Source organism: Leucoraja erinacea, chromosome 11 (assembly GCF_028641065.1).
Source record: "Leucoraja erinacea ecotype New England chromosome 11, Leri_hhj_1, whole genome shotgun sequence".
Lineage (NCBI taxonomy): Eukaryota > Metazoa > Chordata > Chondrichthyes > Rajiformes > Rajidae > Leucoraja > Leucoraja erinaceus.
The window spans coordinates 52143113-52287291 of record NC_073387.1 but is presented as its reverse complement, the minus strand read 5'-3'; the positions used below and the strand labels follow the sequence as shown (position 1 = coordinate 52287291).

The 144179-nt window shown below is 43.3% G+C and overlaps 1 protein-coding gene across 4 annotated transcripts; it reads left to right on the top strand.

The window, feature by feature from the left end:
* The first annotated feature begins 58152 nt into the window (after window positions 1-58152).
* On the top strand, window positions 58153-143165 carry LOC129701812 (long-chain-fatty-acid--CoA ligase 6-like). 4 transcript variants are annotated; one of them, XM_055643274.1, is made up of 21 exons: window positions 58153-58603; window positions 93253-93473; window positions 100093-100207; window positions 105785-105849; window positions 108203-108304; window positions 108431-108530; window positions 110787-110965; window positions 113829-113861; window positions 114069-114120; window positions 115913-115986; window positions 119323-119400; window positions 122464-122598; window positions 123295-123429; window positions 124568-124663; window positions 130374-130446; window positions 131604-131692; window positions 132049-132165; window positions 138336-138479; window positions 138993-139094; window positions 139356-139427; window positions 141085-143165. In XM_055643274.1, exons 1-21 carry the CDS (start codon window positions 58558-58560, stop codon window positions 141223-141225), a joined length of 2169 nt encoding a protein of 722 aa, XP_055499249.1. In that variant the 5' UTR covers window positions 58153-58557; the 3' UTR covers window positions 141226-143165. The 4 variants fall into 4 exon arrangements, with proteins under 4 accessions (XP_055499249.1, XP_055499248.1, XP_055499251.1 ...); XM_055643273.1 differs by lacking the exon at window positions 119323-119400 and adding an exon at window positions 119456-119533 and having other exon boundaries at window positions 58157-58603; XM_055643276.1 differs by lacking the exons at window positions 58153-58603; window positions 119323-119400 and adding exons at window positions 83612-83726; window positions 119456-119533.
* Window positions 143166-144179: the final 1014 nt, after the last annotated feature.

Sequence of the window (144179 nt, the reverse complement as noted above, 5' to 3'; positions counted from 1 at the left end):
TTTTCTTTTTCTTGTCTTGCTTCCCTTCTCAAAACATAAAAGTAGAGGTTGTACATAGAATGGATAACGGTATGACATAGTTGGCACCTAACATTAGGTTCCACTGTATTGTTTTGTACTGTATTAACTTCTAATTTAAAAAATAAAAAATAAAAAATAAATAAATAAATAAATAAAAGGAAGAGATGGTGTTACTGATCCACACTGATTGAGGTCTGCTGATGAGGAAGTCAAGGAACCGGGTTGCATTTGGAAATACAGAGGCCCAGGTCTTGGACTTTGCTGATAAGATTGGAATGATACACTTGCATTAATGGCAGCATGGCAAAAGTTTGCTAATTTATTTCATGGGATGACACAAGTTCATAAGTTCTAGGAGCAGAATAAGGCCATTCAGCCCATTGAGTCTACACCACATTCAATCATGGCTAATTTATTGTTCCCTCTCCACCCTAACCATATAACAATTACAGCACGGAAACTGCCGCTTGGCCCTACAATCCCTCCGAACAACCTTAGTCCCACCTGCCTCCACTGTACCTGTCCAACTTTTCTCAAACATATGCCTATCCCAGCCTCAACTACCTCCTCTGGCTCCCCTTGTTCCCTGGCCCAGGCACCTTATGTCCTGAAAAAATCACCACAATCTCCCTGTGCCGAAAATGTTTCCCTTCTTCAGCCTTAAACTAGTTCCTGTTGCCCTCACTCCGGTAATCACGAAGTGCTTCGAGAGATTGGTCCTCCAGCACATCAAGGACTATCTACCACCAGACTTCGACCCCCACCTATTCGCTCATCGCCAAATAGATCCACAGATGATTTTATATCAGCTCTCCACTATGTGCTGAGCCATTGGAGCAGTGCTGAGCCATAGAGTCGTTGTGGATTTCAGTTCAGTGGAACACAATCATCCCTGAACAAGCCTCATTGTGTTGATAGTGACTCTCGGGTACCCCAGCACAACCGCTGGATTAAGGTTTCCTCTATACCTAGTTTACTGTGAGACTTCCGTGACCTGTCCTCCACTCGCAGGTGCTCCGGTTCCCCACATACTGTGTGCTAAGCCCCCCTACACTGTTTGTACCTTAATTGGTTTCAGTAAAATTGTCCCGAGTGTGTGTCAAATTTGCTGACGATAGTGTGGGGATTATTTGGGGACGGACGTGGACCCTAAGAGAGGAAGTCCTGAAGTTGACAACCTGGTGCTCAGAAAACAATGTGGCTCTAAACACCACTAAAACAAAAGAGCTCATGTCGACTTCACGGAGGCACAGCACCGACTTAGTCCCCCTACCATCATTAACGGCGAGTTGTTCCTCTTTCAACACCTTTCCGGTTGTTTTCTTTATCGCGGCTTGTCTTGACTTCCCTTCTCAAAACATAAAGGCTCAGCAGCGGCTGCACATAGAATGGTTACTCAGGAAGTATGACTCTAACCTGCTGCACCTAAAATTACCGCTCGTCCATCGTATTGTTTTGTACTGTATTAACTTCTAATGGCAAACCATGGCAAAATAAAAGGCTTCAGATAAATAACCAGGAAAGCGAAGAGGATGGTGTTACTGATCCCCTCCCTGATGGAGGTCTACACCTCCCGCTGCCTTAGCAGGGAAAAGAAGATCACCAAAGACAGCTCCCATCCTGCGTTTGGACTGTTCGACCTGCTGACCTCTGGAAGGCGCTATAGGTGCATCAAATCCAGGACAAACAGACTCAGGAATATATACTTGAGAATTAATCTACCATGGCAAAAGTTTGCTAATTGATTTCACCGGGACGGACACATAGTGTATATAGTTCTAGGAGCAGAATAAGGCACCATTCCCCCCCCCCCATCTCCCTTCCACTGTTTCTTGTTTTCATGGCTAAAATTATATGTATGCACTTAGTACGAGCAGCTTTCAGTTTCACTGTACATGTATAGTGACAATAAATGGCATATCTCATAACCCCTAACATCCAAACTAATCAAGAATCTGTCAATCTCCGCCTTAAAAATATCTATTGACTTACCCTCCACAGCCGTCTGTGGCAATGAATTCTACAGATTCACCACTCTCTGACTAAAGAAATTCCTTCTCATCTCCTTTCTAAAGGCCCGTCCTTTTATTCTGATGCTGTGCCCTCTGGTCCGAGACTCTCCCACTAGTTGAAACATCCTCTCAACATCCACTCCACCCAGGCCTAATGTTTCATGCAAGATAAAGTCCAGTAAAGTCTGATTAAAGCTAGTTCGAGGGTTTCCAATGAGGCAGGTAGTAGCTCAGGAGGACTGCTCTCTAGTTGTTGATAGGACCATTCTTTAAGGGGCTGTCCCACTTGGGCGAGCTAATTGGTGAGTTTAGAAGAGCTTAGGAGAGTTTGAAAAAATATAATGTTGAAGACCTCCTTCGACTATGTAGAAGACCTCCTTTGGCTATGTTGAAGACCAACTTTGACTAGCTATGATTAGCTACGACTAACTTCGGGAAAATTGGACACCGAATAGTGGAGAGTGAAGACGACCTCCTTCGATCTCCTACGACCTCCCTTCGACTGTGATGAAGACCACCTACGACTAGCTTTGACTACCTTAGACTACCCACGATTAACATGCCGACATACTACGATATACTACGACCTACTACGACTAAATCTACGAGTAAAAAAATATCGATTTTTTTCCATGGCGACCTTTTATTACTTGCGGGCATTTTTTTACATTTTGAAAAATTCGCCGCGACCTAACTGAGGCCTCGAATGTACGCGGAGACTATTCTCGAGCATGAAGGAGAGTTACGAAGACCTCCTACGACCTCGTGGCGACCATGCTGCGATTATGGTTCGAGGGCAAACTCGCCAGAACTCGCGGTAGAGGGCGCCCAAGTGGGACAGGCCCTTTAGAGTGACAGGTGCAGATCCAAGTTATTTATGCTTGGAATTCGATACCAGGGCGGTGGTGGAGGAAGATACAATAGCGACGATTAAGATGCTTCTGCACAAGTACATGCATACGTAGGGAACGCAGAGGTATGGATCATGTACAGGGGAGGTTAGTTTATTTTGGCATCATGTTTGGAACATGTTCTTGTGCTTTACTTCCCCATAAAATGCCGAGTCCAATTTCATGTCATTGTAATTTCATCGGGAAAGGAATTCTTTAAAAGATTATCGAATGAGTAAGTGGGGTGAGAGATTGCAACCTTCATGTGGTCCGCCCTGTTTCACCCAATGCAATCAACCTGGCATGCACAATCAAATAAGATCAACTAGAACAAGTTCTCGTACAACTTTAGGCTGTGCACGCCATACACAAGAAGAAGAATGAGTAAGGAAAGACTTGGTACTTGACAGCTGTATTTACTTAATTTAGTTTAAACGTAATTGGGCAGGGCTGGAACTGCACGTAACCATTGGAATATCATGTAAAGTCAACAATCTCACCCTTGCAAACACTATAACGCATTTGTCTCCTCTATAGCCTCACCACTCACAATAAGTGAGTTCGGTATTACAACTGCGCATTCCCAGGTCATGGGTCATTCGGGACAAACATTCTCGCCAGCTGAGCTACTGTGTGTGTACGGACCTGCGTATTAATTTCAATGAGATTTATAAATAAATTTATCCATCAAATATGTCAGCAGTAGGCCACAGTGTACTGCAGGCTGCACAAATCCACCATTGTATCTATTTAAATTATTGCCTCAATACAGCACCAACCTTGGAAATGCACGAATGCCTGGAACGAACGTGCCAGTTATCAAATCTCTGGCACAGCAATTCAAATTCGATATTGATTTACATGAAGTTGTGTGGTAAATCAATTTGAGATAGTCCTTACATTCCTATCTAAACAACCTTCCTGGATTGAAGGAAACGAGGAGAATGTGCTGTGTGGAACAGTTTAATAATGACCCATTAAAATCTGCCCTTTGACCACTTGGCAACTTTGGCTGATCTGATCTGACAGCCCTCTCGCTAGCTCGCTGCCTGCCCGATCCTAACGCAGAACCTCCATAAAACCTTTGGGCTTTGGGTAACACCTGCACAAAGAGCCTCTGCCAACAAGGGCTGGCGAACAATGCTGGTCAACGTGCACTGGGCGAGATGGCTGGGGGAAACGCACCCCAACCACCGCAAACTTGGAACAGCACAGATCCTCCACTCAATCTATCCAATACTAAACGGCAGGCATTTCACAGTTAAATGTCTTTTATCAGATTGGCAGCTCCTTCACAGGGCCAACCCTGTTCTCAGTTTTCCTCTGAGATGAATCTTTGTCCTAACGGGTACATTCACACCACCTGTAGGTTAAGCCTCAGCCCACATTACACTGATACAATCGCTGCCTGCCTCAGATTAAATATATTTTTATACATAAATTATATATAAAGATAAGAAAATGGTTCAAACACATTTAATATTTTCGTTCCAGTAGCAAACACATTAAGGATTAAATGAAAATAATAAATTCTTTAACTTTTGAATATCTCATAATTGCAGATGAATGAACTGAACTAGAACTGGATCTGTGTAAGTAGTGTGTGGACTGCAGAACAAGAAAGGAAGCTATTGAGTTGACAGAATTCTAGATTAATTCCTTGGTAGAATAGTTAACAATTTATACACAGTTTATACATCGCTGCTTTCGTTTTTTTAATCCCAAATGACCTTTGACAAATCCCATGATTCCTTGCGTTTATTGAGATACCGAACTCGCTTATTCACCTTGCATTTGATTCTTGTTTAACAAGGCATTAACAAACTGGTTTACAAAAACGTTTTTATTTTGAGTTATTACTTTAATTATTACTTATATTACTGTATGAGCCATCTCTGTCCTGGCGGTGGAGTTGGATTCATGGGAGATTGTCTTGGTGGAGAGGATGCTCCTCAAACTGTGGAGCATCTTGGACAATATGGCCAGGCCTTTCACTCTTTGGTAAGTTTCAATGAGGGGTCTCCTCATCCTTCTAAACTCCAGTGAATACAGGCCATGTCGGTGGTAGTTAGGCAGATACATCAGATACAAGCTAGCCTGGTTGATGACCCCAGTAATGAGGTAGGCACGGTGGCGCAGCGGTAAAGCTACTGCCTTACAGCACCAGAGACCCGGGTTCCATCTTGACAACGGATGCTGTCTGTATTGAGTTTGTACGTTCACCCCGTGACCTGCGTGGGTTTTCTCTGAGATCATTGGTTTACTCCAAAGACGTACAGGTTTGTAGGTTTATTGGCTTGGTGTAATTGTAAAAATGTCCCTTGTGTGTGAAGGTTAGTGTTAATGTGCGGGGATCGCTGGTCGGCGTGGAATCAGTGAGCTGTAGGGCCTGTTTCTGCACTGTATCTCTAAATTAAACTAAAGGTTTTGGGGTACTTAATTTTGTGATTGTTAATCAAAAATCTGTATTCTTTAAATGCCAGCCTGGCACCTGCCTGAGGTGGGATGTCCATGTTTCAATCGGAGTCCCTCCCATTCCCCTACATTCCAATGGACATAAAACCAACCCATCACTCTTAAAATGTCAACCCATTCATCCCCGGATATCATAAAGTCATAAGGAATAGGAGAAGAGTTAGGCCATTCGGCCCATCGCTACTCTGCCATTCAATCATGGCTCTATCTCTCCCACCTAACCCCATTCTCCTGCCTTCTCCCCATAACCTCTGACACCTGTATTAATCAATAATGTATCTATCTCTGCCTTAAAAATATCACTGACTAGGCCTCCACAGCCTTCTGCGGCAAAGAATTCCACAGATTCACCACCCTCTGACTAAAGAAATTTCTCCTCATCTCCTTCTTAAAAGAACGTCCTTTAATTCTGAGGCTGTGACCTCTAGTCCTAGACTCTCCCAATAATGGAAACATCCTCTCCACATCCACTCTATCCAAGCCTTTCACTATTCTAGTGAAATGAAGTTAATGAACTTTAGCCACACTGCCGCCAAAGCATATATATAATTCCGTAAATATGGAGACAAGATCCGACCTCTAGGTGCCATCTCACCAGCATGTTATAATGCTGTAGCAGAACTCCCCAATTTTACACTCCATACCCGTTGTGATAATGGCCAACATTACGTTAGCTTTACCCATTACCTGCTGTTTCTTCACATAAACGTTCCCCATATTTGCATAAGTGGACTCCCCAGATGATGTTGCTCCACATTTTGTTGTTCAACTCCATTTAAATACTAATTTGTTTTTGCACTCATGCTTCCAAAATGGACAACTTTACATCTCCTCACACTATGCTCCATTAGTGAGATCTAGTCCATTTACTGAGCCTCTCAATATCACTGAACAGACTAGTTGTCTTGCTCACAACTTGTTAACCCTCCTGTCACAGTATTGGTACCCTCATTCAACCCATCAATGTGTATAATGCCTAGTGAGACCCCGGTGTTGATCCCCAATCCAATCAGTAACTTTGGTTTCTGTTATAGCTAGCAAACCCCATGTAAGATATATTACCTACAACCCCATGCATTCTTGTGCAGTAAGTTTTTGCGATGGACCTGATTAATGCCTTTTCAAAATCTAGGTAAATTTCATTTACTTTACATATTTGACCTTAATTTCCAATTGATTACTCTGTAGATTGAGTCATCGAATCATCGAGTCTTACAACGTATAAATAGGCCTTCGGCCCAACTTGCACATGCCAACCAAGATGACCCATCTACACTAGTCCCACCTGTCTGCATTTGGCCCATATCCCACTAAACCTGTCCTATGCATGTACCTGTCTAAATGTTTCTCAAACGTTGCGATTATACTTGCCTCAACTACCTCCTCCGGCAGCTTGTTACATACATCCACAACCCTTTGTGTAAAAAAGTTACCCCTCAGGTTCCTATTAAATCTTTCCCCCCTCACTTTAAACCTATGTGCTCTGGTTCTCGATTCACCTATTCTGGCCAATAGATGGTTATTTTTACTTGATTTTTTAAAGATATTAAACAAGGACAGGTTGGAGGGCTAGTGACCAAGCGCAGGCAAGTGAGACTAGGGTAGCTGGGACATTATTGGCCGGGGTGGGCAAGTTGGGTCGAAGGGCCTGTTTCCACACTGTATCACTCTATGACTATGACTCTATGAGTCAACAAGAAGGACTTCTATATCTCTCTTTCAATCTATAGATCTGACTCTTTGGCAACAGATTGTATCTTTAAATGGTACAAATAAGTTTTTTTTTTTTTCATTCACACACTTGACCTAATAAATTCCCCAGCTCCGCCCTGCCCCAAACAATAGAACTCAATCAGCATTTGTTTATCAAAATTCTCCCCCAGCTTACTTTTCGTAATAGTTTATCAACTTTATCCTCTTTAGTTCCCAGAAATTTCCATCTCTGTCTAACCTGATGGGGAGGGTTTTGTGTGGATTTCTTAGTTAAAATCATTGCTAGAGTCTAACAACAACACTGTACCTAGGTCTGCATATTTAAAGAATTGGTTGAGAAGTTATTTAAGTAACAGACAACAGTTTGTGAAGAAAGGTGAGCATAAATCAACATGCTTGGATATTACTTGTGAAGTACCTCAGGGGTCAGTACTGGGATCAAAATTGTTCATTCTTTATATAAATGATATTTGTAAAGTATCAAAAATATTGAGATTTGTTTTATTTGCGGACGATACTAATATCTTGGGAGAATTTACAGCAGCTTTTGGAGATCACATCAGAAATGAGAAAATTAAAAAAGTGGTTTGACATTAACAAATTATCATTAAATTTGAACAATACGATCAATTTTATACAATCAGTTTTATTCGTCACATGAAATGAATTTGCCAGCAGCGGTACAATGATAAAGAACACACAAAAACACACAAAAAATTCAACACAAACATCCACCACAGCATTCATCACTTTGGTGGAAGGCTAAAAAATTGGCCAGTCCTCCTCCATTTTCCCCCGTGGTCGGGACCTCAACCCTCCGCAGCTGTCCCTGCGGGCGTCCAGATATACAGACAGGTAAAAGACAGGTAAAACAAAGATTATGTTGTTTGGAAATTGTAAAGTTAACACTCAGGTGCAAGTGAGGATAGATGGTGTTGATATAGAAATAGTATATGAAAATAAATGTCTAGGTGTGATACTAAACCACAAAATCTGCTGGAAACCTCATATAAAACATGTGCGAGCAAAGCTGACAAGGAGCATTGCAGTCCTGGGAAGAACAAGGCACATTCTGAATCACAAAGTGCTGTACAATGTGTATCGTTCACTTGTGCTGCCATGTCTAAATTACTGTGTGGAGGTATAGGGTAACACTTACAAAAGCACCCAACATCCATTATGCATACTGCAAAAAAAAAAAGGCCATAAGGATAGTTAATAATGTAGGATTTCGTGAACACCAACTTTTTAAAGTCAAATGCCTTGAAGTTTATGGATCTAGTAGAATTTAATACAGCACAAATAATGTGTAAAGCAAGAAATAATTTACTACCAGGTAATATACAAAAAATGTTCTTTAACAGGGAGGGTGATTATAATTTGAGAAGAAAGTTTAATTTAAAGAAACTTTGTGTTTGCGCAACTATGAAGAGTATGTGTATTTCAATCTGTGGGGTGAAATTGTGGAATGATTTGGATGTGGAACTCAAGCAAAGCACAAACATTACTCAGTTTAAGAAGAAATGCAAAAAATATATTTTCCAGAGGTATAAGAATGAGGAAGTTGCTGTGATGATGGGTAAGTTTTAGTTTATTGACACAGTGCGATATTCACGATGTGCATAGAATTTGGATAATTGTTTATAAACTGTATATATGTATGTTTGCCTGCATGCATATGCGTGTATATGTATTTGTGTATGTGGCTTATGTATGGATATATGTGTGTAGGTATAATAATAATATAATAATAATTTTATTTATAGAGCACTTTAAAATAAAACATAGCTGCAACAAAGTGCTGTACATCACTAATATGACAAAAAAGTTAATATATCAAAAGAAATATGTAAATAAAGATCAAAAACACCACAAACAGAAGCAAAGCCTCAGGCATGGTCAAAAGCCAGGGAGTACAAATGTGTTTTAACACTGGGTTTGAAGATGGACAGTGAGGGGGCCTGTCTGATGTGATCTATATATATGTAGATGAGATAAAGTTTGTGATTTAATTGATGGATAGCGGAGAAGGAGTAGGAATAAATAAGTGTATACTTCCTCCTACTCCTTTTCGAACATGTAAAATTTTGCTTTGTTTTTAACTTTTTTTGTTGTACATGTTCGAAATAAAATATATATTACTAAAAATATATATATGTATATACTACTAAAGAAGAATCAAGGGTGGCACAGTGGCACAGCTGGTAGGGCGGCTGCCTCACAGCGCCAGAGACCAGGGTTCAATCCCGACCTTGGCTGCTGCTGTCTATGTGGAATTTGCACGTTCTCCCTGTGACCACATGGGTTTCCTCTGCTTTCCTTCCCATATCCCAAAAGATGTGTGGGTTTGTAGGTTAAATGGCCTCTTGGAAATTACATAGAAACATAGAAACGTAGAAAATAGGTGCAGGAGTAGGCCATTCAGCCCTTCGAGCCTGTGCCGCCATTCAATATGATCATGGCTGATCATCCAACTCAGTATCCTGTACCTGCCTTCTCTCCATACCCCTGATCCCTTTAGCCACAAGGGCCACATCTAACTCCCTCTTAAATAAAGCCAATGAACTGGCCTCAACTACCTTCTGTGGCACCGAATTCCAGAGATTCACCACTCTCTGTGTGAAAAATGTTTTCCTCATCTCGGTCGTAAAAGATTTCCCCCTTATCCTTAAACTGTGACCCCTTGTTCTGGACTTCCCCAACATCAGGAACAATCTTCCTGCATCTAGCCTGTCCAACCCCTTTAGAATTTTGTAAGTTTCTATAAGATCCCCCCTCAATCTTCTAAATTCTAGCGAGTACAAGCAGAGTCTATCCAGTCTTTCTTCATATGAAAGTCCTGACATCCCAGGAATCAGTCTGGTGAATCTTCTCTGTACTCTCTCTGTGGCCAGAATGTCTTTCCTCAGATTAGGAGACCAAAACTGGCAGGTTTAGAGAGATATGGATCAAATGCCTCGAGAATGTAGGGAGTGGATGCAGAAGTGGGTTAACATAGAAGCAGTGTGACCGGGTGATCAATGGGGAGTTGGCGTGGACTTGGTAGGCCGAAGGGAGGCCTGTCTCCATGCTGTGACTTTCAATCAATCAGGAACTCAGTGGGGTTTGACTATCTGTCTGTCAATGTTGGGTTTAGCTGGGTATTTTCCAGCTAGTAACAACCAATGGCTTCCATACTGCACATGGGCTTGGTTTACACATGGTGATATGATGACCCAATTTCCATACAAAGTGTGACGTCTGGAATCTGTACTGACCTCCCTGTCTTCAAAGGGATCTATAGGAGGTGCTATCTGTGCTACTTTGTGCACAAAATCATGAGAAGAATAGTTAGGGTAGACACGCAGTCTCTTGCCCAGAGTTGAGGCAGGGGACATAGGTTTAAGGTGAGGGGGGAACGATTTAATAGGAACCTGAGGGGTAACTTTTTTTACACAAAGAGTGGTGAGTCAACCACTTCAAGTTCCTGGACTTGCCTATCTCTAAAAATCTGTCCGGGACCCAACATATCGATGGAATCGGAGAGAAAGCCCATCATGCCCTCTACAACTTGAGGATTGAGGATATTCGGTATGTCCATAATGCTCTCTTGAACATCTACAGGTGTACGGCCTTGAGTGCCCGTATCATGGGCAGATTTGACAACTTGAACAGCCAGGAATGAATAATACTACAAAAAGTGGTGGACACTGCCCAGTCCATCACGGGCACTGACCTCCCCACCTTTGAAGGGATCTATGGGAGGAACTGTCTCAAAAGGGCAGCCAGCGTCATCGAACCCCACACCACACTGGCCACAGTCTCATTTCACTCCTGTAATGGTCAATAACTGAGATGAGCTGTTCTGGTCCTTTCACCAATGATTCCATTTGTTTCTTCGAATTCCCGAACATCAATCAAAAAAAATTGTTACTTGTCATATCTGCCGGTGACAGATATGACAAGAGCACAATTCTCTGGCACATACTTTCTATTTATAAAATAAGATTGGACGTAGATTTATGGGGAAAAAAAGACTTACAAGGATGCTACTAGAAAAACAGTTTGTATCTAGCAAGGAAGGATGAACAGGCTAGGTTTCCCATCACTTAGAAAGAAGAATGATACTAAACCAATTTGTCGACCCGAAACGTCACCTATTCCTTCACTCCATAGATGCTGTCTCATCCGCTGAGTTTCTCCAGCATTTTTGTCTACCTTCGATTACTATTGAGTTAGGAACCTAAACAAATGATACAAAACCAAATATAGGAATCCAAAGGAGAAGTTTTGAAGGAGAAGAAACAGTGATAATCGTTCCGCCTTCGAAGGGAACTATAGGAGGTGCTATCTGTGCTATTTTGTGCACAAAATCATGAGAAGAATAGTTTGGGTAGACACGCAGTCTCTTGCCCAGAGTAGGGGCAGGGGACATAGGTTTAAGGTGAGGGGGGAAAGATTTAATAGGGGTATCTTTTTTTACACAAAGAGGGGTGAGTGTATGGTTTGTGCTGCTGAATAAGGAGGTTGAGGCAGGTACTATTGCAAGGTTTAAGAAACATTTGGGCAGGTACATGGTTCGGCAGGTTTAGAGAGATATGGGTCAAATAGAGGCAGGTGGCAATAGTGTAGATAGGACATGTTGGTCGGCATGGGCACGTTGGGCCGAAGGGCCTGTTCCCAGGCTGTATGACTTTATGACTATCTCAAAAAGGCAGCCACCATTATCAAGGACCCACACCACCGTGGCCACGCCCTCATTTCACTCCTGCCATGGGAAGAAGGTATGGGAGTCTGAAAACATTCAGGTTCAAGAACAGTTTCTTCACAACCACTACCAGGCTATTGAACACTACGAACTCCAAATAAACTCCGAACTACAAACTGCCTGGATTGCACTAGGGAATTCAAAGTTGGTGTTTTTGTTTTGCGCTTATATCGAGGGTTTTTTTAATCTATTGAACTTTTTGTTTTGATTATTAATTATTTATTGAGTGATGTGTATACAAACCTGAGTTACTCCAGCACTTTTTTCTATTCCAGAATCTGCTCTTCCTTGGTTCTACATTGGTCTCAGGTTCTGATATTCACTCCATATCCACCTACAACCCTTCACATACTCAGCTCCTTTGAGAACATAAGACCAGAATTAGGCCATTCGGCCCTTCGAATCTGCTCTACCATTTGATCATGGTTGATCTATCTTTCCCTCTCAACCCCATTCTCCGGCCATTCTCACCATAACCTTTGACCCTCTTACTGATCAAGAACCTATCAACCTCTGCTTTAAAAATACCCAGTGACTTAGTCTTAAGCATCACACTTTTGCATCCACTCCCTACACACTAGGAGCAATTTACAGAGGCTAATTAACATACAAAGCCAGACATTTTAGCCATTTGGGGGAAAACCAGAGCACCCATCAAGTTTGCTCCACCATTCTATCATGGTTGATCTATTTTTCCCTCCCAACCCCATTGTTTTGCCTCGCCCCGTAACATTTCATATATTCCATGATTTTGACCCCATTTTTGTCTTTTCTCCTCATATCATTTTATTGATCAGTAGCTGCTTTTCCTTCTGCCGGTTTTCCGTGCTAAGGGTGTGGTATAATTGTGAATTGTTCTAATTCTTATTGGAATCCAGGTGGTCACAACACAACGCAGCACAACATCCAACTGTTGTGCGCTTGTTCTAACCACCTGGATTACAGGTGAGAAATGCCTCAGGAAATATATGCGTCAGACATGAATGCTGCATACTGGCATCATGCCACACATATGCGTGAAATCACGTGACTAGTTACATTAAATCATGTGAATTAGCAAACTTTATTGCACTATTTCAAAACATATCAATTGGATGTGAAACATCAGAAAAGTTAACAAAATAGATTGCATCATTTGGAGCAAACAGGCAAACTTCAATATATAATTATCAGTTTTATGTTTATGTTCTTTTTTTTTCTGGAGCATTGCTGTATACCACTTAGTTCCAAATTATTAACACTGCAAAACACTGAATAACATATGTTCCTTACTCATTCAAAGCTGTTGTTTTAACTTATTCCGATCTCCCCTGCGACTCACCATCCCTCCATAAACCAAGCAATTGTAAACATGGAGACCCAAGAGACTGCACATGCTCGAATCTCAAAGGTTCAAAGGTTTCAAAGGTCTTTTACTGTCACACGTATCAATTAAGGTACAGTGATATGTGAATTACCTTACAACCATACGGAAAAAAAAGCAACAAGACACACAACTACATAGAAGGTAACATAAACATCCACCACAACGGATTCTCTATATTCCTCACTGTGACGGAAGGCAAAAAATTCCAATCTTCGTCCTCGTTATTCTACCGCAGTCGGGGCAATCGAACCATCTGTCGGGGGCAATCGAATCTCCCACAGCCGGCTGTCGAAGATCCACGGTAGACAAAAATGCTGGAGAAACTCAGCAGGTGCAGCAGCATCTATGGAGCAAAGGAAATAAGCAACGTTTCGGGCCGAAACCCTTCGAAGCTCCGTGTCGGGGCAATCGAAGCTCCCGTGTCAGGGCTTTTGAAACTTGAGCAAAAAAAACAAAATGTTGGAGCAACTCATCACTACCACCTACCCATGGCCTTCATCAGGCAGGGTACTGACTATAGAAGTAGGGGTGTTACGTTACGGTTGTACAAGATGTTGGTGAGGCCTTGTTTGGAGTATTATGTTTATTTATTGTCACCCTGCTATAAGAACAATGCTGTTAAGCTGGAAAGAGCGCAGAGAAGATTAAAGAGGGTGTTGTCAGGACTTGAGGGCCTGAGCTATAGGGAGAGGTTGGGCAGTCTAGGACTTTATTCCTTGGAATGCAGAAGAATGAGGGGTGATCTTATAGAATAGATCCACGTTAGAATCAAGAATCAAGAACCAGAGGACATAGGTGTAAGGTGAGTTGAGATGGATTTAATAAAAATCTGAGGTAAAACCTTTTCACACACAGGGTGGTGGGTATATAGAATGAGCTGCCAGAGGAGAGAAACATAGAAACATAGAAAATAGGGGCAGGAGTAGGCCATTCGCCCTTCGAGCCAGCTCGAGCCATTCAATATGATCATGACTGAGGCCAATTCATTGGATGTATTCAAGCTAGAGTTTGATATAGCTCTTATGGCTAATGGAAACGAGGGATATGGGGAGAAAGCCAGAACGGGATACTGATTTAGGATGATCAGCCATGATCGTATTGAATGGCGGTGCTGGCTCGAAGGGCCGAATGGCCTACTCCTGCACCTATTTTCTATGTTTCTATGTTTTTCCCAGCACTTTGTTTGGTGCTGTTAAATATACATCTGGTGTAATGGGGTGGAAGATTGCAACCTTCACGTGGTCCACCCTGTTTCGACTAATGCAATCGACTCGACGTGCACAAACAAATAGAAGTAGTTTTTCATGTCACAGAATCTACAACTTTAGGCTGTGCACGCCATACGCAAGAAGAAGAGATCTTGTGTCATTTGGAGAGGTCACTAAACTGATAAGAATTAGCGTCATTATGAACTATTCCAGCTGTAAAAGTTCCCATAGCTGCTTACCTTTATTGCTTGAGGTGAACTAGATTTTAATGATTATATTCAGTCATAATTACTGCTTAACTTCTTTAGGTCTGAAAAAAAGTCTTGATGCATCGACTATGGTTGCCTTAATTAGCTATTTCTCCATTTCGTTCCTGTTTCTATGAATCAAGAATATTTATTTTAGACAATGAACTGCAGAAACAAGCAAAAGGAAGGGACGAACACTCCCTCACCCATCAGGCAAAAGGTACAGAAGTGTGAAAACCGCACACCTCCAGATTCAAGGACAGTTTCTTCCCAGCTGTTATCCGGCAACTGAATCATCCTACCACAACCAGAGAGCAGTCCTGAACGCGATCTTCCTCATTGGTGACCCTCAGACTATCCTTGATCGGACTTTACCTTGCACTAAGCGTTATTCCCTTATCATATATTTATACACTGTAAATGGCTTGTTGTAATCATGTATTCCCTTTCTGCTGACTGGATAGCACGCAACAAAAAGCTTTTCACCGTACCTCGGTACACGTGACAATAAACTAAACTGAACAGGTGCTGGCTTACAAAATTAAGACACAAAGTGCTGGAGTAACTCAGGCCGATTTGACAGTGGCATTCAAGAGACTTTTGGATAGGCATATGAATACGCAGAGATTAGAGGGATATGGATTATGTTCAGGCAGATAAGTGTCGGTCTTGGTATTATGTGTAAGAAGAAACTGCAGATGCTGGTTTAAACCAAAGATAGACACAAAGAGCTGGAGTAACTCAGCGGGACAGGCAGCATCTCTGGAAAGAAGGAATGCGTGCCGTTTCGGGTCGAGACCCTTCTTAACATGTATGATATTATGGGCGGATGAGCTTGTTATGTGCTATGCTGTTCTATGATCTATAGCTCAATAGTAATCAAAGCAGAACAAAAATGTTCAGTCTGTAACATTCCAGGGAGTATTAGCGGTAAAAGTTTTTTTTTTAATAAATTCATAAATTCATTACATCTGGACCTACTTCTGAAGAAAGGTCCTGACCCAAAACGTTGCCTATCCATTTCCTTCTGAGATGCTGTCTGACCAGCTGAGTTACTCCAGCACTTTGTGTATTTATTTTATGCTTGATTACAATAGTACAGCTTCCAACCAAAACCCTGATCCTACTTTTAGCTTTCAAAATGCATTTAAAATGTTGGTTAAAAATTATGGTTATGACTTCATGTTTGATCATCCGTGAAATGTCTTCAGCGTGATTGGCTGTTCATCCTTTTGATGACATCACTGTTGCTACGCACCAGAGACCCATGAAGCTAATATGTGGCAGGATCTGACTTCAGGAAAAAAAAGAAGATATTGCCTTGGAAGATCCTAGGCTTTCTTCAAGGTCACTGACATGACATATTACGCTGACCACAATATCCTGATTATGGTTTCTATTTATATCATGCATACACCAACATATCTACCACTGCAATATTGCCTGACCTTTAGAAGAGAATTAGATTCTAAACATTAGATTTGGTTCATCCTTCATAGAAGTGAACAGATCCATTAACTAGGCACCAGACTTCAACCTTGACTTCAATACTAATCATGCATTGTTTTTCCTGCTGACTGGGTAGCATGCAGCAAAGGCTTTTCACTGTACCTCGGTACACGTGACAATAAACTAAACTGAGCACTGTGTGGAAGGGGGACATTTTGACCTGAGCTACTTTTCTACAAGAGAAAGATGAAAGGATTCTTAAGATTTTAAGAATAAGGAGTAAGCCATTTAGAACAGACGAGAAAACACTTTTTCTCACAGAGAGTGGTGACTGTGGAATTCTCTGCCTCAGAGGCCGGTGGAGGCAGGTTCTCTGGATGCTTTCAAGAGAAAGCTAGATAGGGCTCTTAAAAATAGCGGAGTCAGGGGATATGGGGAGAAGGCAGGAACGGGGTACTGATTGTGGATGATCAGCCATGATCACATTGAATGGCGATGCTGGCTCGAAGGGCCGAATGGCCTACTCCTGCACCTATTGTCTATTGTCTATTGAAAAGAGTCTAAAGTTTTCTGGATGTAAGAAGTTCAGGTCCGAAAAGTCCTATAATACAGAAAAAATAAAATTATTAGCATGACACTTACCAGATGAGGTACAGAGGGATCCAAGTCCACAACTCACTGAAAGTGGTAACACAAGTAGATAAAGTGGTAAAGGATGTACATGGTATACTTGCCTTCATGAGTCAGAGCATTAAATATCAGTCAGGAAGTCATGATGCAGCTGAATAGGACTTTGATTGAAGTGTTGGTGAGTGCGTGTTGTGCTTTGCCAGGGATGGTGGTGGATAAAGTCTAGAAAGTGTGTTTTAGACTCCAGCACTCATTCACCTAATCCCTCAATTCATTCACACCTGTTTAGTTTTAACACTATTTCCACTCTATTTAACTATTTACCCCCATCAAAGCCTCTACCTCCATCGAAGATTGAACAGATTTGGTATTTCGATAATAGATTCGGTATTTTGTAATAGATAGCCTCTCTGCTTATCTATTTACAAGATCACTCATAACTGTATACACCTTTTATGCAGGGCGGCACGGTGGCACAGCGGTAGAGTTGCTGCCTTACAGCGCCAGAGACCCGGGTTCAATCCTGACTATGGGTGCTGTCTGTACGGAGTTTGTACTTTCTCCCTGTGACCTGCGTGGGTTTTCTCCAGGATCTCCGGTTTCCTCCTACACTCCAAAGACCTACCGGTTTGTAGGCTAAATGGCGTGCTACAGTTGTGAATTGTCCCCACTATGTGTAGGATAGTGTTAGCGTGGGGGATTCGCTGGTCGGCGAGGATATGGGGTGCCAAAGGGCCTGTTTCAGCGCTATAGCTCTAAACTAAACCTTTGGAACATCTCTCGATGGTCTCATTTGTAGCAAAGAAGTCTGCAGTAGCCAAGAAAGTGTCAAATATATTATTGTCATCTCTACAATGAAATTCTTATTTGCTGAAGCTCTCCAGGCCCATTAATGCAGTAACATCACAAATGCATACACGAAAGCCATAATGTAATAAATGAATAATTAGTCATCTCTGTTAACCAGACCATGATAGCGTAAAGTCCATAGAATATAATAGACACTGATGTAGGGTGTGGTTAATATCATACAGGGTTCAAGGGTTGGATGGTTGCTGGGAAGAAGTGTGAAACTGAAGATGACTGTTTTCAAAATACTGATACTCGCTTCCCAATCGTAGTTGCGATGTGAGGGTGTGCCCAGAGTTTAGTTTTGTTTACTTTAGAAATACAGCGCTGAGACAGGCCCTTCGGCCCACCGAGTCCACACCGACCAGCGATCCTCATACACTAACATTATCCTACACACTAGGGACAATTTACAATTTTACCAAGTCAATTAACCTACAAACCTGTACGTCTTTGGAATGTGGGAGGAAACCGGAATTCCTGGAGAAAACCCACGCAGGTCACGGGGGAGACCATGCAAACTCCGTACAGACAGCACCCGTAGTCAGGATCGAACCCGGGTCTCCGGCAGCAACTCTACCGCTGTGCCAGCCGTACCGCCAGAGTTATTCCAGCACTCTGTGTCTTTCTTTGGGTGGAAGATTGCAACCTTCACTTGGTCCGCCCTGTTTCGACGAATGCAATCAACCTGGCGTGCACAATAAAGTTAGATCAAGTAGAACAAGTTGTCCTACATCTTTAGGCTGTGCACGCCATATGCAAGAAGGAGAAGTGTCTTTCTTCACCGTATTCTCTACTCTATGTTTGGTATTTCTGTTCAAGGTGCGCCACTGTGCCACCCCAGTGATTTGATTATATTAGCTGCCTTTTTGAGGCAGCACCTCCTGTAGATCCCATCGATAGTGTGGAGCTCACTATCCTGTGATGGACCACTTTCTGCACTTCCTTCATTCTTGGATGTTTGAGTTCCAATCCAGTCCATGCTGCAACTAGTCAATCTGTTCTCTACAAATACAAGGATCCTAAGGTTGGAAAATAACAGTTAAGTTCTTCTTGAAAGGACCAATAACCAAGGAGCTAATTGTTGACATTGGAAGAGGAAGGCTGAGGATCCACAAACCTGGCTTAATCAACGGGTCAGTGGTGGTGAGAGTCAACCACTTCAAGTTCCTGGACGTGCATATCTCTGAAAATCTGTCCTGGACCTAGCACATTGATGTAATCGGACAGAAAGCCCATCATGCCTTCTACAACCTTAGAAGATTGAGGAGATAGATAGATAGATCCTTTATTGTCATTCAGACCTTTCGGTCTGAACGAAATTATGTTGCCTGCAGTTATACACAGTATCAATAATAACAAAACATACAATAAACACAAATTAAACATCCACCACAGTGAGTTCACCAAGCACATCCTCTGTGTGATGGAGGCAAAGTCTTAGTCTCCGTCTCTTCCCTCCTTGTTCTCCCTCTGCGCTGAGGCGATTGATCCAGGCCGGAGATGCCGCTCTCCAGTCCAGCTGACCTCCGTGGTGATGTCGCCGCCGCCGAAAGCCGGAACGCCATCTCCGCTCCGAGACGGCCTGCCACAGCATCAGCTCCGGGCAGTCGCCCCAGCTCCAGGTCCCGCAGTCTCCGCTCCGGGCCGCCGCCCCAGCTCCAGGTCCCGCAGTCTCCGCTCCGGGCCGCCGCCCCAGCTCCGGGTCCCGCAGTCTCCGCTCCAGGCCGCTGCCCCAGCTCCGGGCAGCCGCCCCAGCTCCGGGTCCCGCAATCTCAGCTCCGAGCCCCGCTGCATCAGCTCCAGGCCGCCGCCGAAAGCCAGAACGCCGCACCAGCAAGTTGGGCCAACGCTGCCCCAGCCCCGAAGACGGCCAGCCTCTCATTGGTAAGTCCTGGCTGGCTCTGCCTCCGGAGCCTCGGGGTCGGTCGCAGGTTGAGGCCGCCAGCTCCGCCATTAGGCCTCAGTGCAGACGGAGGCGGAGAAGGGGGATACGACACGAAAAAGTCGCATTCCCCCGAAGGAAGAGACAGAGAACATGTTTCACCCCCCCTCCTAACACAACCCAACAAACTAAAACTTAACCAAAACAAGACAAAAAATATTTGGTATGTCCATAATGCTCTCCTGAACATCTACAGGTGTACGGCCTTGCGTGCCCATATCATGGGCTGATTTGACAACTTAAACAGCCAGGAATGAATAATACTACAAAAAGTGGTGGACACTGCCCAGTCCATCACGGGTACTGTCCTCCCCACCTTTGAAGGGATCCATGGGAATAACTGTCTCAAAAGGGCAGCCAGCATCATCGAAACCCACACCACCCGGGCCATGGTCTCATTTCACTCCTGTAATGGTCAATAACTGAGATGAGCTGTTCTGGTCCTTTTACCAATGATTCCATCTGTTTCTTTGAATTCCTGAACATCAATCAAAAAAAATTGTTACAACTAGACCTGTCCCTGTCGGTGACAGACATGACAAGAGCACAATTCTCTGGCCCATTCTTTCTATTTATAAAATAAGATTGGACGTAGATTTCTGGGGGGAGAAAAGACTTGCCAGGACGCTACTAGAAAAACAGTTTGTATCTAGCAAGGAAGGATGAACAGACTAGGTCTCCCTTCACTTGAAAGAAGAATGATACAAAACCAATTTGTCTGAAGAAGGGTCTCGACCCGAAACGTCACCTATTCCTTCGCTCCGTAGATGCTGCCTCACCCGCTGAGTTTCTCCAGCATTTTTGTCTACCTTCGATTTTCCCAGCATCTGCAGTTCCTTCTTAAACAAATGATACAAAACCAAACGTAGGAATTCGAAGGAGAAGTTTTGAAGGAGAAGAAACAGTGATAATCGTTCCCCTTGTGGAGTGGGGCAACAGTAAAGAGCTTCAATGAAGGAAAGCTACAAAGAAAGAACACACGTGGAATAGTCATAGAGCCTTACAGCACGGAAACAGGCCTTTCGGCCCAACTTGTCCATGCCGCCAAAGATACCCTGAGAGTACTGTGAAATAAAGGGCCATTGTAAATTGTAGGACGTTAAGGATAGGCTGTTTTTATGACATGTATTCCATGTGATTCTACGTAAATGACTCAGAATATTGGCCAGAGAATAAACCCTTAAGGGCCTGTCCCACTTAGGCGTCATGTGCGTGTCATGCAGGTTGTGAATCCTGGGGCGCCGCACACGACTGCACGTCACTGCCTACGTCCCCACGCACCATGGGCGCATCACGTGTGCGTCACGATGCGAGCATCCTGCGTCGCGTAAATGATGTCGCGTAAATGATGTCGCGTAAATGATGTAGCATAAATGACGCCCCAGTGGGTCAGGCCCTTTACATTTTTGGCAGTGCTTATAATCTTTCATAAACAAGTTGGGGCGGCACGGTGGCGCAGCAGTAGAGTTGCTGCCTTACAGCACCAGAGACCCAGGTTCGATCCTGACTACGCCTGCTGTCTGTGTGGACTTTTTACATTCTGCCTGTGACTGCGTGGCTTTTCTCCGGGTGACCAGGTTTCCTCCCACGGCCAAAGACGTGCGGGTTTGTAGGCTAATTGGCCTCTTTGTAATATTGGAGTGGGTGCGAAAGTGGGACAACGTAGAAGATCGATGGTGGGTGAGGACATGATGGGCTGAAGGGCCTGTTTCCATTCTGTTTCTTTCATTCAATCAAGGCACTCAGGCATTAAGGATGAAATTTGCCTGCAACCGTGTCGGACCAAATGCTGTCATTTCCATTCAGCGGAGATATTTCTAAATTGTTATGTGCGGCTTTAAGGAATTTGGCATGATCACATGGTGGAAACTCCGGCAATTGTATGAGATGCGGGAGGTGGTAGGGGCTAGTGACTGGGAATCCCAGAATATCCCCAGCTGTGGGAGACCGCTTCACAATGTAGGGGAAACCCGTCTAGTGGTGAATAGCGATAATACCAGCATGTGAACATACAGTCTGAGGTAGGGTCTCGACCAGAAACGTTACCTATTCTTTCTCTCCAGAGATGCTGCCTGATCCGCTGACTTACTCCAGCGTCTTCGGTTTAAACCCTTTCTCCATTGCTCACGATGGCACAGAGCTTGTGAATGTAGAAATGTACAGCATGCTCTCCCTCCCCGGCGTTGTGGATCAGCAGCGTTCATACACTTCGTGACATGGGTGCATTTGCTGTGTGTTGGCTACTCCCCGCTCACTTTTCCTGCCCGCGACCAACAATGTGTAGAAATGAGCTCCCCCGCGCCCCTCCAATGCAGAAATAACCGTGGCATTGTTTTAGAATTTCATGTTGGGGAAAGTCCGACTTGGCTCTGGACACTAACTTCTCCGTCTCTGCCTGTATCCGTGTTGGAGTTGGAGCGTATAAACAAGCTGCATTCAAACGCCAATAGATGTGTAGGAAGGGACTGCAGGTGCTGGTTTAAACGGAAGATAGAACACAAAATGCTGGATCAACTCAGCGGCAATAGATGTCCATACAAGTACACGAGAGGCTGCGGTCGTCTTTTGCGGTCAAAGGCTGTCATTTCCTTTAAGAACAGCAATTAAGTAAATTCCGGAGACTCAAGGAACTGCAGATGCCGGGATCTTAAGCAAGATACAAAGTGCTGGAGGAATTCAGCGGTTCAGCCAGCATCTGGGGAGGGAATAAACGTGTCAGGAAATGTAGAATGATCTTTGAAAATAACAGATCAAAGAGATCTAGGAAATGTAGTGAAAATGATAACCGTCTGATTTATATTCACAGAAACATGCTACTTTCCTTGATCACCTTCGATCTGTCATTTTCACACCTCACCCATGTCAACCATGTCATCTCTGAGTGCCTGCTCTATCACCCACCAAATGGAATTCAGGGCCTGACAGACATTGATGCAGGGAAAACAACCTGGCTGCTCAACACCCGGCGAGATCTAACTATTCCTTTGGTTTATTTATGTTTCATTCGCAAGAAGAAGTAGAAGACCCTTCCATATCTCTGGTCTCCCTCTCCCCTCTCAGTCTGAAGAAGAGTCACAACCCGAAACATCACCCATTCCCTCTCTCCAGCAAAGCTGCCTGACCCACTGAGCTACTCCAGCATTTTGTGTCTATGTTTGGTGTAAACCAGCATCTTCAGTTCCTTCCTATACAATGGATGGTTTAGTTTAGTTTTGAGATACTGCATGGAAAAGGGACCTTCAGCCCACCAAGTCCACACTGACCATTGATCACCAAGGACCGGTGATGTTCTGGGTCGAGATCCATCTTCAGACCCTCAGACCAAGATCTAAGGTATCTGCACTCCATCCACGCTGATTCTCGCAGCAGTTGGCCCTCCGTTCACTACCTTCTACACTCTCTTCAATGCTCCAGTATCTTCTGCCCCTTGATCAGTGGTTCCCACAGTTCTGGGCATCACTCACCATGGACCTCAGCTCCTGCCATGGACCTCATCTCCACGTCATCATCTGCCTCATCCTTGCCTTCAATCAGTCTCGAGAAGGATTTGGACACGAAATGCTACCTGTCTATCCCCTCCACAGATGCTACCAGATCCACTGTGTACACCCAGCACTTTGTGTTTTTAGTTATTTTAGTTTAGAGATATTGCACTTAAACAGGCCCTTCAGCCCACCGAGTCCGTGCCGACCAGTGTTAGTGTCCCCGCACACTAACACTAGATCAGCTATGACTGGATGGCGGTGAAGATTTGATGGGCCCTATCATTTATGAACATGATCTTATGAACTATCCTACACACATAGAAACATAGAAACATAGAAATTAGGTGCAGGAGTAGGCCATTCGGCCCTTCGAGCCTGCACCGCCATTCAATATGATCATGGCTGATCATCCAATTCAGTATCCCGTACCTGCCTTCTCTCCATACCCTCTGATCCCCTTAGCCACAAGGGCCACATCTAACTCCCTCTTAAATATAGCCAATGAACTGGCCTCGACTACCCTCTGTGGCGGAGAGTTCCAGAGATTCACCACTCTCTGTGTGAAAAAAGTTCTTCTCATCTCGGTTTTAAAAGACTTCCCCCTTATCCTTAAGCTGTGACACCTTGTCCTGGACTTCCCCAACATCGGGAACAATCTTCCTGCATCTAGCCTGTCCAACCCCTTAAGAATTTTGTAAGTTTCTATAAGATCCCCTCTCAATCTCCTAAATTCTAGAGAGTATAAACCAAGTCTATCCAGTCTTTCTTCCTAAGACAGTCCTGACATCCCAGGAATCAGTCTGGTGAACCTTCTCTGCACTCCCTCTATGGCAATAATGTCCTTCCTCAGATTTGGAGACCAAAACTGTACGCAATACTCCAGGTGTGGTCTCACCAAGACCCTGTACAACTGTAGTAGAACCTCCCTGCTCCTATACTCAAATACTTTTGCTATGAATGCTAACGTACCATTCACTTTCTTCACTACCGGCTGCACCTGCATGCCTACTTTCAATGACTGGTGTACCATGACACCCAGGTCTCGCTGCATCTCTCCTTTTCCTAGTCGGCCACCATTTAGATAATAGTCTGCTTTCCTGTTTATGCCACCAAAATGGATAACCTCACATTTATCCACATTATACTGCATCTGCCAAACATTTGCCCACTCACCCAGCCTATCCAAGTCACCTTGCAGTCTCCTAGCGTCCTCCTCACAGCTAACACTGCCCCCCAGCTTAGTGTCATCCGCAAACTTGGAGATATTGCCTTCAATTCCCTCATCCAGATCATTAATATATATTGTAAATAGCTGGAGTCCCAGCACTGAGCCTTGCGGTACCCCACTAGTCACTGCCTGCCATTGTGAAAAGGACCCGTTTACTCCTACTCTTTGCTTCCTGTTTGCCAGCCAGTTCTCTATCCACATCAATACTGAACCCCCAATGCCGTGTGCTTTAAGTTTACAATTTACAATTTACCATGCCAATTAACCTACAAACATTTACATCATTGGAATGTGGGAGGAAACTAGAGATCCTGGAGAAAGCCCACGCAGATCATGGGGATAACGTACAAACTCCGAACAGGCAGCACCCGTGGTCAGGGTTGAACCAGTGTCTCTGGTGCTGTAAGGCAGCAACTCTACCGCTGTGCCACAATGCCGCCCGGTATCGTGAATCAATAAATACTGTTTGTTGGCCAGAACCAGTCTAACTAGGATGTTGAAGATCACCACAAGACAATACATGTGCCCTGAATCATCATATTGTTGGAAGAACCCAGCACTTTGTGGTTTGCTCAAGATTCCAGCATCTGCAGTTCCTTGTGTCTCCATTGTATTGTTATTTAACATGATAAGTTCATGTGTTTTTAATTTTAATAAAAAGAACGGGTAGAAGATTGGATTAAGAAATAGGATATGCGCTAGTAATGCACAGAGCTGAGCTGCCAATAGTCATTGGTCTGGAATTTAAATTCTGTTAATGATTTTGTGTTACTATTTTGTTAAGAGTTTAGTTTAGTTCAGATGATTGTCTTATGTACTGAGGTACAGTGAAAAGCTTTTGTTGTGTGCTATCCAGTCAGTGAACATACTACCCTCTTTAGCTGGATGGTGGTGAATCTGTGGAATTCATTGCCACAGACGGCTGTGGATGTCAAAACAATGGATATTTTTAAGATAGATAGATTATTGATTAGTATGGATCTCAGGGGTTATGGGGGGGGGGGATGGTAAGAGAATGGGGTTAGGAGGGAGAGATAGATCAGCCATGATTGAATGGCAAAGTAGACTTGCTGCGTTGAATGACCTAATACTGCTCCTATCACTTGTGACCTTATGAACGTGAATACGATCAACCTGACCACAGTGCACGGATAAAGGATAAAGGATAAAGGGTACAACATCATCGGTCTATGCTGCCTGACTGAGTTCCTCCAGTATTTCTTTTTAATTACCATACCTAAGCATGCAGGTACAGCAGGCAGTGAAGGAAGCAAATGGCATGTTGGCCTTCATAACAAGAGGAGTTGAGTATCGGAGCAAAGAGGTCTTTCTGCAGTTGTGCAGGGCGCTAGTAAGACCACACCTGGAGTATTGTGTGCAGTTTTGGTCTCCAAATTTGTGGAAAGACATTATTGCTATTGAGCGAGTGCAGCGTAGGTTCACAAGGTTAATTCCCGGGATGTCGGGACTGTCATACGCTGAGAGAATGGAGCGGCTGGGATTGTATACTCTGGAGTTTAGAAGGATGAGAGGGGATCTTATTGAAACAAATAAGATTATTAAGGGTTTGGACTCACTAGAGGCAGGAAACATGTTCCCGATGTTGGGGGAGTCCAGAACCAGGGGCTACAGTTTAAGAATAATGGGAAAGCCATTTAGAACGGAGATGAGGAAACACTTTTTCACACAGAGAGTTGTGAATCTGCGGAATTCTCTGCCTCAGAGGGCGGTGGAGGCCGGTTCTCTGGATACTTTCAAGAGGAAGCTAGATAGGGCTCTTGAAGACAGCAGAGGCAGGGGATATGGGGAGAAGGCAGGAACGGGATACTGATTGTGGATGATCATCCATGATCACATTGAATGGCGTTGCTGGCTTGAAGGGCCGAATGGCCTACTCCTACACCTATTGTCTATTGTCTAAATCCACAACCAGGGAGCAGTGCTGACCTACTATCTCCCTCTGATGTCCCTCGGACTATCCTTGACCGGACTTTGCTGGCTTTACCTTGCACTGAACGTTATTCCCTTATCATGTATCTATACACTGAAATGGATTGATTGTAATCATGTATTGTCTTTCTGCTGACTGATTAGTATGCACCAAAAAAGCTTTTCACTGCACCTGGGTGCAGGTGACAATAAACTAAACTGAACTAATGGTTTCATTCTGAAGAAGGGTTTCGGCCCGAAACATTGCCTATTTCCTTCAATCCATAGATGCTGCCTCACCCGTCGAGTTTCTCCAGCATTTTTGACTACCTAATGGTTTTTAAATGTGCTCTGAAAACTTCTTGTACTAATTTTCCATAACAACAACAATAGGTCAGACATCACTAATCTCTCATTAAGGTCTGAATTTACTGCTTAATTTCTGAGGGGAAAACCGGCCCATTCCTTCTTCTGTTGAAGATCTGAAGGAAATAAATGAAGCATTAAATTCTGCTTGTAAAGCAAGCCTTGCCCAGACAAATGTGACTGGAGGCTGAGATAAACCTCTGATTGTGTCTTGTATGAAGTAGGAAGTATTTATCTACATCTGAATATACCTACATGTTTTTTTAATACCACAAAAAAACCGGAGCATTAAAAATTATATAATTATTAGGAAGCTTTAATATTAATTAAAAACTCATTGTAATCTTTCATCCTTTACAACATATTTTGGATACATTTTTAATGTGGCGAAATTAGATTATTGATAAAAGCTGAATAAAGTAAGGTGAATATTTTTCAAGAGTGAGTGTTTAATTGTTTAATGTGGTGAAATAAAGATTACTTTGTTTAGAGATAAAGCTGAATAAAGTAAGGTGCATACTAGCTTTTTCAAGAAAGTGAGTGTGAAGGGCCTGTCCCACGAGCAACTCCATGTTATATGCGGTACTGCTACCTAAACGGCCAACAATGAACGGAACGGAATAACAGGGCTATAAACGTGTTTTAGTTTAGAGATCACAGCTTGGAAACTTCGGCCCCCGTTAGCTTCCATGGAGTCGCTTAGGTCGCGCTTGCCGCATGGAGTCGCATGCCCCAGGCCCCGGAGCGACCCACTCACACTAGCTCTATCTCTGCTCACACTCATTGGGACGAAATTTACAGAAGGCAATTACGCAATTAAACCTACAAAAACTGCAGGTCAGGCAGCATTTCTGGAGAAAATGGATGGGCGACATTTCTGGTCAGAACCCTTCTTCACACTCGACAATGTGATCTGTATCATGAAAACGTCCGATATTCTTTGATTTCTTACATACTGTAAGCATACGTAGTTGGGTAAGATGGTAATACGCATTAGATCATTTGCCTAGCTCACAACTTGTTTGAGTGCATTCCACCACAGGTTTTCCTGGATTTTTGAACTTCTCAGCGACAAACATTTCTCGATGGGTCGTTCTGTTGTGAGACCAGCTGCTTGCAGTTTAGTTGGTGATCTTCAAACTGTGACTAATGTCTACCTCAATATGTTTCCCAATATCTATCATGATATGGGGTGGTGAATCTGTGGAATTTATTGCCAAAGGAGAAAATAAAATTGTTAAATTATAAATGGACTGGACAGGCTAGATGCAGGAAAAATGTTCCCTATGTTGGGCGAGTCCAGAACCAGGGGCCACAGTCTTAGAATAAAGGGGAGGTCATTTAAGACTGAGGTGAGAAAAAACTTTTTCTCCCAGAGAGTTGCGAATTTATGGACTTCCCTGCCTTTGAGGGCAATGGAGGCCAAGTCACTGGATGGATTTAAGAGAGAGTTAGATAGAGCTCTGGGGGCTAGTGGAGTCAAGGGATATGGGGAGAAGGCAGGCACGGGTTATTGATATTGATAGGGGATGATCAGCCATGATCACAATGAATGGCGGTGCTGGCTCGAAAGGGCCAAATGGCCTCCTCCTGCACCTATTTTCTATGTTTCTATGTTTCTATGTAGGAGACTGTGGATGCCAAGTTAATGGATGTTTCTAAGGCAGAGATAGATTCTTCATTTGTACGGGAGTCAGGGGTTATGGGGAGAAGGCAGGAGAATGGGGTTAAAAGGGAGACATAGATCAGCCATGATTGAATGGCGGAGTAGACTTGATGTGGTGAATGGCCGAATTCTGCTCCCATCACATATGACCTTGTGACCTTAGGACCATGCAGCTTAGTCTGAGTTTAGTATTGATGTTCCAAGCAAGTCGGAAAGAGCGCACCAGGACCAACCTCATCACCCTCCAGGCAACTTTCTGTTGTCCACTGGACGGCCCTGGCAATCCGCCAGATGAGGTCAACCTTCTGGCTGGAGTAAGACCAATATGGCCAAACCCCTCCATTTCCCCTCAGGAGAGGAGCACATCCAGAGCTGACTATTGCTTGATGGTTTTGTGGTCTTCAGGTTTTGTGGCCTTCACCTTAAGTCTCTTCATGCAGTGAAGGATTTGGTAGCTTCAGAGACATGAGTCACCAGACATTTGCTGTTGAAATACTTTGCTCCATAGACACACCAAAATAACTTTTGGCTTTTTTTAACTTTTAGAGATACAGCGCGGAAACGGGCCCTTCGGCCCATCGAGTCCGCACCGACCAACGATCCCCGCACATTTACACACACTAGGGACAATTTACACTTACACCAAGCCAATTAACCTACAAATCTGTACCTCTTTGGAATGTGAGAAGGAAACAGAAGATAAGATCTCGGAGTAAACCCACGCAGGTCACGGGGAGAAAGTAACAAACTCCGTACAGACAAGCACCCGTAGTCGGGATCGAACCCGGGTTTCTGGCGCTGCAAGCACTGTAAGGCTGCAACTCTACCGCTGCGCCACTGTGCTGCCTATGGTCTGAGTCTCAAAACCTCAAAAACATTGCTCAGAAAATCTTGACAGGAGTTTATAAAATAGTGGAGATGCTAAACTGTGTGCATGCTGAACAAATATCTCATTGAATGTGGTTGTGGATCAATCATCATGCATTTGCATTGCACAAGGGAAAAACAGAACAGAGAAAAGTACAGCAAAGGGACACGCCCTTCTGCCTACAATGTGTGTGCCAAGCATGATGCCAAGATAAATTAATCTCACCTGCCTCCCAATGAAACATCTCAATTAGCATGATCAAAATAGTTTAGATGTTTGGCAAATATTGATCACCATTTCTGAGGAAGGATGTGCTGGCTCTGGAGAGGGTCCAGATGAGGTTTACACGAATGATCCCAGGAATGAGTAGGTTGACCTATGACGAGCGTTTGTTAGCACTGGGCCTGTACTCGCTGGAGTTGAGAAGAGTGAGGGGGGGGGGGGGGGGGGACCTCATTGAACCATACAGAAGAGTGAGAGGCTTGGATAGAGTGGATGCGGACAGGATGTTTCCATTAGTGGGAGAATCTAGGACCAGAGGTCATAGCCGCAGAATTAAGGGACATTCTTTGTGGAAGGAGATGAGGAGACATTTATTTAGTCAGAGGGTGGTGAATCTATAGAATTCTTTGCCCCAGAAGGCTGTAGAGGCCAAGACAGTAGATATTTTTAAGGCAGATAGATAGATTCTTGATTAGTATTAGTCTGCAAAAACAAGGAAGTTCACTGCACCTAGCTAGTTACAAGTGACAAAGTATCATCATCATCATCATCATCATCAAATGTAGCGCGAGTGCAGCGTAGGTTTACAAGGTTAATTCCCGGGATGGCGGGACTGTGATATGCTGAGAGAATGGAGCGGCTGGGGTTGTAAACTCTGGAATTTAGAAGGATGAGAGGGCATCTTATTGAAACATATAAGATTATTGAGGGTTTGGACATGCTAGAGGCAGGAAATATGTTCCCGATGTTGCGGGAGACCAGAACCAGGGACCACAGTTTAAGAATAAGAGGTAAACCATTTAGAACGGAGATGAGGAAACACTTTTTCACACAGAGAGTGGTGAGTCTGTGGAATTCTCTGCCTCAGAAGGCAGTGAAGGCTGGTTCTCTGGATGCTTTCCAGAGAGAGCCTGATAGGGCTCTTGAAGATAGCGGAGCAGGGGATATGAGGTTAAGGCTGGAAAGAGGTACCGATTGTGGATGATCAGTCATGATCACATTGAATGGCGGTGCTGGCCTGAAGGGCCGAATGGCCTACTCCTGCACCTATTGTCTATTATCTATTGTCTATTGGCCTCACCAGACCATTATAATACCTCAGCGTTCCCTCATTGCTTTTGTATTCCAGTCCCCTTAAATTAATCCTAGCATTCCATCAGTGGAAAAGGTTTTGGGTCTGTGACCCTTCATCAGAAATAATATTAATCTTGACTGATAAATTTGCTGTCTGTGGCCGATTACGAAAAGGGGAGATGCAACGAGACCTGGGTGTCATGGTACACCAGTCATTGAAAGTAGGCATGCAGGTGCAGCAGGCAGTGAAGAAAGCGAATGGTATGTTAGCATTCATGGCAAAAGGATTTGATTATAAAAGCAGGGAGGTTCTACTGCACTTGTACCGGGTCTTGTGATACCACACCTGGAGTATTGCGTACAGTTTTTGTCTCCGAATCTGAGGAAAGACATTCTTGCCATAGAGGGAGTACAGAGAAGGTTCACCAGACTGATTCCTGGGATGGCAGGTCTTTCATATGAAGAAAGACTGGATAGACTCGGCTTGTACTCGCTAGAATTTAGAAGATTGAGGGGGGGTCTTATAGAAACGTACAAAATTCTTAAGGGGTCGGACAGGCTAGATGCAGGAAGATTATTCCTGATGTTGGGAAAGTCCAGAACAAGGGGTCACAGTTTAAGGATAAGGGGGAAGTGTTTTAGGACCGAGATGAGAAAAAAAAATTTACACAGAGAGTGGTGAATCTCTGGAATTCTCTGCCACAGAAGGTAGTTGAGGCCAGTTCATTGGCTATATTTAAGAGGAAGTTAGATGTGGCCCTTGTGGCTAAAGGGATCAGGGGGTATGGAGAGAAGGCAGGTACGGGATACTGAGTTGGATGATCAGCCATGATCATATTGAATGGCAGTGCAGGCTTGAAGGGCCGAATGGCCTACTCCTGCACCTATTTTCTATGTTTCTATGTTTCTAACCTCTCTCATGTTCCAGCATGTCAAAGTAACCATACATACTCAACTATTTTTGCAAACAGATCCGTCTTCCTGTTACAATATCGTCACATTATTACTGGGAAACAATAAATAGTCACACCTAGTACCGGATTAGGGAACAAAATAAAATGTTTATTGCCATTTGTGGCGACATAAGATCATAAAATCATAAGACGTAGGAGGAGAATTAGGCCACTCGGCCCATCGAGGGAAGGGGGCGGAAATACAAAAAGGTATCATTTTTATGTTAGTTAACAAAAATTGGAGAATTCAATGTTCATGCCATAAGGTTGTCAAGGTGTCAAGGGATATGGGGAGAAGACAGAAGAATGTGGTCGAGCGAGAAAGATAGATCAGCCATGATTGAATGGCAGGGTAGACTCGATGAGCCGAATATTCTACCTCTGCTCCAATGACTTATGAACATGGGTTGTAAGTTACCCAAACGGAATATGAGATATTCCCGATGTTGGGGGAGTCCAGAACCAGGGGCCACAGTTTAGGGATAAGGGGTATGCCATTCAGATTTACTAGAATGCTGGGTTTCAACAACTAAGTTACAGAGATAGGTTGAATAAGTTAGATCTTTTTTCTCTGGCGCGCAGAAGGTTAAGGGGGGACTTGATAGAGGTCTTTAAAATGATGAGAGGGATAGACAGAGTTGATGTGGACAAGCTTTTCCCTTTGAGAATAGGGAAGATTCAAACAAGAGGACATGACTTCAGAATTAAGGGACAGAAGTTTAGGGGTAATATGAGGGGGAACTTCTTTACTCAGAGAGTGGTAGCGGTGTGGAATGAGCTTCCAGTGGAAGTGGTGGAGGCAGATTCATTGGTATCATTTAAAAATAAATTGGATAGGCATATGGATGAGAAGGGAATGGAGGGTTATGGTATGAGTGCAGGCGGGTGGGACTAAGGGGAAAAAAAGTTGTTCAGCACGGACTTGTAGGGCCGAGATGGCCTGTTTCCGTGCTGTAATTGTTATATGGTTATATATGGTTATTTAGAACTGAGATGGGGGAAACACATTTTCACACAGAGAGTTGTGAGTCTGTGGAATTCTCTGCCTCAGAGGACGGCAGAGGCCGGTACTCTGGATGCTTTCAAGAGAGAGTTAGATAGAGCTCTTAAACATAGAGGAATCAAGGGATATGGGGAGAAGGCTGGAACGGGGTACTGATTGGGGATGATCAGCCATGATCACATTGAATGGCGGTGCTGGCTCGAAGGGCCGAATGGCCTACTCCTGCGTCTATTGTCTATTGCCACTGTCATATCTGCTTCCACCATCACCCCTGGTGATGCTACAGGCACCCACCACCCTGTAGAAAAAGAAAACCTGCCCCGCTCATCTCCGTTGAACTCTGCTCCTCACCTTAAAGCGATGCCCTCTAGTCTTTGATGGAATGGTACTTTATTGTCAGTGAAATTTTGTTATTTGAATACAGTTCAGTAACAATATTACCAACCTTGGGAAAAGGTTCTGACTGTCAACCCTATCTATGCCCCTCGTGATTTTATATACTTCTGTCAGGTCTCCCCTCAACGTCTGGCATTCCATAGGAAACAAATTGGTGGCTATTGATTTGCTCCCTCACAGCGCCAGAGGCCCAGGTTCGATTCTGACTCCATGTACTGCATGCACGGAGATTGTACATTCTCCCCGTGGCCACGTGGGTGATCTCTGGGTGCTCTGGTTTCCTCCCTCAAAGACATTTGGGTTTGTAGTTTAATTTGCTTCTGGTTTGTAATTTAATTTGCCAACTGTCCCGTATTAGCCGGGACATCCCGTATATAGCGCTAAATTGGTTTGTCCCATACGGGACCGCCCTTGTCCCATACTTGACTGCTACTACTCGGGTTGTGGGGACTGTCGGGTCGGAGCGTCACGTCCGGACCCCCTCACCCTTCCTGACGTAGTGCAGCCCATAGAGTGCAGCAGCAGCGCCTCACCCGTGGCCCCGTCGGTCGGGAGCCCTGCCAGCTGTCGGACCTTCGCTTACCGCCGACACCACCACCAACCCCTCCTTCTCATGGCTGACCATCGGTTCATGAGTTGGATGGGGCGCCGGTCTTCGCGCGCGACATCGCGCGGCCCGGGGCCAAAAATCCTCAGCTGGCCCGCCGGCTGGGCTTTGTGTGCAGTCCAGCACCCGGGGCTAACTCATCATTCACCCAGCCATGGCCGAGTCAGTCAACGAATTGCCGTCGGGAATTTGCCCCTTATTTTGACCTTTTGTCCCTTATTTGGGAGTGAGAATGTTGTGTAGGATAGAAATAGTGTTCAGGTGATCGCTGGTTGGCGTGGACTCAGTGGGACGAAGCGCCTGTTTCCACGCTGTATTTCTGATCTAAACTAAACTAAACTACCTCTAATCAAAGGTGAATGTTGCCATTATTACACATTTTACACTGGCAGCGTTTAAAGATCAGACAGATGAGATTAATTAGACTCTCATTATTTGTTGTGCTGTTGCCAGGGAACGGAGCCACTTTGGCAGCCGAGATTCCTGAGGAGCTGCAGCCCCGAGACAAAGGGCCCTCCCAGAAAGCCCAGCTCTCCCTCCGCGTATCGAGGACCCTCGCTGCGGACCGGGGACCCGCGCCGCAGACCAGGAATCCACCTGGAGGCCCGGCTCGCCCACCCAGAGGGGGGGGGGGGTGCGGTCAGCAGAGGGAGGGAGAGCACGGCTTCGACAGGGGAGTGGGCCGCTGGAGGCCCTGCTGCAGCCTGGGGCTCGGATGGACCGAGCGCCGCTCCAAGAGACCGAGAACGTGGTGTCCTCTGCCGCTGCTCCACCACTGCTGTAGGCCGCGATTGCGGCCTACAGCAGTGGTGGAGCAGCGGCAGAGGACACCACGGCTACACCTGGCCAGGCCAGGGCTGTCAACTCGATGAAATGGCGCCAAACATGGCGATGGCGGCGGCGGCATTATCGGCAAAGTGAATTGCACTATGTAATGTTTAATTGCATTTGTGATAATAAATATCCACTGATTCATTCATCATCAAAGTGTTAGTGTTAAACCAGCATTCACAATCAACACAGTAGGTAGAGCAGAGGGGAAGGAAACCTAGCAGCATTTCTGGGAAACCAAACGGAAAACAAGACGCTTGCAGCACAGACAAGCACGTGCTGGCAGAGATGACAGCGAATATTTATGTACTGACTAACAAGAAATCTGGAAGGGAGGGGCACACGTAGAGAGGAAGCAATAATTTTGCAAGTTTCTGGAACAGCTGCAGCCTTTCTTGTAAATGCCAGTGGTAAGGTTTCTCACTGAATGTTGGGGAATATTCTTTATTGATCCCTTAAACTTACATAGTTGAATTTACTTTAGTTAAGTTTATTTTATTTTATTTTATTTTATTTTAGTTAGGTTTAGTCTAGTTTAGTTTAGTTTATTGTCGCGTGTACCGAGGTACATTGAAAAGCTTTTGTTGCGTGCTAACTAGTCGGCGAAAAGACAACACATGAATACAATCGAGCTGTCCACAGTAAACAGATACGTGATAAAGGGAATAACGTTACTAACGTTTAGTGCAAGATAATGTCTGATCAAAGATAGCCGAGGATCTCCAATGAGGTAGATGGTAGTTCAGGACCGCGCTCCAGTTGTTGGTGGGATGGTTCAGAGATCTTGGTGCTTTGTGACATTTGCAGACTTTAAGTAGGCTCTTGATTGAAAGATGCGGTCAACAAAACTGCCCATAGATGGCACATGATGCATAATGCCAGGGAGCGGAGAAGGGTGGCACAGTGGTGCAGCGGGTAGAGCTGCTGCCTCACAGCGCCAGAGAACCCGGGTTCCAACCTCACCGTGGGTCATTCATTGGACTTTTCTCTGACCTCTATCTGCTGTGTGGCCCCACGTAGCATCTCACATACTGTGCTCATCACCCAATTTTGGGTGGCACTGCGGTAGAGCTGCTGCCTCACATCGCGCCAGAGTCCCGGGTTCCACCCTGACTATGGGTGCTGTCCATGTGGAGTTTGCACGTTCTCCCTGTGACTGCGTGGGTTTTCTCCGGATGCTCCGGTTTCCTCGTACGGGTCTGTAGATTAATTAGCCTCTGTAACTTGCCCTGAATGTGTGGTGAATCTCTGGAAAGTGGTGAATCTCTGGAACTCTCTGCCACAGAGGGTAGTTGAGGCCAGTTCATTGGCTATATTTAAGAGGGAGTTAGATGTGGCCCTTGTGGCTAAGGGGATCAGGGGGTATGGAGAGAAAGCAGGTACGGGATACTGAGCTGGATGATCAGCCATGATCATATTGAATGGCTCGAAGGGCCGAATGGCCTACTCCTGCACCTAATTTCTATGTTTCCATGTTTCTATGAATGTGTGGGGACTGGATGGGAAAGGGGGATAAATAAAATAAGTGATTTATTAGAAGATTTGCAAGAATTGTGGCCAGGACTCGAGGGCCAGTGTTAAAGGGAGAGGTTGAACAGGCTGGGACCCTATTCCATGGAGCACAAGAAGTTGCAGTGTGATCTTATAGAGGTGTATAAAATCATGAGTGGAATAGATCAGGTAGACACACAGAGTAGGTGAATCGGGACCCAGAAGACATAGGTTTAAGGTGAAGGGACGAAGACGATAATTTTTTCACATAGTGTATGGAGCGAGCTGCCAGAGAGGTGGTTGAGGCAGGGACTACCGCAACGTAGTAGAGAAGTGGTGCGTGGGGTGATCGCCGGCCAGCATGGACTCGGTGGGCCAAAGGGCCTGTTTTCATGCTGTATTTCCAAACTAAACTCAACTAAACTTCACAATAAATGATAGGACCCTGTGAAGTACGGATGAGCAGTGCATGCCCAGCAATCCCTGACGGCAGAACTGCAGACAGATAAGGAGGATATGAAAGCATTCACCGTTGAATTATATATATGAATCAGATGCACTGGTTTCATGTATTGGGTTCAGGAATCATCCACGTCAGCACAGAGACTATTCTGGATCAGTTTGCTCAACATGATAAGATTGCTCAATAGAATAGCGCCCTCTACTGGCTTAGCATCCGTCATGGCCTTTTCTTGTTAAATATAAAAACTAAGGAAATATTCACCACGTACGTATCAAATTTTGGGCATGTTCGGTAAAAGCAAAAATTGCATCTTTTTCTCAAGTGTTGGCAGATTGACCAATGGTGGCGCTGCGGTGGAGTTGCTGACCAGCCGGGCCAGAGACCCGCGTGGGTTTTCTCCGGGTGCTCCGGTTTCCTCCCACACTCCAAAGACGTACATGTTTGTAGGTTAATTGGCTTTGGGGGAAATTGTAAATTGTCCCAAGTGTGAGTAAGTTAGTGCTCATGTACAGGGATCGCTGGTCGGCACGGATTAGGTTGGCTGAATCTAGATCTAGAACCAGAGGTCATAGCCTCAGAATAAGAAGACGTTCCTTTAGGAAGGAAATGAGGAGGAATCTTTTTTCTCAGAGGGTGGTGAATCTGTGGAATTCATTGCCACAGAATGGCTATGGACGCCAGGTTAATGGATATATTTAATGCAGAGTTAGAAAGATTCTTGATTAGGACATGTATCAGGGGTTATGGGGAGAAAGCAGTAGAATGGGGTTGAGAGGGAAAGATAGCTCAACCATGATTGAATGGCGGGGTAGAATTGATGGGCCGAAAGCCTGATTCTGCTCCTAGAACTTGTGAACATCAACATGTTTCCGCACTGTATCTCTAAGCTAAACTAAACTAAACTAAATTCATTAAAATTTACATTTTTATTGCTCATGCAATAGGATTGCCCAGACATCTGTGTCTCTCCACTGTGGCCCTCAATTGGGACTGCCAGGATTGCCAAGTTCTTGCTGCCAAGAACGGAACTCACTATCAAAACATGGAGGGGACGGGGACACAATTTTTTGGCGGCCTCGCGCGCATGCACACACTCACATACGCGTGGGAGGCCTCGGTGGCGCAATCCAGCGCTAAATGCAGCTCAACTGCCTGTCTCACCGGGTTAACTAACAGCCCTGTCTGGACTGACTGGATACCAGCACTGCTTCTCCGCGCTGGCAATATTTCCCGCAAGCCCAGGCAGGTTAACCTGGCGGGGATGTCGCCCACCTCTCAAAACATGGGGGGACGTGTCCCCTCTGGCCCGCCCCCCCCCGGGTTTTCCGCCCCTGCTTGCTGCAGAACTTGGCAATCCTGGCAGCTTTCACATGACCAGTCCCAGCCATGAATCACCCACTTGCTCAACTCTGTGAATGGCCTATTTTTAATCCTACTTACATGAGCCACTTTTTTTTAGTTCAATTTAGTTCAAAGATACAGCATGGAAACCCACGTGCATCGGAGGAAACCCATGGGGTCACAGGGAGAATGTGCAAACTGCCTACACACAGCACCCGAGATCAGGATCGCACTGGGTCTATGGCCTATGAGGCAGCAGCACTATCAGTTTCACTACTGTGTTGCCCTTTATATTTTAAAATACCACTAACGATTACCGTCCAGTGGCCTTGACATCCACCTTCATGAAATGTTTTGAGAGGCTGGTTATAACTAGCATATGAGGTAACTAGCATAACTCGTATGCTGGTTATGAGAGGCATAACTAGCCTCTCAAAACATTTCACAATGGTGGATGTCAAGGCCAGTGCGATGGTAGTCGTTTAAGCGTGAGGTCTTGTTTTTCATCATTGTGCACCGGAATGATGGTGGTCTTCTTGAACAGATTAGAGAGAGATTAAAGATGTCCGCGAACACTGGTCCACACTGGTACGAAGGACACGGCCGGGAACTCCGTCTGGGCCAGTTGCTTTTCATGGGTTTACCGTCAGGACGGTCGATCAGTCTGCAACAGTCACCCTGGGAAGAGGCACACTGGAGTCTGAAGAGCCAGGTGTTAGTGTCCTGTTGGCCTTCTGCTCGAAGCGAGCATAGAAAGCATTCAGTTCACATTCCAGTGGGTTTGTAGGTTTAATAGGCTTTTGTAAATTGTCTGTGGATTGTAGGATGGTGCGAAAGTATGGGTGACCTCTGGCCGGTGTGGACTCGGTGGACTGAGGGACTGTTAACATGCTGTTTCTCTAAACTAAGCTAAACGAAGACAGCAGGAGCATTGTTGAAAAATTCATTACTAGTGAAGATCTTGAGTGTCATGATAGTGTAATGTAAAGCCCCTGTCCCACTTAGGAACCCTGAACGGAAACCTCTGGAGACTTTGTGCCCCACCCAAGGTTTCCGTGCGGTCCCCTGGAGGTTGCAGGTGGTTGCCGGAGGTTGCAGGTAGTGGAAGCGGGTAGGGAGACTGACAAAAACCTCCGGGAACCTCTGGGAACCGCAAGGAAACCTTGGGTGGGGAGCGAAGTCTCCAGAGGTTTCCGTTCAGGTTTCCTAAGTGGGACAGGGGCATAATATTGATGGTCATGTTGAGCTCCAAGCAGGTATCAGAGAGTTTATTCATTCTGATATATGACGCGTTAGGTGAATCAGAGATGAATGCTTAAGGCAGATCCTGAATTGTGAGATTGGTAGCTCATATTTTACACTGAAATTGTCAACGTTGAACAAGTAGTATCCCGATCTTTAAATGAGTAAATCAGTGTCGATACATCTCGATTGTGTTAAAGGCAAGCACTCTAGTGGGCAGTGGTTGGTACGGATCTGGAACAAGCTGCTGCAACAAGCTGCCCATATCTGAGGTGTGTTGCCCTGCCACTGGAGAGGGTCCAGTGGAGGTTTATGGCAACGATCCCGGGATGAGTGTGCGTGGAGCGGAAGTTTCCACAAGTGGGAGAGTCTAGGACCAGAGTGCAAAGCCTCAGGATAAAAGGACGTACCTTTAGAAAGCAGATGAGGAGGAATTTCTTCAGCCAGAGGGTGGTGAATTTGTGGAATTCATCGCCACAGTGGAGGCCAAATCTCTAGGTATTTTTAAAGCAAAGATTGACAGGTACTTGATTAATAAGGTTTTCAAAGGTTATGGGATGAAGGCAGGAAAACGGGGTTGAGAGGGAAAGATAGATCAGCCATGAGCAAATGGTGGAGAAGACTCGATGTGCTGAATGGCCTTCTTATGCTCTAATGAACTTAATGCGGAGGAGGTGGAGACTGAAACAATTACAATGTTTAAGAGGCATCTGCACAGGTACTTGGATCGGAAAGGTGTAGAAGGATAGGGGCTTATAGATAGTAAATAGGATTAGCGTAGACAGAGAACATGATTGGCAAGGACAACTTGGGACGAAAGGGTCTGCTCCTGTGCAGTACCATGCTAGATCCTATAAAACCGATTGCCAAAGATGGGTGGCAAAGTGGCGCAGTGGTAGAGTTGCTGTCTTACATCACCAGAGAGCCGGGTTCGATCCCGACTACGGCTGCTGTCTGTACGGAGTTGGTACGTTCTCCCCGTGACAGCGTGGGGTTTCTCCGGGTGCTCCGGTTTTCCTCACACATCCCAAAAATGGTCAGGTTGGTAGGTTAATTGGCTTCTGTAAATTGTTCCTAACGTGTTTTGGATAGTGCTAGTGTATGGGGATTGTTGATCCACGCGGACTAGGTGGGCCGAAAAAATGTGCGGGTTTGTAGGTTAACTGGCCCTTTGTAAATTGCCCCTATTGTATAAGGAGTGGATGATAGTGTGGGATAGCATAGAGCTAGTGTGAATTGGTGATCGATGGTCAGCATGGACTTGGTGAGCAGAGGGCCTGTTTTCCTGCTGTACAAATTGTTGATTTTGGTCAGCCTAAGATTTGGCTGATGTCTCTAACAGTTTTATTCTTGTTTCTCAGTCTCATCGTGGCTTTTTTGACTTTCATTGGCACAACTGTTGTCCTCATGTTGATAAACAGCAATAAAACTTTCCAAAAGTGATGGAAAGACTGGAGGAAAGACTAGGCGCTGAGAGCTCTCCCATACCTGCATTAAGGAGGCAATTAAACACACCTGAGCACTTACAAACACCTATGAAGGCATGAGTCCCAAACATTATGGTGCCCTGAAATGGGGGGGACTATGTATAAACACAACTACATGCTGAAACATAAATGTATAAAAATACCCTTTAATAAAATCTGACAATGTGTAGCAATGTTACAATTTTGAGATTTAAAAAATCAAGTCTGCAATTTATCCCATCAGATAAAGCATAACAATAAGTTTAATTTGACACCTAATTCAATTTCATATCTCAAGTAATAGAAACATAGAAACATAGAAAGTAGGCGCGAGAGCAGACCACCAGGCCCATCGAGCCCGCACCGCCATTCGCTCATGGCTGAACACTAAACAGACACACTTACCCACAAACAGTAGACACAAGACACAGAACACAAGACACTACCCTCCCCTTTATACCGCTATCACCCCTCTCCACCCCAAGAACCTCGTGATCTCCTGGGGGAGGCAAAAAACCGGATAAAAACCCAGGTCCAATTCGGGAAAAAAAAACGGGAAATTCCTCTCCGACCCCAATCTAGGCGATCGACACTTGTCCAGGAGATCACTCAGGTCTTACTATACTAACCATACCTAGGTCCATATCCCTGCCCTCTCCCCGTAGCCCCTTATCCCCTTGGCAGCTAAAAAAACATCTATTTTAGTCTTAAATATATTTAAAGTTTCTGCTTCCACTGCTCCCTGGGGCAGTGAATTCCATAAATTAACCACCCTCTGGGTGAAGAAGTTCTTCCTCATCTCAGTTTTAAAAGAGCCCCCCCTTATTCTGCAACTATGTCCCCTAGTTCTAGTTTCCCCGATCATTGGGAACATCCTCGGTGCATCCACCCGATCAAGGCCCCTCACGATCTTATATGTTTCAATGAGATCGCCTCTCATTCTTCTAAACTCCAAAGAGTAGAGTTCCAGCCTACTTAACCTTTCCTCATATGTCAATCCCCTCATTGCAGGAATTAATCTTGTAAACCTTCGCTGCACTGCCTCCAGGGCTAGTACATCCTTTCTTAAGTATGGACCCCAGAACTGTACACAGTATTCCAAATGTGGTCTCACTAATACTGTGTACAGCTGCAGCAAGACCTCCGTGTTTTTATACTCAATCCCCCTAGCAATAAAGGCCAAAACTCCATTGGCCTTCCTGATTGCTTGCTGCACCTGCATACTAACTTTCAGTGATTCATGTACTAATACCCCTAGATCCCTTTGCGTTGCATTACAACGCAGCTCCTCTTCATTTAGAAAATAACTTGCCCTATCATTTTTTTTCCCAAAGTGAATGACTTCACATTTATTAGTATTAAATTTCATCTGCCAAGTTGTTGCCCACTCACCTAGCTTATCTATATCCTTTTGCAGACTCTTCCTATCCTCCTCATCCCCTACTTTTGCTCCCATTTTTGTATCGTCCGCAAATTTTGATATATTACACTTGGTTCCCTCCTCCAAATCATTTATATAAATTGTGAACAACTGGGGTCCCAGCACCGACCCTTGCGGAACCCCGCTAGTTACCGGTTGCCATCCCGAGTATGAACCATTTATCCCCACTCTCTGCTTCCTATTTGTTAGCCAATCCTCTACCCATGCTAATATATTACCCCCAATCCCATAATTTTTTATTTTTAGCAATAGTCTCTTATGTGGCACCTTGTCAAAAGCCTTTTGGAAGTCCAAGTATACCACATCCACCGGTTCCCCTTTATCCACCCGGGTTGTTACTTCCTCAAAGAATTCGAGCAGATTCGTTAAACAGGACTTCCCCTTCACAAAACCATGTTGGTTCTGTCCGATGAAGTCATGTTTATCCAAGTGCCCCGTTAGTGTTTCTTTAATGTTTAGTGTTTAATAAAAAAGCTATGGCCATTTTCATACTTGGAAATTAGCATCTTGTTCCCTATTGATTTTCTATGGACATAACAAAAAAGCTGTGATCGTGGACAGTCAAAAGCCCATAACCTTCTTAAAAATTAAGAGAACTGAATGAAATTTTCAGTTATCATAGATTGAAGCATTCTGAAACAAATATAAAATAATCTTACTTGGATGACCTGAAATTAAAGCATATAATTAGTTAGTTACCCAATTGTAGCTAATTTCAAACTTCAATTACTAGATGTAAACATCTATCCATTTCTTAATAAATGATTAACATTTTTAAATAGCCCAAGTGTCCAAATAATATTCACAAATAATTCACAATAAAACATGATTTTTAAATCTCATTTACATCAATTTATAGGCCAAATGGAAGGAATTTAGTGTTCATTTGCTGTAAATTAAAGTCAATTTAAATCGGCTTTCTAGTGGGTTCCTGTGAACGCGCTGGTTTAGAACGTTCACATTGCGCTGGATTTGTGCCCTCAAATGGCCAGAAAAATACTGCGGGATATAAAGAGCCCAAAATGAACTACTCGCTATAGAAAACTTTATATACAGGGCTATTCACAAGCCCCATTTAATGTAAAAATAAGGTACATACCTTTAATTGTTTGCTTTATAAAACCCTGGGGCTGCGAGAGGTTGCGGAGTGAGAGAGTGATTTTTAAACTACTATAAATATTATACAAGGCCATAAAAACTAATAATACCTTTTGCGACGGGGTCTTTCAGCGATTTTCCGTTAATGATTTACTAGGCTGAACATTTTCGATTGGAACAGCCTAGTAAAAATCGCGTTTTAAACCCACCCCCTCTAAACAGTGCAAAAATCGCGTACACGGGGTAGGGCAGATGCTCAGCCACGATTCAGGTAGGTTTTGTAACATACCTACAATGTGCACTTTAACCACATGTAATTTTTTTCTATTACAAATCTCAAATTGTGCAATACAGAGGAAAATAAATCAATATGGGTCTTTGTCCCAAACATTATGGAGGGCACTGTATGTCTAAACTTGGAGTAAGGATTGAATCATTTCCTTCTTCTATTGTCTCTGAAATTGGAGTATTTGAAGCCAACCGATCAATAACAATGAGAACCTGAGAAGACTGGCCCAGAGCCACTGCTCTGTGCGTAATGGCCAACTCAGCAGTGCCCACGTCTCCGAGATAGGCCAGAGCTTTGGAACAGTGACAAGGTCAGGCAATTCTGCATTGCAGTTGGGAGAGTCCTTGCCATGGCCATTGATTTTCAGGAAGCCAGGTAAAGGTTGATTCCATCACTTTGTGGAGTACTAGAGAACTTAGACCAAGATCCCCTCGCCAGTCTTTTTTTGTAGTTTAATTTAGTTTAGAGATACAGCGCGGAAACAGGCCCTTCGGCCCACTGAGTCTGCGCCGACCAGCGATCCCTGTGCACTCGCACTATCCTACACACTGGGGACAATTTACAATCTTTACCGAAGCCAATTAACCTACAAACCTGTACACTCAGAGAAAACCCACGCAGTCACGGGGAGAACGGGAGAACGTATAAACTCCACACAGTCGGGAACGAACCTGGGTCTCTGGAGCTGTAAGGCAGTAGCCCTACTGCTGCGACACCATGGTGTGTACATCTGTGTACATCTGTGTACATCTACATAGCCACTCGCATATTGTGTCCATCACCCAGTTTTGGGCAGCACCACGATACAGCAGTAGAGCTGCTGAATTACAGGCAACCACATTTAGTTAGGAAAGTTCGGATCACATCGACAATATTTGATGAACATATTTGGAGGCAGATACCATAGTGGGGTCTAAGAGGCTTTAGGTAGGCACATGGGAGTGCAGCGAATTGAGGGATATGGATCAGATACAGGCAGATGAGATCAGTATAACTTGGCAACATGTTCGGAACAAACATCGTGGGCCAAAGGGCCGTTCTTGTGCAGTACTGTTAAGGGGCTGTCCCATTTGGGCGACCTAATCTGTGAGTTCTGGCGAGTTTGCCCTTGACTCATACTCGCAGCATGGTCGACACGAGGTCCTAGGAGGTCTTCGTAACTCTCCTTCATGCTCGAGAGTGGTCTCCACGTACTCGAGGCCTCAGCTAAGTCGCGGCGTATTTTTTCAATATGTTAATAAAATGCCCGCGAGTAAAAAAAGGTCGCCATGGAAAAAATCGATACTTTTTTTACTCGTAGGTTTAGTCGTATTAGGTCGGCATGTTAATCGTAGGTAATCTAGGGTAGTCAAAGGTAGTCGAAGGTAGTCGTAGATAGTCTTCATCATGGTCGAAGGAGATTGAAGGAGGTCGTCTTCACTCTCCACTATTTGGTGTCCAATCGTCCCGAAGTTAGTCGTAGATAGTCGAAGCTGGTTTTCAACATAGTCGAAGGAGGTCTTCAACATGTCACTTTTTGAAACTCTCCTAAACTCTTCTAAACTCGCCAATTAGGTCGCCCAAGTGGGACAGCCCCTTTAGATATTCTCTATCCCATGAAGATTCTGGGTCGTTTTCCAAGATCAAACCCACCGTTTAAGAATGCACCATTGAGATTTCACTAAATGCTAAATTATTAACAACCTAATTTTTTATTCTTTCAATGGCATCGCACAGTGAATCCTAAATGACTTCCTTCACCTTGCCGGGAATTGAGTTTTTTCTTTATTAGGTTTTGATTAATTTTGATAACAGCTGTAACAATTTGACTCCTACCTACATTCCAAAAAGCGTGCCAGCGCTCATCTCTAAACCTATCTCACGTGGTTCTATTTTCACATGAAAGTTATTTCCTTCTTCACTTATTACTTGTCAGCAATACATCTCTAGGTTATTCCAAATTATCCAGTGTACTGAGCTTAAATTTTTTATGAATATTGTATTTCAAAATATGTAGTCATTACAAGGACATTATAAATGAAATTTTATAATTGATTTGTATTATGGATGGGAGCAGGATAACAACCAACCATTCTAAAGACAATTTGATTGAGTAAGACTTCAGAGATAACTCGGGTTGACCAATGTGTAACCAATCCCAACCTTTTCTAGACATAAAAAGCTGGAGTAACTCAGAGGGTCAGGCAGCATCTCTGGAGAAAAATAATAGGTGACGTTTCAGATCGAGACCCTTCGTCAGTCTGAGAGTCAGTCTCTCATAGAAACATAGAAATTAGGTGCAGGAGTAGGCCATTCGGCCCTTCGAGCCTGCACTGCCATTCAATATGATCATGGCTGATCATCCAACTCAGTATCCTGTACCTGCCTTCTCTCCATGCCCTCTGATCCCCTTAGCCACAAGGGCCACATCTAACTCCCTCTTAAATATAGCCAATGAACTGGCCTCGACTACCCTCTGTGGCAGAGAGTTCCAGAGATTCACCACTCTCTGTGTGAAAAAAAAGTTCTTCTCATCTCGGTTTTAAAGGATTTCCCCCTTATCCTTAAGCTGTGACCCCTTGTCCTGGACTTCCCCAACATCGGGAGCAATCTTCCTGCATCTAGCCTGTCCAACCCCTTAAGAATTTTGTAAGTTTCTATAAGATCCCCTCTCAATCTCCTAAATTCTAGAGAGTATAAACCAAGTCTATCCAGTCTTTCTTCATAAGACAGTCCTGACATCCCAGGAATCAGTCTGGTGAACCTTCTCTGCACTCCCTCTATGGCAATAATGTCCTTCCTCAGATTTGGAGACCAAAACTGTACGCAATACTCCAGGTGTGGTCTCACCAAGACCCTGTACAACTGCAGTAGAACCTCCCTGCTCCTATACTCAAATCCTTTTGCTATGAAAGCTGACATACCATTCGCTTTCTTCACTGCCTGCTGCACCTGCATGCCTACTTTCAATGACTGGTGTACCATGACACCCAGGTCTCGCTGCATCTCCCCTTTTCCTAGTCGGCCACCATTTAGATTCCCTCTCGATTCCCTCTCCCCTGACTCTGTCTGGAGAATGACGTTGACCCGAAACGTCACCTATTTATTTTCACCAGAGATGCTGTCTGACCCACTGAGTTACTCCAGCTTTTTGTGTCTATCTTCGGATTTAACCAGTTTCTGGAGTTCCTTCCTACACCCAACATTGTCGCTGCAAGATGTCCCACGGTTACAACAGGGTTCCGTCCTGAAAAATGGTCACGACCGAGGAGTTTGTACGTTCTCCCTGTGACTGCGTGGGTTTCCTCCGGGTGCTCCAGTTTCCTCCCACACTCCAAAGACATGCAGGTTTGTATTTTGTTTAAGAAGGAAATAGGCAACAGATGCTGGAAAATTGAAGGTAGACAAAAATGCTGGAGAAACTCAGCGGGTGAGGCAGCATCTTTGGAGCGAGGGAAATAGGCAACGTTTCGGGTCAAGTCCGTCTCGAACAGAAAGGTCGCCTATTTCCTTCGCTCCATAGATGCTGCTTCACCCGCTGAATTTCTCCAGCATCTTTGTCTACCTTCAGCTTTGTAGATGAATTGGCTTCTGCAAATTGCCAACTTCTGTCCGTTCTGTAAAGTTCTGGTGTGCAGGATGAGGAAGTGGGATAACACACTTGCGAATGGGTGATCGATCGTAGGTCGGTGTGACTCAGTGGGTTGAAGGGCCTGTTTCCATGCAGTATCTCTGAACTCTAAACCCAAAGTGTCTGGAAGTTTGAAGGGAATAAAAACAGTGCATGGGAGAGGATCACAGAAACAGCGGTGATGGGAATGTGAGCAGGCTGAGGCACACTCAGTGAGTGACCGAGTGTGCCTGCTCAGCTCCATCCAGCCTCTGCTCATTGCAGTTGTGGGTGGGGAGAGCAGGTGGAGAGTGAAGGCACACAAACAGCTGAAGATGTGTACAGGGTGTCCATAAATCAGCATCTGTAATCCAGCAAGGTTACAGCAGAAACAAGGAACTGCAGATGCTGGTTTACAAAAGTTCATAAATTCTTGGAGCAGATTTAGTCCATTCGGCCCATCAAGTCTGCTCCTCCATTGGGATGTCAGGACTTTCATATGAAGAAAGACTGGATAGACTCGGCTTGTACTCGCTAGAATTTAGAAGGTTGAGGGGGGATCTTATAGAAACTTACAAAATTCTTAAGGGGTTGGACAGGCTAGATGCAGGAAGATTGTTCCCGATGTTGGGGAAGTCCAGAACAAGGGGTCACAGTTTAAGGATAAGGGGGAAGTCTTTTAGAACCAAGATGAGAAAAACATTTTTCACACAGAGAGTGACGAATCTGTGGAATTCTCTGCCACAGAATGTAGTTGAGGCCAGTTCATTGGCTATATTTAAGAGGGAGTTAGATGTGGCCCTTGTGGCTAAGGGGATCGGGGGTATGGAGAGAAGGCAGGTACGGGATACCGAGTTGGATGATCAGCCATGATCATATTGAATGGCGGTGGAGGGTCGAAGGGCCGAAAGGCCGACACCTGCACCTATTTTCTATGTTTCTATGTTTCTATTCAATCAGGGCAGATCTATCTTTCCCTCTCAACCCCATTCTCCTGCTTTCCCCCCATCACCCCTGACACCTGTAATAATGAAGAATCTGTCAATCTCCACCTTAAAAATCTCCATTGACTTGGCCTCCGCAGCCGTATGTGCCAATGAATTCCATAGATTCACCGCCCTCTGGCTAAAGAAATTTCTCCTCATCTCCCTTCTAAAAGTATGTCCATTAGGTTGAGGTTATGGCCTCTGGTCCTCGACTCTGCCACTAGTGGAAACATCCTCTCCGCTTTCACTGTATCCAGGCACTTTCACTATTCAAAGCAGAAGACACAAGACGCAAATTGCTGGAGGAACACAGCAGGTCACTCAGCACCTCTGGAGAGGTTTTGGGATCGTTCTTCCAACTGAATGTAGCAGGGCAGAGGAAAGGAAGCCACTGCCATGTGCTGCAGCAGGCAGTAGACAGGACCATTCTGTAAACGTTTGTAACATTGTCGACTCTAAAACGTGGCAACACTTGTGTACTGCCTGGGTGAGACCCACTGTGTGATTTTACCAGCTTGCATGCAAAAAAAAAGCATTTCACTGAACCTAGTTACAGGTGACAATAAAGTATCATTGAATCATTGAGAAGGAATGATTTAAAGGGGAACTGAACGACAAGAAGGGTCTCGACCCAAAACGTCACCCATTCCTTCTCTCCAGATTTGCTGCCTGACCTGTTGTGTTACTTCAGCATTGTGATCTATCTTCAGCATCTGCAGCTCCTTCATACACAGACAAGTATTTCACACTTGGCTATTTGGATCAAGCTGCCACAAGAGGTGGCAGAGGTAGGTAAAATTAAAACATTTAAAAAAACAGTTGGATAAGTACATGGGTTTATGGTCAGCATGGGTAATATGGACTGGAGAGCTGTGAATCTATAAATACAAGCATCAACTTCAACATTACTCAGTGGATCCCAAAAGCAGACAAAATTCAGTCCAGCCAATTATCACCCAATTAGTTTTCTTCCAATCAGCTGCAAAGATACTGTCGTCAACAGTGTTAATTGTGCAGTACTTAATCAGAAACTACCCAGTCACTATGGTTTAGGTTCAGTTCTCTAAGACGATTTATCGCTTATGGATCAAAGAGCTAAATGAGGTGAGTGCCTGGATTTACTGTTCAGATTTAAACTGAATGTGGCTTAGTCAAATTAAAGTCATTGGGCATCGAGGACTGCGGTTTCTATAGGCTGGAGTCCTGCTATGCACAAATGAGGACACAAGGAACTGCAGATGCTGGTTCATGAAAACGTCTGAAGAAGCGTCTTAACCTGAAATATTGCCTATTCATTTTCTCCAGAGATGCTGTCTAACCTGCTGAGTTTCTCCACCTTTTTGTTTAAGACAGTATTTGCAGTTCCTTCCTACACAATGTCTGCAGAGTGCTGGAGTAACTCAGGCTGCATCTCTGGAGGGAGTGGATAGGTGATGTTATAAGTCTTGAAGTCTTGCCAAGAACGTATTCGACAGAGTTGCTGCCTGACCCTCTGAGTTATTTCAACAGGGTGGTGGGTGTATGGAATGAGCTGCCAGAGGAGATGTTTGATGCAGGTGCTATCATAGAAACATAGAAATTAGGTGCAGGAGTAGGCCCTTCGAGCCTGCACCGCCATTCAATATGATCATGGCTGATCATCCAACTCAGTATCCTGTACCTGCCTTCTCTCCATACCCCCTGATCCCCTTAGCCACAAGGGCCACATCTAACTCCCTCTTAAATATAGCCAATGAACTGGCCTCAACTACCCTCTGTGGCAGAGAGTTCCAGAGATTCACCACTCTCTGCGTGAAAAAAAAAAAGTTCTTCTCATCTCGGTTTTAAAGGATTTTCCCCTTTATCCTTAAGCTGTGACCCCTTGTCCTGGACTTCCCTAACATCGGGAACAATCTTCCTGCATCTAGCCTGTCCAACCCCCGTAGAGAATTTTGTAAGTTTCTATAATACCCCCTCTCAATCTTCTAAATTCAAGAGAGTATAAACCAAGTCTATCCAGTCTTTCTTCATAAGACAGTCCTGACATCCCAGGAATCAGTCTGGTGAACCGTCTCTGCACTCCCTCTATGGCAATAATGTCCTTCCTCAGATTTGGAGACCAAAACTGTACGCAATACTCCAGGTGTGGTCTCACCAAGATCCTGTACAACTGCAGTAGAACCTCTCTGCTCCTATACTCAAATCCTTTTGCAATGAAAGCCAACATACCATTCGCTTTCTTTACTGCCTGCTGCACCTGCATGCCTACTTTCAATGACTGGTGTACCATGACACCCAGGTCTCGCTGCATCTCCCCCTTTTCCCAATCGGCCACCATTTAGATAATAGTCTGCTTTCCTGTTTTTTTCCCACCAAAATGGATAACCTCACATTTATCCACATTATACTGCATGTGCCAAACATTTGCCCACTCACCCAGCCTATCCAAGTCACCCTGCAGTCTCCTAGCATCCTCCTCACAGCTAACACTGTCCCCCAGCTTAGTGTCATTCGCAAACTTGGAGATATTGCCTTCAATTCCCTCATCCAGATCATTAATATATATTGTAAATAGCTGGGGTCCCAGTACTGAGCCTTGGGGTACCCCACTAGTCACTGCCTGCCATTGTGAAAAGGACCCGTTTACTCCTACTCTTTGCTTCCTGTTTGCCAGCCAGTTCTCTATCCACATCAATACTGAACCCCCAATGCCTTGTGCTTTAAGTTTGTATACTAATTTCTTATGTGGGACCTTGTCGAAAGCCTTCTGGAAGTCCAGATACACCACATCCACTGGTTCTCCCCTATCCACGCTACTAGTTACATCCTCGAAAAATTCTATAAGATTCGTCAGACATGATTTACCTTTCGTAAATCCATGCTGACTTTGTCCAATGATTTCACCACTTTCCAAATGTGCTGCTATCCCATCTTTAATAACTGACTCTAGCAGTTTCCCCACTACCGATGTTAGACTAACTGGTCTGTAATTCCCCATTTTCTCTCTCCCTCCCTTCTTAAAAAGTGGGGTTACGTTTGCTACCTGCCAATCTTCAGGAACTACTCCAGAATCTAAAGAGTTTTGAAAGATTATTACTAATGCATCCACTATTTCTGGAGCTACTTCCTTAAGTACTCTGGGATGCAGCCTATCTGGCCATGGGGATTTATCGGCCTTTAATCCATTCAATTTACCCAACACCACTTCCCGGCTAACCTGGATTTCACTCAATTCCTCCAACTCCTTTGACCCGCGGTCCCCTGCTATTTCCGGCAAATTATTTATGTCTTCCTTAGTGAAGACGGAACCAAAGTAGTTATTCAATTGGTCCGCCATATCCTTGTTCCCCATGATCACTCCCCTGTTTCTGACTGCAAGGGACCTACATTTGTTTTAACTAATCTCTTTCTTTTCACATATCTATAAAAACTTTTGCAGTCAGTTTTTATGTTCCCTGCCAGTTTTCTTTCATAATCTATTTTCCCTTTCCTAATTAAGCCCTTTGTCCTCCTCTGCTGGTCTTTGAATTTCTCCCAGTCCTCTGGTATGCTGCTTTTTCTGGCTAATTTGTACGCATTATCCTTCGCTTTAATATTATCCCTGATTTCCCTTGTTATCCATGGATGTACTACCTTCCCTGATTTATTCTTTTGCCAAACTGGGATGAACAATTTTTGTAGTTCATCCATGCAGTCTTTAAATGTCTTCCATTGCATATCCACCGTCAACCCTTTTAGAATTAATTGCCAGTCAATCTTGGCCAATTCACGTCTCATACCCTCAAAGTTACCTTTCTTTAAGTTCAGAACCATTGTTTCTGAATTAACAATGTCACTCTCCATCCTAATGAAGAACTCAACCATATTATGGTCACTCTTGCCCAAGGGGGCACGTACAACAAGATTGCTAACTAACCCTTCCTCATTACTCAATACCCAGTCTAAAATAGCCAGCTCTCTCGTTGGTTCCTCTACATGTTGATTTAGATAACTATCCCGCATACATTCCAAGAAATCCTCTTCCTCAGCACCCCTGCCAATTTGATTCACCCAATCTATATGTAGATTGAAGTCACCCATTATAACCGTTTTGCCTTTGTCGCACGCATTTCTAATTTCCTGTTTGATACCATCTCCAACTTCACTACTACTGTTAGGTGGCCTGTACACAACACCCACCAGCGTTTTCTGCCCCTTAGTGTTTTGCAGCTCTACCCATACCGATTCCACATCCTCCAAACTAATGTCCTTCCTTTCCATTGCATTAATCCCCTCTCTAATCAGTAACGTTACCCCACCTCCTTTTCCTTTCTGTCTATCCCTCCTGAATATAGCCTTGGTCACCCTGGAGCCATGTCTCCGTGATCCCAACTATATCATAGTCATTAATAGCTATCTGCACATTCAACTCATCCACCTTATTACGAATGCTCCTTGCATTGAGACACAAAGCCTTCAGGCTTGTTTTTACAACACTCTTACCCCTTACACAATTATGTTCAAAAGTGGCCCTTTTTGATATTTGCCCTGGTTTTGTCTGCCTGCCACTTTTACTTTTCACCTTGCTACCTATTTCTTCTACCCTCATTTTACACCCTTCGGTCTCTACGCTCACACATTTAAGAAACCCTTTCCCTTTAACTCCATCCTCCACTGTCCCATTCAACACCCCACCCCCCTTATTCCGTTTAAAGCCACCCGTGTAGCAGTGGCAAACCTGCCTGCCAGAATGCTGGTCCCACACCTGTTAAGATGCAATCCGTCCCTTTTGTACAGTTCCCCCTTACCCCAAAACAGATCCCAGTGATCTAAGAATCTAAATCCCTGCCCCGTGCACCAGTTCCCCAGCCACACGTTCAGGTCCTGTATCTCCCTGTTCCTGCTCTCGCCAGCACGGGGAACTGGAACCAAACCGGAGATAACAACCCTGGAGGTCCTGCTTTTCAACATTTTTCCGAGCTCTCTAAAGCTCTCTATCCCAACACGTACATTACATTTGGACAGGTACATGGAAAGATTTTGAAGAAAACGGGCCAAATGCAGGCAGCTGCTGGAGGAAGTAGTTAAGGCAGGTACTATCACAATATTTAAGGCTACATTTGGACAGGATGCTGGATAGTACAGGTTTAGAGGGATATTGGCCAAGCCGGGCAGGTGGGATGAGTGTAGATGGAGCAACTTGGTCAGAGTGGGCAAGTTGGGCTGAAGGGCCTGTTTCCATGCTGTGTGACCCTATGACACTCTGTGCCCTTTCTATGCACAAAATGAAACTTTTTTTGTACTCATTGATTCCGGGCATATCAACATGTAACCTGAAATGTCACCCTTTTCCTCTCTCCAGAGATGTTGCCTGTCCAACTGAGTTACTTCAGCATTTTGTGTCTATCAACATTAGAACTGTATTGCAGGGGATCTTTGAGGTCATGCTTTGACCCCAGACATCATCTTTTCTGTTGTCAATTAGCCTTCCTTGTATAATTTGTCAGGCTATCAATTAATAATGGTGTCCAGTTCCTTTTGTACCTCCTCGTTAAGTAGCAAGAATGAGACGGTCTGTCTATTTAGGTTAAGGAACAGTAAGGAACATGAGGGGGAACTTCTTTACTCGGAGAGTGGTAGTGGTGTGGAATGAGCTTCCAGTGGAAGTGGTGGAGGCAGGTTCGTTGGTATCATTTAAAAATAAATTGGATAGGCATATGGATGAGAAGGGAATGGAGGGTTATGGTATGAGTGCAGGCAGGTGGGACTAAGGGAAAAAAAAGTTGTTCGGCACGGACTTGTAGGGCCGAAATGGCCTGTTTCCATGCTGTAATTGTTATATGGTTATATGGTTATAAGTGGTATGTGCCTCAAAACTGTTCTGACTATTTCCAACCAATAATAACTCAAAGACACCCTGTTGGCTTTCCATATCATTAAATAGCCTGGGGCCCTTCATTAGCTAGAATTTAAACTCTGCCAGTCATTTAAGCACAGTGGTTATAAGAGAATGTTAGAGGTAGGATAGTCTGTCATGACTGGTTGGTAAACTACAGTCTTGAATAACTGCATTTATTGAAAATACATATTGTATTATTAGAAACACAGTTCCCTTTTTAAGGCTAGAAGGGACTTTTGTCTACAATTCAAAGATGGACACAAAGCTGGAGAAACTCAGCGGGTCACACAGCATCTCTGGAGAAAAGGAATAGGTGACATTATGGGTCGAGACCCTTCTTCAGACTGAGCGTCAGGGGAGAGGGAAATGGGAGATGTAGAGAGAGATATAGAACATCTGGATGAAAGATATGCAAAAGAGTAATGATGATGAAGGAAACGGATCATTGTTAGCCAGCTAAGGGCAATATTTTGCCCACAGCAATCCGCAAGCCATAATTAAGGTTTCAAACGTGTGTATGCTTATTAAGGAGAGAAAGAGTGGGTGATGTCTCGGGTCGAGACCCTTCTTCAGACTGAAGATCAGTCTTGAACCGAAACGTCACCTATTCCTGCTCTCCAGAGATGCTGCCTGTCCCGCTGAGTTACTCCAACATTTTGTCTATCTTCGGCGTAAACCAGCATCTGCAGTTCTTTCCTACACATATGCTTTTTAATATTTCCAGAATTCGTGGTTTGGTTAATATTTGCCAACATTTATGCTTTGCTCTGTAGGCATCTTTTCTTGTAAAATCAGAATTTCTAAGACCTAGAATCCTGGGCTCCCAAGCTAAATGTGAAATCTGAACCAACTCTTGGACAGCAATCTGATCTCCTGATGATCCTGAGTACTCGTGGTCAGTACATCACCAAGTGTACTCCCTACTGACTTTGCTTTCTAAATACTTCCTAGTAAATTTCTCTAAAGTGATTGCAACGTGAGTGATTTGGTAAAAGAGTAATAGTGTGGTGGATACAATGAAATGTACACACACATTATCCAAAATATGCCGAGCAAGACAAACGTGGTGAAAATGAATTCTTTCATAGCTATAATTGTCAATTGGAGACGGAGAATAATTTCGCAATAAAATACATTAACATTTAATGCATGGAGTAGAATATTTGAGTTTGATGTGTCAATGAAGGATTTGGGTTTAAAAAAACTTCACCATCTCATTTCTTAAGGAGAAACATTTTAACCGTGTCACATATGGAACAGAAAATCACAGTGCAGAACTCAATGCATTCTTGGAAATAGGCTTCGATTGTTGAATGCATTAATAAGTTTATTGGCCAAGTATTCACATACAAGGCATTTGCTTTGATGCTCCTCACGCAAGTGACGTGACATAGTGATGGTTAGGAATGACACATAAACTGGAGGTGTGCGTTTTCACACTTCTATACCTTTTGCCTGGTGGGAGAGGGGAGAAGAGGGAGTGGCCAGCGTGCGACTTGTCCTTGGTTATGCTGCTGGCCTTGCCGAGGCAGCATGAGGGATAAATGGTGTAAATGGAAGGGAGGTTGGTTTGTGTGATGGTCTGGGCTGCGTCCACAATTCGCTGCTATTTCTTGCTTAGTTGTCTGCTGACTGGATAGCACGCAACAAAAAGCTTTTCAATGTGCCTCGGTACACGTGACAATAAACTAAACAAACTCTCTTCACTGCTCTATGGTCTAATAGCTTATTTGCACAATTTTTTTTTAATTTAATGCAATAAACAAAAGAAATTTCAATATCTGAGTGCCGCGTTTACAGACCTGTTATGCTGCTGCAAGTAAAACGTTCATTGTTACATTTTCAATACACATAACAATTAGACACTTAATTCTCTTAAGTGAGCAAAATAATTGTATGAAGAAAAGGTACACTTTAAATCTACTTGCACCCACACGACTACTAATCGCACACACCACCATTCGCTCACACATTTAACATTACAGTGTGCTCTGTTTATCACCGATCACTTTATAGCGGACTTTGGTTATTGTGGATGGAACGGCTCCACAATAATCAGATACCACCGTCTCTTAGAACACTGGCTGCTCGTTACCCTGTCATTGATATTGACAAGCAATTGGTTCGATCGACACGTGCAATGATGCTCTATTAAAACATGTACCAAACAGCCTTCAGTATGTTTGGCTTACGGTAACAAAAATAATTTTTTAGCTGTTCAAAAGCTGGGGGGGGGGTGGGGGGGTAGGTGGCATGCAGCGTCACACACACTAATTACCCCCCTTGATTTAATAATGTTATTAATTTGCTCCTTTTACCCCATAACTACCCTATCTACTGACGCATAGCCCCCAACTTGCAGTCACATCTAGAGAGGGGGGTGGGGGTAGAGAGTGAGGGCAGAGAGAGTGACAGAGACAGAGGCAAGAGGGGAGGTGGGGGGGTTGGAGGGAGGAGAAGAGGGAGGGGTGGGTGAGGGGAGAAGGTTGGGGAGGGAGGGGAGGAGAGAGGGAGTGAGGGGGACAGGGAGGGTGGGGGGAGGGGTTTTAGATGGGAGGGGGGGGAGAAGGGAGGGTTGTGGGTGGAGGGAAAGGGGTACGGACATGGGGAGGGTTAGGAGAGAGAGAGGAGTTGGGGGGGGGGGGAGGGAGGGAGAGGGGGGGGGGGTGGTGAGGGGGAGAGAGAGGGCCCTTTTTACTTCAACCCAAACCCCCCAAACAACCATTTGCAGGCAGCGCCTTTTTACTTCAAACCAACCATGTTTTCATTTTCAAACCGCATTAAGAGCACTCACAGTTGAGTAGACATATGTTCAGTGTTATTCAGAGCTCAGAGAGACATGACCTCCATCTTGCAGAGACGGAATGAGGTACACCACTTCCTGATTTTATAGTCCCTCCCCCTCCCTCCAGCAGGGGCAGCAGAGAGAATGGTGAATTTTTAAAAAACATGAATATCTCTCTGATTTTTCATCGATGGGAAAAATCCTCTGGTCCAGGAAGGCAGACGTGGGCTCTGAGCGAGGTGGCCAAAAATAACGGCCGTAGGTGGCGGCGTTGTCTCAGTAATCGCTGCACAGTGGGCCAAAAGCAATCAAGATCAGACTTTTAGTAATATAGATAGGTGCAGGAGTAGGCCATTTAGCCCTTCAATCCAGCACCTCCATTCAATATGACCATGGTTGATCACCCAAAATCCATACCTCGTTCCTGCTTTCTCCCCATATCTCTTGATTCTGTTAGCCCTAAGAGCTATATCTAAGTCTCTCTTGAATACATCCAGTGAAATGGACTCCACTGCCTTCTGTGGCAGAGAATTCCACAGATTCGCAATTTCCTGGGTGAAAATGTTTCTCCTCATCTCAGTCCTAAATGGCCTATCCCTTCTTCTTAAACTGTGATCCCTGGTTCTGGACTCGCCAACATCAGGAACATTTTTCCTGCAGCTACCCTGTCCAATCCTTTAAGAATTGTATATGTTTCTTTAAGATCCCTTCTCAGCCTTCTAAATTCCATTAGCCCTTCTTATTGAATACAACCAGTCAATGGCCTCCACTGCCCTTGGGGGGGGGGGGGGGGTATTCTTGGGGGGGGGGGGGGGGGGGGGTGTCATTAAACAGGGTTAATCTCATTGTCATAGGGTTCGATAAACTGAAGGGACATTTAGGATTTTTGCAAACTAGGAAGACGATTATTCCTTTCACCAGTCGTATGAGTCATAGAGTGTGGAAACTGGGCCTTCAGCCCAACTTGCCCAAAATGGCCCAACTACACTAATCCCACCTGCCAGCATTTGGTCCATATCCCTCCAAACCTGTCCTATCTTATCCGAAACCTGTCTAACTGCTTCTCAAATGATGGGATAGCCCCTGCCTCCACTACCTCCTCTGGCAGCTTGTTCCATACACCCACCACTCTTTGCGTGAATTGAAGAATTGTGAAATTAAACCACAAATCGGTTTGGGGTTCAAGCTCGGAGTCGGATCTTCCAAACAAAACAAAATAAACAATGCCTTGTTTTCTAACCTGTTTGTGTGGCAGAGACTCGTGCCTTGAAATAGAAATCATTTAGCACCATCTGCCACCAAATTCCCAAATGTGCATGTTGTGATTAAGCTACAAAGCTACAAGGTTAGAACTCTGAACAGGCAAAACATTCCATCTCACTACATTTTCCAAAACTATAAAATTGAACTCGGGCTGTTCAAAAGCAAAGATAAAGAAAATAACTATTATTGAAGAATTTTTGGAGCTGATTAAAAGAGTTGTAAAAGAAGAAATAACACACTTGGGCACCATATTTTATTCATAATAACAAGGAATTGCAGACAAAATGTGTAGGTAGGAACTGCAGATTCTGGTTTATACCGATGATAGACATTAAATGCTGGAGTAACTCAGCAGATCAGGCAGCATCTCTGGAGAAAAGGGTTGGGTGATGTTTTGGGTCAGAACCCTTCTGAAGACCCATTGAGTTACTCCAGCATTTTGTGTCTATCTAAGGATGCTGGTTTAAACAACAAAAAAAAAGACATAGCACTGGAGTAACTTTGCAGGTTGCTGAGTTTAGTTTGGAAATGCAGAGCGGAAATAAGCCCTTTGGCCCACCGAGCCTGCGCTGATCACACACTGACACTATCCTGCACACACTAGGGACAATTTACCAAGCCAATTAACCTACAACCCTTTAATGCCTTTGGAGTGTGGGAGCAAACTGGAGCTCCCGGAGAAAACCCACGCAGGTCACAGGGAGAACGTACAGACAGCACCCATAGTCGGGATCGAACCCTGGTCTCCGGCAGCATCTCTGCTGCTGCGCCAGCGTGCCGCCAGAGTTATTCCAGCGCTTTGTGTCTTTCTTCACTGTATTTTCTTCTCTTGGTTTTGTATTTCTGTTCAAGGTGAAAAAGTAATGTGACTTTGATCAAGGTATATGATATTGTGGTGATGTTGTATGTGAATCTGCAAATGAGACATGCCTGCTTTAAACGTGGGGAGGTCATTCACTCACTAGGATGATGACGGTGCTTCATTCCCATAAATCCACCAGCCTGATGCAGTAAATGCTGCAGTACTGTACATTAGCCTGCATGCAGCAGGCACCTCTCTGAAAAATGGATACTCTTCTCGTTGTCTGTGGTTGCATTTGGCTTCTGCTCAGTGAGTATACTCTCATGTTATGTTCTTGCTTCTTAATTTACACACTGCACTGCTTATTTTCCGTGGCATTTTATACCATGGTAAAGGAAAGGTTATATGCTGGAAAATTCACAAGATCATGCTGCTCACATTTTTAGCCAAGACACTGTGGTTTCTTTAATTAAGCTTATATAAGTGGAATCTGGTACATTTTAAGTATCGTGATTTGATGTTTGCAATTTAAAAATAGATTAAACTAAATCTGATCCTGCTTAAAGCAGAACAATAATTTTCTGTGAGTGCAATGACTTTGCTAGCTCAAGCCTAAAATGTGTGATATTTCACACGCCTGTTATTTTAAAAGAGACATGCTTGGTGATATTTCACTAATGATTGATTATGATCATGATTTGTCATGAAAAATTGTTAATTTTGCTTCTTTAATGACTGAACGATGTTAGAAATGTTGTTAGGCAAAATTACTCATTTAATTTAAATAAATAAATAGAAACTGCTGGAGTTTGAAGATGGGTCCCGATCCAAAACATCCCCTATCCATGTTCTCCAGAGATGCCGCCTGACCTTACCCCAGCACTTTGTATCTTTTTGTGTAAACCAACGTCTGCAGTTGCTTGTTTCTGCAAACTGCTGGAAGAACTCGGCGGGTCAGGCAGCATCTGTGGAAAGAATTGGGAAGATGACGTTTTGGGTCGGGGTCTCTCTTCAGACTGCTGGGGTGGAAGGGAGATGGCTGGTGGCAAGGGGTGGGGTGAGAGCTGGCAAGTGATGGATGGATGCAGATAAGGAGTTGATTTCAGTTGAGTCTGTGTGCTTTTTTTTTCTCTCCCGCTGTTGTAACTGGAGCCCATCACCTGTGTCTCCTTGTTTCTTGTTGTTTCTGCTCTCCCCCCCCCCCCCCCCCCCCCCCCCCCCCCCCCCCCCCCCCCCCCCCCCCCCCCCCCCCCCCCCCCCCCCCCCCCCCCCCCCCCCCCCCCTCCCCTCTCCAGATGTACCTGGATAGAGTTCCTCTTCTCCTTGCCTTTCACTCTGCCAGTCTTCACATCCGACCATTGACATTTCTGCTAGGCTTCTTCACCATCCCACCGCCACTTTGTATCTTTACTGCAGAGACTACTTACTCAGTGACTCTTAAGTTTGTCCATCCCCGGGCACTTTCTAATGCAATCACAGGAGATGCAACACCTGTCCTTATTCCTCCTCCATCACATATCCAAACATCCCTTCCAGGTGAGAGAGGTTTACGTATACTTCCTCCAACCCCTTGCGTTCAGCGTTCTCTGCAACCTTCTCTATTTTGGTGAGACCAAGCGTAACTGCGGTGACTGTTTCACCATATATTTTTGCTCTGTCCATCTTGGCCAATTGGAGCCCCTGGTTGCTGGCTACCTTGGTTTCTTCTCCAATTCTGACCTGTCTGTCCTCGACTTCCTCCGCTGCCAGTGAAGGGTCACAAGCAAACTGGCAGAATGGATCCTCATTGTGTTTGGGTAGTCTACAATCCAACAGCATGAACATTGACTTCTCCAACTTCAGGTGAACAGCTGATGCGGCACGGTGGCGCAGCAGTAGAGTTGCTGCCTCATGGCCCCAGAGACCCAGGTTCGATCCTGGCTACGGGTGCTGTCTGTACGGAGTGTATAAGCTCCCCCTGTGGCCTGCGTGGGTTTTTTCTGGTTTCCTCCCACACTCCAAAGACGTGCAGGTTTGCAGGCTAATTACCTTTGTAAAATTGTCCCTAGTGTGTGTGTAGGATAGTGTAATGCCCCTGTCCCACTTGGGAAACCTGAACGGAAATCTCTGGAGACTTTGCACCCCACCCAAGGTTTCCGCGCGGTTCCCGGAGGTTGCAGGTGGTTGCCGGAGGTTGCAGGTAGGGAGACTGATTAAAAAACCTCTGGGAACTGCATAGAAACCTTGGGTGGGGCGCAAAGTCCCCAGAGGTTTCCATTCGGGTTTCCTAAGTGGGACAGGGGCATAAGTGTGCGGGGATCGCCGCTCGGCACTGATTCGGTGGCTGAAGTTCCTGTTTCCACACTGTGTCTCTAATCCACCACTTTGTCCTTTTGTCTTCTCTACTTATCACCTCCAGCCCTTTCTTATCTTATTCCACCATATCATCCTTAGAGATACAGGGCAGAAACAGGCCCTTCGGCCCACCGAGTCCGTCTGAACCAGTGATCCCCACACACTAACATTAACCTCTCACCCACTAGGAACAATTTACATTTGTACCAAGCCAATTAACCTACAATTAGCTTTGGAGTGTGGGAGGAAACCGGAGATCCCGGAGAAAACCCACGCAGGTCACGGGGAGAACGTACAAACTCCGTACAGACAGCACCCGTAGTCGGGATTGAACCCAGGTCTCTGGCACTGTAAGGCAGCAACTCTACCGCTGTGCCACCGTGCTGCCCTTCTCTACTTATCACCTCCAGCTCTGGTTACTATCTCCAACCCTCTCTCCTCCACCTGACCCATCTGCCAATCACTCTCCTTACCTGCACCCACCCACCACTTGCCCCAGCCCCTCCCTCCCCCACCCCCCTGTCTCTTTCTGCCAGCTCTCTCCCCTCTACTCCAACAGTCTGAGTAAGGGTCCCGACCTGATACTTCACCTGTCCATTTCTCTCTACAAATGTTGTTTGACCTCCTATTCCTGCAGCAGTTTCTTGTTCAAGGTTCTACCATCTACAACCTCCAGTGTCTCCATTTATTTTGCATGTACTTGCTTTCAGCAGCCTAATGCACAAGAATAATAAGACTGTAAGCTGGCTATTTTTCTGTGAAGTTGCCAATTAATGATTTTTCAATGTTGCACAAATGCAGGTTCTTCTTTCAATAATCAATTAACAAAGTTAAAAAAAAAAAAAAGATGTGTATTGGAATGCATTGTAACCTTCTTAACTCAACAATCTCTTGGTCATTTTCACCAAGATCTGTTGCCTGGATTTCTCTGCTTGCTATGGTTCCTTTGATGTCAGAGTTATGCACCGTGGTAACAGGCCCTTCAGCCCATCTTGCCCACACCAACCGTCCTGTCCCATTAACACTAGTCCCACCTGCCCGTGTTTGGCCCATATCAGTCCAAACCTGTCCTATCCATGTAGCTGTCCAATTGTATCTTAAACGTTGCAACATTACCTGCCTCGACTACCTCCTCTGGCAGCTTGTTCCATACACCCAAGATAGACACAAAAAGCTGGAGTAATTCCACGGGGACAGGAATTACTGAGAGAAGGAATGGGTGACGTTTCGGGGTGAGACACTTCTTCAGTCTCCATACACCCGCCGCCCTTTGTGTGAATGGTGTGAGCCTTAATTTTTATTTAAATAGAGATCTTAAACGTTCACAGATAAATTGAGCAAAATCCCAAAATAACAAATTGCTAAACTATCGATGGAGTTATTTTGACATTGACATTTTCAGATCTGAGTCTTGATTTGTGCTGAATTTGATTATCCTGACCAGAGAGCTTTCAGTTCCTTAAAAGATGATATAGAACAGTGCAGCACAGGAATATGCCCCAATGTCTGTGGCGAACATAATGTCAAGACCAACTCGTGTACCTGCACATGATCCATATCCCTCCATTCTCTGCATATCCATGTGCATGTCCAAAAGCCTCCTAAATGCCACACTCATATCTGCCTCCAACCCCACCCCCGAGTAGCACATTCCAGGCACTCGCCACCCCCTCTTTTTGTGTTAAAATTGTCCAGCACATACCCTCTAGTCTTTGGCATTTTTCACCCTGGGGGAAAAAAGGTTTTGACTGTCCTTTTGGCTTTACATCTTTGGCCTTTATCCAACCATCCATCCACCTATCACTTGCCAGTCTTTGTCCCACCCCGGCTCTCTTCCAGCTTTCTCCCCCCTTCTACAATCTGTCCGAAGAAGATTCCTGACCTGAAATATCACCTATCCATGTTCTCCAGAGATGCCTAGCAAATTAGTTGTATGTGAATACTTGGCCAATTAACTTATTCATTCATTCAGCTGCTGCCCAACCCATTGAGTTACTCCAGGACTTTGTGTCCTTTTTTGCAAAGGACAACCTGCAGTTCCTTGTATGTATTTCTAATTGTCTCCCCTGTCTATATACTTCTATCGGGTCCCTCGTCAACCTTTGGCATTCTAGGGAAAACAATCCAAGTCTGTCCAGCCCTCTCTTTGTTGCTAATCCCTCTAAACCAGGCAATACACTAAACTAAATTAAATTAAACTATTCTAGTAAACCTCCTCTGCACCCTATCCAAAGCTTCCCCATCCTTGCAGTAATAGGGAAACCCGAACTGTACGTCCTACTCCAATTGTGGCCTAACCAATGTCCTATAAAACCGCATCGTGAAGGGCCTGTCCCACTTGGCCGTTATTTGCGCGTAATTTATGCGACATTATTTTCGCACCATGACGCAAGCGTCGTAACACGCACGTGATGCGCGCATGGTGTGCCTTACATGCACATGGTGCGCCTTACGCGCGCATGTTGCGTGGTGACATAGGCAGTAACGCGCGGTGTCCCAGGATTTTGTGATGTACAAAATCTTCGCATGCCATCTGCGTGACGCGCAAATGATGGCCAAGTGGGACATGCCCTTAACTTTATGACTCTTTTACTCGATGCCACAACCAACGAAGGCATGGGTATCAAATGACACCTTTACCACTCTATATACCCGTGTTCCGCTTTCACTAGTTATGGAGTGGACCTCAAGATCCCGCTGCACATCAATGCTGTTGTCTTGCCAATTATTCTATATTGTCCTTGCAATGATGCAAACACTGCCAAAATATTTATATCTAGTTGACCTGAGCTTGTTTAGGACACAAGTTCTGGGTGGATGAATTTCTGGCAATAAAAGGCTATTTAACTGAATAGTGAAAGGCCTGGATAGAATGGATATGGAGAGGATGTTTCCACTAGTGGGAGAGTCTAGGACCAGAGGGTGCAGCCACAGCTTCAGAAAGGAAATGAGAAGGAATTTCTTCATCCAGAGGGTGGTGAATCTGTGGAATTCATTGCCACAGATGGCTGTGGCGGCCAAGTGTTCAGGTAATTTTTAAAGCGCAGGTTAACAGGTTCTTGATTAGTAATGGTATCAGGAGTTATGTGGAGTAGGCAGGAGAATTGTGTTGAGAGGAAAAATAGATCAGCCTTGATTGAATAGTGGGGCAGACGCAATAAGCCAAATGGCCTAATTCTGTTCCTATGACATTAACATTTCCACTTACATTAGATTTTTCAGCTGCTCAAGGCCTGGTTGTCGGATGGTGGGACCTTTGGGTCTTGGTTCTTCTTGGTTTCTTGGTCCTCCAAAATATTCCAAATGGAATTTAAACTGGAGGTGGTGGAGGGAGGACTTGAGCCAGAAAGGGTTATTGGGAAGAAAGAGCTACTTTAAATTTAGTTGCATCTGGTTGGGTAACTATAGTAGGGTGGAGATTATTCCATGCTTTAATTGTGTGGGGGAAGAACGAAGAACACCACCTATCTTAGTATCATCTGCATACTTACTAATCCAATTTACCACACCATCATCCAGATCCTTGGTGTACATGACAAACAACAGTGGACCCAACACGGATCCCTGAGGCACCCCACTAGTAACTGACCTCCAACCTGACAAACAGCCATCCACCATTACTCTCTGGCATCTCCCATTCAGCCACTGTTGAATCCATCTTGCTACTCCTGCATTAATACCCAACAATTGAACCTTCTTAACCAACCTTCCATGAGGAACCTTGTCAAAGGCCTTACTGAAGTCCATATAGACAACATCCACTGCTTTACCCTCATCAATTTCCCTAGTAACCTCTTCAAAAAAAATTCAAGAAGATTAGTCAAACATGACCTTCCAGGCACAAATCCACGTTGACTGTTCCTAATCAGACCCTGTTTATCCAGATGCTTATATATATTATCTCCAAGTATCCTTTCCATTAATTTGCCCACCGCTTCCACAATTAGGTGCTGTGAATTAGGTTGGCTGGTGATTCCTGGCCTGTCCCAGGAGAATGTAAGGCCATTGTTGAGCAAGCTCTTCCTGAAACGTCTCTGCCCTTGGAAGACAAGCCAATGAAAGTGTACTTGCTTTTATTCTATTGTCATCAATAGTTGGCAGAGTCAGCTGGCACATGATGGCATGTGAAATTTCTGCATGCCTAGCATTGTATGATTAGCCCGCCCCCTTGCCTATCAATAACCACTGGGAGTTTCTAGATGTGTTTGCAGAAGTGTTGAATATTTGGGAAGTGAAACGTTTTGCTCATCTGTGTCTTAATATGGAGATAGTTTTTGGTGCCTTCATTCACTCCCTGCTGGGAAACCCGCAATTACGGTGAACTTTACTGTTTTAAATATACAATATGGGAACAGGCCCTTCAGCCCACAGTCTGTGCTGATCCACAAGCACCCTGTACATTAGTTCTATTTTATCCCAGTTTCATGTCCTAAGCACTACCGGAAATTTGTTACAGAAGGCAATTGGTCTAAAACATTGCATATCTTTGGAATGCGGGAGGACACCGGAGCACCTGGAGGAAACGCGCGCTGTCACAGGAAGAACGTGCAAACTCCGTACAGACAGCACCCGTAGTCAGGATTGAATCGGGTCTCTGGTGCTGCAAGGCAGCAACTCTTCTTCTGTGCCACGCCTAAACTTCTGGGACACATTATCTTCTCAATCTTAATCCAAAAAGAAAGGGATTACTTGCCTTCAGATGAGTGGAGACTTCACCTGTCACCTCTTAATATGGTTGTGAATACGTACTGGGTCATGTTGTTAAAGTCACCATGAAAACCTTTCCATGGGTACACCACATTAGCCCTTTCATCCCTTGGAACTTTTATAGAGATTTAGATTTAGAGATACAGTGCGGAAGCAGGCCCTTCGGCCCACCGAGTCCGTGCCGCCCAGCAATCACACTAACACTATCCTACACATTACGGACAATTTACAATTGTACTGATGTCGATTAACCTACAAACCTGTACAAATCTTTGTAGTGTGGGAGGAAACCGGAACACCCAGAGAAAACACATGTGGTCATGGGTAGAACATACCAACTCCATGCAGATAGCACCCTTAGTTGGGATCGAACCCGGGTCTCTGGTGCCCTGCTGCTGTGCTCGTATTAAAATTTACTCCATGACGTTAGTAAGATCACTAGGACCAATTTAGAACCATGCAATTTACCAAGTAGCTCATGTTGGTCTTATCTTTGAAAGGAATGTACAGGTGCGACTGCTAGTGGGAACTAGAAGCCAATCAGTGCATGGTGTTTTTTGAAACCGTGCCATACAATAAAGTTTCACAATACCGCCATTTCCCAACAATGCACTGTTAATGATGATGGCAAAAATGTTGCTTATCTAACGCCTTTCATCGACTCGAGTGAAATCCGTCTATTATTATCATGGAGCTAAAAGTAACCTCCTGTGAGCGACTTCCACGAACAGTGCTGACTTACCAAGAGGTTTCTGCGCAGAGTAGTTTCCTGAAACTGCTGATGTCAGCTGGTTCTGGGTTGGTTACCAAGGTTGCCAACTGAATGCCCTTGGCACGTTCACCATGCAGACGTGACTAGGTTCGCCGCCAGGGCAAAGATTTGCACCACGTTTTTATTAGCTTATGTCTTTCTCTTATGAAAAATTCATTACACATACAGCAAGTGGCGCCAGGACACAAAATATGTAGTTTCAATGACAATGTCTACTTGCAGAGTATACCCTTTATTTAGTGTTTTTTTCTCAGTGGGTGGTCAGGACCGTACTCTAGCTGATGAGAGGACCGTTCAGTTACTGATAGATACACAAAAATGCTGGAGAAACTCAGCGGGTGCAGCAGCATCTATGGAGCGAAGGAAATAGACAATGTTTGGGGCCGAAACCATTCTTCAGACTGATGGGGGGGGGGGGGTTGGGTGGGAGGGAGAAGAAAGGAAAAAGGAGGAGGAGCCCAGAGGGCTAAGGGAGAGATAGGAAGGGGAGGAGACAGCAAGGGCTAACAAAATTGGGAGAATTCAATGTTCATGCCCCCAGGATGCAGACTGCCCAAGCGGAATATGAGATGCTACTCCTCTAATTTCCAGTGGTGCTCACTCTGGCCATGGAGGAGACCCAGGACAGAGGTCGGATACGGAATGGGAGGGGGAGTTGAAGTGCTGAGCCACCGAGAGGTCAGGTTGGTTAATGCGGACCGAGCGGAGGTGTTCGGCGAAACGATCGCCAAGCCTCTGCTTGGTCTCACTGATGTAGATCAGCTGACATCTAGAGCAGCGGATGCAATAGATGAGGTTGGAGGAGATGCAGGTGAACCTTTGTTGCACCTGGAACGACTGCTTGCGTCCTTGAATGGAGTCGAGGAGGGAGGTAAATATCAGTTCCTTCGGTTTGAAAAAGGGTCTCGACCCGAAACGTCACCTACGCCTTCGCTCCATAGATGCTGCCTCACCCGCTGAGTTTCTCCAGCATTTTTGCCTACGTTCAGTTGCTGATATCAGCTGGGAAAAAACTATTGCTGTTGGATACTTTAGACCAGTTATCCTAACATCTGTGTTCAGGAATGTAATTAACCACTGTTAAAAGGGTTTAGTTTAGAGATACAGCGTGGAAACAGGCCCTTCGGCCCACCGAGTCCGCACCAACCAGCAATTCATTTATTTTTTCCTCCCCCCACACTGACACTATCCCACACACTAGGGACAATTTACAGTTTTACCAAAGCCAATTAACCTACAAACCTGTACGTCTTTGGGGTGAGGGAGGAAACCGGAGTACCCGGAGAAAATCCACATAGGTCAGGGGGAGAACCTATGAACTCCGTATAGACGACACCTGTAGTCAGGATCGAACCCGGGTCTCTGATGCCGTAAGGTAGCAATTCTACTGCTGCATCACCATGGTAGCGACAGAATATTTAGAAAGTCGTGCAGAGTCAAAATAATTTTATGGAAAGGAAAATGTGTTGCCTAATTAGCTAGACTTCTTTGATGGAACAATAGACAATAGGTGCAGGAGTAGGCCATTCGGTCCTTCGAGCCAGCACCGCTATTTACTGTGATCATGGCTGATCATCCACATACAGTACCCCGTTCTTGCCTTCTCCCCATATCCCCCGACTCCCCTATCTTTAAGAGCTCTATCTAAATCTCTTGAAAGCATCCAGAGAATTGGCCTCCACTGACAATCCACTACAAGAAACCTGGTACATGCAGGGGATCCAGTAGATATAGTGAACTTGGACATCTAGAAGATGTTTTGTAGGGTGCCACTTAAAAGGATTACTGCTTTAGATGGTCAGGGTAATATGTTGTCATAGATTGTAGAGTAGCTTACTACAGAAAACTGTGTTCAGATAAATGGATCACTTTCAGATTAATAATCACTAACTAATGGGGTGCAATGATGATTGATGTTGGAGCCTCCGGAGGTTTGGTTTTTAGTTTTAGAAAACGGCATTCGGCCCAGTGAGCCCACACCAACCACTGATCACCCGTGCACGAGTTCTATGTTATCCCAAGTTTCGCATCCTACACACCAAGGGGCAATTTACAGAAGCCAATTAACCTAAAAAGGATTTGAGTATAGGAGCAGGGAGGCTCTACTGCAGTTGTACAGGGTCTTGGTGAGACCACACCTGGAGTATTGTGTACAGTTTTGGTCTCCTAATCTGAGGAAAGACATTCTTGCCATAGAGGGAGTACAGAGAAGGTTCATCAGACTGATTCCTGGGATGTCAGGACTTTCATATGAAGAAAGACTGGATAAATTTGGCTTTTACTCGCTAGAATTTAGAAGATTGAGGGGGATCTTATAGAAACTTACAAAATTCTTAAGGGGTTGGACAGGCTAGACGCAGGAAGATTGTTCCCGATGTTGGGGATGTCCAGAACAAGGGGTCACAGTTTAAGGATAAGGGGGAAATCTTTTAATAATAATAATAATAATGGATGGGATTTATATAGCGCCTTTCTAGATACTCAAGGCGCTTTACATTGCATTATTCATTCACTCCTCAGTCACACTCGGTGGTGGTGAGCTACCTCTGTAGCCGCAGCTGCCCTGGGGACAGATTGACGGAAGCGTGGCTGCTAATCCGCGCCTACGGCCCCTCCAACCACCACCAGTCGCTCACACACATTCACACACATTCACGCGCAGGCAAAGGTGGGTGAAGTGTCTTGCCCAAGGACACAACGACAGTATGCACTCCAAGCGGGATTCGAAACGGCTACCTTCCGGTTGCCAGCCGAACACTTAGCCCATTGCGCCATCTGTCGCCCAAGGACCGAGATGAGAAAAACATTTTTCACACAGAGTGGTGAATCTCTGGAATTCTCTGCCAGAAGGTAGTTGAGGCCAGTTCATTGGCTATATTTAAGAGGGAGTTAGATGTGGCTAAATGGATCAGGGGGTATGGAGAGAAGGCAGGTACAGGATATTGAGTTGGATGATCAGCCCTGATCATATTGAATGGCGGTGCAGGCTAGAAGGGCCGAATGGCCTACTCCTGCACCCATTTTCTATGTTTCTACAAACCCGCACGTCATTGGGAGGTGGGAGAAAACCGGATCACCCACAGGAAACCCAAGTTGATGATGTAAAAGTAGGTTCTGAGAATGACTGAAAGAACCTGCAAAGGGATTGAGAATGTTCAAGGAGTTGGCAGATGGAATGTAATATATCGCAAATGGGCTGCTTTGGAGGAAAGAATGGAGAATGAAACTATTATTTAATTAAAGTGAAGCTACAGAATTGCAGTACAAAGTGATCTTTTTAGTTTGTTATCACCTGTAACCGATCTACAGGGAAAACGTTTTTGCTGCGTTCTATCTAGTTGGCGGAAAGGCTATACATGATTACAATCGTCCACTGTGTACAAATACGGGACAAATGGAATAATGTTTAGTGGAAGATGAAGTCCAGTAAAGTCTGATTAGACAATCAAAGGGCCTTCAATGAGGTAGATGGCAGCTCAGGACCGCACTCTAGTTGTTGATGCGATGGTTCAGTTGCCTGATAACAGAATCCTCTGATTCCTAATTATGAAAGTTAGTGGAATGTTTCATTATTGCAGAGGATATTGTTAGGAAAGTTTTATTACAGAGGTAAAGTTAGGAAAGTTTTATTGCAACTAATCAGGATGCTAGTGAGATTGGACCTAATGTACAGTTTTGATCTCCATATTTATGTGAAGATATGCCTGTATTTGAGGCAGAGGAGTTGACCAGATTGATTCCTGGGATGAAGGTATGGACATACGAACAAATGATGAGCTTGTCGAGCCTATCCTCATAGAAAATGAGAGGTGACTTTATTGAAGCATGACAGGGTCGATGCTGAGAGGAGCCTAACTGCTGTTGGAATATCTAGTTTGGTTGTTCGTTTAGTCCATTGTCACGTGCACCGAGGTACAATGAAAAGCTTGTTGTTTTGTGCTATCCAGTCAGCTAAATGACTATACATGGTTGCAATCAGGCCATACACAGTGTATAGATACAGAATAATGGGTATAATGTTTAATGCAAGGTAAAGTTTGGTTAAAGATAGTTCTAAGGTTGCCAATGCGGGAGATGGGATGCCAGGGCTGCTCTCTAGTTGGCGATAGGATGGTTCAGTTGCCAGATAACAGCTGGGGGAAAACTGTCCCTGAATCTGGAGGTTTGTCTTTTCAAACTTCTGTACCTCGTGCCTGATGGGAGAGGGGGGGGGAAAGAGTGAGCGACCAGGGATTATGCTGGTGGCCTTGCCGAAGTGGCGTGGAGTCTAGATAGAGTCAATGGAAGAGAGGTTGGTTTGTGTGATGCTCTGGAACTCTCTGCAATTTCTCGCGGTCTAGGGTGGAGCTGTTCCCAAACCAGGCTGTGAGGCATCCCAATAAAATGCTTTCTACACGTTACAAATCTAGAACTTATAGAGCTATTTCACTTCTAAATACGGATCAGAAAATTTTAGCAAAGATTCTAGCTAGAAGGATAAATAATTATATTAACAATTTAATAAATACGGATCAAACGGGATTTATACCCAAAAGACAATCATTTAATAATTTGAGAAGGCTTTTCAATATAATGTACTCTCATAATGAGGACAATGAAGATATTTCAGTTGTCATGCTGGATGCAGAGAAGGCATTTGATCAAGTAGAATGGCAGTATTTATACAAGGTACTCCAAAAATTTAATACGGGAGAGAATTTTATTAGATGGGTTAAACTACTTTACGATAGACCTACGGCAAGAATATTAACTAACAATACACTATCTCCAAAATTTTACTTATCAAGGGGTAATGGGCAAGGGTGTGCCTTATCACCATTGCTATTTGCCCTTATGATAGAACCGTTGGCCGAAAAGATTAGAAATCACCCGAATATTCACGGATATAACACTAAGGACTCAAAGAATAAAATTTCATTATATGCTGATGATATCCTTTTATATATTACTAATACACAAACGAGTATACCCACCTTATTAACACTAATTGAGGAATTCGGCTCTTTTTCAGGATATAGAATAAATTGGAATAAAAGCGAAACTATGTCTTTAAAACCACAGGATTCGAGACGCTTACTAAAATTCCCCTTCAAAATTACAACAGAAAAATTCAAGTACCTGGGTATTCAAATTATGAGAAGATACAAATCATTATTTAGTGCCAATTTTATACCACTATTAAATAAACTGAATGATACGATTAAATTTTGGAAAACGCTTCCGCTCTCATTGATAGGTAGAATTAAAGCTATAAAAATGACTTTCTTACCACAATTAATGTATTTGTTTCAAGCGATCCCAATATATATTCCAAAATATTTTTTCAAAAAACTAGATTCCACTATCACTAATTTTATATGGGACTACAGAACACATAGAATTCAACGAAAGCATTTGTGCAAATCTAAAGAAGTTGGGGGTTTATCATTACCTAACTTTATGTATTACTACTGGGCAGTGCATATTAAGAACATAATGTACTGGCTGGATAGTTCCACTCAGCAGTTGGAGTGGATAAGAATGGAGAAAGAGGAGTGCTATCCGCACGATATAGGAACGATCCTGCTCTCACCAATAAAATTGAATAGTATAATATATAAGAAGAACCTAATTATTCACAATATAATAAGAATTTGGAAACAAATAAAAGTATCCTTGAAATTAAATCATTTATCAGTACTAACCCCACTATTGAACAACCCCGCATTCAAACCTTCTCTCATCGGCAACACATATCAACAATGGGACAGACTGGGGATTAGGAAAGTAGGGGATATGTATGAAGTGGGCAAACTGTTATCATTTCAACAATTAAAATTAAAATTTAAATTGAAGGATAATCAATATTTTAAATATATACAGGTATGTGACTTTATGAAGAAATATACACATAGATTTCAAACTATATTTTTAGACCCTTTAGAAGAAGCAATAAATATTAAGGCTGATTCACAAAAATTAATATCATACTTTTATAATAATATATTAAATAGAGAATCACCCTCAACAGAAGCACTAAGGGAAGATTGGGAACATGAGCTAATGATAAAGATCTCGAAGGATAGATGGGAAAAGTATTTGATGAATACACATAACTGTTCTATTAATGCAAGACATAATTTAATTCAATTCATATTAGAAACATAGAAACATAGAAATTAGGTGCAGGAGTAGGCCATTCGGCCCTTCGAGCCTGCACCGCCATTCAATATGATCATGGCTGATCATCCAACTCAGTATCCCGTACCTGCCTTCTCTCCATACCCCCTGATCCCCTTAGCCACAAGGGCCACATCTAACAAAACTCTTAAATATACACATGAACTGGCCTCAACTACCCTCTGTGGCAGAGAGTTCCAGAGATTCACCACTCTCTGTGTGAAAAAAGTTCTTCTCATCTCTGTTTTAAAGGATTTCCCCCTTATCCTTAAGCTGTGACCCCTTGTCCTGGACTTCCCCAACATCGGGAACAATCTTCCTGCATCTAGCCTGTCCAACCCCTTAAGAATTTTGTAAGTTTCTATAAGATCCCCTCTCAATCTCCTAAATTCTAGAGTGTATAAACCAAGTATATCCAGTCTTTCTTCATAAGACAGTCCTGACATCCCAGGAATCAGTCTGGTGAACCTTCTCTGCACTCCCTCTATGGCAATAATGTCCTTCCTCAGATTTGGAGACCAAAACTGTACGCAATACTCCAGGTGTGGTCTCACCAAGACCCTGTACAACTGCAGTAGAACCTCCCTGCTCCTATACTCAAATCCTTTTGCAATGAAAGCTAACATACCATTCGCTTTCTTTACTGCCTGCTGCACCTGCATGCCTACCTTCAATGAACCATGACACCCAGGTCTCGCTGCATCTCCCCCTTTCCCAATCGGCCACCAATATTATTACATAGACTATATTATTCAAAAACGAGGTTGAATAAATTTTATCCAAACGTCTCTCCCAGATGCAATAAATGTTTGTTTCAAAACGCTAATATAACACATTCATTTGTAGGATGTACAAAGTTGAATAAATTTTGGAGTGATATATTTGATATATTTACAAAGCTTTTCAAGTCAAGAATAGAACCCAAAACGGAATGGATTATATTTGGAATAATAGGAGAAGATACCAATTTAAATAAAGACCAAAATGTTTTTTTTAAATTATGGGTTAATAATTGGAAAGAAATTGATACTTAAATTTTGGGAAAATACAACCATACCAACTGTTAAAATGTGGATTAGGAATATGATGGACATAGCACGCCTTGAAGAAATGAGACCCCGACTAATAGATAAATATGACCAATTCTTAAGGAGTTGGTCTCCTTTCATCGACATTTTGTGATGCAGCGGTACCGTAAGGATTGCTGATTTCAGTTCATGACGCGGATAGATCTACATCTCCAAATACAGATTTGAAAAATGCTCTTTTAAGGGGCCTTCTTTTCTATTTCTACTTTCCACTTTTTCTTTTTCTTTTTTATATACACACTTCACGTTTTTCTACTCTCTACCATCTATTTTTCCACTTTTTCCTCTTTCCATTGTTTTCTTTTTCTTGTCTTGCTTACTTCCTTTTCATAACATAAAACTAGAGGTTGTACATAGAATGGATTACGGTATGACATAGTTGGCACCTAAAATTAGGTTCCACTGTACTGTTTTGTCCTGTATTAACTTCTAATAAAATAAACAAAACAAAAAAAAAACAAAAATACAAATCTAGAACTAGGGGTCATGGTTGCAGATCAAGACTGTTTCATTCAGGACAGAAATCGGGAAGATAATTTGTCTCGGCATGGCTGCTCTTTGGATTCCTCAATGCGAGATGCCTGTTAAAACAGATTTGTTGAATATATGCCTGGTACGGTTTAGACACTTGATCCGTAAGGGGTTCCAGTGGGGGGGGGGGGGGGGTAGAGAGAGAGGGAGAGGGAGAGAAGTCGAGAGAGAGGTCGATCGAGAGATCATGAGATCGAGAGAGAAATTGTGAGATTGAGACCGAGAGAGAGATCAAGAGAGATCATGAAGGTGGTGAGGCCAAGAATGATGAGGAAAAAATCATTCTCTTCATAGGTTCATTAGGACATTCATCAGGCCAAATGATCTTGCTGAATACCAGAATGTTCTTCAGGGGTCGATGAGCCTACTTTTATTTTGGCTTGCAATGTTGATAGGGAAAGATGGATCAGCCAAGGTGATTAAAACACGGAGTCGACGATGGGCCGAATGGCCAAATTCTGCTCCTAGAACCCATAAACCTATTAAGAGAATGTGATTTCTTCCCGCCAATATTTAGATTCCTATTCTTGTAGCATTCAAATGGACCCTTTGGCCCAACGGGTCCATGCCAACCAGGACATGGAGCCCAACCCTAACCCTGATGCACTAAACTATAACTGAGTTGGTCCCATTTGTCATTGATTGAGTCATGTCTCCCCAAACCTTTGCTATCCATGCACCAGTCATTATCTTTTAAAGCAAAGATAAACACAAAGTGTTGGAGTATCTCAGCGGGTCATGCAGCATCTCTGGAGATAAAGGATGGGTGGCCTTTTGTGTCGGGATCCTTCTACAGACCGACAGTAGAGGGGAGTGGGCTGGTTGTCGGGAAAGGCCAGAACAATGCAGGGCTGACGACACGTGACCAAGGCAGGATGGAGCCCATAATGGCGCATTGTTGGCAGGGGAAGAGGTGACAATGAATGGATGCAAGGATGAGAACAGTGGAACTAGTACATACCCATTCAGTTACGCAGAACAGTCCCAACCCGAAACATCATCAATCCATGTTCTCCATAGATACTGCCTAACCTGCTGAGTTATTCCAGCATTCTGCCTAATTTCTGCCAGAGGAGATAGTTGAAACAATAACAACATTTGAAAGACTCTTAGACTGGTACATGGATAGGAAAGGTTTAGAGGGATATAACTCGAATGCAGGCAAATGGGGCATCTTGGCCAGCATGGATGAGTTGGGCTGAAGGGCCTGTTTTCATGCCGTATGACTCTAAGATCCATTGAGCGACCTAGAAAGCAAGCAAACGAGAGAACATTAAGGTTCATGAAATTATAAATGAAACATCTTGCACAATTTATAAAGATCTTTCTATTAATGAAATGTTAAATTATAATGAACTCTTCTGTTAATGAGCTAAATTAAAGTCCCTTCTATCCAGCAATTATAAATTTGTAGATGATGTGGGGCAAGCACTTTTATTTAAGTTTCACATTCAACCTGAACGGGAAAATCATTGCAGAATATTGAGTGACAATGGTCTAATGCTGGGGTGGGGAACGTTTTCATGTTGGAAGGCCGCATTAAGTTAGCTGTAATCTGATAAGGCCGCATCCAAGTAACTTCAATTAGATATACTTCAAAATGTACATTATGTTGTAAAATTTTGTGACGATGGGCTGTTAAGCAGACAGAATTTTTAAAAAAAAGTCAAACAAATACGCTCTTTAACTATTCTCAAATTTCAAACAAAACCACGTGCACTGCTATCAAAAGTTGATAATACTGACGACTCGACTGCCAGTGGACTCTCCCCAACCTTTTTCCTCTCATCAACCAGCCTCAGGCGTTGGTGGACCTCAGTCAGACAGGGAGGTTAATGCACTTTCTAGTCCCATTAGAACTAAACCATGAGCTTTACAGGTGTTAAAATAGCCCTCATGACTTGCTAATGTTTTAATTGTGGCCGTCAGTCGGGGAGGATTATTTTGTTGAATCTTCTTTTACTCTTTGATATTTTAAATACGTTCATTTTAAGATTAGAATAAAAATAATAAAAGACGAACCAAAACTTATTAATAAAAATAAAAGGATTTGTTCTACAAAATTTGGATTCATTCAGAAGGCCGCACTTAATGGCCTAGAAGGTTGCAGGTTCCCCACCCCTGGTCTAATGTATTGTACATTTCGGACTGTGTAGGAGGGAACTGCATAGACACAAAATGCCGGAGTAACTCAGCGGGGCAGGCAGCATCTCTGGAGAGAAGGAATGGGTGACGTTTCAGGTTTAAAGGGTATTTTCTTGTCACGTGTACCAATTAAGGAACAGTGAAACTCGATTTACTATATAGTCATACTTTAAAAACAAAACGAGTAACACGACATACAGTGGCTTGCAAAAGTTTTCATACCCCTTGAACTTTTCCACATTTTGTCACGTTACAACCACAAACGTAAATGTGTTTTATTGGGATTTTATGTGATAGACCAACACAAAGTGGTGCATAATTGTGAAGTGGAAGGAAAATGATACATGGTTTTCACATTTTTTTTACAAATAAAAAACTGAAAAGTGTGGCATGCAAAAGTATTCAGCCCCCCTGAGTCAATACTTTGTAGAACCACCTTTCGCTGCAATTACAGCTGCAAGTCTTTTGGGGTATGTCTCTACCAGCTTTGCACATCTAGAGACTGACATTTTTGCCCATTCTTCTTTGCAAAATAGCTCAAGCTCAGTCAGATTGGATGGAGAGCGTGTGTGAACAGCAATTTTCAAGTCCGGCCAGAGATTCTCAATTGGATTTAGGTCTGGACTTTGACTGGGCCATTCTAACACATGAATATGCTTTGATCTAAACCATTCCATTGTAGCTCTGGCTGCATGTTTAGGGTCGTTGTCCTGCTGGAAGGTGAACCTCCGTCCCAGTCTCAAGTCTTTTGCAGACTCTAACAGGTTTTCTTCCAAGATTGCCCTGTATTTGGCTCCATCCATCTTCCCATCAACTCTGACCAGCTTCCCTGTCCCTGCTGAAGAAAAGCATCCCCACAGCATGATGCTGCCACCACCATGTTTCACAGTGGGGATGGCGTGTTCAGGGTGATGTGCAGTGTTAGTTTTCCACCACACATAGCGTTTTGCATTTAGACCAAAAACTTCAATTTGGTCTCATCTGACCAGAGCACCTTCCTCCACATGTTTGCTGTGTCCCCCACATGGCTTGTGGCAAACTGCAAACGGGACTTCTTATGGCTTTTTTTTTCAACAATGGCTTTCTTCTTGCCACTCTTCCTTAAATGCTCGATTTGTGGAGTGCACGACTAATAGTTGTCCTGTGGACAGATTCTCCCACCTAAGCTGTGGATCTCTCCATCTCCTCCAGAGTTACCATGGGCCTCTTGGCTGCTTCTCTGATCAATGCTCTCCTTGCCCGGCCTGTCAGTTTAGGTGGATGGCCATGTCTTGGTAGGTTTGCAGTTGTGCCATACTCTTTCAATTTTCGGATGATGGATTGAAATGTGCTCCGTGAGATGTTCAAAGCTTGGGATATTTTTTTATAACCTAATCCTGCTTTAAACTTCTCCACAACTTTATCCCTGACCTGTCTGGTGTGTTCCTTGGGCTTCATGATGCTGTTTGTTCACTGATGTTCTCTAACAATCCTCTGAGGCCATCACAGACAGCTGTATTTATACTGAGATTAGATTACACACAAGTGGACTCTATTTACTAATTAGGTGACTTTGAAGGCAATTGATTGCACTGGATTTTATTTAGGGGTATCAGAGTAAAGGGGGCTGAATACTTTTGCATGCCACACTTTTCAGTTTTATTTGTAAAAAAATTTGAAAGCCATGTATCATTTTCCAATTTACGCCACTTTGTGTTGGTCATCACATTATGCGCCACTTTGTGTTGTAACTATCACATAAAAGTTCCCAATATGAAAATACATTATTTACGTTTGTGGTTGTAACAATCCTGACAAAAATGTGGAAAAGTTCAAGGGGTATAGAGAATACTTTTGCAACAAGCCACTGTAATCATTACGTAAAAGTTAATAAACCATCCACCATGGCGGATTAAAGAAACATTCAAAGTCTGATGGAAGGCAAAAAGTCTATTTTTCATCTTCACTCTTTATTCTCCGGTGGATTGAAACTCCCGCAATCGCGGCGGTCAAAGCTCCTGCGGCTTGGAGCTCCTGACGTCGGTCCCTTGAAGTTGGTCCCGAAGTCGGACCAACTTCAGACTCGTAGAAGGGTTCCCAGCCCGAAACGTCGCCTATCCACGCTCTCGGGGGATGCCGCATGACCTGATGAGTTACTCCAGCACATTGTGTCTAACTTTATTTAGTGATGATTTGGGACCAGACAAGCGAAGCTGTGCTTCCTGATGTTGAAATCTAGGATTTCAAGAATTGGAAGACGGCCAAAGGGTGTCTTTATAAAGAAAGAAGACAAAAACCTACAAATAGATGTGATGCATTCTAAATTTAGATTCTACTTATTTATAAGAAATGTTTGGTTCAAAATAAGCACGCAAAAATGCGTAAAAGCTTGCTTTGATTACATAGAACTGTACAGCAGAGGAACGGGTCCTTCAGCCACCACGTCTGTTCAAAACATGATAAACTATCATTGAGATAAACTCTTCTTATCTGACTGCTGCATGCGATCCATACCATGGTTGCTGGTTTACTGCTGTTATCCTAATTTTAATATAATTTGTTTAATATAATTTATTGCAAAGGTAGACAATTCTATTTTACTTTAGAGATAGAGTGTGGAAACAGGCCCTTCAGCCCACTGAGCCTGTGACGAACAGCAATTACCCCGTATGCTAACACTAGGTACAATTTACAGAAACCAATGTATCTACAAACCTGTACGTCTTTGGAGTTCGGGATGCAACCAGAGCACCCTGAGAAAGCCCACGTTGTCACGGGGAGAAGGGACAATCACCTTAAAGACGGCACCCGAGGTCAGCATCAAACCTGGATCGCTGTGGGGCTGCAACTCTACCAGTGCTCCACTGTGCCGGCCTCAAAACTACTTTCTAAAAAAGCCTCTCCTTTGAGCGTTTTCCTGCAGGTGACACGAGGCAGAGCCTTGAACAATCGCCCTGATATTCTTTAAGTCCTTGAATGCTGCTCGGCATCATGCAATGAGTTGATAGCACCTATCGTTCTGGAAACCAAGCGTTCTTCAGCTATGAACACTGAGAAGGATTTTCTTTTGTAACCATGTAGCCAACGTTCAATACCATCGTGATTTGTTTCAAGTTGTCCAAGAAAAAAATGCAAATTGGAATGCATTGAAAACATTTGTTGCTGGGCTCTGAAGAGAGGAAATAATGAAATTATTTTACTTTACTGTGAGGTAGTGGCTAGAGATTGTACGTTTCAATCTGACTCTGGGTGCTTCTGTTCCCACCCACACTCCAAAGCTGTGCAGGTTTGTAGGTTAATTGGCTTGGTAAAGATTGTAAAATGTACCAAGTATGTAGGATAGTGCTAGTGTAGGGGGTGATGATCGCTGGTCAGCATGGACTCGGTGGGCCGAAGGGCCTGTTTCCACGCTGTTTCTCTAAACTAAACTAAAAGCCCTATTCCTTCAGTGACTCGAGGGCGTGAGGGGCTAACTTATTGCCTTAAAAGGAACTGAAAGCGGGCAAAAGTTGGGTTGTGGTGTGAGGTTGAGCAAAGAGGAAGGAGGTCTGTGTCGAAAACATCTGCAAGTTGTAAAACAGTTGTGAAGAGAAGTCAGAAAAGGAAAGAAGTAGCTGTGAGATAGGGCATTGCTTGTCAACCACAGCCCCCGACACTCTCTCTGAAGAAGGGTCCCGACCCGAAACGTCACCCCCTCCTTTTCTCCAGAGATACTGCCTGACCCGCTGAGTTACTCCAGCATTTTGAGGTATGCCAGTTTGGACAGTTTTGTTGTGTGTGTGACGTCAGTTTACTTTGTAGGCAGGAACTGCAGATGCCGGTTTACACCGAAGATAGACACAAAATTATGGAATAACTCAGCGGGAAAGGCAGCATCGCTGGAGAGAAGGAACGGGTGATATTTTGGGTCAAGACCCTGTCTCGACCTGAATTGTCAACCATTCCTTCTCTCCTGAGATTCTGCCTGTTCACTATATTTTTATTGATCTTCCTTTAGGATCTAGGTTTCACCAGCAAGGCCAGTACTTCGTGTCATGCCTGCTTCTTCTCTGTTTGGGTGTAAGATTTGTAGTGAGGGTCTGTGGGCGAAGTGAATAATATGAAATGAAGTCTGGTGAATGAGCACTGACATGGAGAGAGGGTGGACAGAGCTGTGTCGCTGTCAATGATGCTGTGAATAGTCCAGCAGTGATGAGCGAGACTTGAATAATGCTCTTCACTTGACATCACTGAATTACTTCAAAGTTCAAAGTTCAAGTTCAAAATTGTCAATTCAAATAAATTGGATTGAAATTGCGTTTCCCCATACTCCAAATGTGCAAGTAATATTTATAACACAGACAGACAATATGCTAATAAGATAGACAATATACATTATTTAAAATATTCACAGTGTGCCAGCATGTAGTAAAATTTTGAGGTATGTTATTAAGGTGCAATAATAAAGGTGCAATATAGAAAAGTGCAAATAGCATACTGCAGACATTGAGTTAAAGTTATTTTGACAGACAGTTGGTCTTTGTTTGTGTAATGTTCATGGAATTTTCTTGAGTGTGTTGAGTAGTCTGATGGCCTGAGAGAAAAAGCTGTTTTTGAATCTGGTGGTTTTGCTCCGCATGCTGCGGTAGCGCTTGCCAGATGGTAGGAGAGTGAACAGTTTGTGTGCTGGGTGGGTGGTGTCTTTGATGATATTGGTTGCTCTCTTGCGACAGCGAGATGGGTATAAGTCCTGGATTGCAGGTTGGGGTGATCTGGTGATCTTCTCCGCTGTCCTCACCACTCTCTGTAGTGCCTTCTGGTCAGCAGCAGAGTAACTGCCATACCAGACTGAGAGACTGCTGGTAAGAATGCTCTCAATGGCACCCCTGTAAAAAGTGGTGAGGGCAGAAGGGGGGAGGTCGGCTCTCCTCATCCGTCGAAGGAATTGGAGGCGTTGTAGTCCCAGTAGTAAATCCATGATTGTGGGACAATGAGTTTAGAAGTTATCCAAGTCCTATGTTACGATAGATACGATAGAACTTTATTTATCCCAGGAGGGAAATTGATCTGCCGACAGTCAGAAAAAACACAAAATACATCAAACGTGAAATTAAAGTGACGAGTGGAAAGGCTTGGGGGATGCGCAAAGATTGGGGGAAGAGGGGGGAGATGTGTGTTCATTGCCTGAATATTTTTTTGCCACTTGGTGATAAATGTTATCCTTTCACTGCACGCATTGATCAGTCAGTCCTCTGATGCAGTATTACAGTCGTAGTCATACAGTGGAAACAGCCTCTTCGACCCAACTTTCCCACACCGACCAACGTGTCCCATCTACACTAGTCCCGCCTACTGGTGTTTGGCCCAGAAACCTCTAAACCATTCATTAACTTGTTTAAATGTTTCACCTACCTCCTCCAGCAGTTCATTCCATGCACCCACCACCCTTTGTGGAAAAAAAATACCCCTCGGGTTCCGATTAAATCTTCTTCTCCCCCCCACCCCACCCCCCTCCACCACCTCACCTTAAACCTATGTCCTTTGATTCTTGATTCCTCTACTCTGGGCAAGAGACTCTGTGCATTTACCTGATCTATTTCTCAAATGGTTTTATACACCTCTATTCCTTGGAGCACAGGAGGAAGAGGGATGATCTTGTCGAGTCCCAGCCTGCTCAACCTCTCCCCATAGCTCAGTCCCCTGAGTCCTGGCATCATCCTCATCAATCTAGTTCTCTGCTTCTCTCCTCCTTTCATCCACCCCACTACAGCAATGATTGATAGCATTCTTATTGAAAGCTCTTCCTGAAAGCACCCTTCCAATCGCAACGTAGCCTCTGGAAATCCAATTCTGGTATTTGGGAATGCTGCTGTTAGACGTGCTGCCTGCATAGAATAATCATTCCAATTCACAAGCAGCATACATTTTAATGTCACCTGCACCATTTTTTTTAAATGAATCGATGCTTCATGCAGTCCATTTCTCTGAGCCTCGGAGTCAAATATCTATATAGACGGTGATTATTGAGCCAAATACATTTTGAAAGCTTGATGACTGTGCTAATATATACCTAATTATATATGATTGCTTTCCCAGTTTAAAATGCAATGGAAAAGATCAGGTTAATGTAGTCTTTTGCCCAGTGGGGGAATAGTGAACCAGACGAGGTGGGTTTAAGGCGAGGGGGGGAATTTAAAAGGCGCCTGAGAGGTAACTTTTTCTCACAGGGTGGTGGTGGGTGTATGGAACGAGCTGCCGGAGGAGGTAGTTGGCGTTTAAGAAACATTTAGATGGGTACATGGATAGGACAAGATTAGCGGGATATGGGCCAAATGCAGGCAGGTGGGACTAGTGTAGATGGGATATGTTGGTTGGTGTGGGCAAGTTGGGCAGCAGGTCTTGTTTCCACGCTGTAAGACTTTGTCAATAAAGACAATTTTAATGCTTATTAACTTTATGTTTTGACATGGGGACCTGTCCTAGATCATGCACATTAGTGTTTTGATTGGGAAGGAAGGATATGGAAGGGCAATTTCAACGATGGTGGGGGGTGGGGGGGGGGGGGGGGGGGGGCCAATTTTAATTCTGTAGGACAGCAAAATTAGGCTAGGTGAAATATTGAGTTGAAGGACAATGGGTTCCTTTAAGGTTATAGGTCCAAGGAACACTGGATATCAAGAGATATTGAAGGTTGGAGAAAGGAAACATGGGAATCATATGGCAGGACTAGAGAAGTGAACACAATTCTGTTCAACAAATCATTGATCACTTTTATAGTAGAAAAATGGAAACATAGAAAATAGGTGCAGGAGTAGGCCATTCAATATGATCATGGCTGATCATCCAAAATAATTTCCCCGTTCTGGCTTTTTCCCCCCCATATCCCTTGATTCCCTTGGCCCTAAGAACTCAATCTAACTCTCTCTTGAAATTTGCGTGCCAAGGACACGTAAGTGGACAGGCCCTTAACTCTCACTTAAATAAATCGAGTGAATTGGCCTCCACTGCCTTCTGTGGCAGAGAATTCCACAGATTCACAACACTCTGGGTGAAAAGGTTTTTCCTCATCTCAGTCATAAATGGCCTACCCCTTATTCTTAAACTGTGACCCCTGGTTCTGGACTCTCCCAACATTGGGAACATTTTTCTTGCATAAACCCTGTCCAATCCTCTAAGAATTTTATGTGTTTTTAACATAGATAGATCCCCTCTCATACTTCTAAATTCCAGCGAATACAAGCCCAGTCGACCCATTCTTTCATCATACGTCAGTCCCGCCATCCCAGAGATTAATCGGCTTTAATAGATGAACTTTGCAATTCGAGCAATTTACTCTCATTTAATTGATTACCTAACTTTAATTTTACTTAATACTTATCAGATTTGTCAAGCCAGAGCTACATCCAATCTTCAAACTCCAGTCCAGAAACTGGAGACTGTCTTGTCCTTTTAAGGAAAAAAAAGTATCTTTCCAAGTGTCAACTATAAAAGAAAGGCATTGTTTCCATTGCCAAATTGTTACATTGTGGTCTCCTAGCTATCAAAGATTAGAGTCTCCAATACAACACTAACGTGTGTAGGAGGGAACTGCACATGCTGGATTACACCAAAGATAGACACAATGCTGGAGTAACTCAGCGGAACAGGCAGCATCTGTGGAGAAAGGAATGGGTGACGTTTCGGGTCGAGACCCTTCTTCAGACTGTCAGTCTGAGAGCGAGTCTAGACATATGAAAGGGTAAGGTGTGAAAATGAGAGATCAAAGCAGATGATTAAAAAATGTCGAATGTTAACTGAGGAACTAGGGTGGGGGAGAGAGGAAAATAAAGGGTTACTTGAAGCTGGATGAAACAATCGGGTTTCTGGTTAGCTTCTAATGCTTTAAATCAATGTGGAAATGAGCTGTTTTTTTTATTTGCGGCTCCACTAAAGCAAAAAGGCGGGATCTATGCGATCAGCTGCCTTCCTCACCAGTTGCTGCCAAATCATCAGTGGGGTTTACTGTCTGTCATCCATCTAGCTACCTCTGAGTGGAAGGCAGAGCTGACTCCCGACCGAACAAGTCCATCGTGTAAGGTGCCTGATACATTCGTTGACAAAGCACAAATCTGGCAGCAAGCCACTGCTTTCTATTTTTTAAAAAAGCAACATCCAGTTGATCCGAGTGTTGTGGGTTTTGATCCTTCCTTCCTTGAGTGTAAAGGGATTTTTTATCCACAACAGCTAGTTTTAAATGGAATGTGCTCTCGGCTACTGCTGCACGAGGGATGGTGAAAAATTAAGGTAAGATCATCACTTAACCCCAACGATTTAGTAACTGGTGAGTAGCCATCTGGACCAGCACCATTTTGTTAATCTTATCTCCCTGCAGGTTTGTTTGACAGCAAGATTCTTTTAAGTTGTGATTTTGTTTTGTTTGTGATTATGTAACACTCACTCGTCCTTGAACAGTATTGGTTGCACCAAGGGATTTTTGCACAAATATTGTCATTTTTTTGTTCGTTGTGTTATCTAAGCCCTGCTTGTACGCCTGCTATACTGCTTGCAAGTAAGGATTGCATTGTTCCCTTTCTGCACATGTGAAGATTAAACACTCCTGCAAAACATTTAACACTTAAATTTGTCAGGAAACTGATAGTGGAGGGGTCTAATTTAACAAATACTTTGATTTGGGGGTGGGGGAGGGAGGGTTTTAAAGAATGATTGATTTTCATTATGTGGAAATCTTTTTGAAGGGTTTTTTTCCCCCCTGATCATCTCTGGTCCTGAGTGTAATATGTTGTTCAGGCTGAGGGAAAGTGTGGAGCTCATTGTCTCTGGACCCTGCCTGTGTTGCCATGACAAGCGTTCAGGATTAGCCTGTGGTGACTGTCATTCTGATGTTCCCTTCCTCCGTGGGAAAGCACCCTTTGTTTTTGGCATTGGCTGCCTCGTAAACAGCACCGGGTGATGTGGAAACGTGGATGGAATTGTGGATTGAGTCTTGTTTCATCGACCCCCGGCAGAGTATATTTTGAACCGGCTGTAACATCGTTCACTTGCAAAGTTGCTTTCTTGTTTATTACACAAACGTTCAAGAATGTAGAACAGTCCTGAAGTTGGACACCAAGTGCTGAAGTAACTCAGCGGGTCAGGCAGTATCTCTGGAGGAAAAGGATGCATCCAGAGATGCTGCCTGTCCTGCTTAGTTACACCATCACTTTATATCTATCTTTGGTGTAAGCACAGAAACATAGAAAATAGGTGCAGGTGTAGGCCCTTCGAGCAAGCATTCAATATGATCATGGTCTGAAGAAGGGTTTCGGCCCGAAACGTTGCCTATTTCCTTTGCTCCATCGATGCTGCTGCATCCACTGAGTTTCTCCAGCATTTTTGTGTACCTTCGATTTTCCAGCATCTGCAGTTCCTTCTTAAACATTCAATATGATCATGGTTGATCGTCCAAAATCAGTAACCCGTTCCTGCTTTCTCCCCATATTCCTTGATTCCATTAGCCCTAAGAGTAATATCTTAAGGGCCTGTCCCACGTACGTGTCCTTGGCACGCTAATTACACTACCTCGTGGTCGCGTCGAGCCGCGACGGTCCCGCGCGACTTCATTCGCCCGCACAGCCGTCTGGAGCGCGTGACGTCATTTGAAAATGGACACAAAATGCAGGGTTAACTCGGCGGGACCGGCAGCATCTCTGGAGAGAAGGAATGGGTGATGTTTTGTGTCGAGACTCTTCTTCAGTCTGAAAGAATGGTCTGGACCCGAAACGTCACCCATTGCTTCTCTCCAGAGATGCTGCCGGTCCCGCTGAGTTACTCCAGCATTTTGTGTCTATATTCAATTTTCTTGGCCCCGCTCTGGGAGTAGATGTGGGGGCGGATCTGGACCGCAACGGCCGTGAGCCCCAGGCCGAGCTCGGCGATCGTTTGCCTGCTTCTGCTGCTGTTGGAGGTGAGACGTTGTGTCACGCCAGGGTCTTGGGCCTGTCCCACTTTGGCCGTCAGTTACGCGGCAGGCCGTTGGCGCGCAAAGAATTTGTTCTCTACAAAAATTTCGGAGACCCTCGCGATGTAGCGCACAACTACATACCCCTCCGCGCTTCTCAGTGGGACCGGCCCCGCGCGGCCATATGATGCCCGTTTACCTCAACGCAACGATGAGGTCGCGTAATTTGCGTGCCAAGAACACATAAGTGGGACAGGCCCTTAACTCTCTCTTAAATACATCCAGTGAATTGGCCTCCACTGCCTTCTTTGGCAGAGAATTCCACAGATTCACAACTCTCTGGGTGAAAAGATGTTTTCTTCATCTCGGTCCTAAACGGCCTATCATTTATTCTTAAACTGTGGCCACTGGTTCCGGGCTCTCCCAACATCAGGAACATGTTTCCTGCATCTAGCCTGTCCAATCCCTAAACAAGCATCTACAGTTCCTCTCTACAGGAAAGATATTCATCACCTAATTAAAAGTTTATTTGGCTTATTTTGCATCTATTGAAGTGATTTGCAGATATTTAGAAATCAAGAACTGCAAATGCTGGTGAACATGCTGGAGTAACTTGGTGGGTCAGGCAGCATCCCTGGAGAACATGGATAGTTAACGTTTCAGGTCGAGGCACTTCTTCAGACTGTTCAAGTGTCATAGTCCCTGGTAAACGATAAACAGGCTTTTATACTTGGAATGGAGTTGCAAATAATAAGGACAAAATGACCAAAATGTATTTGTCAAGGAATGACTTGTTGACCAGGAGTACTCTAGGGAAATTCAAATACTTTTCTTCGGAAGTAGATTCCTGAACCAAAGGTCCGCCGATCCATGTTCTCCAGAGATACTGTCTGATCTGCTGAGGAACTCCAGCACTTTGTGTCTTTTTAGTAAACCCCCCACCATCACTACGGCATCAATTTTGTGCTCAAGTATCTACATTGGAGTTCAACTCACAATTTTGCAATCTAGTTTAGTGATATAGTAAAGGGCCTGTCCCACTTTGCATTTTGTTTGGGGGTTTTTCCGCCGACTGCCAGGGTCATTGACTGACGTACCAGGTCGCCAAAAAACCGTCAAGTTGTACGACATTGCTACGACACAAGCTGCGACAATTTACGTCATCCGGCGTCACAACTTTTTGGGACCTGGGACGACCACAACAGCGACAACATACAACATCCTGTGTCCGCACAGATGTCAAACAACGACAACCGCGGTCAACATGCGTCCCGCGACACGATACGACAAACTATGACACTGTCTGCGACATCTGAAGACAACAGAAGACAAGTAACGCCATTTTGATCCGTATCTTGACGCAGTCACTGTTGCCGGTTGATATATGATGGCGCAGTTTGTCGCAAAAGGAAGTTTGCCGACATTTCTAAATCCAGCAGCGACAAGAAAAAAGTGAGGACACTTGAGGAGAAAGCTCATGACAACACGGGCTTCTGCCCACGTCACGCCAGTGGGACGGCTTAATGAGGCCCCTTGGCCCAACAAACACCCCGACATTAGTTCTACGCTATACATTAGGGACAATTCACAGAAGCCAATTCACCTACAAACTTGCACATCTTTGGAGCTTGGGAGGAAACTGGAGCACCCAGAAAAAAACCTTCATGGTCACGGGGAGCACGCACAAACTTTGTACAGACAGCACCTGTAGTCGGGATCGAACCTAGATCGCCAGCGCCATCTCTAGCAACTCTACCACTGTGTCACCCAAAGTCTGAGGCACAATTGGCATCGCTGGGCTAAGGTTAACATTTTGTGTGATCAGGACAGGTGATATCTTCCCAGTCACTCCCACACCACCAGTTGTTTGGGAATGTTCAAGCACGGATGACATCCCTGCCTTCTGACCTTGTTAGGAAGTGCTATCATGTGCTTTTTTTTTGATCAAGGGTTCAAAGGTCAGTTTATTGTCACATGTCACATTAAGGTACAGTGAAATATATAAATGTAGAGTTGGCAGCAGAAGTCCTTTGGGGGAAAAGATCCAGCAAGAATCTAAGCTGCTGCAGCATGCCACGTGTCTGCACTATTCCTCTGCATTTAAAGTAGTGCTTCAGGGGTTATAGTTAAGGACAGGTTTATGAAGATGGTGCTGTACTGATCTCTGGTGACTTGATAGTTTTATAACATACTTCCAGGACACAGTTATTAATAAATGGTTTGCAGTTGATGGCAACAAAATCTCCTAGTGTATATATCATTGATTTATAATGAATCTTGCATTGCAATCTTAATGGGGAAAGGAAAATACAGGGAATAATATTAAGGGCCTGTCCCACGAGCATGCGACGGCATGCGGCAAGCGCGACCAAACCGGAAGCTGGGGCTGCGCGGAGGTCGAATGATCCCGCACGAGTTGACGTGAAGTTCGAGTGAAGGTGTACGCCGTCAAGATGCTGCATACGGCCTTGATGCGGCTGTGGGCTGGCAGGCCGTTGATGCGTGGAATTTTTGAACAACGTCAGTTTTTCGGAGCCCCGCGCGATGTCGGGACCAGCTCCGCACAACTCCACAATGTCCATGCTGAACTTGATGGCAGATTCAATGAATGTCCTTTGCCTGCACGTGATCTAGTCACTACATCCATGTGCCCATCTAAAAGCTTCTTAAATGTTGCGATCATCTATTATTCAGTTTAAGTATAAAGTATTTCAGAATCTTGTGTAGAATAAAGCAATTTTGTTTACACCAAGGTGCCAAAAAATGCACAATTAATAAACATGCGTGAAACATGGCTGGAATATGAAATAATGATGATGAACCTTTTTGGAGGTGGTGGTACAGTGCAGCAGCGCACACCATCACGAAGAAACGCTGCAATAGAATACTCGCCATCCTTTTGTTTGAGAAGTGAAATTAATTTGTTCTCTATTTGGAGGCCAAAAGTTTTCTCTTCGTTCCGTCACAAAACAAACTGCTGCAGATCTCAACAGGTCGAGCAGCATCTTTGAAGGGGGAAGGCATTGTCTAGGTTTTCTGTTTTTGGCCAAATTGTACAATTGGATTATTACATTTGGATTTAGACTTTAGAGATGTGGTGTGGAAACGGGCCCTTCGGCCCACCGAGTCCTTGCCAGACCAGTGATCACCCCATACACTAGCACTATCCTACACACGATTTACAATTTTGCTGAAGCCAATTAACCTACGAACCTGTACGTCTCTGGAGTGTGGGAGGAAATCGGAGCACCCGGAGAAAACCCACATGGTCACAGGGAGAAGTTGCAAACTCCGTACATCGGCACCCATAGTCAGCATCAAACCCGGGTCTCTGGTGCAAGAGGCGGCAACACTACAGCTGCACACACCATCACACTACAGCTGCCCCACTGCGTCACTCTTGATGGAAAAAGCCAGTATTTAAGGTAACTTTATAATGCGATAAAATAGCATTCCAACGTCAGATACGAGTTGCATAATTTGTGATCTCTTTAATTCGCTGTCCTTAAATTTAGGTTCCAGTGATGAGGAAGGTGATCCCTTCCATTGATGATTTATGTCTTTAATTTCCTCACAGTTACTGCAAAGAAATGAGGAGAAAGATCAGCAAAAAAATCTTTCCTTTTAGTTGAATATGTGGCTTTTGCACATCTTTCCTGCGTGAGAGCACACAGTAATAGGTGCTAGAAATGATTCAAGGCCACTTGCATGCTGCCAGTGAAGTGGGGCATTGTGTTTCGGATACAATAGGATCCTTGTTGTTGAGCCATTAAGACATAATCGCCAAGATAAGTGAACCTTGGTCCAGATAAAGTGGATTGAAACACTGTATACTAATGGCAAGTGACACCATGTGTTTGAAGGGTAGCGTCATTTTTTTTTTTAAATGCCTGGAAAATCCATTGCAGAACTCTTAGTTTCCTTAAATGCATATTTCTGGGTCGTTGCTCTCTACAGTAATTCAACGGGACACGTCAGAATGTGCGGTGCCCATGTGCCTTCACATAATGTTCAAGCAAGTAGTGCTAAAGGGATGATAACTTGGAACAGACATTTCAGCACATTGTGGAATAACTGGGATCACAATGTACCAGGATCAATTTGTACGGCACGGTGCCGCAGCGGCTGAGCGCCAGACACTCTGGTTCAATCCTGACAAAGGATGCTGTCTGTACGGAGTTTGCACGTTCTCCCCATGACCTGCGTGGGTTTTCTCTGGGTGCTCCGGTTTCCTCCCACACTCAAGACATGCAGGTTTGTAGGTTAATCGGCTTTGATAAAAAATATTATTGTTCCTGTAGCGTAGGATAGTGTTAGTGTACGGGGGGGATTGCTGGTTGGCATGGACCTGGTGGGCAGAAGGGCCTGTTTCCAGGCTATATCTCAAGTCTAAAGAGTGACCATTGCTGAACGCTCCCAGTGCAAACGAGCCTCCTCAGCCGAGATAGCTATATATATATGCCATTTATTGTCACTATACATGTACAGTGAAACTGAAAGCTGCTCGTACTCAGTGCATACATACAATTTTACACAAAAAACAAGAAACAGAAAACAAAACAGAAGGGAGATGGGGGGGGGGAATAGGTGCACAAATTCTACGGCGCTACATACATATATACATATATACAGATGGAAGTCCGTGATTGGGCGGTGTAGTCAGTGAATGTGTGGATTTGAATTCATGGTAGATATAATTCTCGGGAAGCAGCTATTCCTGAGTCTGTTTGTCCTGGATTTGATGTCTTATAGCGCCTTCCAGAGGGCAGCAGGTCAAATAGCAATTTCTTTGCTGAGAATTTGAATTACTTCCAAACGCAGGATGGGAGCTGTCTTTGGTGAAATTTTTTGCCCTGCTAAGGCAGCGGAGTTTAGTGTCCCTACCATGTGGGAGGGGAGAGGGCAACCAACTTGCCTCTGCGACTGTCCTGGTTACCCTCTGAAGCCTCTCCCTGTCTGCCGTTTGGTGCAGATCCATACCAACCTGTCCTATCCATGTCACCAGGCTCTCTGGACGAGCGGGTAGAAGGTTGCAGCAGGTTAGACTATAGTTGTGCGGAAATAGGACCCTGGGGAACTGCAGCCCATGCTGAGCCTTCGATGACGCCTGTTGTCCGTCCAGGGAGATGTCCTAATTTAATGTTGCGAAAAGGACGCCGAAAAACGGAAATGTTGATTCTCCACACAGTACTGGTTGAACTGTATGGGGGGCTAAGTCGGTGCTGTGCCTCCTGAAGTCGACAATGAGCTCTTTTGTTTTCCTGGTGTTCAGAGCCAGATTGTTTTCTGAGCACCAGGTTGTCAACTTCAGGACTTCCTCTCTGTAGGCTGCCTCGTCTCCCTTTGAAATAAGTCCGACCACAGTTTTGTCGTCAGCAAATTTGACGATGCGGTTGTTCTTTGGGCATCTACAGTCGTAGGTGTAGAGACAGCTTATCGAGAGGGGGATATAAACACAGCCCTGTGGGGAACCGCTGTACTCACCTGGTTTGATTAGTAGGGGTGGTGGGGAAGAAGTCTCACAGTCTGGGGGCCGGTTTGTGAGGAAAAGATAATCCAGGCCACATTGTGACAGTGGGCTTGAGGCCGAGAGTGACCAATTTACCAATGATTTGTCCGGGATTTTTGTTTTAAAGGTTGATTAAAATCCACAAAGAGCATCCGGACGTAGCTCTGCCCCTGCTCCAGATGGCTCAGCACAGAGTGGAGAGCTACGGTGATGGCGTCTTCTGTGGATCTGTTTTGGCGATAAGCGAATTGGTGGGGGTCGAAGTCTGGTGGTAGATAGTCCTTGATGTGCTGGAGGACCAATCTCTCGAAGCACTTCGTGATTACCGGAGTGATGAATAGCTGATGAATTGGGCCAATTTGGCCCATCAAGTCTACTCTGCCATTCAATCATGGCTGATCTATGTGTCCCTCTCAACCCTGTTCTCCTGCCCACTCCCCATAACATCTGACACAATTACTAATCAAGAACCTGTCAATCTTTCCGTTAAAAATCCCCCCGTCACAATCCGTCTGAAGAAGACTCAATCCAACACATCACCTATCCATGTTCTCCAGAGATGCTGCTTGACCTACTGGGTTACTCCAGCACTTTGAATCCTTTTTGTGTATTAACCAGCATCTGCAGTTTATTTCTACATTATCTTTGGTGTCTTGTACTTTATTCTCCTGAAGTCAACATTACTAAAGGAAATTATCAAATAGCAATTTCTTTGCTGAGAATAAATAATGAATTACTATAATATCTTCAAAATTATTTAGATGTCTATGGAAGCATTTACAGATGTTTAGTTTAGAGAGTCATACCGTGTGGAAATGGGTCCTTCGGCCCAACTTGCCCACACCGACCAACGTGTCCCATCTACACTAGTCCCACCTGCTTGCATTTGGCCCAGATCCCTCTAAACCTGTCCTATCCATGTACCTGTCTGAATATTTCTTAAATGTTGCAATGCTACCATAGATACAGCACGGAAATAGGCCCTTGGGCCCACTGAATCCATGCCGACCTTCGATCACCCTATTTAGCCCAATGTCCTAATTTAATGTTGGAAAAGGCATTCACAAAAACAAATGGATTCCGAACAAAGTACTGGAAGAACTTAATGGGTCGGCTAGCATCTGTGGAGGGAATGGACAGTCATTTTGGTTTGGTACTCTTCAGACTGAAACGTCGCCTGTCCATTCCCTCTACAGATGCTGCCTGACCCACTGAGCACATTTTTTTTTGTTCAAGATTTCAACATCGCCAGTTCTTTGCATCTCCAAATGGACTTCCAACAAGCTTCTCGAGATGCAGATATAAAAGGACCATTCGGCCCATGAGCTGTTTCACTGGTTTGATTAGTACGGGTGTTGGGAGAAGAAGGCAGGAGCGTGCAGTTGAGAGGAAAAGATAGATCAGCCATGATTGAATAGGGGAGGAGGCTTGATGGGCTGAATGGCCTAATCCTGCTCCTATCATTTATGCACATTTTTTTTTTAATTCTGTTGATTATAATTATGGAAATGTTGAAACAATTACCTGAGATTTTGTTTGTGTAACTGGATACTCAGCGCTTAATTCAATGTTTATCTGTGTCTGATGCCAAATGTCTTTTTTCCTTTGACATTGATGTGAATAGTTCTTGCATACTGAAAGAACAAACATTTCTTTCAGTCCGCAGCTGAAACAGAATATGACGTTATTGGGCTGAACATAACGTTATTGGGCTGAAGGTCGTGTGCTCTTGCCTCACCCATTCTTTGTTGGAGGCTTCAAATTTCCCCGTCACGTTTTGGAAGGTGTCACTGATTTATTTTTCCATTTCTGCGGCAGGGTTTCTTAGCTTCCTGGTTGAGAAGATGCAAACCAAAGAAATCCTGAGGAGTCTATGGCTGTTGGAATTGGACGAATTTGGACATTTCTTTCACACTCTCCCTCCTCCAACGCTGGTGGGAATTGCTTCATTTGTGGCTATTACAGCGTATTGGCTAGCTACCAGACCCAAAACACTAAAACCTCCCTGCGATCTTTCACAACAGTCGGTGGAAATTGAGGTAAGTCCAGGCTTTCTTCAATTTTTCGTTATTGTTGTCACGTGTACCGAGGTACAGTGAAAAGCTTTTTTTTTTGCGCGGATTCTGGTCAAAGACTGTACGTGTGCGTGAATACAATCATGCCATCCATAGTGCACAGATAAAAGATACAACATTTAGTGTAAGAATATAACACTGAAGCCTGACAAAGCCCAGTTAAATGTTTAAGAAGGAACTGCAGATGATGGGAAATCAAAGGTACACAAAAATGCTGGAGAAACTCAGCGGGTGCAGCAGCATCTATGGCGCAAAGGAAATGGGCAATGTTTCGGGCCGAAACGTTGCCCATTTCCTTCGCTCCATAGATGCTGCTGCACCTGCTGAGTTTCTCCAGCATTTTTGTCTACCTTCAAAGTCCAATGGCTCCAAGATCACCAATGAGGTAGTTGGGAGGTATGGACTGCACTCTAGTTGGTGAGAGGATGGTTCAGTTGCCTGATAACAGCTGCGTAGAAACTGTCCCTGAATCTGGACGTATGCATTTTCACACTTTTATACCTCTTGCCTGAGGGGAGTAGAGGGAGTGAGACTGGTTTTTGACAATGCTGGCGTACTTGCCGAGGCAGTGTGAAGTGTAGATGGAGTCTTTCACTGTATGGAAGTAATGAAATATCTAACATGACACTGATTTACAGTACCTCGTTACTAGATTGTGACATAAAATAATAGCTTCATGTCTGCATCATTATGCAGATAAGGATAAAAGTCTATTTTAGATTGATGTGCTTGTTCTTGTTCTGTAGTTTAGTGCCTGGTTATCCCGCAGATTACTGCAATGGTCTTTAATTCATTTCTCACCAGTGACCATAATGGTGGCAGTGTAGATGTCCATGGAATATGCCACGTGCAGCAATTTATCTCTATTCCATGTTAACCTCTGTTTACATCTCAAATTAACATGTATGCACAATTTTGATTGTTGCTAAAATCTCATGGTTTTTCATGATTTTGTTTGCCTTCAGTACCTTGTGACATATATTAGTTAAGGGTCTGTCCCATGAGCTTGCGACTGCATGCGGCGAGCGCGACCTAACGTGGTTGCTTGAGCCGTACGGTCTCGCGGGGCCGGTCCCACTTCGATCGCCGGAGCCGTATGGAGCTGTGCGGGGCTGGTCTCGACATCGCGCGGGGCTCCGAAAAACTGACACTGTCCAAAAATTCCGCACGACAACGGCCTGTCGGCCCGCAGCCACATTGAGGCCATACGCAGCGCCTCGACGGGAGTACGCTGCGTCTCGACGCCGTACGCAGCGTCTTGACGGTGTACACCTAGCGCGTGCCATTGCACGATGACGTAACCGCCCGACGCCGTGCGACGTCCAAATTCAGTCGGCCTGCCTCCTGCCCAGCTGATTGGTGAGTATGATGTCAGGACCAGCCCCGCACAACTCCAGACGGCTCCGCGGTTGGGACTGGCCCCGCGAGGTCATACGCCTCAAGCCACCACGTTTGGTCGCGCTAGATGCATGCAATAGCATGCTGGTGGGACAGGCCTTTTACAGTCCAAAGGACAAACACGATGCATTGGAAGCCTCACAAGTTGAATCCGTCAACTGCCAAGTGTGCGAGGATGGTCAACGGCACAGAGACAAGCTCTTTGACCCAATACCTTGACCCCTGCTGACCAAAGAGCAATAATCCCATACAAATCCTATTCTGTATAGAGATACAGCGTGGGCACAGGACCTTCAGCCCACCGAGTCCGCACTGAACAGAGATCACCCATACACTAGCTCTATCCAACACACTAGGGATAATTTACAGAAGCCAATTAACCTACAAACTTGTATGTCTTTGGAATGTGGGTGGAAACTGAAGCATCCAGGGAAAAACCCAAATGATCAAAGGGGGCAATGTACTAACTCCATACAGACAGCATCCATTGAACCGGGATGTCTAGCACAATGAGGCAGCAACTCTACCGCTGCACAACTGTGCCCGCCCACTGTGTTCTCCCAATACCTTGATCAACTTTGGTATCCTCTCAGTTGACAAATTCTATTGCTCATAATAATAATATCTTTTATTGTCATTGCACATAAGCGCAATGAGATTTGGTATTCAGCTTCCATCCGATGTCATAACATAAATAACTACTAAAATTTAGATTTAGATATCGATACCCCGCGGTCATGGTTTGTAAAAGGACTACATATCGTCCACATATTAGAGGAAATTTGCAGCAACCAATTAACCTACCAACATGTATAACTATGGAATATGGGAGGAAACTGGAACACCCAGAGGAAACCCACATGGTCACAGGGAGAAGGGGTCACGTTGACAGCATCAGAGGTCTGACAAACTCTGCTCCCAGGATCTGTGAAACAGAAGCTCAACTCATTGTCACATACATAATTCTGCCTTCTTTATTACTTCAACCAGAGGAAGCCTTTAGATTTTGCTTGGTATGTTGCACAAAAAGAGAAACTAAGGTCAGGATGTCAATATATTAGCAAACAAGTCAATGGTACAATGCATTTATAATGCAATTGATGTTCTACATAACATTATTTTAACTAAAACAACTTTGGCTTTAAAGTACAAAATAAATCAATGAACCATATGTATTTTAATTTGACAATTGGCGAGAAGTTGTGATGCATTTCCAAGGCAGGATGATCCGCTAGGAAGAAACCTGCAACCCTTCAGGGCTTCACGGTGGTGCAGTGGTAGAGATTCCAGAGACCTGGGTTCGATCCTGACTATGGGTGCTGTCTGTAGGGAGTTTGTACATTCTCTTTCTGATTGTGTGGGTTTTCTCCAGGTGCTCTGGTTTCCTTCCACATTCCAAAGACTTGCAGTTTAATTAGCTTCTGAAAATTATCACTAGTGTAGGATAGAACTAGTTTAGTTTAGAGATACAGCGCGGAAACAAGCCCTTCGGCCCATAAATCCAAACTGACAAGCGATCCCCACACGGTACCACTTTCCTACGCACACCAGGGTCAATTTACATTTATACCAAGCCAATTAACCTACAAACCTGTACGTCTTTGGTGTGTGGGAGGAAACCAAAGACCTCGGAGAAAACCCACACTGGTCCTGGGGAGAACGTACAAACTCCATAAAGACTGCAACCGTAGTCAGGATTAAATCCGGGTCTCTGGTGCAGCAACTCTAACGCTGCACCATGGCTGTTCAGATTGACTCGGTGGGCCAAAAGCCCTGTTTTCATGCTTTATCTCCAAATTAAACTAAAGAAACTTAAAGAACAAAATAAATCAATGATCTGTGTAAAATATTGTTTTGAAATAAATCAGATATATATTTAATGCAAAATTCAATATTTGAGGAAAATTTTATCACAAATACTATAGCCAGTAAAGAAAAGAGAAAGTTTTAAGGTAATACTAGACCAAGGGTGATACTAGTCCCATCCCCTCAGCAAGCGGTTGTGGCGGGCAGGACGGCCTGTGGCGTCACACACACACACACACACTAATCACCCCTCCCCACGGACGCAGACGCGGATGGACGCACACGGACACGGACTAACCACACACACGGACACACTAATCACCCCCCACGCGCACGCACGCACCCCACGCGCACGCACCCCACGCACACCACACCACACGCACACACTAACCACGCACACACTAACCACACACACAACTACCCCCTTGATATTATATTAATATTATTCATTGGCTCCTTTTACCACATTGGAGTGGGGGGGGGGGGGTGGAGAGTGGAATAGGGGAAGGAGGGGGAGAGGAATTGAGTGGGGAGAGGAGTGAGGAGGGGGGGGGAAAGAGGGCGGACTTGAACTCGGCGAGCAGGCGGCGTGGATGGGGCCAATTGTGAACAGACGATGGGCCTTGGCAGTTCTTGGGACCTCTCTGGACCTTGCGGGAGCTCGCGTGACCTCTGAAGCCCTACCAAGTTACTGCGTGTTCAGCTGGAGAGGAGGGGGGGGGGGGGGGGGCGTTACGTAATCCAGAGCCCTGGGGGGAGAGTGGGGCACTGTGGATGGTCGGCTGACAAAAAGTTACACGGGGGGGGGGGGGGGGGGGGGGTTAAGTAACTCGCAGCTCGTGGAAAGCGGTGGCCAGCAGGCGGTGCGTTGAAAACTGCGCAGCTGGCTGCGAGCAGCAGAGCCATTGTGACGTCATCTAGCTCGTTTGAGCTCGTTAGAATTAAAAAATATCTCAGATTGGTCAACAATTTTAGTAAAAAAAATCTGAAAATAATAAATCAAATTTTCAGATGAGGCAATTTTGGAGATCATGGGGTAAATCTCTACCGGAATATGTAAACATTTCATCATTAGCGCGTCCGGTTTTCGAGGAGATGTGAATCACAGACAAACAAGATCCACACAAATAAATACATCCACATCCAAGATCAGAGTGTTAAATTATGATAGATAGATGTACAACATTTTGTTTTCTATATTTAAAGCAAATGTAAAAGAAGGGAGAGAAAAATAAATGTCACCTAATATTAAGGGGTAAAATTTGTTTAAATGCTGAAAAAAAAAGGAATGTGTTTTCCAAGAAAGGAAGGCTTTCTGTTGCTTGTAGTAACCAAGAACTACAGATGCTGGTCTATACCAGACGGAAGAAGGATCCCAACCTGAAATGTCACCCATCTTTTTCTCCAGAGATGCTGCCTGACCCGCTGAGTTACTCCAGCACTTTCTGTCTAGCTTTCAGCTGCGTTCTCATTTCATCTTGGCAGAGACTTATCTTCCATCTTAGTAGGCCTATCCAAATTGATGATTCATTATGCTTGGGCAGCATTTAGAGCTGATTCTAAGAAATGCATATTCCAAAAAATCCATTCCTGGCAAATCAATGATTAAGCAATTTACTTAAGTAGGGAAGTATTTGCCAACTGATAAGTAGCTATGACTAGAAGGTAGCTGATTAGAGGTTTGGCAAATTATTTGACAGTATATACAGTGGAACTGTACGCTATTTTGATGGCAGTTCGGTGGATGGAACAGGTGCAACCATGTAAAGTAGTAATATGTAGCGACTCATTATCTGCAATCCAGAGTATTGGGTCTGGTGCATCCCATAAGCGGCCTGACTTAGTTTATGAAATCCTGCTACTATTAAGCCAAGTGACAAGGAGGGGCAGTGACGTGACTTTGTTGTGGGTCCCAGCACACATTGGTGTTCTAGGGAACGAAAAGGTGGGTAAATTGGCAAAGGAGTAAAAAAAAAAAAAAAAAGAAACATAGAGGTAAACTTACAACTATCCAAATCTGAAGGAAAACACATTGTGTGGAAGAAAATAAATCAGGAATGGCAACAATACTGGGAACAGGAGACAAAGGGGAGACACCTCTATTCGCTACAAAACAGAGTGGGCATTACAGCAAGAAGAGGGGGGAACAGGTAGTATTAACAAGATTGAGGATAGGACACACTCACCTGAACAACACATTAAAAATATTGGGAAAACACCCTACTGGATCTGTGTGAGGAATGCCATCAGCCAGAAACAGTTCAGCATGCCCTAGTTTCATGTAGGAGATATTAGACAGAAAGAGGACTGATGATCATTGAAATGAGGAAAATTGGATTGACAGAAATATCAGTAAAGAACATTCTAGAGTGTGGAGGGAAAGGAAAAGGAATAAAGTTGTTGTTTGATTTCTTGAGGGCCTCTGGGCTTATAAAAAGGATATAATGTAAAGACATGAATGAGTACTGTGAAATGAAGGCAGAAGGTGGCAGCAATGCAACATTGTGGATGCCGGCTGCCGTAAAACTCCAAAGAAGAAGAAGAAGAGGTTTGGCAGGCTAGGAATTTATTCCTTGGAATGCAGGAGGATGAGGGGTGATCTTATACAGGTGTATAAAATCATGATGAGAATAGATGGGGTAAATGCACAGTCTTTTACCCAGAGTAAGGAACTCCAGAACCAGAGAACACAGCTTTAAAGTGAGAGTGAGCGGAACAACATTTTCATTGAGGGTTGTGGGAATATGGAATGAGCTGCCAGAGGTGACAACATTTAAAACACATTTTGACAGGCACTTGTATAGGATATGTTTGGAGGGCTATGGGCCAAACTCGCACAGGTGGGTCTAGTGTAGATGGGACATGTTGTTCAGCATGGGCAAGTTGGGCCAAAGAGCTTGTTGCCATGCTGTATGACTGCCTGGCTTGGATGGAGCTTGGCCAGCATGGATTAGTTGGGCTGAAGGGACTGTATGGCTTTAGGAGCATAAAAAATCTTTTCTTTTGATTGGTGTGTGCACAATAACCAATGTATCATTTTTTAATGTACACGGTATTGGCTCTTCAGCTTATTCCACTCTCTAATTCAGTTAGATGTCTCTCCTTGTCCTTCAACCCCCTCTGAAAACCTATTGCCATGGTACAATAAGTAGTATGCCAGTTTCTGTAGAGTTTATGGAAATACTGATTGAAATATAACCTCATTCAAGATGGCTAGAGCAGCGAAAATGCCAGAGATGCTGCTTGACCCGCTGAGCGACTCCAGCACTTTGTCTTCTCGAGATGGCGAGAAACTGACAAGTGAGGCGTTCCTTATAATGCAATCTTGCATCAACTGCTTCTGCAGGTTTGTAACGCAGCGTATTGCTTTGTTCCATAGGGTTCTGAGCAAGCTCGCAGGTCTGTATTGGGTGACAGCTCCAAGCTAATGACCCATTATCATGATGATGCAAGGACCATGTATGAAGTGTACCAGCGTGGATTACACATTTCAGGCAAGTTTCTACTTTCCAAATTAATTTCATGACGAATTAGTTATGGACATTAGTAGACCAATATTGAATTCTTAATAATAATCGTGCATCGAATCAAACCCTCTAACATATTCAATACTTCAGAGCAATGATGGGATTCGGTAATTGCTTTCAAAATCCTGCATATCTGTAATTACACATCTCTGATCCACACACTGGAATAAATGGATCACTTTTTGGCCAGTTTCATCTGTCTGAATTCCTATTTGCCTCATGCCATCTTTCTTTCCTCAATGGAGCCAAGAAACTGCAGATGCTGGTATCTTGAACATTAAGATAAAGCGCTGGAGGAACTCGATGTGTTGGGCAGCATCTGTGGAAGGAATGGACTGATAATATTTTAGGTGGAGGCTCTTCTTCAGAGTGGTCAGACCCACCACAGATGCAGCCTGACCCACTGAGTTTCTTTTTGTCTCTTTCATTAAGTTCTTAATGTTCTCAAGAGCTTCATGTGGGGTCTTCCTTTCCCCACCCAACACTCCTCTTTACTAGACCTGTCGTGTAATCATTTGGCCGCTCTCTGAAACTTGTCTCCATTCTACATCCACAGTGAGATGACATAAAAGCCAGGATAGAGATTATGTGGAGAGGATGTTTCCAGTCATTTGAGAGTCTAGGACTAGAGGGCTCAGCCTCGTAATAAAATGACGCACCTTTAGAATGGAGATAAGAAGAAATTTCCTTAGCCAGAGGTGAATCTGAGGCAATCATTGCCACAGGTGACTGTGGTGGCCAATTCATTGGGTATTTTTATAGCTGAGATTAATAGATTCTTGATTAGTAAGGGTGTCCAATGTTATGGGGATAAGCCTGGAGAAAATAGATTAGTCATGATCGAATGGTTGAGCAGATTCGAAGGGCAGAATGGCCTAAATCTGCTCCTGGTCTATTGATCTTGGCTAAAGGCTCTACTACAATGCAGAGTGGGGTCGGGCAAGGCTGTGTCATTGCTCCAATCCTCTTTTCAGCCTTGCTCACCAGAATATTGCAACTCGCATCACAGTGAATTTCCAAGATGAATGGGGTATTAGAAACATAGAAACATAGAAAATAGGTGCAGGAGTAGGCCATTCGGCCCTTCGAGCCTGCACCGCCATTCAATATGATCATGGCTGATCATCCAACTTAGTATCCCATCCCTGCCTTCTCTCCATACCCCCTGATCCCTTTAGCCACAAAGGCCACATCTCACTCCCTCTTAAATATAGCCAATGAACTTGCCTCAACTACCTTCTGTGGCAGAGAATTCCACAGATTCATACTGGAACATGAGAGAGGTTAGAAACATAGAAACATAGAAAATAGGTGCAGGAGTAGGCCATTCGGCCCTTCGAGCCTGCACCGCCATTCATTATAATCATGGCTGATCATCCAACTCAGTATCCTGTACCTGCCCTCTCTCCATACCCCCTGATCCCTTTAGCCACAAGGGCCACATCTAACTCCCTCTTAAATATAGCCAATGAACTTGCCTCAACTACCTTCTGTGGCAGAGAATTCCAGAGATTCGCCACTCTCTGTGTGAAAAATGTTTTCCTCATCTCGGTCCTAAAAGATTTCCCCCTTATCCTTAAACTGTGACCCCTTGTTCTGGACTTCCCCAACATCAGGAACCATCTTCCTGCATCTAGCCTGTCCAACCCCTTAAGAATTTTATAAGTTTCTATAATATCCCCCCTCAATCTTCTAAATTCTAGCGAGCACAAGCAGTCTATCCAGTCTTTCTTCATATGAAAGTCCTGACATCCCAGGAATCAGTCTGGTGAACCTTTTCTGTACTGCCTCTATGGCAAGAATGTCTTTCCTCAGATTAGGAGACCAAAACAGTACGCAATACTCCAGGTGTGGTCTCACCAAGACCCTGTACAACTGCAGTAGAACCTCCCTGCTCCTATACTCAAATCGTTTTGCTATGAATGCTAACATACCATTCGCCTTCTTCACTGCCTGCTGCACCTGCATGCTTACTTTTAATTACTGGTATTGATCGGGAGTGGTGGTAACAAGTGTCACTCTGCCCAGGTCATGGAGCAATGCTTGCACATGTGTAGACCACACTCTGAACGTCACATAGTTGTTGATCTGTTCTACGAAGAATGTGAAAGAATAGCACTTGCACCAAGCATCCATGAGGAGAAATAAAACCTGAAAATACTGGAAAAATTCAGTAGGTTAGGACAGCATCTGTGGGGGAAAAAAGCACAGTTAACTTTTCATGTTGAAGAGCCATTCTTTTTATTTTAATCCATAATAGGACTTTCCTGCCCCTCCAAAAAACACCTATCCTGATTATAAAGATCCCCACTTTCCATGCAGGGTCTTGGAGTCATTCAGCATGGGAATGGGCTCTTCAGTCCAACATGCCTATGCTGTCCCATCGACACTGGTCTCACCTGCCTGTGTTTTGGTCCATATCTATTCTAAACCTTTCCTATCCATGTAGTTGTCCAAATGTTGTTTTAGCACCTACGTCAACTACCTCTGATGGCTTGTTCCATATACCCGCCACCTTTGGAAACCACCGCTTAGTGAAATTCACCATGTCCTCCCCCACATCAGTACATCATTGGCCATCTGAAGAAGAGTCTAACTTCAATCCTGGTCAATTACTTTTGGTCCACTGGGCAGATGTGGTCCATACATTACTGTATACGCCAGAGACATTGACCTCTGATGTGCGGTAAGCTCCTCAAAGCACTGAAGAAGTTTCGCCATTATCTCTGCAAATCATCTGGATAAGCCAACTAATGTCATTAAACTGATTTTTTTATTTTTTTTATTGTGGTGGTGAGTTTATGTAACAAGCTGCCAGAGGAGGTGTGTGAGCCAGGTACTGTCATGATATTTGAAGGATATTTGGACAGATACACAGAGAGGAAACTTTTAAAGGGATGTAGGTTATAAACAGGCAGGTGGGACTAGTGTAGTTGGGATGTCTTAATCAGTATGGGCAAGTTAGGCCGAAATACCTGTTTCCATGCTACGAAAAACCAAGAAGTGCATATTCATGTTTTGTGCCTCGAATTCTCCAGGCCCCACAGCCAATTACATTTGTTTTAAGTTCAAACAATATTGAAATGTATCAATGCAGTAACCAAATTACACTGACAATGATAGTCCCGCAAAACCCTTCTGGTCTTCCGTTAAATCCCTGGGAGACTTTGACTCCAAGACTGAGTGGCACAGAGCCTGGAAAGATGCCAACACCAACAATTGAGAGGTCATCACAGACCCCATAGTGAAACCACCGGGTTTTGACCTCCATCGCAAGCAATGGCTAACCCTGAACAGAATCCGCACCCTCCATGCACGAACAGCCCATCACCTTGCTTGCGACTGCGGACATCCAGACCAGACCACCCCACACATCGTGCATGACTGCTCACTGAGGCTTCTCCCTGGTGGCATCAAAGCCAACCACCCATGTTGTCCTGGCATGGATGTCTACCCTTGATCTACAACTTTAGGCTGTGCACGTAATATGCAAGAAGAAGACTGACGATGATCCCGTAAACATTAATAAGATGATGACTGGATTATTGGTATGGTATTGGTATTCATTGATGTTATTTGAGGAATGAGTATTTAAAAGCTGCATTATGAAACATTTCTCGGTTTGTACATGAGGTTTCTACAACTGCAAATGGAACCTGGAGTGTTGCCCTCAAACGAGGTCAATGGAACCTACCGAGCAAAATTGTCACATTGAAGAAGTATGTAAGAAAGAACTGCAGATGCTGGTTAAAATCAAAGGTAGACACAATGCTGGAGTAGCTCAGCGTGTGTGGCAGCATTTCTGGAGAGGAGGAATGGGCGACGTTTCGGGTCGAGACCCGAAACGTCACCCATTCCTTCTCTGCAGAGATGCTGCCTCACTCGCTGAGTTACTCCAGCAATTTTGTATCACATTAAAGATTTTGGTCCTAGTCACATTTCTGGTTATTAAAGATTAAAGCTTGGATTGTGTTATAAGGAAAAGCATAAACGCATGCCAACTGTATGTGTAGTTGCTCCGATAATCTGTCAGAAACTCCTTTTCTGTAACCGCCAGCTTTTGGTTACGTGGTCATTCTCATAAACCACCTCCTGGACTGTTTCCAATGCCAGCATATCCTTCCTCAGATACGGGGCCCAAATGAATGGCCCTGAAGAAGAATCTAACACCATCAAGACTTCAATCCTGGCCAAGCACTCTTGGTCCACTGGGTAGATTTCAGAATGGTGACCAAAGTGCATACTGATATGGTAGAAAAGATCACCTCATTTGGTGAGTGTTTTAGCAAATATCATGCTTCTTCCCACTGGGATAAGCTGAGCATTTTCCAATTTTTCCAAATACTTCCAATTTTGCTTTGAGTTCCTTTCTTTTCTGCTCTTTCTCCGAGATGACACAATGGCTTGACGCACAAGCCACAATTGATTGCTGCAGACAACAAACCTGACTCTTGCCAGATGCTCTAATTAGGCATTTATCATACAGTATTAGTCAAGCACGAGCCAGACATTGCTGACATAAAATCCCCTCCAGTAATGCTGCATCTCCATGTTAAGATGTGTCATTCCACAGTCGAGACAGTCAGTGATTCCCTGAACTTGTGTGGTCCCTCGCGTCTCTGCTTATTCCAGAGAGAAGAAGCATGATATTTGCAAAACCACTCGGCCAGGTTAGTTTAGAGATAGTGTGGAAACAGGCCCTTCTGCCCACCGAGTCCCCAGCGATCGCCGCAAACCAACTCTATCCTACACACACTCGGGACAATTTATATTTATACCAAGCCAATTAACCTACAATCCTGTGTGTCTTTGGAATGTGGGAGGAAATTGAAGATTTTGGAGAAAACCCACAGGGTCATGTACAAACTCCGTACAGACAGCACTTGTGGTTGGGATTGAACCCGGGTCTCGGGCACAGTAAGCAGCAACTCTCCTGCTGCTCCACCATGCCGCTCGTGAGATGATCTTTTCTATCATATGCACGTGCCATGCATGTTGGTCACTATACTGAAATTTATCCAGTGAATGCAATGCCCAAACAAAATCCAAAGTCAATGTTGATTTCTCTAATTTCAAGTAACCCCTGCTTCCCCCCCCTTTCCCCACCCTAGTCATCCTACTAGTTCCGCTGTTTGCATCCTTGTATCCCTTCATTATCACCACTTTCCCAAATAACTATGGGCTCCACCCTTCGCTGGTCATCTGTTGCTGACCCTGATTCGTTCTAGTCTTTTCCTACCTCCAGTTCCCTCCCCTTTGCTTTCAGTCTGATGAAGGGTTCCCACCCAAAACATCGCCCATCCTTTATCTCCAGACATGCCTCCTGACCCGCTGAGTTGCTCCATCACTTTGTGTCTAACTTTGGATCCACTCAACTTGGTGTCACAGTTTATTTGTTTAAAAACAAAAACATATTTATAATGTTTTTATGCCTTCTGCTCCTTTGTGTGACATGTAATTATTGTATTTGCCATTAGGTTCATCACAGAAGCTAAGTTTGTATTTTGATGCACTAAATAATTATACCGTTCTTTCGCTGTTTAGGTGATGGTCCTTGTTTAGGATTTCGAAAACCGAAATGCCCCTATCAATGGCTTTCTTATAATGAGGTGAGAAAAAGTCTTCTGAAAGATATTTTGTCATTTCACTCATTAGCAACTTGTACTAAATCTGCTAATTTCTTGATATTTTTTTGAATTCCATGATTTACACCATACATTTATATGGGGCGTTGGTGAGATTTCACCTCCAAAACAAGGGATATATCTGCCGAAGGATGCAGCAAAGATTCATCAGACTAGTTGCCTTGTAGTTTCCGATTCTCCTACCCTGGAGAAAGGATTGTGGCTATTCACGTTATCTATACCCCTCATGATTTCATATACTTATAAGTTCACCCCTCGACCTCCAATGCTCGGGGGGGGGGGGAAGACCCAATCTCTCCTTGTCTCCCCAAACGTTGACCCTACATCTCAAAACTTTATTTAACCTTTCCAGTTTAATAACATCCACCCTGCAATAGGATGCCCAGAACTGTGCACAGTGCCCCAAATGTGGCTTTATCAACTTCTTATACAGTTGTAACATCATAATCATAATTGTATTTTATTAGCCAAGTATGTTTGCAACTAATGAGGAATTTGATTTGCCATACAATCATACCAATAACATGACGTCCTAACTCTTGTACACAATGCCCTGAGCAATGAAATGCAACAAAGCCAAATGATATTTCACCATTCTGACAGAATGTTGCCACTTTCCTGGCTCCATGCACTTGACCCTCTTTGGTGTGTCTGTTCTACAACACTATTCAAGTGCCCTAACATTTATGGTGTAATCGCCAGATATTTTGTATATTCTGTACTTCGTCTTAAATTCTTACTTTTGGGTGTTTATTGATATCAATCCATTTTATTCCACTAATGTGGAACAGATTTGGGATGTTATTCTCTGGAATGTTGGAGGTTGATGGGGGAAACTTGACAGAAGTATAGAAAATTTATGATATGGGGTAGAAGACAGTCAGAATCTTTTACCCGGGATGAAAATGTTGAGAGGGCACAACTTTAAATGGAGAGGACAAAGTTTCAAAGAGATGTGTGGGGCAAGTATTTTGTTTACATAGAAGATGGTGGGTGCCTGGAACACACTGCTAGTGGTGGTGGTGCCAGATGTGATAGTGATATGTAAGAAGCTTTTAAATAGACATGTGGACGTGCAGAGAATGGAGGGATATGGATTGCATACAGGCAGAGGAGATTAGTGTAACCTGGTATCATATTTGGCACAGACATTGTAGGCTGAAGGATATGAATAAAATGATGTTTTGAAGATTGTCAAGAACTCATTGCTCATTGATCTGTTTCCATGCTGTATGACTGTAATAACAAGGAACTGCAAATGCTGCTTTATACCAAAGATATAATGCTGGAGTAACTCTGCATCTCTGGAGCAAATGGATGGGTAATGGATAAATAAGCAAAAGGATTTCAGTATAGGAGCAGGGAGGTTCTACTGCAGTTGTACAGGATCTTGGTGAGACCACACCTGGAGTATTGCGTGCAGTTTTGGTCTCCAAATCTGAGGAAGGACATTATTGCTATAGAGGGAGTGCAGAGAAGGTTCACCAGACTGATTCCTGGGATGTCAGGACTGTCTTATGAAGAAAGACTGGATAGACTTGGTTTATACTCTCTAGAATTTAGGAGATTGAGAGGGGATCTTATAGAAACTTACAAAATTCTTAAGGGGTTGGACAGGCTAGATGCAGGAAGATTGTTCCTGATGTTGGGGAAGTCCAGGACAAGGGGTCACAGCTTAAGGATAAGGGGGAAATCCTTTAAAACCGAGATGAGGAGAACTTTTTTGACACAAAGTGGTGAATCTCTGGAACTCTCTGCCACAGAGGGTAGTTGAGGCCAGTTCATTGGCTATATTTAAGAGGGAGTTAGATGTGGCCCTTGTGGCCAAGGGGATCAGAGGGTATGGAGAGAAGGCAGTACGGGATACTGAGTTGGATGATCAGCCATGATCATATTGAATGGCGGTGCAGGCTCGAAGGGCCGAATGGCCTACTCCTGCACCTAATTTCTATGTTTCTATGTTAAGTGTTCGTCACGGACTTGAAGGGCTGAGATGGCCTGTTTTCCGAGCTGTAATTGTTATATGGTTATATGGTAATGTTTTGGGTTGGGAAAACGTGTCTGAAGAAGGGTCCCGACCCGAAACGTCACCTATCCATTTTCTCCAGAGATGCTTCCGAACCCGCCGAGTTACTTTGTGACTATCTTCTGCATGACTATAACACTGAAACACTTGTACACACAGATATGATATCAATTGTTTTGGGGAAATCTCATTAGATGAAAAAATGCCATTTGATTAAAAAGGGCGGTACTGTTTCGTTGGTTTTCTTTGCTCAGTGTACAATATGACGGAAGCAACACCATTTTCCTACAGGTTGCCAACAGAGCTATGGATTTGGGATCAGGGCTGCTCCAGAAAAATTGCAGGCCATCACCCGACCAGTTCATAGGAGTCTTTGCACAAAACAGGCCTGAGGTGAGAGATAGCTGCAGCAAGTTTTTTTTAAAATAAACGTATTTTGCTGTTTGTTTGTGTGCATGAGGTTTTGTTCCTTTTTAGTGTTTTATTTTTTGTATTTTTGTAATCACAACTTCTCACCAGTGGATTATTACCGAGCTGGCATGTTATACCTACTCCATGGTGATAGTGCCTCTTTATGACACACTTGGAGCTGAAGCCATTCGCTACATTATTAACACAGGTAATAAGAACACACTTCTCAAAACTATACCGTGTTTGCTGAACTTAAATGCCAAAAAAAGGTGAAATCAAAGGATCCTTGACTTCATATTGTAAAACCATACAATTGCAAAACGGTATTCTACTGATGCAATTAAAATAAATGATCATCAATACTTATTTATTACCCCAGATTGCTTTGGAAAAACTGTTTTGCAAAATAAATTCACATATTAGTAATATTCCAATCCGTTTTGCATGCTGTAAATCATGAGGAAACTATACATTTGTTCCCTGGTTTACAGATTGAATTATAGTATATTATAACAAGTCTGGAAGTGTGCACACTCTCATTGTAATTGGAACAAAAATGGCTACATGGAAACATAAATTACTTGATATTTATTCATGTCTTTTGAATTATCAAATGTCACAACACAAGTGAATTTTGTGATTTGTTGAAACTTGATTTTTGAGACCAGGTGATGTTATCTCCCCAGTACAGTGGTATCCTCTCTTTGCAGTAATTGTCAAATATTTTGTATATTCCACCCACTCATCCTGTTTTTTTTTTAATTAACTCTTCTTTTAGGGTGTCTTTATATTGATATAATTTAATTCTTTGCATTGAACTGGGACAGGGATAGGATGTTATTCTCTGGAATATTGGAGGTTGAGGGAAGACCTGACAGGGGGATATAAAGTTATGAGGGATATAGATAGGGTAGACAGTTAATCCTTTTCCCAGGGTGGAAATCTCAAGCACTAGAGGGCATAGATTTAAGATGAGGTAAAGTTCAATAAAGCTGTGTGAAGCAAGTTGTTTTTACAAGTGGTGGGTGCTTGGAATGCGCTGCCGTGGTTGGTGGTGGAAGCGGGCATGATAGTGATAATTAAGAGGCTTTTGGATATGCAGGGATATGGATCACATGCAGGCAGAGGAGATTAGTTTAATTTGCCATCTTCGACATGGACATTGTGGACCGAAGGGCCAGTCCTTGGTGCTATGGTGTATTTGTCACTTTAGTATTGATCTGTGACATTCTGCTAATTGGAGCAACAGCTAGTAGAAAAGTAAAAGAATCATTGAGATAATGGGAATCAATTTCAACACAAAACCAACACTCGAGATGTATAATGAACTGGTGATCCGGACATTTTTCAATTGTGCCAAAGAACAGTTTTTAGTTCCAAAAGTCCTCGATTTGAATGCAATTCTCTCAGAACAAATCTTCAAGATAATCATATCCTGCAGGTCCACAAGACAGTTGGACTTTTTAATGTATTGCTTGTCAGCAGAAACAAAATATTTTCAATTTATTTTCTTGTATTTCTCTCCCGACTTCAGGAGATGAAGTCTACATGAAAATCATTTTATTTCACCATTTTAAAAGATGCATGAAAGTGTGTTTGGCAAGAATTTTTCAATGAAGCTTACATATGACATCGTGAAACACATTATAGCATTATGTATCTTGCAAGTGATATCACCAAGACAAATACAATGCATGCCTGTACTATCTACTGGGGAAAAAGTGTCCCAAAAATATTTTCATTACATTCTAAAGGCTATGGCCTCATTATTTGGTGAAAATAATGCCTGGTTTAAATAGTGTATAAATAGCTAACAAAATGGCATTGTTGGCTGCATTTGAAGTCTAAGAATGTCTGGAAATATATTAATCCTTTTAGTAAATGGACCCCAAAATGCCATCTTGTTGCTCAGAATATCCTGGTGTTAAAATAATCCAAATTTAGTTTAAAACAACCCCAATGTAATTTGTGTAGGACGGAACTGCAGATGCTGGTTTACACTGAAGATATACACAAAATGCTGGAGTAACTCAGTGGGTCAGGCTGCATCTCTGGAGAAAAGGAATAGGTGACATTTCAGGTCGAGACCTTTCTTCAGTCTGATGAAGGGTTTCAACTCAAAACATCACCTATTCCTTTTTCCCCAGAGATGCTGCCTGACCCACTGAGTTATTCCAGCATTTTGTGTATATCCCCAATGTAATTTCTCTAGTTAGATGTAAGCGGCATCTGAAATGGCTATCTTTTAACATTACAACATTACAAAGTTGTCTCTTCCTAAAAGCACTCCCCCTTTCAAATGCATGATGTAAAAATAGTTGTAAATGTGTTATCTTGACCGACAAATGTGCTTCCCTTGGGATGTGACTAGGAGTGAAGAGCGATTTTCTAAACTTGCTTGTAAGTACAAAATCTAGTTCTCGCCTGGCATGAGGCACCACTAATGCACGTCCTTCTTTTTAAGCTGAGATATCAACAGTTATCTGTGACAAAGTGGGAAAGGCAAAAATTCTTTTGAAGAATGTGGAGAAAAAGGAGACACCAGGCTTGAAGATAGTTATCCTAATGGACCCATTTGAGTTGGACTTGGTTGAGATGGGAGCTAACTGCGGTGTGGAGATATTAGCTCTTCAGGAGGTAGAGGTATGTGTCTAAACCGTTCTACTTAAATGGTGTAAGTACTTTTGTGTAGAGATTTGGCATAGAAACGGGCCCTTTGGCCCATTGAGTGTGTGCTTACCAACGTTCATCGGTACACTAGTGCTGTGTTATCCCAGTTTCGCACCCTGCACACTAAGGGCAATTTACCGAAGCCCACAAACCTGCACGAGGTAAACGGAGCACCCGAAGAAAACCCATGCGGTCACAAAGAGAATGAACAAACTCTGTAGACTGCACCCGTAGTCAGGATCAAACCCGGGTCTCTGGCAATGTGAGGCTGCAACTCTATTGCTGGCTTTTGAAGGGCTTTTGGACAGGCATATGGAGATACAGGGAATGGAGGGATATGGATCATGTGCAGGCAGACAACATTAGTTTATCTTGGCATCATGTTCGGCACAGATGTTGTGGGCCGAAGGGCCTGTTCCTGTGCTGTACTGCTCTATGTTCGCATGAGCTAACTTAAAGTTTGTAAAGTCATATCTGCAGCAGTGGTTTAGCCATGTATGCTGCATTAAGGGCCTGTCCCACAAGCATGCGACTGCATGCGGCAAGCGCGACCTAACGTGGTCGCTTGAGCCGTACGGCCTCGCGGGGCCAGTCCCACTTCGATCGCCGGAGCCGTATGGAGTTGTGCGGAGCTGGTCCCGACATCGCGCGGGGCTCCGAAAAACTGACACTGTCCAAAAATTCCGCGCGGCAACGGCCTGCCGGCCCGCAGCCACATTGAAGCCGTACATAACGCCTTGACGGGCGTGCGCAACGCCTTGACGCCGTACGCACGTCTTGATGCCGTACACAGCGTCCTGACGGCGTACGCCTAGCGCGAACTTCCCGCGGACTTCGCTCGAACTTCACGTCAACTCGTACAGGATCACTCGACCTCCGCGCGGCCCCCGTTTCCGGTTTGGTCGCGCTCGCTGCATGCCGTCGCATACTGGTGGAACAGGCCCTGTACGGGGATCACTCGACCTCCGCTTCCGGTTTGGTCGCGCTTGCCGCATGCAGTTGCATGCTCATGGGACAGTCCTTTAGGCAGAGCAGCAAGCGATGACCAAAGGTAGAGTGAATATTCCGAGGGAGAAAGGGAAGAAAAATAACACTTCAAAGCCTAATCCTTGAATAAACGCAGGGAGCTGTGCACTCGCATTGATTGCTCAGACAAATGCCATCGCGGTTTTCAAAGGTCATATTGTCAGGGTTGTGTAACTGATCTGCCCTGCCAGTGAGCTGAAGGGCATTGTCACTCTGAATGTCTTAGCCTCGGCATCATTTCAGAGGCTAACGTAATCAAAGACGGTTCTCCTCCTTTTCCCCACACCCGTCGGGCAGATGATACAGAAGCATGAAAACGCTCACCACCAGACTCGGGAAAAGCTTCTTCTCCTCGGTTATCAGTCTATCTGAATGGTCTTAACATAAACCAGGTCTACAGTCCAATTCTCTGGCCTAACTCATTGCAGGCAGTGGTCTTTGTCTCTGGAACTATTATGCTGCAATGCTGAGAAATTGTATTCTGTGCCCTGTATCTTTCTTTTTGCTCTACCAGTTTGGCTTGATTGTATTTGTGTATAGTATTGTCACACAAAACAAAGCACCTAGCTTGACACACGGGACAATAATAAACTTAAACCATGAACAACCTAAACCATTTCAGATAGGAGCTCAAGAAGTTGCTTTTTAACACAGTTTGTGGCTCACTACTGTATTTTAAAATTGACTGAAAGTCCATAAACAGCCAGTGATTATATTAAAAGCAAAGTCCTGTAAATTGCTAGAAAGTGATATCTGGTATGAACAGCTTCACAAATGATAGCTCAACACAAAACTGCATAAAGTTTTGTTATCATTCACATGAACATAGCCATTACAAGGATGACAGGTGAGATTTCCTAACATTGAGGCAAGGATAGAGTATGGGCTAGTCTGTTTTATTTTAAACCAGTGAGTACATGATATCAATAGACAATAGGTGCAGGAGTAGGCCATTTGGCCCTTCGAGCCAGCACCGCCATTCAATGTGATCATGGCTGATCATCCCCAATCAGTACCCCATTCCTGCCTTTTCCCCATATCCCCTGACTCCGCTATCTTTAAGAGCCCTATCCAGCTCCCACTTGAAAGCATCCAGAGAACCTGCCTCCACCGCCCTCTGAGGCAGAGAATTCCACGCTCTCAACTCTGTGAAAAAAGAGTTTCCTCCTCTCTGTTCTAAATGGCTTGCCCCTTATTCTTAAACTGTGACCCCTGGTTCTGGACTCCCCCAACACCGGGAACATGTTTCCTGCCTCCAGCCTGTCCAAACCCTTAACAATCTTATATGTTTCAATAAGATCCCCTCTCATCTTTCTAAACTCCAGAGTGTACAAGTTACCACCGGGTACAAATGTTTTGAGGTTTTTTGTAAATCCAGTAAACGAAAGAATCTTATCAAACAATTTTTAAACAAATTATGGTAATAGTACTGAACAAACTTTTGGTTTCTTCTGAAGAAGGATTCTGACTGGAAACATCACGACCATTCCCTCCACAGCTGATCCATTGAGTTCCTCCAGCAATTTGTTTTGCTCAAAATTCCAGCATCTGCAGTTCCTTGTGTCTCCATGGGAATCTTTTGCAAATTATTCTGATGCCCAACAAGTTTATACTCTGTGGTATTTTATCAATGAAAGGACCCAGAATAAAGCACATACCAACTTAGTGACACTTTCTGCTGTTGCCCTAAATTGGAAGTTAATTACTGATTGAAGAGCTTTCCTTCTAAATCCACCCATCAAAAATTAGCAGTCATAATCTATGTCCAATTTTTTTACTCTGATTTACTTTCTTCTCTTCTTACTTTCAGAATCTTGGAAAAATTAACAAACAAACTCCTGTGGTGAGTCAAGCAACAATCTCTCTGTTTCTTTGGAACATTCCAAAAACATGTTGATAATTTGGGAACCAGCGACTTGAATGGTCGTCTAGCTATTGGCATCGATGCACACAATGTATTGTTTGGTTTTCAGTACACATCAGTCTCCTCCGTTACCTGCAGCTCCCCCGAGTTCCTTCATTGCTGTTTTTTGTTGTTTTTTGCACGCAGCCTCCCCGACCTGAAGATCTATCGATTGTCTGTTTCACAAGCGGAACAACGGGTATGTACTGCATGGAATTATGATTTGAGCACTGTTGTGAGCTTGGGTTTTTTCTCCCAGCCTATGCACATCTTAGCAGGGAAGCTGATCAGTCTTTAGTTTGACTTTAGAGAGACGGTGTGGAAACAGGCTCTTCGGCCCACCAAGTCCACTCTGACTAGCAATCACACTGTACACCTAGACACTAGGGACAATTTACAATTTTTTTTATACAAGCCAATTAACTTGCAGACCTGTACTTCTTTGGAGCGTGAGAGGAACCCGGAGCAGCAGGAATAAAACCCACGATGTCACAGGGAGAACGTATAATACATACATGTCCACACAGACAGCACCTGTAGTCAGGAATGAACCTGGGGTCTCTGGTACTCCTGAGTGCTGTGCCACTGTGCTCAGTCCCATAGCTAGAAACATACGTATGCATATGTCTATAGATACAGTGGAAGAAATAACTTGTGTAGTCTTTCTCAGCCCCTCTACATTTTGGAATGATCCCTGCTCCATGTATGGTAGAGTAATGATTAAGATAGTGGGCTTGTAGCCAGAGGCCAGGGTGATGAGTTCAGATCTACCACTTGAGCTGGGAAATTTAAATTCAAACAAATTTAAATAGAAACAAAGATTTGCAGATGCTGGTTAATACTCAAAAGCACACTGTGCTGGAGTAGGATCAGGCAGCATCTCTAGAGACCACACCTGGAGTATTGCGTACAGTTTTGGTCTCCTAATCTGAGGAAATACATTCTTGCCATAGAGGGAGTACAGAGAATGTTCACCAGACTGATTCCTGGGATGGCAGGACTTTCATATGAAGAAAGACTGGATAGACTCGGCTTGTACACGCTGGAGTTTAGAAGATTGAGGGGGGATCTTATAGAAACGTACAAAATTCTTAAGGGGTTGGACAGGCTAGATGCAGGAAGATTATTCCCGATGTTGGGGAAGTCCAGAACTAGGGGTCACAGTTTAAGGATAAGAGGGAAGTCTTTTAGGACCGAGATGAGAAAATCATTTTGTACACAGAGAGTGGTGAATCTGTGGAATTCTCTGCCACAGAAGGTAGTTGAGGCCAGTTCATTGGCTATATTTAAGGGGGAGTTAGATGTGGCCCTTGTGGCTAAAGGGATCAGGGGGTATGGAGAGAAGGTAGGGATGGGATACTGAGTTGGATGATCAGCCATGATCATATTGAATGGTGGTGCAGGCTCGAAGGGCCGAATGGCCTACTCCTGCACCTATTTTATATGTTTCTATGTCTAGAGAACATGGATAGATGATGGTTCTGGTTCAGGCTGTTCTTCAGACCTGTCTTTTTTGTGAATTTAAATTCATGATAATTAATAATATCTAAATAACGAACTGATATCAGTGATGGTAACCATGAAACTACTGATTTGTCAATAACAGCCCAAGCTGTAACCTTACCCATGCAGACTTCTATAGTGTGCCAGTCCCACTACTATGTTAGAATCTTAATTACTTCCTCAGAGCCAGGAGTTGTGGTTGGGTAATCAATATTGTCATGCCTACAGAGTTTTTATAAAAAGCAATGCTCAATTTATGTGCTTAGCAGACACCCACAAAAACGATAACAAGATTAAATGGTCAGGCAAAGTTCTCATTAGAACTTTACATCATTGGAGGAGGCCATTTGGAGCATGAAAATGTCAGTGGAGGGGAGGGGGAAGGCCTTGACTTCAATTTTCCTCGTATGACTTTACTTTTCACTTTATTTTAGTTGCTTGCTATTTTGTGAATTATGATTGGTTTGATGATATATGTTTCTTTTCAGGAAATCCTAAAGGTGCCATGCTCACACATGGGAATGTGGTGGCTGATTTTTCAGGGTTTTTGAAAGTTACAGAGGTGAATATAGAAACAAAAATCTCTTTGGCCGCAAGTAAAATAACTATTCGGAGCTTGTCATAGAGGAAGCACTATTTTCAGTCCTCATTACCCTTAAATAATAAAAATTGTGCAAAAAATATCTTGACCATGTTCATTTGCGAAATATTGAGATGAATTTGTAATACAGATTAAATGTTAGCTATTAAATGGAAATTTATACACGTTCAGCCATGGTATTACCATACTTTTACAACTTCATTGGATATCACTGATAGACACAAAATGCTGGAGCAACTCAGCGGGACAGTCAGCATCCCTGGAGAGAAGGAATAGGCGACGCCTCGGGTCAAGACCCTTCACTGATATTGATTTGAAACTTGACACAAAGTGCTGGAGTAACTTGACGGATCAGACAGCATGTCTGGAGAGCATGGATAGGTGACGTTTTGGGTTGGGACTCTTCTTCCTTGAGAAATTCATTGATTTGAACTTGCTTCTAATCTGTCTTGTGAACATGTGGAATCTATGTTCTTAAATTGAAGGGACTGATGATGCGGTTAGGCAAAGATAGACACAAAGTGCTGGAGTAACTCCGTAGGTCAGGCAGCTTCACTGGAGAAAAAGGATGGGCGACGTTTCTGGTCAGGATCTTTCCTCAGACTGAAAGTGAGGAGGGGAGGGGTGAAGAGTTGGAGGTAAGGAAAGAGTAGGACCAATCAAGGCCGGCCACAAATGGCCTCTGGCAGGGCGGTGCCTGGTAAACTCATTGTTGACCAGTGAAGATGTGATCTTAAAAGGGGAAACAAAGTGGAGAACTGTGAAACTGGTAAAACAGCTAGTGTAAACCCACCATTCTCTGTAAATATTTTTTTTAAACTTGCCCCCACACATCTCCTTTAAACTTTGCCTCTCTCACCTTGTAGCTATGCCCTGTAGTCTTTGACATTTCCACTCGGGGCTCTGTGTCAACCCTAACTAGGCCTCATAGTTTTATATACAACATATTCAACATGATTAATCTTTAAGGGGAAGAAACGTTTTGAGGCAGCTTTATCATAGCACTGCATCAGCAAACCTACATAGAATGCTGGTAAAATAATGCTCTTTATTTTAAACACTAATAGTCTCCCCGCTGTTAGCCTAATAAAAGGTTAATCAATAACCTTGCAGTATCTCTTGCTCATCCTGTCATACTTTAAGAACCAAATATATATTCCCCCTCCTGGCAACTGTTAGTTATTTCCTGCTACACTTATTGTTATATGCAGCTTAATCAGTGTGCGATATAATCTACTATTCTTGGAAGCAATTAATAGGAGAACAGAAAACTGCTAATTAGCTGAATAAGACTGTGAACCACAAAAGATAAATACAGGAATTCGACATTGGTGCAAAGTAAAAAGAACAATGAACAACAGCAGATGTTTCAATGAAAAGAGCTATAGGATGGTATAGTTTTGCACACACTGAGTTCCAAATTGCCATCCATATTAAATAGCACATTTATGGGACTAAAGAGGTTGAGTTTTGAGGGACTTCACAGCCACAATTAATGGCTGCTTTAAGTGTGGAGAATCGTGATCTCCTGTTAGTAATACAGATTAAATGGGGATATAGATGCTCTCACCCTAAGCATCATAACTAATGCTCCTAATATGTAATCAAACACGCTGATCTTTCATTCAGCAGCAGAAGCGATTCACAACAGATGCAGATTAAAGGGATTATAGCCATCTTCCTAAATCTTATAAAGTAGCAGGGTATGTGCGCAGGGCATGTGCAACAGGATAGGTATTCCGTTTAGTTTCCGTTTAAAAACCTTTGCCTATGAATCCTGAGTCCAGTTGCATATTTTCACACACATTGGTTGAACGGGGGCTGCAACTTTCTGACACTTTTTGCAGTCCAAGAATTTTATGCAGGAAATGCGCATTCCCCATGTAGAGAAAGGGAGAATTGTAACATGTTAGTGTTTTATTGTGCATTAGATTGTTTGATCTTCCTGTGCAATATTGAAGAACTGAGATTTGACCAATGTGTGTAATATCTGTCAGTAATTTTTGTGTCATTATATTTGAGATAATTTGTCTTTCCAGTAATACTCTGCTGTCATATTAAATCAACATTCAATATGTTCAGTAATATATTGTTTAAAAAAAACCTAAACCAAAAACATAGTTCTTTAGTACACTCTAGTCACGGGCTATACATTGCAACATAGTTGAGCCGGCATTGCCTATCCTTCAATTTACTACAGCAAATGAAATGAGATGGGGAAAAATAACCCAAAGAGATGTAGGGCAATGGAGGAAAAAAGGTTTTTCCATATATTTGGAAAGTTTACTTTTTCTAGTTAATGTGTTGATTGAGTTTTGAAAACTCATATCTTCCACAGATTTTATAGATATGCTTATGTATACAATTTTTTAAAAATTGTACATGCTATTTCATTATTTACTCTTAAAGGGGCTCTGTCATAGTGTTCCCAACATTTTGCTGTGTTGATGTCCAATCTCACAATTCACCGGGAGTTTAGTGAGTAGCCAGCTTGGAACTACAGGCAACTTGTGTTTTACCTGTGTTTGATGTATGCATTTTTCGATCAATGCACTTGAATAATTAACACACAGCAAATTTACGTGCACATTAAAAAAATTACCAGCTCAAATTTACGCCTGGTCGTGTAAATTTGTGCCTTTTTAAAAATTGTGCACTGCTCTCCAAGAACGTAACCCTAGCATAAAACATGAGGTGCCCATACTTTGTGAGAAAGCAGAAGGAAGAAAGAAATGTTATCGGTCAGAGGCACTGAATCTTCATGATACTGTGTACCCTTTGATTGCAACGTAGTGTGTGGCAAATTATTAAATTTGCTAAACGGAGCTTTTTTCCAGTTTAAGGCAAGACGCAGTTTGACAGTCCCTTTGCGTTATATCGGTTGTCTGCGAGCCTTTCCTATCAACAGCCCTTGTCCTCCGGACAGGGTACATGTCCGACGAAAGCTTTAACAAACGGAGAACATTGTTTTCACAAGAGGCTAAATTACAAAGCTGAAATAAAAACACAAAATGCTGGAAACACTTAGCAAGGCAGGCAGTCTTTGTGGAGAGATGTGGTTGATATTTCAAGCTTGGTGTGTTGTGAGGTATGGTTTTTTGTGATGTGGGTATTAACACAATTTTGTAGGGTACAACTAACATTTTCTTCCTCTTCACACAACCTATCAGATGACAAAGCTCCTTTAATTCGTGTCTGTTTCTTCTTGATGCCATTTCTCTTTTCTTTTGTAACTTTCTCTTTGTCTCTCTGTCAGTGTATTCTCCTCTGTCTCACATTCCCTCATACCCTCTGCAGAAAGTGATCTTTCCAAGACAGGATGATGTCCTTGTTTCCTTCTTGCCTCTGGCTCATATGTTTGAGAGACTTATCCAGGTAAGAGTCAGTCTCTTTCTCTCACCAGGCCTGTGCCGTTTATTATATTTTACAGAGCCAGTGGTTACCTACATCTGAAGATGTACATATTTCCTACTTGCCTTTAGCACACATGTTTGAAAGAATGGTACAGGTAAGAAGGAAAAGGGCGACTAAGTAACATCAGCGTTTTCCATCACGTTGAAAATATATGCATTGATTTTCTGCTCTTAACTGCTTACGTTTTTAGGAAAGCCCTACTAAGAGCTGCATTGACACGGATTAATACTGTATTTACTGACTAAATACTAAATATTTACTATACTAATGACATTATGTTCCGCTAACCATGTTTATGCTTTAAAATAAACATAGACACAAACACAGTACTGGAGTGATTCAGCGGGCCAGGCAGCATCTGTGGAGGACGTGGATAGGCGATGTTTACCCTTCAAAATGTCGCCTATGTCCATGTCCTCCAGAGATGCTGCCAGACTTGCTGAGTTACTCCAGCACTTATTTTATTTTTTTGTAAACCAACATCTGCAGTTCCTTCATTTATGCTACACCTTGTTACTACCAACTAAATTTCATCACAGGGTGACAGTGGCACAGTGGTAGAGTTGCTGCCATACACACCAGAGACCTGGGTCATTCCTGACTGCAGGTGCTGTCTGTAAGGGGTTTGTATGCTCTCCCTGTGACTGCATGAATTTTTTTTGGGTGCTCCAGTTTCCTCACATTCCAAAGATGTGCAGGTTTGTAAGTTAATTGGCTTCTGTAAATTGTCCCTAGTGTGTAGGATAGAACTAGTGTGCTGATGATTGCTGGTTAGTGCTAACTTGGTGGGCCGAAGGGCCTGTTTCATAGAAACATAGAAAATAGGTGCAGGAGTAGGCCATTCGGCCCTTCCAGCCTGCACCACCATTCAATATGATCATGGCTGATCATCCAACTCAATATCCTGTACCTGCCTTCTCTCCATACCCACTGATCCCTTTAGCAACATGGGCCACATCTAAATCCCTCTTAAATATAGCCAATGAACTGGCCTCAACTACCATCTGTGGCAGAGAGTTCCAGAGATTCACCACTCTCTGTGTGAAAAATGTTTTTCTCATCTCGGTCCTAAAGGATTTCCCCTCTATCCTCAAACTGTGACCCCTTGTCCTGGACTTCCCCAACATCGGGAACAATCTTCCTGCATCTAGCCTGTCCAACCCCTTAAGAATTTTCCACTCTGTATCTCTAAACCAAAGCTAATTGTGTCATCAAAGTGAATGTAGTTGCAATGCAATCCCGGTGATTTTAAGACATTAAATGTCTATTAGATTGGTGTGACCAACTGTTTCATATCAATATATCACACGCAGCAACATCTTGCTTTGAATTAAAGCAACACGATGCAATTTAGATTTACTTTCTTTCAAATGTCATCGTACAATTTGGTGTTCTCATTCGGTAGCTTTAATTAACAGCCTGATAATGTACTTACAAAATAGCAACACTTTAATTTTCCCACTATAGTATATTACACATTAGTCTTACTCCGTCAACTTGGTAAGTGACTGGTTGACTGACTGACTAATCCTGACTGGTTGCATCATGCCTGGTACGGCAATATCCAATGCACAGAATCACAAAAGGTTGCAGTGGTGGACTCGCCCAATGATCACGGTCACAACCTTCCCCACCACAGAAAACATTTCCAGGAGACACTGCCTCAAGAAGGCATCATCAAGGATCCTCACCGCCAAAGTCATCCCCTCTTCTCGTTGCTACCCACTGCAGAAGGTACAAAAGCCTGAAGTGGCACTCCACCAGGTTTAGGGACGGCTGCTTTTCAACAGCTATCATGCTCTTGAACCAATCCACGCAAACCCAATCCTACCTTGACAATGGAACACTACAGATCACCACCTGCAAATTAGAGGAATAGCACCTCCTATTTTGCTTGGTTAGCTTACAACCCTGCAGAATGAACATTGCATTCTCTAATTTTAATTAACTTCATCTCATACTCCTCCTCCTCCCTAGTCGTTTTACTAGTTCCACAGATCTCTGTATTGTTTCTCTTGAGATCACACCTACCTGGCAACGTACTGCCTGAGGTAACTTGTGGCTGGTACTGGTCTTTCCTCGCCTCCAGTTCTTCACCTACCCCCACCCCCTATGTTCAGTCTGAGGAAGGGTTCTGACCCGAAAGCTCACCCATCCTTCTTGTCCAGAGATGCTGCCTGATCTGCTTTACTCCAGAACTTTATATCTTTGGTATAAACCACCATCTGCAGTTCTTTATTTCTACTACAAATCACCTGTGGCATGACAATGGACAATGGTTTTGTTTCCTATTTGTGTTTTGCACTCGTACCTCTTCATCCATATCCAAATCCTTAATGTAGATAACAAACAATAAATGTCCTGTGATAACTCTGATCCAAGAATTCTAAAATCCTCACTCTCAAGATTAGTCTTCACCAACAATTGCAAATCACTTGTGCCTACCAAAAACAAGTGGTCAAGTCAACTTTATTTCTCACATACACATACAAGATGTACAGTGAAATTAAAGTGGCAATGCCTGCTGATGTGGCCCTTGTGGCTAAAGGGATCAGGGGGTATAGAGAGAAGGCGGGGATGGGATACCGAGTTGGATGATCAGCCATGATCATATTGAATGGCGGTGAAGGCTCGAAGGGCTGAATGGCCTACTCCTGCACCTATTTTCTATGTTTCTATGTGCAAAAACTACAGAACAGAATCAGTATTTACATGTTAGAATTTTTTTTTTTACAAAAGACACAACACAACAGTAAATTAGTCCCTGCTGAGATAAGAGTTTACAGTCCTGATGGCCTGTGGTAATCAATGTTCCATTCATTAACTACCTCTGCTATGATGCAGTTCACCTTGAAATGGCCCTCTGCCATTTTATCTTTATGTAAATATCATACTCTAAACTGAAATTAGCTTTTTAAGAAATATTCAATTTCTTAATTGAATAACTTGAAGTACTTTAAACATTGTGACAGGAACATCAACTTTGGGACTATTTTAAGTCTTTGGGATTCTATATTCTTTCAGTCTGTCGTTATATGCCATGGAGGCAGGATTGGGTTCTTCCAAGGTGACATTAGACTCCTGTCTGATGATATGAAGGCTCTACATCCAACAATATTTCCAGTAGTTCCAAGACTGTTAAATAGAATGTACGATAAGGTAAGATCTATTCTGTAAAATGAATGCACACTTTAGTAGGTATAGCATAACATGTTCACTCGTGTTGCTAGTTAAGACAACAGGACATCCCAATGGCACAGTTGGTACAGCAAGTCCATTATAACAAGGGTTTACTGTATTATCTTTTATTTAGCCACGACTCACTGCTTTTTATTGTACACGAAAAAATGCTGGTACCCATAATTAATAAACGAGCGTATCACGTGGCTGAAAAACAAAATAATTAAGTTTAACTTTCTCGAGATGCTGGCACGCTGTAATGTCACATAAAAAGGACTGCCTGTGTATAATATTGTCACAACCTCATAACCTGACATTGTTAATTACACGTACAACTTTGCGAATCTTGTTTAATACACCTGGTGCATTTACACAAGCTCCTAAACCTGTATTGGATCATTTCGTAACTTAAAAACAGAAAATGCTGGGAACTCTCACTAGGCCAGGCAGCAGCAGTGTAAAAAGAGTTAATATTTCAGGTCCAAAACCTACTGTGGTCCGCTGATGCTTTTGTACACTGTTGCTATCTAAAATGTTATTCTTTCTCTTTATCAGTATTATTTATTTCTCCCAATTGTTTGTGCATTGTTCTCTTTTAAAGCACTTCAAGTGTGTATTTTTAGTATGTCATACAACCAAAGTGCAATATATATAAATATGTTTGATTTATTTTAGGTATTTAGTCAAGCGGGTACACCAGTAAAACGCTGGCTACTGGAATTTGCTGCTCGAAGAAAAGCAACTGAGGTACGAAATGGTATCATAAGGAATGACAGCATCTGGGATAAAATCTTCTTCAAGAAAATACAGGTAAAAAAAGAACTCGTGATTATCATTATATACTATTTAACATCAATACTTAGCACACCAGATCTCTCATCTGTTGCTTTTTAACCTTTTTTAAAAAGTTTAGTTTAGAGAACAGCATGAACATGGGCCCTTTGGCCCACTGAGTCGATGCTGACCCATTCACACTAGTTCTGATATCCCACTTTCATATCCACACTCGGCACGGGGGTATTTTTGTTGCAATTATTCTACGAACCTGCATGTCTTTATAAAGTACATGACATTTAGGTTCTAGAATTATTGTGTTGGGAAAATTATTCCTTGCACCTTGACATAGAGATGGTGGTTCGCACAAACTTTAGGTCGGCAAATTTTCAGAAAGCCAATTAAAAAAAAAAAATGTTTGTGTTTTCTCAAGCATTCAATAAAGGGTTGATTAACTTCCCACAGCAAATTCATCTTTAATTTGGACCATAAAATGGCTTACTCTCTCACATACTGGTGAAAGTCTTTCCAATTTCCTCTGTGCTGTTGCCAATTGGAAGATCAGATATGTATTTTTTAAAGGGATGCTGAAGACTATTCAATGGATGAAGTGAACCATTTAAATACCATCAAGCTTGCATGATTAAATTGCTGCAGTCATCTCCATTGCTTCCTATTGCCATGGAAGAACTAATCACTATGTCCCAAATGTAACATGATGTAACTTTGTAACCTTGTAGCTTTGGAGGGGAGTCTGCTTAATGTTCTCTTTAATTTGTAATCTTTTGCTGATCTATTCATTCCAGGGGGAGTAATATTCCTTGTATTAGCAACAGTTGTATTTGCAGGATACTCTGTGGGGTACATTTATAGATCAGTTATAAAGCTAACTGGGAAATTATCTGAGCCATGAATAAGTGGCACTGACTAGAAAATATAGACAACTCACTGGTACTGATCCTATGTACTTTTCCTGACTTGTATCCAAGTGTATTTCTGGATTATTTAAAATTGAATACGCCCTCTCGTATTTGAAAACTGTGTGAAATGTTGTTTGCAGTTTAGAAACTTTTTTTAATTTCCCTGGTCTTGATGTAATGTGAAGCTTCCATTAAATGTGTGCTATCCAGAATTTGTTGTACTCCCTGTTAATTAAAGATCTTTATTTGCACAGGAGAGTCTGGGGGGGAAGGTGAGAATGATTGTGACCGGTGCTGCTCCTGCCTCTCCCGCTGTGCTTGGTTTCCTAAGAGCAGCTCTGGGTTGCCAGGTAAGGAAGATTTTTTTCCCCATCCACTTCTGTTACTCTTTCAAGTTTCTGAGAACAATTTTATTTTGAATAATCCAATTCTATAATTGCATCTCATTCAACTTCTCATAAATAATAAAGAGAGATGGAGGCGGCGGTAGGCGGCGCGGCTCTGGCCAGCAGCGGCCTCTGCAGCCTGTCCGCGTTTTTATTATTTTTTGTCTGTGTTTTTATGTAGTTTTTGTTATTTTATGTTGGGGTGTGTGTGTGTGGGAGGGGGGGGGAAACTTTTTGAATCTCTCCCTGCACTGGAGACCCGACCTTTTCTCGTCGGGTCTCAGGTGTCGTTGAGGCCGCAACGAGGAGCGGCCTCCAACAGGAAGAAGCCGGGGACTCTGGTGTCGACTCACCGTTGCCGTCGCGGAGCTGGCCGAGTCCGGAGCGGGTGGAGCGGTGGAGGAGCGCTGCTGCTGCTGCTGTCGTTGCTGCTGTCGTTGCTGCTGCTGCTGCTGCTGCTGCTGCTGCTGCTGCTACCGGAGGGTCGGAGGCTCCAACGACGGGTCTGTGGACGACGGCACCGGGAGCCCACGGCTCCCTGGGGGGAGACCGCTTCTCAGGGCTCCTGCAACGGCGACTTCTCCCGCCCGAGTTGCGGGGTTGAAGAGCTCCTGGAGCGGGGCCTGACACCACTGCCCCGCGCGGCTGGAATGGCCGCGGACTCTGCGAGCGCACACCGGGGGCTCTAACACCAAGACCCGGTGTGCGACCTCGCACCACCCGGCGTGGCTTTAATGGCCGCGGGACAATCGCCATCGCCAGCCGGGGGCTATGACTTTGACTCTGACATCGGGGGGGGGAGAGTGCAGTGGAGAGATAAGTTTGTTTGGCCTTCCATCACAGCTATGTGATGGATGTTTATGTTAAATGTAATTATTGTTGTGTCTGGGGTCTATTTGTATGTAATGTATGGCTGCAGAAACGGCATTTCGTTTGGACCTCCAGGGGTCCAAATGACAATTAAATTGACTCTGACTCTGACTCTCTGACCATACACTTAACATCTTTACCGTAGAAACAAGGAACTGCAAGTGCTGGTTTACACAAAAAAAGACTCAAAGTACTGGAGTAAGTCAGCAGGTCAGACAGCATCTCAGGAGAGCATGGATAGGTGATGTTTTGGGCTAGGACCCTTCTTGGTACTGATGGGTTCACATCTCCTGGGGAGCTGTTCCCTCTCCAGAATATTGGACTCTTTGGCCATTAGTACAACTAATTTCTATTAACCTGCAGAAAAGGCAAGTGATATGATGTTTGTAGAGACCATTGTACACTCTTGAGTCATAAATTATAGCCATAGATTCATACAGTGTGGAAGCAGGCCCTTAGTCACAACTTGCCCATGCTGACCAACATGCCCCATCTACATTTGGCCCACCTGCCTGCATTTGGCTCACATCCCTCCAAACCTATCCTATCCAAGCATCTGCCAATTGTTTATTAAATGCTGTGATAGTATCTGTCTCAACTGCCTTCTCTGGCAGCTAGTTCCATGTACCTACCACACTTTGTGTAAAATGTTATCCCTCGGATTCCTATTTAATCTTATCCCCATCACCTTAAACCTATGTCCTCTGGTTCTTGTTTCTCCTACTCTGGGTAAAAGACTCTGCATTCACCCTATCTATTCCTCTCATAATCTGATACACCTCTATAAAACACCTTATCCTCCTGCGCACCAAAGAATTAAGTCCTAGCCTGCTCAACCTCTCTCTATAGCTCAGCCCCTTGAGTCTTGGTGACATCCTTGTAAATCTTCTCTGCACCCTTTCCAACTTAACAACATCTTTCCTATAGTAGAGTGTCCAAAACTGAACACAATACTCTGAACGTGGCCCCATCAATGTTGTGCACAACTGTAACATGACCTCCCAAATTCTACACTCTATACTCTGATGAAGGTCAATGTGCCGAAAGCTTCCTTGACCAACCTATCTACCTATGATGCCATTTTCAAGGAACTATGTACCTGCACTCTTAGATCCCTCTGCTCAACAACACTCCCCAGAGCCCTGCCATTCACGGTGTAAGTGACTCCACAAGAATGTTGGGCTCTGCTCTCCTCGATACTGAGAGCTTCGTGCTTATAGAGTGCAAACCCAATTTTGCATTGGTGCTACCAGGTTAAAATTATAGACCAGTATTTTGGGTCTTATGAACAAAAGTTATCGACTAATAACATATATTGAATGCTCAAACTAGTTTTGGGATGCACTATTTTACACTCCAAGTGACAGTTGCTGCCAATATAAAAATGTTTGCCTTTTCCGATCCACAGCATTGAACCATCATATGCCTTCCAAGCTCTCCTGATTCCTGAGTTACAATTAAATTTTCCGTGACCTCAGATTGGATTGTTATTGTTGGATTTTCTGGCCTTAAAAAGGAAATTCACCTTGAAATTGGCTAAATGGTCGTAAAATATTGCATGATATATCACATAATGCAATGTTGCTTTTACAAAATACTGTATCATCTAATTTGCCTTAAGCAAACATTGGTGATGTAAGGAGGAATACAATGTAGTAATAATGATTAGCCAATGTCTAAATGTAGATTCCACTTATCATAAATGACTGTCTTGAGAAACCTATTCTGCAGTCCAGTGCAATAATTATTCTAGCTTTCTTCAACTACCTTTATAATTTCCATCACTCCTTAAATCTTTTATTCAACAATAATTTTAATTTAATAATGTATGCAGTCAGATCTTAAAAGACAATCTTGCACCATTATTGTTACTGATCAAATCAGAACTACCAAACAAGAATCAAGAGTGTTTAATTGTCATTTGTGCTGGGAACGGAAAATAAATTCTTGCAGGCACTTTACTGGAACAATACAATAAACAATAAATAATCATGACCAATGGCAGCAAGGAAGTAGTCCATTTGACCCAATTTGTCCATGCCAGCCGGTGGCCACATTTCCATAGTGATCCTAGGTACACAAACTGACTCGCATGGCTATCTGGATTACACGTCTTCCCACCCTGCCCCCTGTAAAGACTCCATCCCCTACTCCCAATTCCTCCGCCTACGCCGCATCTGTTCCCAGGATGAGACATTCCATACCAGGGCATCGGAAATGTCCTTGTTCTTCAGGGAACGGGGATTCCCCTCCGCCACCATAGATGAGGCTTGCACCAGGGTCTCATCCATATCCCGCAACACTGCTCTCTCTCCCCATCCCCGCACTCGCAACAAGGGCAACTGTTCTCCTGGTCCTCACCTTTCACCCCACCAGCCAGCAAATACAACACATAATCCTCTGCCATTTCCGCCACCTCCAACGTGACCCCACCACTCGCCACATCTTCCCATCTCCCCCGATGTCTGCCTTCCGCAAAGACCGCTCCCTCCGCAACTCCCTTGTCAATTCTTCCCTTCCCTCCCGTACCACCCCCTCCCCGGGCACTTTCCGTTGCAACCGCAAGAAATGCAACACCTGTCCCTTCACCTCCCCCCTCGACTCCATTCAAGGTCCCAAGCAGTCGTTCCAGGTGCGACAAAGGTTCACCTGTATCTCCTCCAACCTCATCTACTGCATCCACTGCTCTAGATGTCAGCTGATTTACATCGGGGAGACTAAGCGGCGGTTGGGCGATCGTTTCGCCGAACACCTCCACTCAGTCCGCAATAACCAACCTGAACTCCCGGTGGCTCAGCACTTCAACTCCCCCTCCCATTCCCAGTCCGACCTCTCTGTCCTGGGTCTCCTCCATTGCCAGAGTGAGCAACACCAGAAATTGGAGGAACAGCACCTCATATTCCGCCTGGGCAGCTTGCATCCTGATGGCATGAATGTTGAATTCTCCCAATTTTGCTAGCCCTTGCTGTCTCCTTCCCTTCCTTAACCCTCGAGCTGTCTCCTCCCATCCCCCCCGCCCTCGGGCTCCTCCTCCTCCCCTTTTTCCTTCCTTCTCCCCTCCCACCCCCCATCAGTCTGAAGAAGGGTTTCGGCCCGAAACGTCGCCTATTTTCTTCGCTCCATAGATGCTGCTGCACCCGCTGAGTTTCTCCAGCAATTTTGTGTACCTTCGATCTTCCAGCATCTGCAGTTCCTTCTTGAACAATTCCATAGTGATCCTGTTGCCTGGCACTTTGTCCATAACAACTAACTCAGATACTACTTAAATGCCATCAGCATTAGAATTAAATCAAACATTTAGAATAACACAAAGAAACTTTATCGATTACAGTTTAATAACAGGAAAAAAATTAATCCTAAAATTTTGGAAAGGCCCTACGGCCCCCACAATCAGAATGTGGATTATAGAAATGACGGAGACCTTAAACGTGGAAAGAATTAGACTTGCCCTGTTGGACAAACAGGAATTATTCGTTGGAACATGGTCTCCTTTTATTGAGTACTTAAAGGGTCAGAATAGTTCAGCACAGGAACCTGACTAGCACCCGGACTAAAGATTGGATGAAATACTACACTTTGAAATATACGAACATATCTCGAATGATGTCTTTAAACTTAAACAAACTTTTCCATTCTTCCTTAATTACCTTTTTCACCCCTCTCTCTTTTTTTTTATTTTTTTATTTTTTTTTATTTTTTTATTTTCCCCCTCTCTTTCCCTCTTCTTTCCCTCTATTTCACCTATCCTTTTAGTTCTATCTAGTTAAAAAAAAAAAAAACGAAGAAAAATGTAAAAAATATTGGAGACAATGTAATAATAACTGTCAATGTTATCATTTTAAAAATGTAAGACAGTAATGATGTAATAGACTATGTACTTATCTCCAATAATAATAAAAATATAAATAAAAAAAATAAATAAATTTAAAAAAAAAATGCCATCAGCAACCAAACTACTCTGAAAGTTCCTTCCACACAATTGCCACTTTCTGGATGAAGGTTCCCCTGTATCCCTTTTGAATCTGTAAGAAGGAACTGCAGATGCTGGTTTAAACTGAAGATAGACACAAAATGCTGAAGTAACTCAGCGGGACAGGCAGCATCTCTGGAGAGGAAGAATGGGTGACGTTTCGGGTCGAGACCCTTCTAATGTCACCCATTCCTTCTCTGCAGAGATGCTGCCTGTCCCCTTTGAATGTCTTTCTCCCTACACTAAACATCTTCTAGTTTTATCTAATTTTGACATGTGTGGGGGGGGGGGGGGGGTTCCCTGCAGTGAAACCTATCTCTATCCCTCATATTTAGTAAACCTCAATCATATCCTCCCTTGACCACCTGTGCTGCAGGAAGAAACTGCGTAACTTCTCCAGTTTCTTCTCGCAACTGAACTGCTCCAACCCATGCATCCATCCTGGTGTATCTCCTCTACACCCCCCAGTGTTCATCGAATCTTTCCTACACTTCAGTCATTAGAGCTGCAACTAGCCTTTATAAAGTTGGAGCATAAACCAACTTCAAAAGGATCAATCTTACTCTGATCTATGAACTTGTCCCCCGAGGTCTCTCAATATCCCTAACATCCAACTGAGGATTTTTCTTGCATCTGCTATTTTCCATTTTTTCTTCATTTTAAAAACCTATACTATAATCAAGTGTACCCCTCATCTAGTTTTGACCCATAACTTTAAATAAGAAAGAAGATAGATACCAGCAGTTGTATAGCCGTCTTCCAATCTGCTAGTATATGGACACTCAACACAATAGAGCTTTAATAAACTGTGAATGCTCTTCTTGCCATTGTCAGGTATACGAAGGTTATGGACAGACTGAGTGCACAGCTGGATGTACATTCACCACACCTGGAGACTGGACATCAGGTACTATCTGATACTGTAATTTTAGCTTCCAATGCAATAACACCCTATATATGTGGAGGTTTATATAAGGTTCCTAAATTAATATCCAGCTATGAGAAATAGAGCAAACTTGCTTCAGTCTTTGTTTATAGATAGTCATTCATACGTATAAAATCTTAACAATGACGTGGAGGAATAAGATGTAAACGGAGAAGGGCAAAGTAGTAAGGACAAGCGAGATCAATGCGAAGATAGAGACCCAAGGGGGTTCCAAGTTGGAGTAATCTAAAGTAATGGGGAAGGTGAGGGAGGAAAGGGGAATTTAGAAGAGATGAAGAAGGAAAATCTGAAAAGATAGATGAGAGGAAAATTGGACTAAAATAGATGTAAATGGATGGTTGCTTTGTAGGGTTGGAGAGAAAAGTAAGGCAAGGAAAATGGTGAGAGATATGAGAAGCAAGAGGGCTGTCCAGGAAAGTGCTTGGAAAAAACATGGAGCTGGACGTAAAGGAAGGTTTAGGAGAGTGCATGAAAGATTCGGAGGAGGGCACGAGGAGAAAAATTATTTAAAGTGCATGGATGAAAAAAGTAGAGAGGAATAAGGAGATTAAATGGATGGTGAGACTGGAAGAGTGCTGAAGAAGCAAACGGTTAGAAGAAAATGTAGAGGAAAGAAAGAGAATATTGGAAGAGGATGGGAAGAACTGCAGGAGGAAAGTATACGGATAATGGTATGGAAGCAATGGTGTGAAGAGGGAGTGTTTTGTAGTTTGATGGGACGGGGAGAGGAGGAAAATAAAAATAAAGGAGGCAAATTTAAGACACAAGGTGTGCAAAATAGGATTAAGAGGAGGAAAAGCAAGTGGAATGAAGAGCTGTAAAGGACAAGAAGAAAACGGGCTAGCAAGTTGTGCAGGAAAGTAGGGTATAAAGAGTGGAGGAGGGAAAATAGAGGATAACGGAGTTGAACAAAAGGACCAAGGGGACAATTGCAAAAAGAATGGGAAAGGAGGATAGGATGCCTCTTCTGGTCACTAGTATCTAAGCAAACTTTAATCTGTTTTGTATTTATGTACTTTAGTTCTGGTCTCCAATCACACATTAAAATCGCTATTCTCCTTCATGACATAAAATGATACACTTTGCAATTAATAAATTGCTTCATCCACTTTCTCCAGGACATGTTGGGGCTCCTTTACCATGTAATTTTCTCAAACTTATTGATGTAGAAGAAATGAAATATTTCTCTGCCAAAGGAGAAGGAGAGGTAGGTAAATATTTACATCTCATGATATTTCAGCCCTAGCTTTAGGTATTCTTTGATATTCTATTTGAAGGACTTATCACATGAAGAAAATCTTCAGAAATTATAACATGCTCCTCGTAGAGCAATTTGATTATTATTGCCCTTGCTACTTTGACTGCCCTGTCAAACCCTATCTCAATCATTCCAACTCACCACATTGAAGTGGCAGACAGGGGACTGACTTGACTGTGCAAACGTGACACCAAAAACTAATGCTGAGGTATCTCCAACTATAAAGAAACCCGATTGTGGAAGATTGAAACATAAAATGACAACATAACCTTTTGACTCGGTTTCAAATCACCATTACATTGTAGATATGTGTGAAAGGACCAAATGTCTTCAAAGGCTACCTCAAAGACACAGAGAAAACTGCTGAAGCCTTGGACAAAGACAGATGGCTACATACTGGGGACATTGGCAAATGGTTAAAGGTGAGCATTTTTCATCTAATTAGTTTCATTGTGTGGTTTAGCTAATTAATTATCATTTTCTGAAGTTGAAATTCAACCTTTGTGAAATATACACTCCTGAGGTTCATTGTTATAAATTTGTATCTAAATATAAATGGTAGTTTGGAGTACAATCACATGTAGAAGAATAATAGCTAATAGTTTCTTAACATTGGTTTCTTAACAACACCCGACTTTCATTCAGATATAATTGTTGCAATATAAATTAATTAACTTTGTTCAATATAATTAACTAAACTGTAAGGGCAGTGGTACAGTTACTGCCTCACAGTACTACAGTGCGGGGTTCAATCCTGACTTTGGATGATGTATGTACAGTTTGTACGTTCTCCATGCCTGCGTTGGTTCTCTCCGGGTGCTCTGGTTTTCTCCTACATTCCAAAGACGTACAGGTTTGTAGGTTAAATGGCTTCAGTTACAAAAATGTTCCTAGTGAGTAGGATAGAACTAAGATTTGAGTGACTGCCGGTCGGTGCAGACTTGGTGGGTCAAAGGGCCTATTTCAATGCTGTATCTCTAAACTAAACGAATCAATAACTATGAGGCAAAAGTGGAATTAAATACAGAACAACCATCTCTTCACTGAATAGCAGGGCAGACTCGACAGGCCAAATAGCATACCCCATTCCAAATGGACATTGAAAGAAAAATAATTGAATATTCTGCAATTCTATATAGAAACATAGAAAATAGGTGCAGGAGTAGGCCATTTGGCCCTTCGAGCCTGCACCACCATTCAATATGATCATGGCTGATCATCCAACTCAGTATCCAGTACCTGCCTTCTCTCCATACCCCCTGATCCCTTTAGCCACAAGGGCCACATCTAACTCCCTCTTAAATATAGCCAATGAACTGGCCTCAACTACCTTCTGTGGCAGAGAATTCCGCAGATTCACCACACTTTGGGTAAAAAATGATTTTCTCATCTCAGTCCTAAAACCATATAACCATATAATAATTACAGCACGGAAACAGGCCATCTCGACCCTTCTAGTCCATGCCGAACACGTATTCTCCCCCTAGTCCCATATACCTGCGCTCAGACCATAACCCTCCATTCCTTTCCCGTCCATATAACTATCCAATTGATTTTTAAATGATAAAAACGAACCTGCCTCCACCACCTTCGCTGGAAGCTCATTCCACACAGCTACCACTCTCTGAGTAAAGAAGTTCCCCCTCATGTTACCACTATACTTCAGTCCCTTCTCAAGTCATGTCCCCTTGTTTGAATCTTCCCTACTCTCAGTGGGAAAAGCTTATCCACATCAACAATGTCTATCCCTCTCATCATTTTAAAGACCTCTATCAAGTCCCCCCTTAACCTTCTGCGCTCCAAAAAATAAAGCCCTAACTTGTTCAACCTTTCACTGTAACTTAGTTGCTGAAACCCAGGCAACATTCTAGTAAATCTCCTCTGTACTCTCTCTATTTTGTTGACATCCTTCCTATAATTAGGCAACCAAAATTGTACACCATACTCCAGAATTGGCCACACCAATGCTTTGTACAATTTTAACATTACATCCCAACTTCTATAATCAATGCTCTGATTTATAAAGGCCAGCACACCAAAAGCTTTCTTTACCACCCTATCTACATGAGATTCCACTTTCAGGGAACTGTGCACAGTTATTCCCAGATCCATCTGTTCACCTGCATTCTTCAATTCCCTACCATTTACCATGTACGTCCTATTTTGATTTGTCCTGCCAAGATGTAGCACCTCACACTTATCAGCATTAAACTCCATCTGCCATCTTTCAGCCCACTCTTCCAACTGGCATAAATCTCTCTGTAGACTTTGAAAATCTACTTCATTATCTACAACCCCACCCACCTATCTTAGTATCATCTGCATACTTACTAATCCAATTTAACACACCATCACCCAGATAATTGATGTACATGACAAACAACAGTGGACCCAACACAAATCCTTGTGGCACCCCACTAGTCACTGGCCTCCAACCTGACAAACAACCATCCACCATTACTCTCTGGCATCTCCCATTCAGCCCCTGTTGAATCCATCTTGCTACTCCACCATTAATACCCAACCATTGAACCTTCTTAACCAACCTTCCATGAGGAACCTTGTCAAAGGCCTTACTGAAGTCCATATATACAACATCCACTGCTTTACCCTCATCAATTTCCTGAGTAACCTCTTCAAAAAATGCAAGAAGATTAGTCAAACATGACCTTCCAGGCACAAATCCATGTTGACTGTTCCTAATCAGACCGCGTTTATCCAGATGCTTATATATATATTATCTCTAAGTATCCTTTCCATTAATTTGCCCACCACTGACGTCAAACTAACAGGTCTATAATTGCTAGGTTTACTCTTAGACCCCTTTTAAAACAATGGAACAACACGCGCAGTATGCCAATCCCCCGGTACTATTCCCGTTTCTAATGACATTTGAAATATTTCTGCCATAGCCCCTGCTATTTCTACACTAACTTCCCTCAATGTCCTAGGGAATATCCTGTCAGGACCTGGAGACTTATCCACTTTTATATTTCTCAAAAGTGTCAGTACTTCCTCTTCTTTGAATCTCATAGTTTCCATAGTTACTCTACTTGTTTCCCTTACCTCACATAATTCAATATCCTTCTCCTTGGTGAATACCGAAGAAAAGAAATTGTTCAATATCTCCCCCATCTCTTTTGGCTCTGGGGATAGCTGTCCACTCTGACTCTCTAATGGACCAATTTTATCCCGCGTTATCCTTTTGCTATTAATATAGCTGTAGAAACCCTTTGGGTTGACTTTCACCTTACTTGCCAAAGCAACCTCGTATCTTCTTTTAGCTTTTCTAATTTCTTTCTTAAGATTCTTTTTACATTCTTTATACTCCTCAAGCACTCCATGCTGCCTATAATTATTGTAGATCTCTCTCTTTTTCCGAACCAAGTGTCCAATTTCCCTTGAAAACCATGGCTCTTTCCAATTTTTACTATATCCTTTCAACCGAACAGGGACATAAAGATTCTGTACTCTTAAAATTTCACCTTTAAATGTACTCCATTTCTCTTCCACATTTTTCCCATAAAACAAACTGTCCCAATTTACTCCTTTTAAATCCTTTCGCATCTCCTCAAAGTTAACCTTTCTCCAATCAAAAATCTCAACCCTAGGTCCAGTTCTGACCCTCTCCATAATTATATGGAAACTAATGGTATTGTGATTACTGGTCCCGAAGTGTTCCCCAACGCATACCTCTGCCACCTGACCCGTCTCATTTCCTAACAGGAGGTCCAGCACCGCCCCTTCTCTAGTAGGTACTTCTATGTATGCTGCAAAAAACTATCCTGCACACATTTTACAAACTCCAACCCATCCAGCCCATTTACAGAATGTGTTTCCTGGTCTATGTGTGGAAAATTGAAATCTCCCACAATCACTACCTTGTGCTTACTACTAATATCTGCAATCTCCTTACATATTTGTTCTTCCAATTCTCGCTCCCCATTTGGCGGTCTATAATCCACCCCTATAAATGTTGCTACCCCTTTCCCATTTCTCAGTTCCACCCAAATAGCCTCCCTAGACGAGCCCTCTAATCTATCCTGCCAAAGCACTGCTGTAATATCTTCCCTGGTAAGCAATGCAACACCTCCACCTCCTGCCCATCCAATTCTATCACACCTGAAGCAACGAAATCCTGGAATATTTATTTTACAATCACAGCCCTCCTGCAACCATGTTTCACTGATCAACATCATACTTCCAGGTGTCAATCCAGGCTCTAAGTTCATCCACCTTTCTTACAATGCTCCTAGCATTAAAATGTACACATTTAAGAAACCCACCCTCTCTTATTCTCTGTTTATTTTATTTTTCTTCTCTCTCCCCTACATTTTGGGTCGGAGTGCTACCATTCTCTGCCTCCTGCCTCACACACTGATTGCTAGCTTTCCCAATTTGAGTCCCTCCCCCCCTCACCTCCAACCATACTAGTTTAAAGTCTTCCCAGTAGCCTTTGCAAATCTCCCTGCCAGGATGTTGGTCCCCCTCGAGTTCAAGTGCAACCCGTCCTTTCTGTACAGGTCGCAACTTCCCCCAAAAATGTCCCAATGATCCTGAAACTTGAATCCATACCCACTGCACCAGTCCCTCATCCACTCATTTATCCTCCACCTCGCTCCATTCCTACTCTCACTGTTGCGTGGCACAGGCAATAATCCTATGATTGTTACCTTTGCAGTCCTTCTCCTTAACTCTCTACCTAGCTCCCTAAATTCTTCTTTCAGGACCTCTTCTCTTTTTTTACCTATGTCGTTGGTACCTATATGTACCACAACCTCAGGCTCCTCTCCCTCCCTTTTCAGGACTTCTAAAAGACTTCACCCTTATCCTTAAACTGTGATTCCTTGTTCTGGACTTCCCCAACATTGAGAACAATCTTCCTGCATCTAGCCTGTCCAACCCCTTATGAACGTCTTCCCACCCTGCCTCCTGTAAAGACTCCATCCCCTACTCCCAATTCCTCCGCCTACGCCGCATCTGTTCCCAGGATGAGACATTCCATACCAGGGCATCGGAAATGTCCTCGTTCTTCAGGGAATGGGGATTCCCCTCCGCCACCATAGATGAGGCTCGCACCAGGGTCTCATCCATTCCACGCAACACTGCTCTCTCTCCCCATCCCCGCAGTCGCAACAAGGGCAGAGTCCTCCTGGTCCTCACCTTTCACCCCACCAGCCGGCAAATACAACACATAATCCTCCGCCATTTTCGCCACCTCCAACGTGACCCCACCACTCGCCACATCTTCCCATCTCTCCCATGTCTGCCTTCCGCAAAGACCGCTCCCTCCGCAACTCCCTTGTCAATTCTTCCCTTCCCTCCCGGACCACCCCCTCCCCGGGCACTTTCCGTTGCAACCGCAAGAAATGCAACACCCGTCCCTTCACCTCCCCCCTCGACTCCATTCAAGGACTCAAGCAGTCGTTCCAGGTGCGACAAAGGTTCACCTGTATCTCCTCCAACCTCATCTTCTGCATCCGCTGCTCTAGATGTCAGCTGATCTACATCGCTGAGATTAAGCAGAGGTTGGGCGATCGTTTCGCCGAACACCTCCGCTCAGTCCGCAATAACCGACCTGAACTCCCGGTGGCTCAGCACTTCAACTCCCCCTCCCATTCCGAATCCGACCTCTCTGTCCTGGGTCTCCTCCATTGCCAGAGTGAGCAACACCGGAAATTGGAGGAACAGCACCTCATATTCCGCCTGGGTAGCTTGCGTCCTGATGGCATTAACGTTGAATTCTCCCAATGTTGCTAGCCCTTGCTGTCTCCTCCCCTTCCTTAACCCTCGAGCTGTCTCCTCCCATCCCCCCCGCCCTCGGGCTCCTCCTTCTCCCTTTTTCCTTCCTTCTCCCACCCCCCATCAGTCTGAAGAAGGGTTTTGGCCCGAAACGTCGCCTATTTCCTTCGCTCCATAGATGCTGCTGCATCCGCTGAGTTTCTCCAGCAATTTTGTGTACCTTAAGAATTTTGTAAGTTTCTATAAGATCCCCCCTCAATCTTCTAAATTCTAGCGAGTACAAGCCCAGTCTATCCAATCTTTCTTCATATGAAAGTCCTGCCATCCCAGGAATCAGTCTGGTGAACATTCTCTGTACTCCCTCTATGGCAAAAATGTATTTCCTTAGATTAGGAGACCAAAACTGTACACAATACTCCAGGTGTGGTCTCACCAAGACCCTGTACAACTGCAGTAGAACTTCCCTGCTCTTATACTCAAATCTTTTTGCTATGAATTAATGGCTTAATGGGGATTGTATAAAATAAATGATTTTCTGGAGCAGTATGTGGAGGATCCTACAAGTGAACATCAAGCCACACACCATCCTGACTTGTAAATACACCACTGTTCCTTCACCATCAATGGGACAAAATCCTGGATAACATTGTAGGTGATCCACACCCCACCAGCAGTTCAAAAAGGCAGCTCACCATCACCTTCTGGAGGGCAACTGGGGTCAATTACATACTAGAAATAGCCACATAGAATGTTCCATTATGCTTTATTTTTCAAGAGTAATATTGTGATTTACATTGTAGTTAATGTCAAAAGTTTTGTGGAGGTCTTTGCTTTGTTTTCTTAAATATAGAATGGCACTTTAAAAATCATAGACCGAAAGAAACACATATTCAAACTTGCTCAAGGAGAATACATTGCGCCTGAAAAAATTGAGAATATTTATGTACGGAGTGAACCTGTGGCCCAAGTGTATGTCCATGGAGATAGTTTGCAGGTAAATATGTATTTGTAATATTAAAATTTATAACAATTGCATTTGAACATCTGTGTGGAATATTACCCATTAATCCGGTTCTTTAAATATATTTTTGTCTCGGGTTATTTGCATTTTTCTTCATCTTACTGACGGTTTCCTGTTTTGTATTGTATATATGTTACCCAATACATCAGAGAATATAATAAATATCAACATGATAGTGGGACTCAACAATGAGCAATTAAGGGAAAGAACAGCCTACTGAATGGGGAACAATTGCAAGCAAACATAAACCGAAATTCACTCAAGTATTAATAATATAATAGAACAGTTGAAAAAACATTTATATAAATGGTGTGTTATTATTTAAAGGAACTTCTGGTGCTATTAATATTTAATACAACAATCAAAAGCTGTTTACATTTTATTACAACTTTTCATATCATGAAAGTTGAATCTATAAATTTTAATATTTAAAATTTGTTTCATTTTCTGATGACATATAAACATACTTCCACTGCGTTGGTATAGTCCTTCTTGGTAGGTATTGTCGTACCAGATCCAGAAGCCACAGAAGCCTGGGCAGGGAAAAGGGGATTTAATGGATCATATCGAGAGCTGTGTAAATCCAAGGTATGTTTTTAAAGTGCATTTAAAGATGCTTATCTGGAATTTATAATGCATTAAACCTGATATAATTATAAATAATTTTGCAGTAAACATAAGTTTATGATTAAACCTGTTTGGGATAAGATGACATCTGTTGGTAGTGAAGAACACTGCATGATTTAAGTTTGCTCTGCATTTCTATTTGCATCTCATTTTCTGTTGCTGGATGTCAATTCTTGAAGAGAGCTCCAGACACTCCTAACAAAATGCTTTGATTAAATTCAGGATTTAAAAAAAGCTATCATGGAAGACATGGTAAAACTGGGGCAACAGGCTGGCCTTTATTCATTTGAACAGGTAAGGAGTATGGACTACGATTTTTACGCCCATGATTATTATGGTGAAAATTCCTAGTATTAATATGTTTTGCAAGAACAAATTTGGATTTAGTTACTTAACATATTTTAATAGGATTTAAACGCATGGTATTATTAATTTAATGAATTTGAGTAAGCTATCATATGTTGGAAATCTTCTGAAAGAGCTTTGAGGAGAACCAGCAAAAATAAAAAGTCAAATATGGAACTATGATTGTTTTTTTGTTGTAATTAAGGCTCATTGGAGAAATTGATTTACCACTTTCTATCAATATGACAAAATTGCCAAGTTGCATAAAACATAGGTTAATTTAGCCTTGATTTTACCAGTTCTTTCTGAAAATGAAGATCTGAGCAGTGTGGGCTTTGTATTTAGGATGTCGTCATGTTTTGAAAATATTGTGGATTTTTATTCAATTTCTCAGCAGAAGTAATAAATTCAAATCTTTTAAAAAAATCTATATCTATCACTCAGCAACTAAGTTACAGAGAAAGGTTGAACACGTTAGGGCTTTATTCTTTGGAGCGCAGAAGGTTAAGGGGGGACTTGATTGAGGTCTTTAAAATGATGAGGGGGTAGACAGAGTTGAAGTGGATAAGCTTTTCCCACTGAGAGTAGGGAAGATTCAAACAAGGGGACATGACTTGAGAATTAAGGGACAAAAGTTTAGGGGTAACATGAGGGGGAACTTCTTTACTCAAAGAGTGGTGGCTGTGTGTAATGAGCTTCCAGTGAAGGTGGTGGAATCAGGTTCGTTTTTATCATTTAAAAATAAATTGGATAGTTATATGGACAGGAAAGGAATGGAGGGGTGTGGTCTGAACACAGGTATATGGGACTAGGGGAGAATACATGTTCGGCACGGACTAGAAGGGTCGAGATGGCCTGTTTCCGTGCTGTACTTGTTATATGGTTATATATGGTTATATGGTTACTACAGGCCTCAAATGCATTGATAATTCACATCAATAGATTAATGTACTCATTTAACAAAAAAGAGTACTCTTGTTATGGCTTTACATAACATTTTTAGCAGGAAATCTTGCAAATTGAGTACCAGTGCTGAATGGACAAAAAATATTGTAAATACATTTAGGTGTAGGTCCAGACTGTTCACTCTCTCTTCACTGGAACCACCTATTATCCATGGAATCAATTTAGTAAACCTTTAATGAAAGCATATCATTCCTTATGTATTAAAAACAGAATTGTACACAGTATAACATATATGGTGTCACCAAGCCTACATGTAATTGTAGTAAATGCCAACATATTTGCTTTCCAAACAGAATTAATTGAAATGAAAAGGTGCTGGAGACAGGTGACATTTAGCAAGCATTACGTAGAACACTTGTAATTACTTAGAAATACTTAAATAATTGGAATATAAAGATAGATACTTATTTCTACAACTGGAATAATTACAAATATAAAGCTATAGTAACTAACTGTATTGAATTGAAAGATACTGCATAGAAATAGGCCATTCAGTCCATTGAGTCCACACCACCCATTCATGTTAGTTTTGTTATCCTGTTACATCTTCCCATAATCTTGGTCCTTGCACATAACCAATTTTTGTTTTCCAAATTAATTGATTTGATGATATTGATATTTGTGATTTCTTGGCTTATAGGTAAAAAACGTCTGTCTCCACTGTGAAATGTTCTCTGTTCAAAATGGCCTGCTGACCCCAACATTAAAGGCCAAAAGACTGGAGATGAGAAATTACTTCCGCAAACAAATCGAAGAGCTTTACGCTAACACATCTATATGAAAATAATTGGTGGATATCTTGTGGTGGGGGGTTAAAAATAAAATCCTATTTGCCAGCTGCTTATCTTGTGTGAAGAACACATTACATATGTATGAAATATATTCTTTCATTATATTCAGAAACCTATTAATTTTCTTCAGTCAACTGGAAGGTATCTCTTGCTTAATTACAAGATCTTCTATGTAAACTAAAGATTTGACTTTTTTAAAGCTGCACTATAATATAAACAAATTTTGTATGTTCTTCCACAATTAAATTTACTTTGTTTATGAGGATGTGATTAATAGCTTAAAATTCTAATGTACATATTTTGTAAAAATGAGAAATAAAAAGTTACTAGGTTAAGGGTTAAGCTACTAAAAGTCATCCTTTAACATTTGTAAATCAAAACATATATGAATTGGTCTATTCTCCAAACATTTACAGTCTGCTGTATGAATTCATCAATACATGAAGTATATAGTCCCCCCCCTTGTGTTACACATGACCGCACATCAGAACCACAACTGCATTTTTGTATTGAACCAAAATTAAATATAATTTATCATTTTCATTGAATTGTGGATCATAAATATTCATGACATTGCAGTGTAGAAAATAATCTGAAAATGAAAGTTCATAATTAAGGAATCAACGCAGTGCAAGGAGATCATATTATTCGACTTGAGAAGTGAAATGAGAACTTGCTATCTATTACTAGTACCTGGTTCCAATGTTTACTTGTCTTTCCTGCTTTCCTGGTCTATGACACATTCTGGGTGAACACTGCAATCTCTGCTGAAGCTTTTAATGTAAGGTTGAATTTAGAATTGAGCTTGGTTCAGATACTCAATCTTCATGAGGTAGTCTTAAGTAAGCAGAAGACAAAACATTCTTGTGATTCTATAGTACCTTCTGTGCATCAACCATCTCAAGGTGCTTTATCAATAAGTGCTGTACAATCCTGAACGGTTTGCATTTCATTTGCATGGGCACATGCAAAGGCCAAGTGGATAAATGATAAGTTGATGTGATACAAGGTGTTTATTTTTGCATATGTGATGACATGAATCTCGAGAACCTCTTGGCCCATTTTCAAAATTGTCTCGAGTGTATGCACTGATCTAAATTTAGAAGAAAAGTGAATCAATTTAATGTCTCAAAGGATTGCATTTCTATCTGTACAATATACTTTCAACCTCAAAATATGGGCCTTGATATTCAGCTCAAAACATGGAATAATAATTGAATGGATAATCTCATATCTGAACACATGTCATTGAGGTTCAATACCATGCCTCAATGATGAGTAATCATACTTAATTGTCTTCACCATACAGAAGATAATTCCAGTAAGCTGCTGAGCTCACTGTGAAACTACAGCTGACTTTTGCCAACAATTCTTTATGATTAACCAATTCATGTTATTTTTTTTTTTTTTAAAAAGGCAAAATGCAAGAGTAACTCAGTGGGGTCTTGACCAATGAAATTGATGACAGGAGCTATGCAAGGTCTGTGATCTACAACAATATCACACATTACATCAGAACAATTTGATGTTGATATTACAAGCATTATAGAGATTTATATTTGATGTTGATATTACAAGCGATACAAGATTTTTGTATCTGATTATAACACAATGTTCCCATGAATTTGAGTTATGAGTTCAAAACTATTTCCATTGGTTACCTACATCACTGAAAGAGATGCCAGAAAAATTGGTATATCCCCAAACAATGGAGAATCGTTTGAAGAGTTGATATAAAACTGTACCAGCAGTTCAACCACATGAATGCCAATTAAAACAAAACTGCCAGAGCTCTGAAAATGCTTTTGATGTAAATACAGATCAGAAATAGAAGATAATGAAATAGAATATAATGGATAAAACTCATCTGCAAAAAATTAACAATCTCTGCCATGTTTACAGAAGCAATAACAATCATAGGTGGCACAATTGCACAACTGCTGCCCCATATTGTCGGACCCAGGTTCAATCCTAACTTCGGGTGCAGCCTGTATATAGTTTGCTAGTTTTCCGTGACCACTTGGGATTTGTCTGGGTGCTCTGGTTTCTTCCCACATCGCAAAGATGTGCAGCTTTATAGGTTACCGGTAATTGGTCTCTGTAAAATTGCCCCCAAGGTGCAGGGAGTGGATGGGAAAGTGGGATAACATAAAACTTGTGTAAATGGGTGATCGATGGTCTGCATGGGCCGAAGGGCCTGTTTCCATGCTGGATCTCTAAACCAAACTGAGTATCACATGTGTATATTTTAATGAATATTATTTTACATGTGATGACAAATTTCAAATTTAATTTTGTTTTTTAGAACTTAAAACAATGGCACTAAATATTTTTTTGCTCGTAAATGCAATTTTGTTTCCCAGCGCTGATCGGCTGTGACTAAAATTTTACCACAAAATGTTAATTAAAATAAGGATTGGATTCTACTTCAAAATGTGAATTGTGCCTACGGACCATTAGTGAATACAAAAATAAATATGGGAATGTTATCACAACTGCAAGGTTGGTACTTATCATGAAAGAATGTATATGCTATTTTTTTCATCTCTGGAAACCTGAGAATGATCTAACAGGCACCTTTTAAAGTCATTAATGCTTTTGATAGAGACGGGGATTGTTCACATGAATGGAAAAGAGCATAATTAGAGGTAATCAAAATGTTAGTCACCAAGAAATCAAATTGAAACTGACCTCAAGGGTTAATTTTTCTCTGAACGTTGAACCAACATGCGCGTTTCAGAGTTTAAATATTGAAAACTATCTCTGTGCACTTCATTGTATTTTCGGAAAGAATCACATTATTGATTAGTTTGTCGGGATTTTTGATCTTGTATTGTGATGCTGCAAACATTTATGGTATGACCTATGATTACATCACAATGAATAAGAATGTGACATCTCCCTATCTATGAAGTACAATATTCATTCTTCTAAAATAAATGGT

Excerpts from the sequence above, each read along its gene's own strand:
- LOC129701812 (XM_055643274.1), top strand. The coding sequence starts at position 58,558 with ATGGATACTCTTCTCGTTGTCTGTGGTTGCATTTGGCTTCTGCTCA. Across the intron at positions 110,966-113,828 it reads TAGCTCTTCAGGAGGTAGAG|AATCTTGGAAAAATTAACAA; the intron begins GTATGTGTCTAA and ends TCTTACTTTCAG. Across the intron at positions 115,987-119,322 it reads GGTTTTTGAAAGTTACAGAG|AAAGTGATCTTTCCAAGACA; the intron begins GTGAATATAGAA and ends TACCCTCTGCAG.